The 144179-nt window shown below is 41.0% G+C and overlaps 2 protein-coding genes across 2 annotated transcripts; one reads left to right on the top strand and one right to left on the bottom strand.

Moving 5' to 3' along the window:
• The first annotated feature begins 59003 nt into the window (after nt 1-59003).
• LOC145353528 (cell surface glycoprotein CD200 receptor 1-B-like) lies at nt 59004-83969 on the top strand. Its single transcript, XM_080204337.1, has 6 exons — nt 59004-59121; nt 60373-60702; nt 66970-67251; nt 69674-69806; nt 78368-78413; nt 82967-83969. Exons 1-6 carry the CDS (start codon nt 59004-59006, stop codon nt 83051-83053), a joined length of 996 nt encoding a protein of 331 aa, XP_080060463.1. The 3' UTR covers nt 83054-83969.
• Nucleotides 83970-94231: 10262 nt separating this feature from the next.
• LOC145352974 (uncharacterized) lies at nt 94232-137474 on the bottom strand. The gene is made up of 4 exons (XM_080203281.1): nt 137344-137474; nt 114014-114036; nt 97848-97873; nt 94232-94720 (listed from the first exon to the last, which is right to left on the bottom strand). The coding sequence occupies exons 1-4, from the start codon at nt 137370-137372 to the stop codon at nt 94544-94546; spliced, it is 255 nt and encodes an 84-aa protein (XP_080059407.1). The 5' UTR covers nt 137373-137474; the 3' UTR covers nt 94232-94543.
• Between the last annotated feature and the right edge of the window lie 6705 nt (nt 137475-144179).

Genomic DNA, 144179 nt, shown 5'->3' with positions numbered 1-144179 from the left:
GGATGCGTGTGAAGCATACAGATGCACAATGATTGCAAAGGGTTGTTGTCAGAAACAGGCTATTTGATATGCAAGTCAAGTGACCAGGCAAAGGTAAAATCCATCAAAGTCAAAAGACTGCAATTCACACTCTTTAATTTGTAAAGGAAAATTGATTTACAACAAATTGCTTGCCTGGAGAGGAGAACTCCTTTGTACTGTTGAAAGTGCGCTTCAACAGTATGGGATAGATTTTAAGGATCTGTGTTTGTGTTTTGGAACTTCATGCAGGAGTGCATTTCAGAAATTTAGACTGGGAGGTCTGCCGGTTATTTTGAATTTTACACTCATCAAATTTTATAAAATCTATCTATATAAATACAGCTCGCTATCTCTATTCTGTAGTTTCCTGGCCTCAATTTTACTAGTTTTGCAACAGAGCTCCCCCTGCAGACGCATGTGTACAAGATACAATCTCCAAAAGCTCGGTTAAAAGATTCTGTTAGCGTACTGACTTTTTTTATTAACTTATTTTAGTACCAGAAATGCTGTGAAGGACTTCTTGTATCATTTCCCTAACATTTCCACTTAGCTTCCACCTGAAGTATGGTGAATGGCATTTGAGGAAATTCCAGATGGATATTATCTTTGAGGCCATGTTTTTTTTAATCATTGGATTTTAGTTACCAAGTTAAATTTTTTTTAATGTACTTCCATGGGAAAATAAGGGCATTGCTGGCTGGCCCCTCCATAATTGCCCTTGAGGAGGCTTCACTGTGGATCTGGAGTCACATATAGACCACACCAGATAAGGACAGCAGATTTCCTTCCTGAAAGGACTGCATGGGTTTTATGAAATTCAACAATGGTTTCACGGAGCTTTTAATTCCAGATTTTTATTCAAATTTCACCATCTGTAAAGGTGGGACTCGAACCTGGGTCCACAGAGCATTATCCTGGTTCTCTGGATAATGTCTAGTGTTAATGCAACTATGCTGTTGCCTCCCCTTGGAGCAAAGGAAATTGAGGGTCGTGTTGATAGAGCTGAACTAGAGCAAGAAGGGCTTAGTTAAAGGAGAGAAGGAAAATCTCTTCCCATTCCAACATAGACTTGATGGGCCTAATGGTCTTCTTCTGTGCTGCAGATGATTCTATGGGCAAGATTTTATGGCTTCGCTTAGCCCAAAACTGTAAAATCCCACCCAAAGTCAATGAACCTTCCCATTGTCCACCTCTCGCCTGCTCCAATTCCCATGGCAGGCAGGGCGGTAAAATCCCGGCGTGTGACTCTGTTGGTTGCATGTGACTGAACCGGAATTGGTAGAGTCCATTTGGTGTAGATACACCCGCAGTGCTATTAGCCAATTCCAGTATTTTGATCGAGAAACAGTGAAGGAAAAATTCAATTGCCTCATTTATTGGGGAACTTGGTTTATCTGAGAATTCTTGCAATTTCAAATGTTTCACTATGTTTTTTAATAATGTCAGCATTCCTTACTACTGCAGGAAATCCCTACTTCAATTCATCCGTCAATTCAATTAACAGACTTTGGTTACTTTCTGTAAACCCAGCTTCCATCTTTAGAAAAGTAATTTCTAATTAAAATAATAAAAGTAATTTATAATTTCCAGTGTCATCCTGGATTCGAACCAATGCAGTGTACCTCACAGTAACTCTGATTCTTTTGTCCAGTCAATATCTCATTTTCTCTTTTTAAGAATTCATAAATCCCACCATTTAACAATAAATCCCAGAATAAGTTTCAATTACATTCCACTTTTCAAAATTTACCAACAAGTTATTACCAATTAGCATTCAATAAATCTTTCTCCATGTTTTGAAATCCTGCAACAGCCCCACCTTTGTTACAATCCCAATTGATGTTATGACTGGATGAGACAATCCCGAATAGAACCTTAGCTCAAAAATCTGTTAATTTTACTTTTTTTAAATAAAATGCAGAAAAATGGTCACAGGATGGCTCGAAGGCCGAATGGCCTACTCCTGCTTCTATGTAATAATTACACAGTACAGCTTAAACTACACTTGTCTCAATAATACACAAAGTCCCTTTTAAGAACACAAGGTGGCTGTAATCAAATACATACTCCTAGGATCATAGAACCCCTAGAGGGCAGAAGAGGCCATTCAGCCCATCAAGTCTGCACTGACTCTCTGACAGAGCATCTTATCCAGGCCCCCTATCCCTGTAAACCCATATATTTCTCATGGCTAATCAATCTAACCAACTCGTTTTGGAATACTGCAGGCCAATTTAATATGGTCAATCCACTTAACCTGCACATCTTTGGACTGTGGGAGGAAACCAGACCCTCCTGAGAAAATGCACACAGACATGGGGAGAGTATGCAAATTCCACACAGAGAGTCAACCAAGGCCGGAATTGAACCTGGGTCCCTGTAGTTGTGAGGCAGCAGTGCTGACCACTGTGCCACTGTACTGCCTGTCCTCTCTTAATCCAACTTAGTGTCAGTGCATTTCTCCTCTGAAACTTCTCACAAGATTGTTACATGAGAGTTTCCTAAAAAAATGCTCGAAGACCTTCTCTGATAGTATTACTTCCATTTAATGGTTTGCTTTAAAGGAGGATCGTAGGAGAAGAGATAATCAGCTGTGGATAACGAAGGAGATAAAGGAGAGTATTAAATTAAAAGCTGATGCGTTTAGAGTGGCTAAAAGTAGTGGGCGAGAAGAGGATTGGGAGAGGTTTAAATATCGACAATGACGAAGAAGTTGATAAAGAAAGGAAGGATAGACTATGAATCTAGGCTAGTGCTAAATATAAAAAAGGATAGTAAGAGTTTTTATAAATATATAAAGAGGAGGAGGCTGGCTAGGGTGAATGTTGGACCCTTAGAGGATGAGAGGGGGGATTTAGTGGTGGGGGATGAGGAAATGGCTGAGGCCTTGAATAAGTTTTTTGCTTCAGTCTTCACGGAGGAGGACGCGAATAGTTTGTCGGGTATTAACGATGGAAAGATGGTAGGAGTTGAGGGCCTGAATGAGATCATTGTCACTAGAGAGGTAGTGCTCGACAGACTAGTGAGACTGATGGTGGACAAGTCCCCAGGACCGGATGGTATGCATCCCAGGGTTCTGAAGGAAGTGGCGGAGGTGATAGTGGATGCCTTAGTGATTACTTTCCAAACCTCGCTGGATTCCGGGGAAGTGCTGGAAGATTGGAAAACGGCTAATGTTACGTCACTGTTTAAACAGGGTAGCAGGCAAAAGGCAGGGAATTATAGGCCGGTTAGTTTAACGTCTGTTATAGGAAAAATGCTTGAATCCGTCATCAAAGACGAAATAGCAAGGCATCTTGAGAAGAATTGTTTGATAGAGCAGACGCAGCACCGATTTGTTAATGGGAAGTCGAGTTTGACGAATTTATTGGAGTTCTATGAGGATGTGTCTAGTGCGGTGGACGGAGGGGAACCAGTGGATGTGGTGTTTCTCGATTTTCAGAAGGCGTTTGATAAGGTGCCGCACAAAAGGTTGTTACAGAAGGTTAGGGGGCATGGATTTGGGGGTAAGGTGTTAGCGTGGATAGGGGATTGGCTGTCAAATAGGAGGCAGAGAGTAGGTGTCAATGGGTGCTATTCGGATTGGCGGTTGGTGACTAGTGGAGTGCCCCAGGGATCGGTGCTGGGTACTCAGCTATTTACCATTTATATAGATGATCTGGAGGAGGGAGCTGAGTGTAAGGTGTCGAAATTTGCTGATGACACAAAGATAAGTGGAACAGCAAATTGTGCGGAAGGTGTAGAAAGTCTGCAGAGGGATCTTGATAGGCTGAGCAAGTGGGCGAGGACCTGGCAGATGGAATACAATGTTGGCAAGTGTGAGGTTATCCACTTTGGCAGGAATAATAGTAGGAAGGACTACTACTTACAGGGCGAAAAGCTGCAGCATGCTATGGTACAGAGGGACCTGGAGGTCCTTGTGCATGAGTTGCAAAAACCCAGCCTACAGGTGCAGCAGGTGGTCAGGAAGGCAAATGGGATGCTGGCCTTCATAGTGAGGGGGATTGGATATAAAAATAGGGAGGTCTTGCTGCAACTGTACAGGGCACTGGTGAGGCCGCAGCTGGAGTACTGTGTGCAGTTTTGGTCGCCATACTTGCACAAGGATATTTTGGCCTTGGAGGGAGTGCAGAGCAGGTTCACTAGGCTGATACCAGAGTTGAGGGGGTTGAGCTATGAGGAGAGGCTGAATAAACTAGGCTTGTACTCGTTAGAGTTTTGAAGGATGAGGGGAGATCTTATTGAGATGTCTAAGATGATGAAAGGGATGGATAGGGTAGAGGTGGAGAGGTTCTTCCCGCTCAGAAAGGACAGCAGGACTAGAGGGCACAGCCTCAAGATAAGGGGGGGTGCAGTTTAGAACAGAGTTGAGGAGGAACTTCTTCACTCAAAGGGTGGTGAATCTCTGGAATTCTCTGCCCGTTGAAGTGGTGGAGGCTACCTCGCTAAATATATTTAAGACACGGGTAGATAGGTTTTTGGTAGGCAAGGGGATTAAGGGTTATGGGGAGAAAGCAGGAAAGTGGAACTGAGCCACTTCAGATCAGCTATGATCTTATTGAATGGCAGGGCAGGCTCAAAGGGCTAGATGGCCTACTCCTGCTCCTATTTCTTATGTTCTTATGTTCTTATGCTTTCCAAAATCCACTTCAGGTTTTTTAAATGACACTATCATACAAAGCTTCGACCCTTCTTAACAGGAAATCCAGCCCAAGATTTGACACCAACTCTTTAGGATTTCTTTGTCTTGACTGCCAACCAAGTGGTCACAGTTGCTTTAACTTTCAATGCCTAGATTCTTATTAAAATTACATCAAACATTTTAGTCCCTGTGATAAGCCCCATGAGGTCCATGGAGGGCATCATTGATTGATCTCCCTGCAGGACTCAGGACTGGGCCTGCTGAACTGTAGTTGCTGACAGTGACTAGTGTGTCTACACCAGGGTAGTGGTTTTACTTTGGAAAGGAACATAGTTTATTATAGAATGCAGTCAGGTTTTCTGAGTCATTACAGCTACCTCTGAAAGCCTGTTGTCGCACTTTAAATCTAGATAATGCAATTGTCTCTAGCTCAGAGCATTTTATTTCCTCTTCCTGGAATTCTTCTGAACAATATGTTAGCTGTTGTTTACTTAACTTCAGTCATCCAAAACCTTCTTTCTACCCCAGTTCCCTGGCTGTTGGGACTGCATCTTGTTTCATATGTTGTGGAGGTGCCAGCATTGGAATGGTGTGGCAAAGTAAGAAGTCTCACAACACCAGGTTAAAGTCCAGAGATTTATTTGATATCATGAGCTTTTGGAGTGCTGCCTCTTCCTCAGGTGGCTCACCTGATGGAAGGAGTAGCACTCCGAAAGCCCGCGAAACCAAATAAACCAGTTGGACTTTAACCTGGTGTTGTGAGACTTCTTGTTCCTTATAAAGCCTGCATCTTTGCAACTCCCCTGTCTTGTCCAGCTTCTCCTGACAGAGTTGAGAGTGACTTACTCTTTAAACGTCTGCCTCTATCTATGCTAGCTTCCAATTAAAAGGCAAATAAAGGATTTATAATAATAAAGAATATAAGAATAAAGGAAGTCTTCTCTTTCTTTCTGGAAAGTGGGCTTCCTGTTGCTAAGCAATACTCCTACAAATATATTTATTCCTCACACCATAAGTCTCTCATGGAACAAATGAATTACAGTTGGAACTTAGCCAACCTCCATACAAAAACACATTTGACCAGCATGAATCTAACTACAGGTACCTTCCAGGCACAGAAAAGTTAAATTAAACCTACCTAAAACTATACCTTATTTCTACTGTTTACAAATACAAATATAAACCCTTTAAACTATTTTTTTGTTTTCCAAACTGCAATATATTTCCAAGTTAATATGGTGTGTGAATGGAGATGGTGATATTCTCATGCGTATGTCACCCACATTTTTCTTCCAAGATAGTGGAGTCACGGGTTTGGAAGGTGCTGTCAAAGGAGCCTTCACAGGTTGCTGTAGGGCATCTTGTAGATGATACACATTCCTGCCACTGCACACCAGTGGTGGAGAGTAGGAAGGCAATAACTGGGAAGCCAATTGAATGGATTGCTTTGTTTTGAACGGTGTCGAGCCTTTTAATTGTGTTATTAGAGCTACACTTATTCAGGTATAGGTGGAGAGTAGTGCATCATATTCCTGACTGATACCTTGTCAATGATGGTCAGGTTTTGAGGACCAAGGAGGTGAGTTACTTTCTGTGGGATTCCCAACTAGGTTATTTACAAGTGAAATTTTCACCCTAAGCATTGTGGAAATGATTATTTCCTGAAAGGCTGTGGATGCTGAGCCAGATGAAATTTTGAAAACAGATTTATTTCTGTTGCTTAAGAGTAACGTGGGATATCGAACAAATGCAGATAAGGTGAAAATAAGTTATGATTAAATTGAATGTTGCACTCATATCCTCAGGTTTCTTGAATACACCTTCAGTAAAATAAAATCAAGGGTCAGAAGTAATGAAAGTAATTAAAAAAAAGCCAAGGGTGAATTTATCAAATCTACATTCCTAGCAGTTTGGAACAACAGTGGTTAGAGATTGAGTCAAAATGTATCAGTCTAGTTTTCTGAGTTGGTCCATGGATGCCTGCTAAAAAATACAGGTTGCTGAATTTACCTTCTAATGTATGAAAAGGAAATAAATCTCTCAGTTTCCTTTTAATGGAAGGGGGCATGTTTTGTTGTTTATTGAACTATTAAAATATATCAAGGAATACAAAGTATTGATGATACATTTCTGTAGGAGTGTATATTGGAATTGAGAAGCAAAGGAATGGTCTCAGTCCTTAAAAAGGCGTCAATGAATCAAATGTTCATTCAAATAAAAATTGTTTCCAGTAAATGTTTATTGAAGCCCTTCGTGTTCAAAACAATATCCTGCATCAGGAACTCACACTAATAGTGTTGATGTCGCAACAACAAGTCTGGTTGCAGATTACATCATCAATTAACTGTCAGGGGTTGAAGGAAACCATTCTCATCATTCGTAGTATTTACAACTTTACAACATGAGAGCCAGTCAGCTCGTGGCATACCGAAGACCACTTTGGACTAATGTTTCTGAGGAACTCAATACATTGAAAGGAAGAATCTTACATTGAACTGCTCTTTATAATGATCTGCAGCCCCCTGGTAAAAAGATTCGATGCTTCATTATGATTGTATGGAGGGGAAATCGTAAAACATGACCTTTTTGCTGATGTACAGAATATCTTAATGAAATCTACAAGTGTACATGGTGCACATTACATTTACTGCATAGCCCACAGGTCAGATAATCACATTTAAACTAACATTTTATTCACAAGAATGCCTCAACCTTTCTGAGGTTTTCCCCTGAGCTTCAAAGGGCGATAATACTATTTGGGTATTTTTGATGAGAAACTACACCAATCGCGTTTCCAACAATTATAATTACATAAGAACTTATGGTTTCTGGATTAATCATCAAAGTAAGGATGTGCAAATGTGATAGCTTGATTCTAAAAGTTACTTGCTGAACTGTCTTTTGGGTAAAGATAAATGTCTGTTTCGTCTCAAAACTATCTTTATTTGTTCTAATTCTTTTCTCCTGTATTCACTTCTTTTCTATTGTTTCATTTTCTTAATTGTTCTGTCTCACATATTTCCATTCTTCTATTTGTCTTTCTATCTTCCTTTTCCATTAAGTTTCATCCTCTTTATATATGACTCTTGCATGTGTCTCCTTACCTTTCCCTGTATGTTGAAGTTTTTTTCCTCTTTCTAAATGTTTTCGGTCTCTCTCTCTCTCTCTCCTTCAGTTTGGATCTTTCTCTTTCATCCTCAGGGCCTGTCATTTTGAACTAAAAATAACAAACTTTAAAATAAAATACATTTTAAAATAGTAGGTACACCCCTCACCTCCAACTTATCTTCACGTGCCACGTTATATTGTTATAGTATTTGAAAAGAGTTTGAAATCAATTGCTATGCACTGGTAGACATAAATATCTAGGATGCCACATCACACACTACTGCACTGAAGTCTGTATACCAAGCTAATCAGTATTGTTCTGCAGTATATGGTGAGATATGAGCAATACATTTAACATCAGCTCCAACACTTGTGTCTTATAGTAATTGAACTTCTGGGAATCACAAGACGTAAAATGGCGGCAGCAGGTGTTTAAGAGTAAAACCCAGGCAGTCTAAATAAAATAAATGCTGAACTAGACTGAGAAAAATCCATTTGAATGAATGCCAGAGGGAGAGAATAAAGGTAGTGAATTCTGTGAAAATGAAATGGACAAAACCACAGTAATAATGCACAGTCCCAGCCCATGCTGAAGTGCCAAGCCATGACGCATTGAGGTGTTTGAAAAGTTTAAACAAAAGTGCAGATTTGCATTCAGTAGTTTTCTAAAAGACACAAGTGACACAAAACCATTCAGGTCACAAAGAGAATGCAAAATAAGCCTACAACCACAAATATGAAGCTGAGGATTCATATCGGAGCACCTCAACACCTCCTCAGGTGAAGACATGCAAAATTAAACTGCTCTAATCTGGATGGAGTGGGGAGGGGAGTGGGGGGAAGTGGGGTCGGCGGAGGAGGTGGGGGTGTGGTTGCCTTCAGCAGGGCTTCTTTATTCTGTCCTCAGTGTGGGAGAGACATAGAACAGCTATTCTCACACTCCACAGGAATGAAGCACTGGGTATGTGCACGAATCCGCAATCTTGATGGCATGAAATGACAGGGTGGAGGCTCTGTGAGTGAACAGAGTGATTTATTGTTTGTAACTATATACAGTAGTGACCACTCTACACTAGTGCCTAGTTTCACCCATGCTAACTAGGTACCTGCCATTTCTTAACCTTCTGCACACTTCCACTATGTCTAGGTGCTTTCCCAGGATCTGCATCAGAGACCTGCTGATTTTCATGCCCTGTTGCCTGAGATGATCTTGGTGGGTATCGCCTGGAGAAACCTTGAAGGCCCTGGCCTGCTTTTGGGCAGCATGGGTGTTGCAGTGCTGCTCTTATCGGTGTGTGGGGTTGGAGGTGTGTCACTCACAGCAAGGAGGGACTCTGATAGGCTGGATACCGCCAGGGTCTCCTGGATGGGTGGACCGAGGCTGTGCATCAGACAATCTTCATCCCTTCAGGTGCCTGATGGGCCCAGTGGTCCTCCATGGAATAGAGGGGCAGGTTGAGTGAGATCCAGAAGCTCCACCGTCCTCTGGCGCACTCGTGGATTCTCATCAGGGCAGCACCATGCAGTTGAAGCCCTGCACCATGGAGTTCACGGCCCCAGACATGGAGGTTGTGAGGTGAACCATGTTATAGACATCACCTGCCATGCAGTGCACATCCTGTACCAAAGTCTCCATTGTGGACACCACCCTCGCAGTGTTGGCCTTGTTGTGCTGCAGAGACGGCACCATCTCTTCGGACAGGAGGTGATGGGTCCTCTCCAGTCAGTCTTCAGTCCAGGACGCTATCATCCTTCCTGATGTTCGCAACTGTGCCTTTGCAGTTCCATCAACTCTGGGATGACTGGGCTCAGGGGCACATCATCGGGCAGGGACCCAGCAAAATCCTGGCTTCTAGCATCACTCCATGTGGCAGTTCCCTGGGGCATCCCTTCCTCCACCTGCTGCGGATCATCAGTTGTGAGGTGAGTGACCCAGAAACCTGTCTACTTAGTGATCCCATCAAAGTCTGAGTGTCTGTGCTACTATTGAGTGTGGGTGACAGCAGTGATCCCTCTTCAAGGGTGGGGTCTGAGAAACCTTGGAGCTGCTCAAGTCTGGTGGGGAGTGGGGGGTCCAGGCAGCGCAAGGATGGTCCAGCCTGTTCAAATGCTTGCCTGCAAAAGAATGGAGATGGCAATAATGCATCACAGAGGATGAAGGAGGGAACATTATTCAATTGAGACTTGAGAAATGACAGCATGTGTTGAGGATTCTCATGTTTGTCTGCTGCCCCCACTTCCCCATCAGTGCAGGTACATTCTTTCTCCACCCGGGCCAGCTCCAGGGCTCTCTGCTCTAATTAGGGTTCTGAGCTCTGGCATTATTCTGGCGTTTATTCTGTGCTTGCTCACACTTGTTGTGGTTTATCCTGTCCTGCAGATAGGGAGAGCGTAGGCGGCAGCGTTGACATTTAAGGCAGTAATGAAGTGTGTCAAGTGTGGGTTTTGCGTGGGAGCTGGAGTGTGAAGAACATGGCAGTGAGTGAGGGTGTGGAATATGGTGATTGAGAAGGTGAGAGGAGAGCATTCTTACAAGTGTTGGCAAGGCTGAAGTGGCTGAGTGAAAGATGAAAATGTAGGTGAGAGGGATGTGCGATGGAGTCCACAAAAATACTGCATGAGATTCACCTACCCTGGCTGAGCGAAGAAGATCTTCTTGTGGCACTGCTGCCCCATCCTTTTCTGCAGCAAACCTGCACTCACCAGAGCTGCCACTGCATCCCAGGCTGAATGGAAGGTGTTCTCCTGGACTGGGGCAGAGTGCATCCCACCTCTGTCAAGAGGTTTGGTGAGCGCTCCCTCTGTGTAACACAGTGCAGGCTTCCTGGCTGCCATCCTCTGATTAAGTTTAGAAGTGTCAGGCAAATCAGAGGGAGGTTGTTGTGGGCATGGCGCAGTTCTCGTGGCCATAAAATCAATGAGGCTCAAGATTTGGTCAAAAGTTCCACTGGTGCCATCAGCAGGATTCACTCCCGATTTCTGGCTGGAACTGAAACTTTGCCAGATTCTGGTGAGATCGCCCTCTCTGTGTTTCAATATCAAGCCTCAGCAAGTAGAAGATCAACACCTCAACAAACATGTTAAATCCTTGCTGGGCTGGTGAAAGAAAAAAACAATACGTGTGTAGGATCCAATCATGAAACATCTGGAACTCAGAAAATAGTTGATGAAGCTGAGACTCCAAGCTTGAAACATATAAGGAAATGAGAAGTCATACTTTTCATATTAACATGGGGATGAAAGGTTATTGGGGATAGATAGAAATGTGGGGTTAAGGTTACATTTAGATCAGCCATGGTGTATTTGAATGGCAGAGCAGGCTTGCGGGGCTAAGTGGTCTACTCTTGTTCATAATTTGTGTGTTCAACCTACAAGTGGCCCAGAAATGCAGAAATGAGCACCAACAACACCACTAACCAATGAGGCAATTTCAACAGTCAACAACAAGCAATGCAACATCATCAATGTCACCAGAAAGTGACACAACATTATTAAAATCAAAAGCAACCTCTTCAACACTAAGAACAAAACACACATTCCATCTCACCCCTGAGATTGACGAATGCCATCTCCACAAGTTAAAGACACAGCACCCTGTCACCAGAATAACAGCATGAATAATGTTTTTTCTGAGAACAGAAAACAAGTTAAGAAAGGGATTCCATTTATTTATCAAAGTTGTTTGTTAATCTTCCTTAGTTTAGAAAAGTTGGAAGAGTTACGCTGATTAAGAAGCGTTATTTTTTTAAAGGAAAAGCAATGTTACATTTCTCACAAACCACATGGGTGTTACCTGTGAGGGCATCTTGACATGAAACATCGGTTCGTGGTGGTGAATAGTCTTGTTTTGGAATGGTCTGAGGAGTCATGTGAAATCTCTGTGAGAATAACCAGCCCGGTCATCATGTAACAATTACTAAAAACTATTTATTAAAATAAAAAAATACAAATGCACAAGACTCGGACTATAATACTCTAAAACAGTTAAATATACAAACTACGAAACACACACGGTTTATATAGCAATTACTCCTTCTTCCAAAAACTATACATCTGCAATCCCTGAACTCCTCATGACTTTCATGTTCCCAGACAACATACAATTTAAATAAATCTGTAAGTCAAATCCAGCTTATAGTTACCACACAATACAAGGTATTGATTGAGTCTGAGAAATATCTTTGCCTAGTTCAGGGGAGATATGTAAACTGCCTTTGCAAAGATTACTGCATTGTCTTGGCTCTAAGACTTCTTAGGTGTTAAAATGACCTGTCATACCCTGAGCCGTGAAACTTGTTACAAATGTTTTAGATGTTACAAATCCTTCTTGGCTGAGAGATGTTAAACTAGACTGCCTGCTTCTGCAAGTGCTGGCAATTATACCCAGTCTCCTCTGAGATTTTCTCTTTTGTGTATTTGGGCTGTTTGCATCTCTCACAATCCGTGACTCTTGAAATTAGCATCTGTATACTCCCACTAATCCCTTAGTCATCTAGGTAAACTGTTTCCTGATACTAGCTATTAATACCTGATTCTGTCTGTTAATCTCATTACAGGGAAAGGTTGTATATCAACATCCCCTTTGAATGATGGTTACCGCTGACACTGGGAATGTCTTTACCTGTTGCTGGGCATATCCATGACACACTCTTTTACTATCCAAAAAGAACTAGAAACAAATTATTGTGTGAATATATGTCTTGGTGGTACCACACTCATTGGCGTACTACAGTCATGTGCTGAATAACAATGTATCAGTTCACCAGTCACACAGAGAGCAGCAAGAAATACAGTTGATGGTGTTTCACCATTTTGTTTGTTTGAAGTGTGATTATTTGTAACATATGGAAACTTGAAGACATAACAAATTCCAATTCTATGAGTTGGAGGCACAACATCTTTCCATCTAATCGATAGCATGAATAGTGTTTTGAGAAAAGAAAACAAGCTATAAAGATGTTTCAGTTTAATTGTAATAACCGATTGTTAACCTTCTTCCGTTTAGACATATAAGAAGTAGGCACTTTTTTTAAAGAAAGGAGGGATGGTACCTTGTTATATTACTTGAAAAGATTTTGGAACTATATTGTTATGAAAATGTTTATGATTATTCAAGATGCAATATCATTAACTACAATCAGTGCACCAAACTTACAATATATTAATCCACAGCACATGGTGAGTGTTGTATTATGTGCTTGCATGCCATTGTAATAAAAAGGTGCTCAGCTGAGCAAGAGTTATCATGGGACTGAGAATACTCACAACCTGATGTATAGAGTCACGTGGTAATAGATTCATAGAACAAGTAGAAGCAGCCTGCATGAGAAGAGTAGCACCATGCATGACAGTAATTGGGATCTGTAAACAGTTAAAGATGAACAATAAATGATTCATGTTTAAACATGCAAGTCTCAAAATCTCATCATTGAGACATTAAATGAACCTAAGATGCTCAGCAGTGGCACCACAACATAAATTGGTTATCCGCGGTGGTAATGCGACATGGTGATCAGCGGTGATATGGAAGTTGGCATTTTAAACAATGAATCTCAAAAAGAATCTTCAAGATATGAAGGACTAAAAGCAGCTGAAGCTAGACCAGAGAGACATATGTCAAAAAGAAAAAAAAACAAGAAACAGTCAAACAAGTTTCACTGCAGACTTTGAATTGAGGAATTCACTAGAGTGAGTAGTAATCCATCTTGAGTGAAAGCAGAGTCAAAAAAGCCTGGTCACAAGACACATGAGCAAAAATACAAAAGAATGAAGCAAGATCCTGAGCAATGCAGTATACAAAAGACAAATCATAAAGATGGATGAATAAAATTATTTTGAAAAATTGCTAATTACGAATATACACAAATCTATAATATATTAAAAGCATAGAGAAGTGCACACTTCCTTTAATATTTCCCACTGAAATTGACATTTTCAGTAATGGAAAATACCTATGTAAAGTGTTGCACTATAATTACACACGTTTGCCCTCAGCTACAATATGGAAACATCTTTTTGAAGAAAAAACACTCAGAAATATTTCAGCAGGCTACACCCAAAAGGACAGGTGTGCACATAATTCCTCACACATTTACCGTCATTTCTAAATTTAATTCTTAGATTATTGTGTACACAACAATAAAAAAACAGGATTAACAGGTGGATTAAATGGTTGTTTATAAATAAAAGGCTCTTTGTTTCCTCTGTCAAAGTTGGGATAGGTCTGCTTTGTAATAGTGTTTCTGCTAAAACTCTGAGACTCAAAGTAAGGTGGGACCAGCATTTATCCTAAAACCAACTGCTTTCTACAGAACTGCATCATAAACCAAAATGTTCAAAAAATGGGAAGCAACAGAAATCAAGTCTGCTTTTGTGCATAATAACCTTTATTTCAGAGAATCATACAACCATAAAGCACAGAAAGAGACCATTCAACTCATCTTACTCCCGCGCTCTTTCCCCATAGTCTTGTAATTTCTTTCCCTTCAAGTAATTATTCAATTCTCTTTTGAATATGATGAGTGAATCTGCTTCAACCACCCTATCAAGTAGCGCACTCAGGGCACAGCAATTCGATGTGCAAAACAAAAGTTCCTCATCTTCCCTTTGATTAATTTATCAACCACTTTAAATTGGTTCCCTCTACTGATTGAGTCTTTTCATTTAATGATCCTTCTTATAAGAGATGTTTGCACCATTGGCTGGGCCAGCATTTATTGCCCATCCCTTATTGTCCTTGAACTGAGTACATTTCAGAGGACATTTTTAAGAGTCAACCACATTCCAGTAGATCTGGAGTCAAATGGAGGCCAAATCAGGTGAGTATGGCAGATTTCCTTTCCTAAAGGTCATTAGTGAACCAGATGGGTGTTCATAGTCAAAATTACACTTTTAATTCCAGATTTTCTTTTACTGAATTCAATTTCACCATTTGCCATGGTGGGATTCAAACCTGGGTTCTCAGAGCATTACCTTGGGTCACCAGGTTGATAGCCCAGAGGCAGTACCACTTCACAACTTCCTCCCCAGAAACAGGCAATGGAAGTAGTATGCTTATTTACTCTTCAAATCTCTTCAGTGCTTTAAGGATAACAACCCAACCTTCTCCAGTCCCTACCAATGAGTGAAGCTCCTAATATCATTCTAGTAAATTTCTTCTGTCCCTCTTTAATGACCTTCACAATCTTCCAAAAGCATGATTTCCACAAAGGAACATCTATGATAAATTGACTTGAGTAGCTTGAGGTTTTCACTCTCACTTACATGTAGGACTGTGATAACTGACAAATTAATTGCTTTAAATATTTACTAACTTATCAAAGCATGGGGTTTCTCTCCCTGCATCCATGTGTCCTAGTTTATTTTTCAAGTAATGGATTTGCTTTGCTTCCCCAGTTCTATTTCACATGCATAACTATATTGCCACACAGGTGCCATCCAAGACTGCCCCGGTGTTCGCCTTTTCTCTTTCCTTCAAATAAATGGATCACGGTTGATAGCCCTCATGATCCTGAGATAATGACTGCATACCAAATCAAGCTGATGTATTCAAATAGAAGCTATTTAAGTTACGCTGGGTAATACAGAATGCATGTGGGCAAAAAGGCTAAATGGATTCAATTGCTTCAGACTTCAAGAACTCTGGGAAATCACTAAGATCATTACACATCAACGCTAACTTATATTCAAAGTCATCTGCACATCTCAAACCAGATAGCAAGGTCGTGCATTGTCACTCCACTAAATCTGAACTTCCAGGGATAAAGCTTTTCAGTCATTAACAAGGTAGGCGAGCCAGGTTTGTAAATGCAATGGGTAGCAGAATGGTAAGTGTCATCAGATACCTCAGCCATGTCTTTCTGCCTGTCCTTATTCTTATCTCAATTGCTACTGATGTAATACTTTATACCAACAGCAATTTTGAGCTTTGGCGACTAGAAAGTTTGATTGAATGTCATTAATCAAATTGCAAATCTATCCTGATAGACCTTGTATTTATAGGTAACATCCACACAATCTTGCAGGATTGTGCAATGAGTGCTCAGTATGGGCTGGGTGAAACTCCAAACGCTTCAAATTCATTTCCCTTTTTTTCCTAGTAATCAGCATGATGTTTTACCCTGTCATGAATTCCCAGGTTTATGGGCTAAAGGATACAACAAAAGAAAGTTTTGTATACATATTTGCAGAAAATGTCCCAAATGCTTGACATGTGATAACTTAATTAGAAGTGCAGTGATTGTTGGAAGGCAAATATGACCACTATTTTGCACACGCGATCTCACTAACACAAGTTGTTTGGATGATGCTGAAATTGTTCATTATAACTAAGGGTATCTGATCATTATCATCTCAACTGACCCAACTCAACTCTAACAACGCATAGTACTGCACCAAAAATTCAGCTTAGATTACACAACCCACAACTTTCCGACTCAGGGGGCATAGGTGTTACTAGCTAAGACGCATTCATAACATAAGAAGGAACATTTTCCGATGTAAACTTGTGCCTGCATTCATTTGAATTTCAAAATACATGTAGGGCTAGTGCTCATGACTCATGTTGATCCTATTTATATTTTCCATCATCAAATCTATGTTTTTCAAACACTAAATGTAGTTTTCATTCCATTCAATTTATGCTGATATTCCAAAATCAATTTCAAAGTCAGTTGATTAAAAATATTTCTGATGGAGCTCTGCTGAAAACTTATTACGTAAAATGTTAGCTCTGTTGTTCTCTTTATAGGTGCATTCCTGTTGTTTCTGCTTTGATTTCAGATTACCAGTATCTGCAGTATTTTGTTTTGGTGTTAATTTCAATCTTATAAATTCCAGCAATATTACATCCTTTAAGATGCAAAATCTACAAGGGTCTTGGCAATACAGGTAAGCATTCTACAGAGGCTTTAATTAATATTCATTATGAAGCATGTATCATTTGCAGGAAATTGCTGTTGCCATATAAAAAAACAGCTTCACGGTGATGCGTTACAAACTACAGAATTGCTTTTCACTTCAGTTGAGTTGAGTTACTGACCACATCAAAAAGCTGTTGTTTGGATTTTTTTTAGCTAAAGACCATAGTCAATGAAGAAATCAACATTGTAGCTGTTCTAAATGGAGATCAAATGATGTGTGACTAAAGCACTCGAGAATTTCCATTTGTAGTAATGTTGGATGAAATTAATACTTCATTGCATGTTTAATAGGGGAAAGGATTCCGATATCTACCAAGGCATGAGCTCAGAGCAATTAATTTTGGATGCTCAAACATCTGGGAGTTTAGCTCCAGGTGTGTTAATTTGTTTTGATCTCCAGGACTTCCCTGTCAACAGCCTTGGAACAATTTGGTTTAGTGGTAATGGGAGCAGAAACTGGCAGCAGGTGGTCAGGAGAGATTGTGTCAAGTGGGGCAGGGAGATCATGGCAGGACGGGGGAAATGGAGACAAAGCAGGAGATGGATCATCATAGGGAATTAGTAATTATAGAGGATCAAGGGAGCTTAGGATCAGTACCCGATTCACAGGATTTATAGGGTAGTTTGTTGTGCTGTGATGCTATCCCTGGCACTTATCTCATAGATCCAGCCAGACAATGGCTTTCTCCAACAAGAGAAAATGTAACACCACCAATCCCCCTGCGCTGCCCACCTAATGGTATTGCCATCACTACCATCAATATATTTGGGGTCATCATGACTGGAAAGTTAGTTAATCAGCCATATAAGTACTATGGCTATACAGGCAAGACAGAGACTGTGAATACTGCCGTCAGTAACTTGCTTCCAGACTCTGCAAAACCCTACTACTGTCAAACGAAGCATACGTAAGAAATGTGATGGAATACTCTCCACTTACCACATATAAGATGCATCACAGCAACTCATCAAGCTTCTTTCAAAAGCATATTTCAAACATGCAACCCCTACCACCTTGAAGAACAAGGGAAGATGCATGGGAACACTACCATCTGCAAATTCCCCTCCAAACTTGCACCACCCTCTCTTGAAACTCTATTGCTGTTCCTTCATAGTCACTGGGTCAAAACCCTGGGACTCTCTGCCCAACAGCACTGTGGGTGTGCCTATATCAGATGGACACAGTAAGAAGTCTCACAACACCAGGTTAAAGTCCAACAGGTTTATTTGATATCTCAAGCTTTCAGAGCACTGCTCCTTGATCAGGTGAGTCACTGAAGGAGCAGCACTCCAGAAGACTGTGATATCAAGTAAACGTGTTGGACTTTAACCTGGTGTTGAGAGACTCCTTACTGTGCTCACCTCAGTCCAACGCTGGCATCTCCAAATCATGTATATCAGATGGACCACAGCAATTCAGAAGGTGGTTCAGCACCATAATCTCAAAGACATTTTGGAATTGGCAATGAATGCTGCTCTGTCAGCCATGTTCCCCTCCCATGAATGAAATTTAAAAAGCGCATCTTCCTTAAATGAATCATAGAATCCTACAGTGCAGAAGGAGGCCATTCAGGCCATCGAGACTGCACTGACCACAATCCCACCTAGGCTTTGTCCCATAACCCCATGTATTTACCCTATCTAGTCTCCCTGACACTAGGGGGCAATTTAGCATGACTAATCCACCTAACCCACACATCTTTGGACTGTGGGAGGAAATCCAGTAAGAAGTCTTACAACACCAGGTTAAAGTCTAACAGGTTTATTTGGCAGCACCAGCTTTTGGAGTCTCCGATTCCTTCTTCAAGTGAGAGAAACCCATGCAGACACAGGGACAACATACAAACTCCACCCAGACAGTGACCCAAGCTGGGAATCAAACCTGGGTCCTTGGCACTGTGAGACAGCAGTGCTAACCACTGTGCCACCGTGCCCCTAACTAGTTTTACCAACCAAACTGAGTGTGGTTTGGTTGCCTGACTCTTGATCTGTCCCTGTTAACATGGGTTTAGATCTGAATTTTTCAGCATTTTAACTTTTTACCTGACCCAAATTCATCCATCTTTGGGGATTAAAACTCCCCCCAAAAAGGTCAAATAATGATGAAGCTATGAACCAATTGTGACTACAGCAGACTTCTTCAGAAGCCTTTGGAGATTGCTACAAAACACTGAAACCACCAGTAATATAAGGATGAATAAAATGAGGCCAAATAACGAAATGCTAGGCTTCCAGAAGACAGCCTAAAATAAGCTGTAATCTGTTGCTACTGCATCTGTAACCACTGAGCATCCTTTCCCAGCTACCTGCCAAAAACCACAACAGCAAAGTCATTTGTAATCGGTTATATGAAACAGAGAAACAGAGAAACAGAGAAAACAGGAGCAGGAGTAGACCATTTGGTCCATCAAACCAGCCCCATCATTCAAAGTGATCATGAGTGATCCTCTACCTCAGTACCATGCTCCCACTCTCTTCCCATATCCCTTTTGTCTAGAAATCTATTTATATCTTTTTAAAGTACATTCAGTGACTTTGCCTCCATGCCTTATGCAATAGACAATTCCTCAGGTTCACCATCCTCTAAGTGAAGAAATCTCTGTTCATCTCAGTCCTAAATGGCCTATCCCATATCCAAAGACATGACCATTCATTCTAGACTGCCCCTCCCCCCTAACAATAGGAAACATCATCCCTGCATCCTGTCCATCCATCCCCATCAGAATACTATATGTTTCAATTAGATCACCTCTTGTTCTCCTAAATTCCAGTGTATACAGGCTCAGTCGACCCAATCTCTCCTTGGATAACAATCCTGCCATCCCAGGAGTAAGTCTAGTGAACCTTCACTGCGCTCCCTCAGTGGCCTTCTTAGGGAAGGAGACTGAATCTGCACACAATACTCCAGGTGTGCTATCACCAAGACTCTATACAGCTCCACTAAGTCATCCTTGCTCCTGTACGCAAGCCCTTTTACAATGAAGGCCAACTTGCCTTTCTAACTGTTTGCTTGTTTTCAGTGACTGGTGTACTAGGACACCCAGGTTCCTTTGTATATCAACATTCCTCAATCTATCATTATTTAAATAATATTCTGCCGTCCTGTTTTTCCTACCAAAGTGGATAACTTCATATTATCTGCATTATACTGCATCTGCTATGTGTTTGCACACTCACTCAACTTGTCTAAAAATGATGATTCTCAACCACAAGCACACTGGAGTTGTAATTCTGGAAAGTTTCACCTGAGCATTCACCATGAATTTGGCAGAAGACCTCCTAACATATGACAGAAATAGCACAAACATATGAAGCTTGTCCATTTTGGCTTAGGGACAAAAGGGGATCTGTTCCCATGAAATTACATTCCAGTATGAATTAGTGGCTTCAGGAGAAAGCAAATTTGAAAAACACTTTTTTTTCAAGCTTACGATGATTCAGTTTGAAAATTTCATCATCATGATATACATACAACTTATTTATACACCTCCTCTAAAATAGTTTTCCCCACTCAAACAAAATAGAGTACGCACTTTTTCCATCAAAGTGGAAGCCTCCAATATCAAGAGTTAAATGAACTTGAAGGAAAATGTCTCCAGAGTAGACACTCATTTCAAGATAAGATTGGAGAAAATGTTTTTCTGTATGTTTGCTGTTGTGACATTATTATCCCATTTACAGCGGTTGGTTTTCCGATTTCATTAGACTCTGCACAGAATTTCTTCCCCCGACTCTTGTTGCAGTATCACAGCAGTGGAAATTTTGACTATCTCCTGATGGCTAACTTCTTCCACCTTGTCTCGTTTTCCTTTTAATAATACGTAAAGTTACCTTTGCATATACTGAACGGCCTGGCAGCTTCCCAATAGGAATGGGGAAGTTGGTACAGCAGAGACCCTTCTTTGCCAGCACTCCATGGTCCAGGAAAGGGTCCACACAGTGGCAATGGCCATCCCCATGGCTATAACAGCGCCAGGGCAATGGGAAGCCCCACCCCCAATTGCTCTGCCCTGTCTGCCTGGTCCTGGTGTTCCTTAATTCAACTAATCTCTTTTAATCAGCACTTCATCATTGAAGTTCCCTGTCCTTGGAGCTGCCACCTTATTACAGGTCACCATGAGAGGATGCACTGTGACCTGCTGAGCTGCCAGCCCTCTGTTTGGGTCACAGCTCTTGGAAATGGTCACTGGCCTTAATTGCACAGTGATCCTGGAGGCAGCTATTTATTTGGCCCTCCTGGGTCCTGCAGCTGACTGTAGCAATCTTACTTCCTATTCAGCAGAAGAAGGTGGCAGCCTCTAGAACATATACGAATCAGGGTCCAATGAGAACCCCGGTGCCATTTTAATTCAGAATTATAGAGGATCTGCCCAGCCTCCCACGCGTCTGTAAAATCAAATGGGATTGGTCTCTATGAGCCACTAAAGCAGTAGAGGCCTATTTTACAGCTAATTGGAGCATAGAATCTGAGTCATTGTGTTAAGTTAATAGCCAGGAAATCATTTTAGCTTCCAGATTATTTATTTCTGATATTTTTTGTCTTGCTTGACTTCAAAATTCTCTGTTTATCATGCATGTTATTATTTCCCACCCTTTGCTTCCTTTGGTCCACAAGCATAAAAAACACGTGAAAGGCCTTTACAGGAGCACCTACAGACCTGAAGGGCATCTTGAAAATTCTCACCGTTTTGCCTACACTATTGTTGGTACCAATGATATAGGCAGAATGAGGACAGAGATTCTGCAGAGGAAATAAAAGCAGATTGGTGCTAAATTAAAAAAGCAGAACCATAAGGTAGTAATCTGCAGATGACTACCAGAGCCACAAGCTAACAGACAGCGTCAATAAGATTAAAGTGATAAATACGTGGTTCAAAATTGGTGTTAGAGAAATGAGTTCAAATTCATGGAATATTGGTACCAGTACTGGGGAAGAAGGGAGCTATTCTGCTGGGAAGACTTCCATTTGAAGTATGCCGGAACTATGCCTGGCAAACCGAATAGCTACAAGATAGGGCTTTCAACTAAGTAGTTTTATGTGTGCCATGACTAACTTTCTGAAGCAATTCACAATGATGGATGTCAGAGTCACGGGGCAGTAATCATTAAGGTATGCTGCCTGGCTTTTCTTTGGTTCAATAATGGGATGATGGGCATCTTCTTGAAGCAGGTGGGGACCTCAGATCCTTGTAAGGAGAGGTTAAAGATATCTGCGAATGCCCCCACCAGCTGGTCCGTGCAGGATCTCAGTGCTCGTCCAATGCCCCAACTGGGCCAGCCACTTACCTTGTGTTAACTTTCAAGAGCTCCTGCTCTGACCAAGAATGCAAAGAACTACAAAAAGTCATGAATGTAGCCCAATCCATCACACAAACCAGCCTCCCATCCATTGACTCTGTCTACGTTTCCCGCTGCCTCGGCAAAGCAGCCAGCATAATTAAGGACCCTACGCACCCCGGATATTCTGTCTTCCACCTTCTTCCGTCGGGTAAAAGATACAAAAATCTGAGGTCAGGTACCAACTGACTCAAGAACAGCTTCTTCCCTTCTGCTGTCAGACTTCTGAATGGACTTACCTTGCATTAAGTTGATCTTTCTCTACACCCTAGCTTTGGCTTTAACGCCACCTTCTGCACTCTCTCATTTCCTTGTCTATGAATGGTATGTTTTGCCTGTATAGCGCCAAGAATCAGTACTTTTCACTGTATGTTAATATATGTGACAATAATAAATCAAATCAAAATCATCAATAAAGTCGATCTGATGTTTGTGATTGTGACCTAGGATTCTGGTTCGGCCGATGCTTCTGGGGCAGATGTGATGTGGATATTGCAGTGTTGGACTGAGGTAAACACAGTAGAAAGTCTGACAACACCAGGTTTAAGTCCAACCGATTTATTTGATAGTAAACTCACACGCTTTCGGGGTTTGTCCCTTCGTCAGGTAAATGGAGAGTTCTGGCCTCAGACAGAGCATATAAAGCATAGACAGTTTAGAGATTACTGATTAGAATGCAAATCTTTTCACCTAACCTGCTGTGGCCGACAATGTGAGTGGAAGGAGCACTGATCACATGTTAAAGAGATGTGTATTGTCTCCAGATAGTACAGTAAGTGAGGTTTTGCAAACCCAGGCAAGCCACGGGGGTTACAGATAGTGCAACATGAACCCAAGATCCCTGTTGAGACCGTCCTCATGTGTGCAGAACTTGGCCATCAGTCTCTGCTCAGCGACTCTGCGCTGTTGTGTGTCGTGAAGGCTGCCTTGGAGAACGCTTACCCGAAGGTCAGAGGCTGAATGCCTGTGACCACTGAAGTGCTCGCCAACAGGAAGGGAACAGTCTTGCCTGGTGATTGTCGAGCGATGTTCATTCATCCGTTGTCATAGCGTCTGCATGGTCTCCCCAATGTACCATGCTTCGGGACATCCTTTCTTGCAACGTATCAGGTAGACAATGTTGGCCAAGTTGCAAGAGTATTTACCGTGTACCTGGTGGATGGTATTCTCACGTGTGATGATGGCATCCATGTCAATGATCCGGCATGTCTTGCAGAGGTTGCTGTGGCAGGGTTGTGTGGTATTGTGGTCACTGTTCTCCTGAAGGCTGGGTAGTTTGCTGCGAACAATGGTCTGTTTGAGGTTACGTGGTTGTCTGAAGGCAAGAAGTGGGGGTGTGGGGATGGCCCTGGCGAGATGTTCGTCTTCATCAATGATATGTTTAAGACTCCGGAGAAGATGTCGTAGCTTCTCTGCTCCAGGGAAGTACTGGACGACGAAGGGTACTCTGTCCACCGTGTCCCGTGTTTGTCTTCTGAGGAGATCGGTGCGGTTTTTTGCTGCGGAACTGTTGATCTATGAGTCGAGCACCATATCCTGTTCTTATGAGGGCATCTTTCAGCGTCTGGAGGTGTCTGTCACGATCCTCCTCATCTGAGCAAATCCTGTGTATACGGAGGGCTTGTCCATAGGGGATGGCTTCTTTAACATGTTTAGGGTGGAAGCTGGAGAAGTGGAGCATTGTGAGATTGTCTGTGGGCTTGCGGTACAGTGAGGTGCTGAGGTGACCGTCCTTGATGGAGATGCGTGTGTCCAAGAATGCAACTGATTCTGGGGAATAGTCCATGGTGAGTCTGATGGTGGGGTGGAGCTTGTTGATATCATCATATAGTTGTTTCAATGATTGTTCACCATATGTGTGGGTCAAGTTGATTGGTCATGATTAATTGCCCTTAAATGTCAGGGGGATTAGCAGGGTAAATATGTGGCGTTATGGGGATAGGACAGGACCTGGGCAGGATTGCTGTTGGTGCAAATTGATGGGCCAAATGGCCTCCTTCTGCTCTGTAGATTCTATGATTAAAAGCAGATATGTCCTAAGAGCCTGATGGCATACATCTTAGGGTCTTATATGAAATGCCTGTAGAGATAGTGGCCGTTATTTTACAATCACGCTCAGGCGAGGCTCGTAAAATCCCACCCGAGGCCAATGGAGAATTCCGTTCTGCTAGCCAAAATCAGGGCAGGCATGCCGGTGAACTTCCAGCCAGTGGCTCTGTAAACACATATTAATATCAGAGGATTTTACCAACAATGAAGCAGAATTCGATAAGTTGCTGGCAAAATTCACCCCCAATCTACACCACCTCCCCACCCCTGTAAAATTCTGTCTCATACATCTTAAAAAGCAACAGATGAATACAACTGAATAATACTGAACAAAAAGCTGAAGCAAAACCCACATGGTCTGAATTACACAAAACACAGCCATTTGTGGGTGAACTATCAATGACCCAGTGTAAATCACTTTAGCTTATAAATTGTGTTTGACTCCAAATTCAACATGATGCCTTCTGATACAAGCATACAAAAATTAAGCAACCTTCTTTTTACTGGCAATTGTGCCAACAGCATTGAGAGAGCTTTTACACTTAACTCAACTGCAGTATTTGCAAACAAAACAACATGTGCTATAATTAAAACAGGAAATGGTGGATTTGCAAATTAGTCTGGCAGCGTCTGTGGAGAGAGAAATAGAGTTATGTTTCAGTCTGTGATCTTTCTCGTCAAAGTTAAGAAATGTAATAGCTTTTCAGCGAGCATAAGGGAGGAGAGTGGGAAGAAGAACAGAAGGGGCGGTCTGTGATCGGGTCGAGGACAGGAGAGATTAAATGGGAAAAGGTTACATGGTGCAAAGCAAAAGGGAGCAAGAATGGAAAATGTGTAGAAACAATATATGTATCTAGATGAGGTGTGAATGGCAGAATTGAAGCTGTTCACATGCATGAGTGCAGGTGATGGTGACAAAGCATCCTTCTGAAGGTAGATGAAGAGATATGAATAGTTCGGAGGTCACAACAGGCATTGCAATTATATATTGTTGAAAGGAAAGTCCATTCCATGTTCCACAGGGCACTTTGGCCATCCCAGTAGAAGTATAACTGACTTCATGTATTGATCCAGTGTCAGCAAATATATTGGACGAGATTCCCCAGCCTTCCAGCCGCTTGTTTCCCGCTGACAGCATTGCTAGTGGTGGGATTCTCTGGTCCTGCAGCTGTCAGTGGGAATTCCCATTGACGTCACCCCACAATGGCAGGAAATCCGTGGACAGGGATGCGCTGCCAGTAGAACCGGATAGTCCCACTTGTGAGATCAGAGAATCCCGCTGGATGAGCGGCCAGAAAATTCCAGCCATAGTCTGGAGAGCAGCAACGTCAGTGATGAACTTGTGTTGCTCATGGTTGATCTCTGTCATATACACATTGTCTGTTGACAGCAAGTTCTCATGCTGCCAGGACACACAGTTCTGATGTTCCAGCTTCCAAGCCGATGAACCTTCACCTTCTGTTTCATGGGTACCTGGCTGCTTGTTAGGATAGGGTGCCTCACACACTGATAGAGGAAGGCAGAAGTTGGCTGGTAACGTTACTGGCTGGGGACTGCATGGCTTAAGGTGGGGGATGACTAACCATGAGAATGTGATGATCATTCACCTGTTGGAAGCAACTCATAGCATCCTACTTATATCAGCAGGTTTACAGCTGCTACTTCCTGTGCTGTTTCCTTCCCTGGTAAGAGTAAGGATGAAGTGTGTTCTTCATTTGTATTTTTGCTGCACAACCAGGGCAGAATTTGGAGACAGACTTTCCCAATATTTACATCCCCTGCAGCCTTTTAAATAAGTCCAGAAGAATGGCAGGAACCCTAAAACTGCATACCACTTTGTTGCAGGAGTTCCTGGAAGGTGCTTGCTTAACAGACCACCAGTGGCCTATAGGACTCCATCCCAGTCCTCACAGTCAGACCCTCACAGCTGGGACCTGGTTGATGGACATCAGGCCTTGACCACACATATCAGTTGTCTTGCAAGTTACACCTCTGGGGGCCAAGGTTCCTCAGAGATCTTCTTGAACTTGGCCTAGGGCCATTGGGTGTGAAATTGCTGTGTGTCACCATGAGGAGGCGCTACATGAGGTATTGGTGTTGCAGAGGTTGAATGAGCAAGAGACAATTCAGTCAGCTCCCTCTTTGTAGTAAAGCAAAATATTAAAGGAGCTTATCATCTTTGAATAAGTAGCTAGACCTGAATGAATTGTATTCCAGCCTGCTTAATGAATCAAGAGGAAAGAGAAGAGGAGACTCTTACTAACATTTTTCAATCCTCTCTGGCCATAGGCATGGTGACGGAGGACTGGAAGACCATTGTTTAAAACAGGAGGCAGGGTTAGACCAAATAATTGCATGCCATTTACTCTAACTTTGGTGGTGGGCAAACTATTGCAAAAAAGTTCTGAAGGACACCATAAATTATCATTTAGAAAGGCACAGATTAGCCAAGGATAGTCAGAATGATTGTGTAAGGATGGTCACATCAAACTGATTTTTTGGAGGAGGTAACAAGGATGGTTGATGAAACATGTTAGATGCAGTCTACACAGATTTTTAAAAGTTTTTTAAACAAGGTCCTACATGGCAAATTGGAAAGAAAATTAAGAGTCCATGGGGCTAACGAAAAGTGGCAAGTTGGATCTAAAACTGATTCAGTAGCAGGAGGTTGTCAGTTGTTTCCAAAGGGGAACACTAATACTGGGTTCAGTACTAGTCCCTCTGCTTTCCATGATATGCATCAATGATTTAATCTTAAAGGTAGGAGAAACAATTAAGAATTTTGAAGATAACACAGATATTGTTCATGTGGCTGCAGGTGCGGAAGAAAGCCGTAGACTGCAGGAAGATATCAGTGTCAGGTCAGATCAGCAGAAAAATAGCAAACAGAATTCAATCCAGAGTAGTGCAAGGCAATGCATTTGGAGAAAGCAAATAAGGCAAGGAAATTCACAATAAGTGGTAGGGTTCTGAAAGGCATGAAATAACAGAAAAGCATAGAATAACAGAGTGCTTTGGAATGCTTGGAGTGTATGCCCATAGATCACTGAAGGGTAACAGGATAGGTAGATAATGTGATTAAGAAGGCAGACAAGAGACTTCTTTACTACCTAAGGCATTGAATACAAGAGCAGGGAGGTTATATTACAATTCTATGAAACTTTACATTGGCCACAATGAGAGAAATGCATATAGTTCTGCAGTGATGGAGAACTTGAGCTGTGAGGAAAGTCTGGACGCAGGTTGTTTTCTTTCAAACAGAATGAAAATAAGAAAGATGTATGTCCCTCAGCAGAGTGGTCAATCATCAAGGAGCATAGATCTAAATGAATAGGTGAAAGGATTAATAGGAAGTTAAAGAGAATAGTTTTTGACCCCCCAGAAAGTGGCAAGGTTTGGGAATTTACAGACTAAAAGGACAATAGAGGAAGAAATTCATATCAAATTGAAAAAATACTTGCATGTGCACTTCAAAAAACATATGGGACATTGGACCAAGAGAACTGAAAAGTGGGATTAGACTGGATAGTTCTTTTGTAGCCAACACATGAACAAGGAGTGGGAGTAGGCCATTCAGCCCTCGAGCCTGCTCTGCCATTTAGTAAGATCATGGTCGACCTGATAGTAACTCATGCCTCAAGCTGTTGGTGTCCTTGAACAAATAATTATGGCCAGGCATGTTAATGAACTTCTGAACCCTTGTCCAGCAGGTGAGTTCTGCTTTTAATTTTTAACCTACTTCATACAGGAAACACTATTTTTAGTCGTATAACTCTCCCTGTGTGGTTGAATTCCTTCATAAGCCATCTTGAGGCATGATACATTTTTGATTCAGAGGAAGAAATGCCACTTTACAAAATCAATCCTACATTTCTCTGCAATTAGTGGCCTGCTGTTAAACTGGGGAAGAGCACATTTTGGAATGAAAAGAGAAAATGCTGGAAAATCTCAGAAGGTCTGGCCACATTTATAAGGATAGAAAAGAACTGATGTTTCGAATCCAGATGACCCTTTGTCGAAGCAAAAAGACATAGAAAGTGAGAAATATTTATACTGTAGGTTGAGGAAAAGAAAGATGAGTCATAGCCACAAAAAAAGGGGAAAGCCTAGGAGATACAAATGGCAGTAAGCAAGTCTTGGTAAATACTTCATCCAACGGTAAGAGAGAAATGAAAAGCAGTGAAGGTGGACCGGGGCAGGGAGAGAGACATACGGAAATCCCATCGGAGAGAAGAGCAGTACTTCTTCATGCTAGGCATACCTGGAAGAGAAATGGCAGTGAGTTAAACACTGGATAAAAGCAAATTACTGTGGATGCTAGAATCAGAAAGCAAAAGAGAAAATGCTGGAAAATCTCAGCTTTTATGTACATTTACTTTTATCCACATTTTGGAATGTATGGTTTCTGAGTGTGGCTGTCTGAATTTACCCCCTCCTGACTTTCTCCCTCAATTCAGAATGCTGCCAACAGCCAATTGTGATAATTGGGTCACGCTTAACAGCACAAACGGATCAGGCAGAGGTAGATCCAGAATTAAAATTTCTAATAGTTTTCAACACTTACCAACTGATGTATGATGTCAGCTGAGGGCATTAGCAGCAATTATTTTCTTACACATGACAGCTGTTCTAGACAAATCAAATTAACATTTTATCCGATAGTTCATTTTCAAAGAGTGATTCACGTAGCCAGGTTTTATTTCACGTAATTTTAAAAAATTCAATCATGCTCCATTTCAGCTTATATTTCTCCAGAGCAGATAACTCATTAGTAAATCTCTAAGATTTGACAACCAGATTTGCGTGTCACAGTTTGGATCCAGCCAGGGTAGTGCCACCTCTAATGGGATTACAGAGCCTAGTATTGTTTTTATGCACAGTTGGTGCTGCCAGCTGGTTCCATGCAGCTTTGTAGGAGGAGTAGTTTGTTCCCTGTCTAGGCTGGGAGACCTTGAACTGACACTTTCCTCACATCACACTAAATGGCTGATCTGATGCCAAGATTCCAAATTTGCGTCATGCTAGTCCAGGAAATGAATTTGCATGTCACACAGCAGGAGTCAGCAAGATGGGCCCTGCACTAAGGCTGTTTAAAGGGCTGCTTAACAATTTGCATTTGAGCTATTTTTGACCTACTAAGCTCAGGTAGACAAAAACAGAAAATGCTGGAAAATACCAGCAGATCTGACAGCATCCATGAGGAGAGAATATAACCAATGTTTTTAGTCTAGATGACCCTTCATCAGAGTTGCTGAGGGTCATCCAGACTCGAAACACTGGCTCTATCCTCTCCCCGCAGATGCTATCAGACCTGCTGAGATTTCCAGCATTTTGTTTTTGTTTCAGATTCCAGCATCCACACTATTTTGCTTTTATCTAAGCTCAGATAGATTTGGTGGAGGTATTCAGGTGACATCCTGAAGCTGTTTTGTGGAAACATAGAAGATGAATAGTACTTAAGGTCAGTTCTATAGGGCACCAGTAGCACCACATTTGGACAGCACTGGTCTCCTTATTTAGGGAAGAATGCTTTGGATGCATTTCAGAGAAGATTTACTAGAGTAATCCCTGGAATGGACTGGTTGTCCTATAAGGCAAGGATGAACAGACTAGGTTTGTATTTGCTGGAGTTTAAAATAACAAGAGGTGAAACATACAAGAGGTTTTGATAGGATGGATGTGGAAAGGAAGTTTGATTTTATGGAGAATCTAGAACTAGGGCTCACTGTTTAAAAATAAGGGATTGTCCATTTAAAACTGAGATGAGGCAATTTTGTTTCCTCAGAGGGTCGTATCCTACAACACAGGCAGGAACCTGCCTCAACATCAACTCAGTAAGGCACTGATAAATTATAAGCTACCGCAATCTAACAATGGATAACCTCAAGGATCCCCAAATCACTTGTTAGCTGAATCCTGGAAACTGAGCACAGCAAGGAAGTGACCACAATCTGCATCTCTCAATATCCTCTTTGCTTGAAGAATGTTGACTAAAGAAAGGGATGCCAGTACATGTGCTCAACATGCTTCCTGTTGGTTCAACTCTTTTACAGTATAAATTTTGGAACCACACAGTAAGATTTTTTGATTTGTTGGGTTCACTCCACCATCTCTCATGATAAAGATGTGGCATCTGTAGTATATTGATAATAGATCTCCCCTTAATTAGGATATTGGTATCTTGCTAGACTCTTTCTACTCAGGGTTTAAGATAAATATTCCTTTTAATATTGATGGATATCTTATTTATCTTTCTGTAACATTATCTTAAATTAAGATTTTGATTCTGTAAAGAAACAAGATTATATCTTATTTTCGTAAAAATCCGAACCTTGTAATCGATTTACCATGAAATGCACATTGCATGTACAGTTCCTTAATAAACTTCTATATAATTTATAAAATACATTGACTCGAATGGTCTACTGTATCCAGACTCAAATACCCATCTCCGTAAGTGGGAAGGTATATTAGTGAGGAGAGATGCCACCACTGTTATATTATCCGGTTTGCTATAATCTGGCTAAAACTTGGTATAAAGGCTATCTGAAGGATGTGAATATTCCCTGATGGTTCCTTTCCTTCAAGAAGAGTTAGCTCAGTTCTTAAGACTGTGATATAGGTGCCTTTGCAGCTTGTTTGCTGCAACCTTGCGTGAAAGTGATCATCCAAGGAATACGCCTGATCCAGAATAGTCCCAACAAGGGACTGCAATTATTAATTGAGATTCAGTTTAGACTGTGTTGATTTTCAATGAATGGAAATAAATAAAAGTTCCTGATGAATCAGCTGGTAAAGAATGAATACATGAATACATGAGAAAAATAGAGAGTAAAAGTCATCCTTAGCAAACCCAACCCCCTCCAGTCAATCCTTCCCAACTCCCTAACCATTTATAGGTATTTACAATAGTTCAAAGAAGTTTTAATTCTAACATATTCTGCATAACTTTTGGTGTAACCCTGGTGCAACCATCCAAAATTAATAATTTAAATCACATTTTCAGAGGTTCACGCTGCAGCACTCTGGACCAGAGGAAGTTAGCACTTCTACAAACCTTTTCCTGTAAAGTTCTGAGAGGGATCCTCCTGCACATCTTTGGGGTACTCACCAACACCCACCAACCTCCTCCCCCTCCAACCCATTCCAATGCTGGTGATCTTGGAAGTTACAGTCCAGTGTTAGTTTTTATACGTATGATGATGATACCCAGCTATATTTCACCATCACCTGACTCAACATCTTCACCATTAATAAATTATTACTGCTTGCAACACTGGATGAGCAGAAATTTACTTCAATTAAAAATTCAGAAGACCCAAGTCATTGTCTTGTGTGTAATAAAACTCCAAACTCCATTCCCTAGCTTTGGAATCCATTCTTTCCCTTGGCAATTGTCTGAAGGCAAACTCGACTTTTCGCGATCATATTTAACTCCAGGATGAGCATCCAAATGCATATCTGCCCCATCACAAAGACCACCTATTTTGACTTCTCCAGCAACCTACTGTTCCCCTGCCTAGCCCATCTGTAGCTGAAACCCTCACCCATGCCTTTGTTATGTCTCGACTTGACTATTCTGATGCAGCCCTGGCCTGTCACTCACATTCTACCCTCCGTAAATTTGACATTATTCAAAGCACTGTTACCCTTATCCTTACTTACACCAAGTCCTATTCACCCACTACCCCTGTTTCACTGACCCAGATTGACTCCCAATTAAGCATCATTTTAAAACGCTCATCTTCATTAACATCCTTCCTTGTTCTCGTCCCTATTTATCTCTGTAATCATTATCGGCTCCACAACTCATGGAGTTATTTATGTTGATCAAATCCAGATCTCCTGGGCATTTCCAATTTTGATTGTTTCGCTATTGATGCCTTCAGTTGCCTGAATCTTTAGCTCTGGAATTTCCTCAGTAAGCCTCAACTCCTCTTTCCTTCTTTATGATGCATCTTAAAACTAACTTCTTGGATCAAGCTTTTAACCATTTGCCCTAATATCACATTATGTATCCTGGCGTCAAAACTTGCTTTCTAACGTTCCTATGAATCGATTATGATGTTTTATTACACTAAATGTGAGTTGCTGTTGTTAGTGACTGAATACATTTTTTAAATAATCATCCCTGATTCCTTATAAATCCAAAATATAAACCTTTTTTATATCCCTGTGTGATGCTAGAAATGTGACACAAAAATTTAGCACAGGAAGTGCGGTAGACAGATGATAGAATAGAATGTGCAAAGTCATGCTATTTTTAATATATTACTAGTAGATTGCCCAGAGTTGATGGCATGATCCATTAATAAAGTTTCTCTTAAAAACTTATATTTAAAAAGTACACTGAACCTGACTCTGCTTAGGCAACAGGGAAGCAAAGTCATACCAATAATCTGAAGAACATATCATGACGCGTTGAGTCAACTGAGCCATTGTCTATTGCCCCACTTGAGGTGAGAGCCGAACAAGTCTTGCTAGACCAGGGAATCAAAGGTTGTTAGAGGTAGATGGAAATGTGGAATTCGAAACATAAACAGATCATCCATGATCTTACTGAATGGTGGAGCAGGCTTGAGGAGCCAAATAGCCTCCTTCTCTTCCTAACGTGTATGTTTGTAGTACAAATGTCTGAATAAACCTACTGAAGTAGGAATTTGACTCAGTTATGTGATTTTCTCTGTCAGTACAAAGTCAAGATAATGTGCAAAAATTTCACTCCAGCCCTTACAGCTAATATCATTGGTCCTCCTTTTGTCTACACTTCTCTCCCTTTCTCCAGCTGAACGTGTCACTCCCAGCAGGATCTCTCCCTGCGTTAGATGAAGTCCTCTCATTTCTGTTTTCCTATTGCTAGTTTCACCATTTCAATGCCTACCTTTTCTGATTTAGACAATACCATGATGAATAATTTTCTCTGTTCAGTGTTATGCCCAGTACAGGCATGTAGAAATTATAAATTTAAAGTTGCATTGTTTAAAATAGAATCATAGAATTTCTACAGTTCAGAAGGACCCGTTGAGTCTGCACTGACCACAATCCCACCCAGGCCCTATTCCCATAACCCTGCATATTTACCCTGATAATCCTCCCGACACTAGGGTCAATTTAGCATGGCCAATCAATCTAACCTGCATGTCATTGGAAACCAGAGCACCTGGAAGACACTCATGCAGACACAAGGAGAAAGTGCAAACTCCACACAGTCACCTGAGGTCAGAATTGAACCTGGGTCCCTGGTGTTGTGAGACAGCAGTGCTAACCACTGTGCCGTCCACCCTAAAATAGGCATAGGATCTTTTAAAATAACTGACAATATATTGAGACTTTGACACTATTGGCTCCAGGCAAGACCTGAAACTCAAGCTTATACCGCATTAAAATATATGAACAAACCCAGCCACTTGTGAAACTCAAGTTCTATTGTTCTGTAAATAAGTCAGGATTATGAAACTGACTAATTTGTGCATGAGTCGCAAAAACCCAGCTTGCAGGTGCAGCAGGTGGTCAGGAAGGCGAATGGGATGCTGGCCTTCATAGCGAGGGGGATTGAATATAAAAGTAGGGAGGTCTTGCTGCAGCTGTATAGGGCATTGGTGAGGCCGCAGCTGGAGTACTGTGTGCAGTTTTGGGCGCCGCACCTGCGCAAGGATATTTTGGCCCTGGAGGGAGTGCAGAGGAGGTTTACTAGGCTGATACCGGAGTTGAGGGGATTGAGCTATGAGGAGAGGCTGAATAAACTAGGCTTGTACTCGTTAGAGTTTAGAAGAATGAGGGGAGATCTCATTGAGACGTATAAGATGATGAATGGGATGGATAGGATAGAGGTGGAGAGACTCTTCCCGCTCAAAAAAGACAGTAGGACTAGGGGGCACAGCCTCAAGATAAAGGGGAGGCGGTTTAGAACGGAGTTGAGGAGGAACTTCTTCACTCAAAGGGTGGTGAATCTCTGGAATTCTCTGCCCGTTGAAGTGGTGGAGGCTGCCTCGCTAAATATTTTTAAGAAGCGGGTTGATGGGTTCTTGATAAGAGAGGGGATTAAGGGTTATGGGGAGAGGGCGGGAAAGTGGAACTGAGCCACAACAGATCAGCCATGATCTTATTGAATGGCGGGGCAGGCTCGAAGGGCTAGATGGCCTACTCCTGCTCCTATTTCTTATGTTCTTATGTTCTTATGTTCTAATTTGTCTTCCTGTCTGATCATGGACAATAGAGGTAGAGGATCCAAACCTAATTGATCTTACATTATATTGAGATAGTCCCTCATCTCAAAACGCTCATAGGATTGAAAGGTATCGGTAAATCTAACTATCTTACTTGGGAAAGGTCTTTGGACTTTTATAAGTCACATGGTTAAGGCAGCCGTGCTTGGATCTATTTTTAAAAGATTACAGCAGAAATTGTTCAGGCTCGGAGAAATGCCATGAGAGATTCTACCTGAAAATCCATCAAACCCACTGCAAGACAATGCAACCATGGTAAAACAGCCATATCTTGAAATTCCTTCTCCCCCCACAACCTAATAAAGCAACAAATTCACCTGAGAGTTGATCTCAACAAGACTGCCTATGGCTTATTGTGAATCCTCAGTTTTCGTCTGAGCTCTACTCTAGCTACAGCATCAGCTCAATGAAGAAACTATAGGCCTACTATAAAAGGCACTGAAATCATCTCAACTTGTAATTGTACATTTTTCTTTATCTGTACCTATTCTTCATATGCACGATGGTATGTGTGATGGTATGCTTCATTGTGATGAAACCTCTGTGATAACAAATAATCTTCTTGATTTTTAAATTCACTAAAGCTTGTTATAGAGTCATATAGGTTTACAGCATGGAAACAGGCCCTTTGGCCCAACTTGTCCATGCCACCCTTTCTTTTTTAAAACCCCTAAGCTAATCCCAATTGCCTGCGTTTGGCCTACATCCATCTATACCCATCGTACCCACGTAACTAGCTAAACGCTTTTTAAGAGAAAAATTGTACCCGCCTCTACTACTACATCTGGCAGCTTATTCCAGACAATCACCACCCTCTGTGTGAAAAAATTGCCCATTTGGACACTTTTGTATCTCTCCCCTCTCACCTTAAACCTATGCCCTCTAGTTTTAGACTCTCCTACCTCTGGGAAAAGACATTAACTAGCTAGCTGATCTGTGCCCCTCATTATTTTATAGACCTCTGTAAGATCACCCCTCAGCCTCCTACACTCCAGAGAAAAAAGTCCCAGTCAATCCATCAAGTCCCCGAGGCATCCTAATAAATCTTTTCTGCACTCTTTCTAGTTTAATAATATCCTTTCTGTAATAGAGTGACCAGAATTGCACACGGTATTCCAAGTGTGGTCTTACAAATGTCTTGTACAACTTCAACAAGAATTCAAACTCCTGTATTCAATGTTCTGACCAATGAAACCAAGCATGCCGAATGCCTTCTTCATCACTCTGTCCACCTGTGACTCCACTTTCAAGGAGCTATGAGCATGTACCCCTAGATCTCATTGTTCTATGACTCTCCCTGATGCCCTACCATTAACTGAGTAAGTCCTGCCCTGGTTCAATCTACCAAAATGCATCACCTCGCATTTGTCTAAATTAAACTCCATCTGCCATTTGTCAGCCCACTGGCCCAATTGATCAAGATCCTGTTGCAATTGGAGATAACTTTCTTCACTATCCACTATGCCACCAATCTTAGTGTCATCTGCAAACTTGCTAACCATGCCTCCTGTATTCTCATCCAAATTATTAAGATAAATGACAAATAACAGTGGACCCAGCACTGATCCCTGAGGCACACCACTGGTCACAGGCCTCCAGTTTGAACAATAACCCTCTACAACTACCCTCTGGCTTCTGTTAAGAAGTCAATTTTGTATCCATTTAGATGCCTCACCCTAAATCCTGTGAGATTTAACTTTGTGCAACAACCTACATGTGGTACCTTGTCAAAGGCCTTGCTAAAGCCCATGTAGACAACATCAACTACATTGCCCTCATCTACCATCAATCAAAATTATGAGACATGATTTTCCACTTAGAAAGCCATGCTGGCTGTCTCTAATCAGTCCTTGTGTCTCTAAACGCCTGTAGATCCTGTCTCTCATAATACCTTCCAACAATTTACCCACCATAGATATGAGGCTCATTGGCCTGTAGTTCCCAGGCTTTTCTCTGCAGCTGTTTTCAAAATAAAGGCACAACATTTGCCACTCTCCAATCTTCAGGCACTTCACCTGTATCTCTTGATGATTCAAATATCTTGGCTTGGGAACCCGCAACTTCCTCCCTAGCCTCCCACAATGTCTTGGGATACACTTCATTAGGTCCCAGAAATTTGATGCACTTTAAGATTTCCAGCACCTCCTTCTCTGTAATATGTACACTCCTTAAGACATCACTATTTATTTCCCCAAGTTCCCTAAATCCATGCTTTTCTCAACAGTAAATACTGATGAGAAATATTAATTTAGGATCTCACCCTATTTAAATAGGGCCTAAACATTCTGAGGATCAGAACACATACCAACCCCACGCTTCGATCATGAACATTAACAACTGCAAATTCTGGCCGTGACATCAATTAACTTTCAAATCATTTTGATCAGCAATGTAACAGTGTCCCAGAAAGTTACCACCAATTGTTACATGTTGAGATCTTCCATCGATTTCAGCGGGTGTGCATTTTCAGTCATTTCTGAAACCAATCTGACTTCCTTTACAATCTGGATGTTGACATATTATCTATATTTACAAAACACAGCAGTTTCACTACCATATTTGTCCTATCCTGGGCACCATTAGCAGCCCATGGGAAGTTGGTTGATTATCTAGAATGAGGACATGTTTAACTTAAAGGAAACAATTGTTTACTTTAAGTTGGAGAGATACATGTCAATCAATACATGCTTAACTTAAAGGAAACAATTGCTTAAAGTTTCTTTTGGAGAGATACGTGTCAGTCAATACTTTCAAAATGTTAAATCACTATAATATGGATGATGCAGACTTTTGTTTCATTTGGAGCATATTAATATTAATACCAATATCTGCCATAGGTACATAAATTACACGTTAGCTTTTTATTAGTGCTCGCAAAATTGCAATGGTGTTTGGATAATGTAAGAAAACATTTTGTGATAGTATTGAGAATTATTAGCTGGGAATTACTAAAAGCAACTTTCAGAGTTACAGAATGAAAAGGATATTGAACTTACCACGAAAAATAGTGTAAAGCAACACAGTACGTATTAAATTTTAAAGGTGAGATTCTGACAGTAAATTTAAAAATTGAGCATGACTCATCATCATGACAATCTCAATTGCAAACTCTGGCAATTTTGCTGAGTGGAGTGACAAGAAAGCTCATTTAAAATCACAAATTAATTCTTAGCAGAACAAATTCTTCGATTTCAAATAAAAAGGTGCCCCACTCAGCCTTGAAGGTAATAAACAATTTCATAAGATAATGATGAGGCATGTACCATTGAGAAAAATAAAACTTTTAAACATATAATTTACAAATTTAGTTCTTTATATATGACCTCATTGGGGACCTATTCTAAATAAATTCACACAAAAATGCAACTCTCAGAAACCATAGATCATAGATACTGTCATAGAGTCATCGAGTTTATAACATGGAAACGGGCCCTTCGGCCCAATTTGTCCATGCCACCCCTTTGTTTTTACCCATTAAGCTTGTCCCAATTTCCTGCGTTTGGCCCATAAACTTCTATATCAACTGATTGTATCAACCGATTCAAGAACAGCTTCTTCCCTGCTGCTGTCAGACTTTTGGATGGACCTATCTTGCATTAAGTTGATCTTTCTCTACACTCTAGCTATGACTGTAACACTACATTCTGCACTGTCTTGTTTCCTTCTCTATGAATGGTATGCTCTGTCTGTATATCGCGCAAGGAACAATAATGTTCACTGTATGTTAATACATGTGACAATAATAAATCAAATCTATAGCCATTTTACCCATATAACTGTCTAAACAATTTTTAAAAAGTTATTTTAAAAGTTATCTTTTTTAAATCTATGTGTAATAGCAAGTAAAAGCAACATTTTATTGTCTCTGATTGCAATGCTGTACTGCATCAATTATGAGGAGAGCCAAATTGTCCTCCAACTTAATTGATTGACTGGAACTAATCACCCAGTTAAAAACCCAGGCCTAGAGTTTCCACTTTGGGCACAATTGGCATTCTGGTACAGTTAAGCCCAAAACTGCACCCATTCTGAAAACTGATTTTCTCACCCAAGTTTAAAATCATTTACAAAATGAAATATTAAGGCCAGAATTCTCCAAACTCGCCTACAGCTGTGATTCTCTGAACCCGCTGCTGCAAATGGAAATTTGGCTGCGCACCAAATTCACTGTTCTTGCAGGCAGTGGTGGCAGGGCAAATGATATCAGAGAATTTCGGCCTATGTCTCTCATCAATGGGAGCAGTCAGGCAGCATTTTAAAATAGTTTTTTTGAAAAATGCTTTAAAAATATTCCCCTGATATATTTAAGATGGTTAACTTGGTAAAGTTTAATTAATACAGCTGAAACAGGCTTTCCATAAAATACATTTTCAGACAGATTGACACATTTGGGTAATTAATTTTAAGTAATTAAAAATGATCTTTAAAAAATTCATAATTATTTTCTAATTAAATTGATGTGCTGGAGCCAGTTCCTTAAAATTCGTAACTAAAAGATCCAAAACTTTTCAAATTATAACTATAGTTGTTTTTGTACTCAAAAGATCCAATTTAATTTTTGGAACCTTGTGTAAAAATTAGCACATTTACAATTAGTGGAAATTCACTATGGTCTTATCAACTTGCGCGGCCATCGTGCAGGACCAAATTCCCTCTGCTCTTGCATCCTCGCAAAATAATACCATTTTGATTACAATGCCTTTCCATGTTGTTTCTACCAAAGTGCATAACTTCGCACTCGTATACATAAAATTGCATCTGCCAATTGTCTGCTATTTCACCCATGTATTTATTGTTTTCCTAAGGTCTGCCAGTACCCTGCTCACTCCTATCCTTATACCCAAGTTCAGGTCATTTATATATAAAGAAAAGCAGTGGCCTGAATACTGACTCATGGTGAATCCCATTATATACATCACTCCAGTCAAATAAACAAATATCCACCACTGCTCTTTGCCTCCTATGAGTTAGCCAAATTCACACACCAAGCTACCATCATACATTAAAACAATGTGCTTCTTTTTTTCAAATAAGTTTAATATGGTACTTCATCAAGTACTTCTAAAACAATTTATATGTACAACATCTACTGCAGTACCATCGCCAGCCTTCTCTATTACATCAAAAAAAAGCTCAGGCAGCTTAGTCAGACACATCTTTGAAAAATTTGTGTTGTCACTTATTAACACATGCTTCTCCAAGTGAGGAATTAGTTTTATTCTGGACAGTAGTCTCCAGGAGCTTTCCCTCAACTGAAGTTAGACTCGTTGGTCAGTGGTTGCCAGGTTTATCTCTCTCCTCTTTCTGAGCAATGGTAAAATTTTCAAACTTCCAATCCTCTGGTACCATCCACATATGCAGAATGGGTTTAAATATTGTGGTCAGAGCTTCTGTTATCAATACACAAGCTTCCCTCAGCAACCTAGAATGTATCTCCTGTGAACCAAGTGGTTTGTTAACTTTAGTGATTCTGATTTATTTTCTCCTAACCAATATTTCTAATCCCTCCTTCTCCATTGCAATGTTAGTTTCATCCACTTCTCTTCTAAAGTTAAAGTTCAACTTGGTGGTATCCACTGCTTCCAGAAGATTTCCCCTTTTTGTCCTTAATCAAATTCCCAATCATTCATTTAGCCTTTAGTTATACCTTTTACGGTTATAAAAAATATTTGGACCCCATTCAATATTTTCTAGTACTGTCTCGTTACTATTCTTATAAGCTTTCTGATTTTGTCTCTATATTTTATATTCAGGTTGGCTTTCAATTGTATTCTGTATTATTCGGACACTGGTAATAAACTTCTTCTTTTTCTTTTATTTTACCCTATGTTTCCTTTGTCATGTAAGGAACTCCAGATTTCAATGCCCCATCGCTGTTCCTTATGGGATTATGTTTGGTTTAAAAAGATCATAAGATCAGTTTGCATTCAAAGTATCTCCTTGAAGACCTCTATCATCTAGAAGGACAAGGGCAGCAGATGGAGGATCACCACCACCTGCAAGTTCCAATCCAAGTCACACCTCATCCTGATTTTGAGCTATTTCACCACTCTTCCATTGTCACTGTATCAAATCCTAGAATCTTCTTCCTAGCATCATTCTGGCTGTACCTACAGAACATGAACTATAACAGGTCAAGGTGGCTCATTGTCACCTTCTTAAGGGCAACTGGTATGGTCAACAAATGGTGGGCTAGCCAGTGACACACACACACACACACACACACACACACACACACACACACACACACACACACACACACACACACACACACACACACCCCATGAGCAGATACATTTAAAGAAAGACCTGCCATTTTTCACTGATTGTTTTCCTGCCAGTCTTTCTACTCCACCTGTGAGATCCCTTCTCAAATCTATGCAATTGTCACTCTTCATGAGATTGCAGCAGGTGCTTAATATACAATCGGCTCAATTATATAACTGAATTAAATATTTTTGTGGGTGTTTTGTTGCTGAAAGAACAGCATCAAGCTGATCAAAGTTTTAGGAAAACTGAATAAATTGTTGTAATTATAGTAAACATATATCTTTTCTTCATGTAGTACATTATGAAATGGGATTGTTGCTAACCAATCTGCACTAGTATGCGTCGGCCATCAAAATTGACATGGTTCTAGTGAGACAATCCTGCTTACTTTTAAAATTCACATTCTAGTGGCAATTACCATGAAAGTGAACTCGGGCAAACAGGATGAAAATGTTACCACAATCTGATCTTGTTTTTACAAACTCAAGGGAACCTGCAAAACAGTTTGATTATATCAAAAGGCGAGATTCTTGAGGTTTGAATATTTTGCAGACTGCAGTGGTGTTTGAACAATATCCACGAATAATACACAGGCAGGCTTCCGGTGAGATTTATATTGTAACTTGTAACGTCTCATTTCACATTTGCACAGAAGCTGCCTAATGAAATCTAAAAATAAATTTCAGTTCTTATTCAATATAAATAAGCGTACATTTTTTCTGGAACATATCATGCAACTAATGGGAGGAAAATTGAGTTCCATCAAATAAACCATCAAGTAATTGCAATGCATTAAGGAAACCATCTTTATTATTTACAAGTGAAAAAGGGGAATGATATTTATCTTCAAATGTAAAACAATTCTAATTTAGTATCTAACCTAATTAATTACCTCAGGATGTTACGTACACTCCCCCAGTCATACCATTTCCATCCCATAATATTTAAATAGACTATATCCAATCCAATCCAATTGTCATTTTAAAAACCTCACTCCTATTCCTTTTTAGATCATTTTTTTCTAAAATAAGCCCCCTAACTCTTGAAATCTATTCTGCTTACTAAGAAACATAGAACTATTTAGTTTGCATTTCACTGTACCTGGAATCTTAATAGTCTTCATTGTTTGCAGTGGCCAAAAATAACCCAAGCACAGACATAGGAAGAACTTTAAATAGCATAGTGCTCTTTATTTTAATTTTGACTGTACTAGCAAAGGAATAAAACATCCTATTTGCTTCCCCCTGTAGTTATCTTATATTGCTGATGTACGACTCATGACCTATAAAGTCTGGCAAAATGGCTGTTTTTGAATTGGTTACCTTAACTTGATACTTGCCTGCAGAGAATAAACAAGAGTTTTTCTTGCCTAAATACATGACACTAATTCTTAACATCAAATTTGCTAACTTATCTGCAACCTATTGATCTGGCCTAAATTACCAACTGCTGCACACAAGTTTAAAGCTTATTTATTTATTAGTGTCACATGTAGGTTTACATTAACATTGCACTGAAGTTACTGTGAAAAACCCCTAGTCACCATACTCTAGCACCTGTACAGGGACACTGAAGGAGAATTTAGCATGTCCAATGCACCTAATCTAAACATCTTTTGGACTGTGGGAGGAAACCAGAGCACCCAGAGGAAACCCACGCAGGCACTGGGAGAACGTGTAGACTATGCAGACAGTGACCCAAGCCAAGCATCAAACCGGGTCCCTTGTGCTGTGAGGCAACAGTTCTAATCACTGTGCCGCCATGCTGCCCTAATCTGTATCTTTAGGAATTGTTCCTTCGACCTCATCTAGTTCATTAAGGGCAATGATTAACAGCAGAGGTTCCAACAGAGTCTTTTGGAATTCTAGTTGTCACCAGGCCCCATTCAAACCTATTTCTATTAATGAGAATTATCTGCCTATGAAATTTCAGCCAATTATCTATTTGGCAAAATAGCTGTCTCCATAATACATAAAATTCAGTTTTTACCAATAACGTTTAGAACAGCATTTTTACAAATTCTATATGGAAATTGGCATGTTCAACCTCAACAAATGTCATGTTTCATCATTCCAAAAACATTTACAGAATTTAATCAGGTTAGTGCTAAAGGACTTTGTTTTATATATCTCTTCAAGCCATGTTTGAAGACTCTACTAACTATCAATTTATCAAAGTGATCATAAATCACATACCCTGTTATGCTCCTCAGCAGATTCCTAACAACTTTTCTTTCAATGGGATAGGTCCGTTGTTTACATTATTCAATTTATTTCCCTTCTTAAATAATGAGACTACATGTGCTTTCCTCTAACTGATGAAGCTAGCATCGTCCTGAATGAGTTATCAAACATACAAGGAGAGGCCTTGAGCCTGCACTTCCTGTCCACAAGATTGCCGGTGAGGGTTCAATGTCCAGTAAAACTCGTAATCACGAATCTCGCGGGCAAGATCATGATTTTCGATTTTTACCGCCACTCACCGGCAACATACTCAAGTTCATGCCCATATTGGGTGAGAATCTGATTACTATTTATTTAAGTAAATGCAAATGTAATTAAAGATCATCAGATCTTTCTCCCTCACTGGGCAGCATGCCACCATGCTGCTGTCCCACACCAGCGACCTGGGTTCAATTTCCGGCTTGTGTGGAATTTGCACATTCTCCCTGTGTCTGCATGAGTTTCTTCCTGGTGCTCAGGTTTCCTCCCACAGTCCAAAGCTGTACGAATTGCCATGCTAAATTCCCCCTTGGTATCAGGGAGACCAGCTAGGTTAAATGCATAGGATTATGGGATAGGGTCTGGGTGGGACTGTTTTCAGTGCAGACATGATAGGCCGCATGGTCTCCTTCACACTGGAGAATTCTATGATTCACTTGATTTTCGTACTTTGCGAACGTGATGTCATTGGAGGAGAGGGACATGGCCAGGCAGTGCCCTGGCAATGCTGCTGGCACTCCCCAAACAGAACCCCCAGTGCAGGTTGGCACTGCCAGGTTCTGGCAGTACCAACCTGTGTAGGGGGCAGTGCCAGGTACGTGCCCTAGAGGGGAAAGGGCTCATAATTGGGGAGTCATCCATGTGTAGTCGACTACACGTGGGAAGTGGACACTGCAAATGATGAGGATGCCAGGGATGATGGGAGTGGTGCAGGTGGAGGGAGGCAGTCGATGTCAGCGCTGATTGCCAGAGGTGGGGGAGTGTGGCGAAGGGGGCTGATGCCAGCAACGATGTGGATGGGGAGAGGGGTTGCTGGGGATAATCGTGGAGGGAAGGCCCAGATAACTGGGCATATCCTGCCCAGTCTTTCATTTTGGCAGCTGAAGTGACAAGATCTGGAGAGAAAACTGGCCAGCGGAGCTAAAGAGTTCCATGACAGATTTCTTATCAGAATTGACACTCTGCCAAATTCTCGTAAGATTCTGCCTGTGAGCCAATCACTCACATTCCGCTTCACACAATAGCTTAAGAACTCAGTGACAAATAGAATCAAATAGACAAATAGAATCAACTCTATTTACTTCAGATGTTCCCTTGATAGCCTGCTGACTTGGGTAAAATTGTGGGTCATGGTCATCTATGGATAATCCCACAAAGAATAGAGGGCTGTAAGTTGGATAAGTCACTGAACTGGTAAACCACAAACCTAGGGCAATGCTCTGGTTCCAGATTCAAATCTCACCATTGTTGACGTTTAAACTAAAACAATTTAGCATTTTATTTATGATGATATTAAACATAATAATCTGCAGATATAAAATACCGTGTGAGCATAGTGTTGACAATGACCTTGAAACTACACCATCCACAACTTAATAAATAGATGAATAAATTAATAAAAAATAATATATTGGCATGATATTGGCATAAACTGGTTGGAGCAAATAGCCTGTATCTGTGCTCTTATCTTATATCATATCTGATTGTTAATCATTCCTTTATCTGAAGGCAATGATCATAATGAGAATGGATAGTATAAATTATTTATTAATAGGTGAAGTTTATCAAAGATTCTCTCACACTGGAACTGCAAATTCTCAAGAATTGCAGTGAAATCGCTGTTTACTGCAACAACTTGCATTGATGTAGCACCTTTAACATAATAAAAACATCCCAAGGCATTTTATATAAACATTATAATCAAAATATGACATTTATCCTCATAAAGAAGCATTAAGACAGATGATCTAATAAAAAAGAGGACAGGTTTTCTACTCTGCACCATATGCAGTGAAATTTTAAACCCATTATTAATTAAATGGTGTATGTTCTATTTAGTTACCAGAAGAAATTGCTCCCCATGGAATCCTGGAAAAGTTTAATAAAACTTAATGCATAAATCCAATTAAGAGTAGTTCACTAATTGTTACAATAACTATTGTTGTCATTTTAGGAGTTAAAACTAATGCATTTGTACAAATTAGAGGAATTTGGTATTTAATTATTCTTTGCTATTCAACAAAGCAGTCACTATGTGTCATGGAAAGTGCATATTTAATTGAATGGCCTGGACTTCGCAAACGTGAAGGGATGGCTTACATCATTCACCTTATATACAACTACTAAAAAAGGTTTTGCGAGTTTGTGAGTTGAGTTTTGCAATAATCAGGTATCTGGATGGCATGGTAGTACAGTGGTTGGCAGTGCTGCCTCACAGCACCAGGGATTCAGGTTCAATTCCAGTCCTGGGTAACTACCATTATCTGTGTGGAGTTTGCATGTTCTCCCTGTGTCTGCATGGGTTTCCTCCAGGTGCTCCGGTTTCCCCCCACAGTCCAAAGATATGCAGGTTAGGTTGATTGGCCTGGTGTCAGGGGCAATTAGCAGGGTAAATATGTGGGGTTATGGGAATAGGGCCTGGGTGGGACTCTGGTCGGTGCAGACTCGATGGGCCAAATGACCTCCTTCTGCACTGTATGGATTCTATGATCCAGCACAGCATGGGGATCTGTGACAACTGCAAGTAGAGCAAGTAGTAGGAAGGTTCTTTAGCAAATAAGATTAAAGAATCCTCACTCAACACGCAGAATAGAACTAAAGGAGAGAGTTTAAAAAAACAAATGTAAAATACTTTTTAATCTGAGAGACTGAAACTCAAGATTTGAATTCTGGTCAGGGAGATTTTTCAGCAGTAATTATCACGGATTACATTGTTTACTCCTGAGGCAGTACCCCTCGAGTTTCTAGCCCTTTTTGTACGAAAGAGACTGATTATGTATCCTAAATTCACATCATTTCAGTGCCTAGCTTATCCGTGAGAGTTGCAACAGCACTCTCCGCAAAAGAGTAACCTATCTCTGACAAAAAATTCTAGCTTAATTGCACATATTTGGACATCAGAAGTCACTGTCAGATTTAACCTGTAATAATGGCAAATGCTGTAACCGTTCTGTTATCATTGCAGTAAAAACCAAGCCAATAAGACTATCTTATTTGAGGGGAGACACAACTCAGACTATCTCATACTGTTGGGATGACCTTGCATTTGTTGAGTTTTGCTTTGTGAATTATGGAAATACTCTTTTGTACAGCCTTAATTTGCTTACAAATTGAGGCTCATTCTCAAGAAATGCAGATAGTAACTTTGCTGATAGACATGGGGAGGCTGTCACCACCCCTGTGATAGAATAATGCAAAATTAACACGTTACAAGTAGAGTTGACAACATTTGGAAAATGTCTTCGTTTTTACAATTGTTTTGCTGTTTTCACAGAAAATATTTCAGTTGGTGGTAAAAAGCTTAAGATTTCATAGGTTAAGCTAGCTGATCTTAAATGCCCATTCTGAAGTTTCAGTCAACACACTGCATTGTTCTTGCAAATGACCTTTGATTTACTAATCAAATTGTGCATTTAACCTCATAAAACAAAAAAAATTACAATCCTTTACTAACAGTGCTAAAGGTCAAATGTGTCTAGTACAACTATCGGAGTAGTAAGTGTTTCTTCAGTACCGTTTAATGTGGTTTCTGATAAGGTACTGAAAATTGAAACTCTAAAATTATATTTCTCTCAGTTAGTTACTTTTGATAAAAATATTTAAAAATACATCTTGAATAATCAAATTGAGTGTTATTTCAAATAGAAGTTTTTTTCTTATATTGCACAGGAGGAAACATCAGTACTAAAATACATTGACGTATCTGTTTTGTTTGTGTAGTATTATCCTTGGATCATCATCTATAACATGTAACAATCTCTGATATAATGTTATTTGATGATTTTTCAACTCCTGATCTTACTATACTCTTCGTCCAAACGTGGACAAAAGAGGTGAGGTGAAATTGATGGCCTTTGACATCAAAGCAGTGTTTGACCAAGTGTGGCATTAAGGAGCCCAAGTAAAACTGGAATCAATGGCAATCAGGTAGAAAACCACTCCACTGGTTGGAGTAATACCTATAACGATGGGAGATGATTGTGCTGGTTGGAGGTCAATCGCCACAGCCCCAAGACACCTCTACAGGAACTCCTCATTCTAATGTTCTAGATCCTACTATCTTCAGCTGCTTTGTCAAAGACTTCCCCTCCATCATTATGTCACAAGTGATGTTCGCTGGTGACTACACAAAATACAGCACCATTTGTGACTCCTCAGATACTGAAGCAGTATATGTCCATATACAGCAAAACCTGAAAAACAATTAGACTTGGGCTGAAAAGTGGCATTCATGTCAAACAATTACCAGGCAATGACCATCTCCAATAGGAGAGAATCCAATCATCTCCCCTTGACATTCAAAGGCATTACCATCACTGAATCCCTCACTATAAACATTCTAGAGATTACTACTAACCATATAAATACAGTGGGTACAAGAGTAGGTCAAAGGCTAGGTATTCTGAGGAAAGTAGCTCAACTCCTGACTTTCCAAAGCCTGTGCACCGTTTACAAAGCACAAGTGATGGAATTTTTCCACTTGACCGAATGAGTGCAGCTCCAGCAATACTCAAGAAGCTTGACACCACTTGATTGGCACCAATGCATCACCTTTAATATTCACTTCCTCCACCACTGGTTTAGTATGTACCACCTACATGATGACCTGTAGCAAATCATCAAGGGTCCTTTGACAAATCTTCTAAACCCACGACCTCAACCACCTAGAGGGACAAGAACAGCAGGTGCATGGGAACATCACCAGCTGCAAATTCCCCTCCAAGCCACCAACATCCTGACTTGGAACTATATCGTCATTCCTTTACTGTTACTGGGTCAAAATGCTGGAACTCCCTCCCTAATAGCATGGACTGCAGCAGTTCAAGAAGGCAGCTCACCACTACCTTCTCAAGGGCAGTTAGTGATGGACGATAAAAAATGCCGATCTAACCAGCGACACCCATATCCCCTGAAAAAATAATAAAAAAAGATTGATAAAAGGCAGCAACAATAAAGAAGGCAGGATCATTTGAAAATGAAGTAGCCTGACCCATCTATTTTTAAAGACAATCCTAGGAGTTTTCATGTCGGAAAAATATTTGGCTTTTCTTTATTCGAATTCAATGAGAAAAAGTTCAACAGAAAAGTTTGTAGTTATAATTTTACCATTTAGTCATCATTTAAGAAATGTTTCTTCAATTCTTTATTTTCAAATTTAGATCCTCCATTTTATTTTTCAGTTGTCGAAAAGCACAAGCTTATCTTAGATCTTGCCTTCTGTTAAAAGAATTGGAAAAACCATTGTTGCAGTTTAGGATTATCAGTCAGGTAGTTTAAAAACTGTTCAGCTTGGATCTTGGTTTAAAGAACAATTGTCTATCAAGTTAATGCTTTAAGAACAAAAATAGTTGTGTTATAAAAGTCTGCAGCTTTTGTGTGATAAAAAAAATGGAACTGTGGTGAGTACTGTAGTTAAGGCTGGTGGAACAGATTTGAGTAGAACCACATTTGGTTCTCCACAACCATAATCAACTCAAGGGTGGAGAATGGTCTGAAACTAGGCTGTGTACTAGCCTGACTCTGTTTGAAATCTTCTTCTCTGTGCCCCTGACCTTTGTCTTGCCTGCAGATATTGAAGGAATCTGCTTGTGTACTAGGTCAGAGGGCAAGCTCTACGATCTATCAAGACTGAAAGTGAAAATAGAAACACAATGCATCCAGATCAGAGAATTCATCTACAGTGACAATGCTGTGATGGTCACCCATGTGGAAAAATCAACTATCAATACTCATGGACTGTTTCTTCCATGCTTATGATTTGCTCTCCCTAGCTTTAAAGGTTGAGAAATCCATGGTCATGGGACAAGGTGTAGCAGGTCCATCCCCTGGTCAGACTAAACAGCACCCCATTGAAAAGCTCTGTTTTAAGAATTTAAAATTTCAAGGCATTGATTATTGTACTTCTGAATTATTAGTTGGCTAAAGAGTGAAATAGCAACAAATTCTGTGGCCTGGCGTGCACCGCTGTGAGGAACAGCAGCTACAGCAATTTGGTAACAGATGGCGAAAACACCAACCATGACACTATTCAGCTTGAAGCTTGTTTAGAGGATAATTGTCTATCAAGTAGTTAACACTTTAAGGACAAAAATAGTTGTTGTGGTTTGACTACGTTGGTCATTGGTCACAAAACCTGCCTGTTAAAGATTAGCCTCTTCATCAATCAAAGAAAGTATGCTATATGTAGGCACCCATCTGAAATGGACTGTTTGCTGCATTCCCATCACCTTTCAGAGATGGAAGGATGCCATAAATAAAAAGAATATGGACAGCCTGGAGCCAATTCTTGGCCTCACTCAATGCCCACACTTAGTAATTATATAATGAGAGAGTTGTGAAGTTTAAGGCAGAAAGTTGAGCTGGTTTGCCCCATCCCCAGCTAGAGGATACAGAGACTAACTGAGTTGAAATTGAAATTAGCTGCCTCCATACAGATTAAACATTCAGCCTGGGATCTTGTAAAGTGTGATCCACTATTCTGTTATTATGCCACACAATGCATTTACCAACTTGTATCAGGGTAGACAAAATAAAAAAGCTCAGATGAAGGGTCATCCTGCTTACATGCTGTGTAACGAGGCAGGTAGAATTAGAGATCTTCTTGTGAGAGATCCTCTTGGGACCGTGATCATAGTATGATTGAATTTCTGATGCACATGGAGGATGAGAAAGTAGGGTCCCGAACCTGTGTCCTCTGTTTGAATAGAGGGGAGAATGATAGGATGAGAGCGGAATTGGTGAATGGAGATTGGGAGCGCAGATTGGTTGGTAGGATGGCTGAGGAACAGTGGAGGATTTTTAAGGAGATCTTTTTCGGTACTCAGCAGTACCAAAGCAGTATATCACACCAGTACACTCAGGGGGCTGAGTGTAAGGTGACGAAATTTGCTGATGACACAAAGATGAGTGGAAAAGCAAATTGCGTAGAGGGTGTGGAAAGTTTGCAGAGAGATTTGGATAGGCTGAACGAGTGGGCGAGGACCTGGCAGGTGGAGTATAATGTTAGCAAGTGTGAAGTTATCCACTTTGGCAGAAATAATAGTAGGAGGGATTATTATTTAAAAGGCGAAAAGCTGCAGCATGCTATGGTGCAGAGGGACCTGGGGGTCCTTGTGCACGAGTCGCAAAAACCCAGTCTGCAGATGCAGCAGGTGATCAGGAAGGCAAATGGGATGTTTGCCTTTATAGCGAGGGGGATTGAATATAAAAGCAGGGAGGTCTTGCTGCAACTGTACAGGGCACTGGTGAGGCCGCAACTGGAGTACTGTGTGCAGTTTTGGTCGCCACACTTGCGGAAGGATATTTTGGCCTTGGAGGGAGTGCAGAGGAGGTTCACTAGGCTGATACTGGAGATGAGGGGGTTGGACTATGAAGAGAGACTAAATAGACTGGGTCTGTACTCATTGGAGTTTAGAAGGCTGAGGGGGGATCTTATAGAGACGTATAAGATAATGAAGGGGATGGATAGGGTAGAGGTAGAGAGATTCTTCCTGCTTAGAAAGGATAGCAAGACTAGAGGGCACAGCCTCAAGATAACGGGGGTGGGGGGGGTGCGCAGTTTAGATCGGAGTTGAGGAGGAACTTCTTCACTCAAAGGGTGGTGAATCTCTGGAATTCTCTGCCCGCTGAAGTGGTGGAGGCTACCTTGCTGAATATATTTAAGTCACAGGTAGGTAGATTTCTGATAGACAGAGGAATTAAGGTTATGGGGAGAAAGCGGGAAAGTGGAACTGATCCACTTCAGATCAGCCATGATCTTATTGAACGGCGGGGCAGGCTCGAAGGGCGAGATGGCCTACTCCTGCCCCTATTTCTTATGTTCTTATGTTCAAAGCTGAATTGCTAGCTCTGACCTCACCCCACAGATGCTATTAGACCTGTTGAGATTCCCCAGCATTTTATGATTTTGTGTGATAATAAAATTTACCTTTGTTCCCACATTTTATATTATTTGTATAGGCACAATGTGTAATATCTCTCCACATACTTCAGTTAGCATCAGGAAAAGCCTCCACTGATTGTCTTGTTTTGAAAGCTCCTAGCTCTGACACATCTAACCACGAACATCTTGTGACATTGTTAATAGTGTAGTTACGTAGTCATGCTCAGTAGCGCTCTTATCCAATCCAAAAGAACTAGAACACTTCATAAATGATGCTTAAAACAGGAAATGTATGGCAGATTTAAATATCATTTTCCTGGTGTGAACATTTCTTGTCTGTCAACAATCACACTTGTGTTCTGTTCTGTAGGAATCTACTGATCAGTGGCTACTGAACTTTGAGACTTGACGAATTTCTTTGAAATAAGATTTCATTGGAGAAAAGCAATGTTGATTGAAATGAAATCACTAAGGAAAAGATTGCAGGTTGTTTTTCTGTTGCTGGCTAGCCTTATTGCTCTCGCAGAACCAGGTATGACATGTTTTCTTTTTTTTTAAAAGTATCTGATACTAATGGTCCCGTTAGCACATTCCAGATTTTCTTCACACTCTTCAAACAACACCTAGTGCTTGTGCCTTCAGCTGTTTAGGTCCTAACCTCTGGAATTCCCTCCATTAACCCCTCCACCTCTTTATTTCACACTTGGTTCTCCTTCCTTAAGACACTCCTTAATATCTACATATTTGACCAAGCTTTTGACCATCTGTACTAAAATCTCTTCATGTGGTTCACGTGCTAAATTCTGCCTGGTAACACTTATGTGAATGACTTTGGGATGTTTTACTGCATTCAATATTCTCTATAAATGTAATTTATTGTAGTACCAAGGATTTTAGTTATCTCCTTTATTCCACTGCCTTGTGCATACTGTATGAGATATTAAAAGCATGCTTGGTCGTATGTCATCCATTTGAAATTGATCTCCAGTCTCATACTAATAGATGGAAACTTCCACAGACATTTATTTAAAGCAAAAACCCTACTAGAGTTGACTGATATTTGTATTTTCTCTTAAGTGACTAGCACTGCCAGATTTCAGCTCAGTTTAATATTTTCTAAAGTTGTGGGTGGCATCGGTTATAGTTCTTTATAGGAAAGTGTTGCTCAGTCACAGAAAATGTTATCAATCTGTGGAATCCAGCAAGTGTTGCCGAACATAAAGATAACGATGTTCGATCTTCCCGCTCAAAAAAGACAGTAGGACTAGGGGGCACAGCCTCAAGATAAAGGGGGGGCGGTTCAGAACGGAGTTGAGGAGGAACTTCTTCACTCAAAGGGTGGTGAATCTCTGGAATTCTCTGCCCGTTGAAGTGGTGGAGGCTGCCTCGCTAAATATTTTTAAGAAGCGGGTTGATGGGTTTTTGATAAGAGAGGGGATTAAGGGTTATGGGGAGAGGGCGGGAAAGTGGAACTGAGCCACGACAGATCAGCCATGATCTTATTGAATGGCGGGGCAGGCTCGAAGGGCCAGATGGCCTACTCCTGCTCCTATTTCTTATGTTCTTATGTTCTTATGTTCTTATGTTCTTATGATGTTAACTGTTTGTATTCGTATAGCATCTTTCATGCAATAAAGCTTCCCAGGTTGCACTACAGCTTCATTATTAAACAAAACATGATGCCATGCCATGTAAGGAAAAATCAAGGAAGATGACCAAATGTTTGGTCAAGTAAATAGATTTTAAGGAGCATCGTAAGAGAGGAATGTGGTGAGGTAGAGGGGACAAGAACTTTAGTGAAGAGTTCCTGAGCCTGGCGCAGTGGCACAGTGGTTAGCACTGCTGACTCACAGCGCCAGGGACATGGGTTCAATTCTGGCCATGGGTCACAGTCTGTGTGAAATTTGCACATTCTCCCTGTGTCTGTGTGGGTTTCCTTCAGGTGCTCCGATTTACTCCCACTGTCCAAAGATATGCAAGTTAAGTGGATTGGTCATGCTAATTTGCTCCTTAGTGTCAGGATGACTAGCTAGGGTAAATGCATGGGGTTGTGGGGATAAGGCCTGGGTGGAACTGTGGCCGGTGCAGACTCGATGGGCTGAACGACCTCCTATAGCACTGTAGGGATTCTATGACAAGAAAGCTAAAGTAACTTTTGAAAGAAATGTGATATACTAAGCAATAAATTCAGTGCTGGCCATAATTAAATCTTACTTTAATGAAGTGGAAATTAATTCATTTTCATATATAATTTAAGGATACAATTAAAAAAGTCTTTGCCAGTGTTTTGTTTCACTTCACTATTTAATGTAATGATTGGCAATAGGAAATGGTCATGTTGAACAAAATCTGCATTCTAGAATTTTCAATTTTATCTTGCATTCAAAATGAAAGTTTTATGATAATTGCAATGATGATATATGCTTTAGTTTGGAGGTCAAAAAAGATGTAATTTCAGGACCATAAATCATACACCTCACATAAAAAAAACACAAAGGAGGTTAGAAAAATAATTAAATTGAAAACTGTTAAAGTTGATCCGTGGCTGAAGCAGTAAGTAATTCCAGGAACAGTATTTGACACTTATATTTACTGATTTCAGATCTCAGCTTTAGTAGACTATTGTGCAAGGCTTTCATCGCTGTATTTAGTTGAAAATCCAACGAGCTGAAAGCATTATGTTGAATGTGTAAGTTTAGTTTTTCAGGCTAACTAACTTTCTGATGTCATAAAATAGTTCTGCAGTTTGTGAAATTCATAAATTAATATATTCCTAAAGTAAATTTTGAGAAAAAGTATGGCATGATTAATCCTATCCATTAAACAAGAAGCCGGCTAAAGAAATCATAGAATCTCTACAGTGCAAAAGAAGGCCATTTGGCCCACCAAGTCTGCACTGATAACAATCTCACATCCCACTCATTTACCCTACGGATCCCTCCAACCCATACATCCAGGGACACTGAGGAACAATTTGGCACAGCCAATCAACCTAACCCAAACATCTTTGGACTGTAAAAGGAAACCTGAACATCCGGAGGAAAACCTTGCAGACATGGGGAGAATGTACAAACTTCGCACAGTGACCCAAGCCGTGAGGCAGCATTGGTGACTACTGTGTTGCTCCAGTAAGGCATTTACTTCAATTGATATCTCATTTCAGTTTAGTAAAACAATTCTAATATTTAATTTCATTTACATGTTGCAATGAATGATAGTACTTCAAAAATATTTCAAAAATATCATATCCCCAAATAATAATTTTGAGGTGGGGCGGGCTATAAATAAGGAAATAATTGTTGCATGCAGAAACGGAATGGTGATAATTATGGGGGATTTTAATCTGCATGTTGATTGGATGACCCAAGTTGGATGCGGTGGGCTTGAGGAAGAGTTCTTGGAATGCTGTCGGGATAGTTTCCTTGAACAGTATGTAACGGAACCTACGAGGGAGCGAGCTATCTTAGATCTGGTACCGTGTAACGAGGCAGGTAGAATTAGGGATCTTGTGAGGGATCCTCTTGGGACGAGTGATCATAGTATGGTTGAATTTCTGATGCAGATGGAGATGAGAAAGTAGGGTCCCGAATCTGTGCCCTCTGTTTGAACAGAGGGGAGTACGATAGGATGAGAGCGGAATTGGCGAATGTAGATTGGGGGCGCAGATTGGTCGGTAGGACGGCTGAGGAACAGTGAAGGATTTTTAAGGAGATTTTTATCGGTATTCAGCAGAAATATATTCCGATGGTAAAGGAGGAGTGTAGGAGAAGGGATAACCAGCCATGGTTATCGAAGGAAATAAAGGAGAGTATTAAATTCAAAGCTGATGCGTTCGGAGCGGCTAAAAATAGTGGGCGATTAGAAGATTGGCAAAGATTTAAAAATCAACAAAGAAAGACTAAGAAAGTGATAAAGAAAGGAAAGATAGAGTATAAACTAGTTCTAAATATAAAAAAATGACAGTAAAAGTTTTACAAATATATAAAGAGGAGACTGGCTAGAGTGAATGTTGGACCCTTGGAAGATGAGGGGGGGATTTAGCAGTGCGTGATGAAGAAATGGTTGAGGCTTTAAATAAGTTTTCTGCCTCGGTCTTCACGGAGGAGGACAGGAATAGTTTGCCGGATATTGAAGATAGAAGGATGGTGGGAGATGAGGGCCTTAATGCGATAACTGTCACTAGAGTGGTAGTGCTCGCTAGACTAACGGGACTGAAGGTAGACAAGTCCCCGGGACCAGATGGAATGCAACCCAGGGTTCTGAAAGAAATGGCAGAGGTGATAGCGGATGCCTTAGTAACTATTTATCAAAATTCGCTGGAGTCCGGGGAAGTGCCAGAAGATTGGAAAACGGCTAATATTACGCTGCTGTTTAAGAAAGGTAGCAGACAAAAGGCAGGGAATAATAGGCCGGTTAGTTTAACGTCTGTAGTTGGAAAAATGCTAGAATCCGTCGTCAAAGAAGAAATAGCGAGGCTCCTAGAAAGGAATGGTTTGATTCAGCAGACGCAGTACGGATTTGTTAAGGGGAAGTCGTGCTTAATGAATTTATTGGATTTCTATGAGGATGTGACTAGTGCAGTAGTCAGAGGGGAACCGGTGGATGTGGTGTTTTTAGATTTCCAAAAGGCGTTTGATAAGGTGCCTCACAAAAGGTTGCTGCAGAAGGTTAGGGTGCACGGAGTTGGGGGTAAGGTATTAGCGTGGATAGAGGATTGGCTGTCCAATAGGAAGCAGAGAGTTGGAATCAATGGGTGCTATTCTGGTTGGCAGTTGGTGACAAGTGAAGTGCCGCAGGGATCGGTGCTATGGCCTCAACTGTTTACCATTTACATAGACAACCTGGAGGAGGGGGCTGAGTGTAGGGTGACGAAATTTGCTGATGACACAAAGATGAGTGGAAAAGCAAATTGCGCGGAGGGTGTGGAAAGTCTGCAGAGAGATCTGGATAGGCTGAGTGGGTGGGCGAGGACCTGGCAGATGGAGTATAATGTTAGCAAGTGCGAGGTTATCCACTTTAGTAGAAATAATAGTAGGAGGGATTATTATTTAAAAGGCAAAAAGCTGCAGCATGCTACGGTGCAGAGGGACCTGGGGGTCCTTGTGCACAAGTCGCAAAAACCCAGTCTGCAGGTGCAGCAGGTGATCAAGAAGGCGAATGGGATGCTGGCCTTTATAGCGAGGGGGATAGAATATAAAAGCAGGGAGGTCTTGCTGCAACTGTACAGGGCACTGGTGAGGCCGCAGCTGGAGTACTGTGGGCAGTTTTGGTTGCCGCACTTGCGGAAAGATATGTTGGCCTTGGAGGGAGTGCAGAGAAGGTTCACTAGGCTAATACCAGAGATGAGGGGGTTGGCCTATGAAGAGAGACTAAATAGACTGGGTCTGAACTTGTTAGAGTTCAGAAGGCTGAAGGGGGATCTTATAGGGACGTTTAAGATAATGAAGGGGATGGATAGGGTAGAGGTAGACAGATTCTTCCCACTTAGAAAGGATAGCAAGACTAGAGGGCACAGCCTCAAGATAGTGGGGGGGGTCAGTTTAGATCAGAGTTGAGGAGGAACTTCTTCACTCAAAGGGTGGTGAATCTCTGGAATTCTCTACCCGTTGAAGTGGTGGAGGCTACCTCGCTGAATATATTTAAGTCACGGGTAGATAGGTTTCTGATAGGGGAATTAAGGGTTATGGGGAGAAAGCGGGAAAGTGGAACTGATCCACTTCAGATCAGCCATGAAATTATTGAATGGCAGGGCAGGCTCGAAGGGCTAGATGGCCTACTCCTGCCCCTATTTCTTATGTTCTTATGTTCTTATTTATCATAGACCATTGCAGTCTATGCAAGTAAAACATTTGTTCACCACTAGCTAGTGAAAGCATTTACATCTACAGAATGTAAACAGTGGGTTATTTTAGAAGTAGGATCTCTGTTGTACTCTAGGCATTTAAAAAAATTCTTTGTGTTCAGTATCTTCTTAAACTACAGCTGTCCATGTTCTATTGGCACACCCACAGTACTGTTAGGAAGAGAGTTCCAGAATTTTGATCCAGTAACATTGCAGGAATAACAAGTTAGGATGATGTGTGACTTGCAGGAGAATTTACAAAAGATGATGCTAGCCTTGTCCTCCTAGATGGTAAAGTCATAGGTTTGAAAGGTGCTTTTGAAGAGGCTTGCACGTTTTTTCAGTGTATCTTATGTAGACTTCAATTTAGCGAGGTTTCTAGCTACCAGATTTTGTCAAGTGTTGCCTTGATGTCAAGGGCTGTCACTCTCGCCTCACTTCTGGAATTCAGCTCTTTTTTCCATGTTTGAACCAAGGCTGTAATGAGGTCTGGAACCAGGTGCTCCTGGCAGAACCTATACAATTTTTGGTGCACAAGGTACTGCTGTGTAGGTGCTGTTTGATAGCACTTTACTGATGGTGCAAAGTAGACCGATGGCTTAGAATTTATCCTGCTTTCTATGGCTGAGTACAAGTCGCAATTTTTCACATTGTTGGGTAGATGCCAGGATTGTCACTACACTAGAGCATATTGACTTGGGGCACAGCTAGATTCTAGAGTAAAAATCTTCAGTACTCCTGTCAGGATGTAATCCAGACACATACCTGGGAATCTACTGACCTGCCCACCATGGAATCAGAGCAGGGCAGGGCGCGGAGAATGGAAATGTCTGTTGATCTAGGGCGGGAATTTCCAGTCTCGCATGAGCAAGGCTGTAAGATGCTGCCCAAAGCCTTAGTTTCAACCAGTGTCTTCAGCCATTTTCTCTGATTTTGAGGACTAATAGAATTAGCTAAAGATCTGCATATTTAATACTGGGTGGCTCAGGAAGAGACCGAGATGGGTCACCAACACAGCATTCCTAGGTAAAGATGGTTATAAATGCTTCAACTGGGCCTTTTGCATTGATGTGTTGGGTGATCCCATTGTTGAGGAAGGGGATATTTGTGTTGACCAGATTAATTGATAATGAATTTGAAACCATTGTGTATAATGCCACAACCTAAAATGTCAATCCTTTACGCAACAACTCTTCCGTCTGCTATGCATTGCTCCCAGTACTTTTTTTTACTGTGTGCAGTAATTACCATGCCAGGCAATAGCTTCTGCACTAGGTGGAATTCTTTGAGCCCTCTGCTGAACTTTCTCAGAGGGCAGTCTTCAATGATATGAATCAGAGTGGGGCATACCACAGCTGCAGTTTGGGTTTCCTGCAAGGCTCTGCTGCCAATGGATCTTAAACATCCTCCAACTAAAAGTTGTCTTTTGCTAACTCCAGGAGAAAGTGTGTTGTTCCCTCTGAGCATTTAAACATAAATAGGAGGATAACTAGACAATCTTTTCAAACAATTCATGTTAGTCAGGTCTTTTATCAGGTTGGAATTGTTTACTTCAATACATTGCCCATGCTACAGTAGAGCTGTAAATAATCCAAGCCTACTTGTTGTATAGGGTGGTGAAGAAGGCATACGGAATGCTTGCCTTCATTAGCTGCAGCATAGAATGTAGGAGTAGGGAGGTCTTGGTACAACTTCATAAAATATTGGGTAGGCCACAAACTGAATATTGTGTGCATTTCTGGTCACCATACTAGTAAAAGGCAGTCACTGCATCAGAAAAGGTGCAAAGCAAATTCACCAGGATGTTGCCTGGGATGGAAAGTTTCACCCATGAGGAGAATTGCCCATAAGATTGATATTGTAAACAATTGTGTTACATATTTGACATTGTCAAAAGAAAGGCACAGATTAGCCAACAAATATTATAAAAAGATGCTTGTTCATTTAAGAGTTGATAACAATTAGATAAGTAGCTGCTATTTGTTTCATAACATCAATTCTAAGGAACTTCAGAAATACCTTCAAAATTGCAACATTGTTCAAAGGCAGAAGACATTTCAGAGTGTAAATTCTGTGAATTTGATGCAGTGCTTTTAGTCGTGGTTTGGTCAGCACACAGACTTGTAACATGGACTATAAGACTCCATCATTAACCAAGAGATGATGTATCATCTAAAAATAGCGTATGTAGCCAGAAATTTAATGATTAACATTTTTACCAGTTGTTCATACGGGGCAGGAGAGGGAAACTGGACATGATTAGAATGAACAGAGAGAAGAGAGATCTAGTGAGCTCACATACAGAGGAAGGAAAGAAAAATATTTTGGGCATGGTCAGGGTGGAGCAAGAGGATCAGCTAGGTGACACATTAGGAGGTCGAAGTAAGACACTGATTTTGGTCATTGTTTGCGAATAACAAAAGAGATTGGGCTGTGGAAGGAGAAACAAACCATGGTGCACGATTGAAGATGGAGGAAATCGAGATCAGCTAACGGACACTAACAGGAGAATAAGAGGAAGAGAAAGGTAGAGATCAGTAAAGACTTAGTGAGACAACAGACACATTCAATTCTTTTTGGAGCATGTTTAGAAAGAATGGTGCAAAAAAATGCACAAACACAAAATAAATATTTCAAAACTGCTCAGAAAATGTTAGCAAATATCTGATAAAGGTCCAACACAAACTAGAATGCAACAAAGCTATTAAAAACAATCCCTTGCTAACAATTTACTTTGCACTTATATTTCAGTATTTCCAAATACAATTATATTACTAAAGTTCCATTCCCAATGTTCAAAATAGTTACATTTTACAGTAATTAAAATATTTCAATTGTAAGTGAAATAACTTCCATAAAGCTGTTGTCCCTTCATCAAATTCAACCATGGTTATAAGTGTTAGTAATACTCAGGCAGGTACTTCCCAGTACAGAGTACGCACTCTGCGTGCCGATAACCCACACACGCCACATTATATAACTCTTCAGGGCTCCCGCATTGGACAGTTATAACTGCCTCAATCAAGGAGCTCATATTCCAAAGGTCCACCTCATGGACCTTGTTAAAGTCATTATAGTAAGCACAATAACTATCAAACCTTTCATTTTCTGATTCTGGGTTCCTGATCAATGGAACTTATTAACTTAATGAACTTGAAAATTTGATTTAATTTGATTTGATTTATTATTAATGTCACATGTATTAGTATACAGTGAAAAGTATTGTTTCTTGCATGCCATACAGACAAAGCATATCTTACGTAGAGAAGGGAAAGAGAGAGCGTGCAGAATGTAGTGTTACAGTCATAGTGAGGGTGTAGCGAAAGATCAACTTTGTGCAAGGTATGTCTATTCAAAAGCCTGATGGCAGCAGGGAAGAAGCTGTTCTTGAGTCATTTGCTATTTAGTCATTTAGTGTATAAATCATCATTTAGTGTATAAATCTGTCTGATTTATACACAAATTGCTCTTGATTCAATGTCTATAAAACACTGAATTCAGCAAAAAACATCAATGAAGAAAATCACAAGTTTATCATCAGCCCGGGCAATGCTTCTAACTGTGCAATCTAAATGAACTTACTGCTGCCCTTATTCATGACTCATAACTTTCTTTTCCATATTCCTTTCTTAGGTTTCCCTGGTACAGAAAATATAACCACGTTGCTAGGTAACAAGGTGCTCTTGACTTGCCCATTTAATGAAAATGTGACAATTATAACATGGTCATTCAATCCAATGCTCCAAGATGTACGTCTAGCAGCTCTGCGATGTGATTCGAATGAATTGGCTAGATTTTCCAACAATACCAGAATAAAAATTCAAAGTGAAGCATGTAACATATCTAATAATGAAATGAATCTCCAGATAGAGCCTGTGCACCTTGCTGATGATGGGAAGTATACCTGTGAAATTGCAGATCACAAAGGAGTTCATAAAGTAACTTTCGCATTATCTGTGACAGGTAAGGCAACTAATAAATTTCAAATACAAACGCAGAAAATGCTGAATTAACTCGGCAGATCTGCCATCATCTCTGGAGAGAAACAGAAGGAAGAATTTTGACTCCGCATTCCCTGTACATCGGTTTTGTAGGGTGGCACGGTGGCATAGTGGTTAACACTTCTCCCTCACAGCACCAAGAACCCAGGTTCAATTCCTGGCTTGGGTCACTGTCTGTGTGGAATCTGCACGTTCTCCCGATGTATATGTGGTTTTTTTTTCTGGGTGCTCCGGTTTCCTGCTACAGTCCAAAAGATGCGCTGGTTAGGCGCATTGGCTATGCTAAATTCTCCCTCAGTGTACCCAAACAGGCACCGGAGTGTGGTGACTAGGGGATTTTCAGAGTAACTTCATTATAATGTTAATGTAAGTCTACTTGCTACATTAAGAAATAAACTTTAAGCTTCCAGAGTTGTGAGATTTGAAAAGTGTGATTCACGTCAGTGTATTTAAGGGGTGCGATTTTCAAAGCCCTTCTCCAGCAGAATAGTACAGCATGCGCTAACGAAGGTCAGAACTCGCCGACCTCGCCCGTGTCTGGGATTCTCCAGTCCCTCTGTAGTGAATAGGGTTTTGGCTGAGTGCCAAATTTCCTGCTCTCACTGTCAGCGATGTTGGGATGAGTTTATTGGAGAATGCCAGCCAATGGGTGAGAAGCTAATTTTAATACATTTCCATCTCATTAACAGGCACTCTCACGGGATTTTCACCCCTCGCGGAATATTTACAGGACACTGGAGTGATGTCACGCTGGCATGATTTACAACAGTTCTGTAATAATGTGAGCGTGGCACCCCAAACCTCTGAGGAGAATTTCAGGAGTACTGTTGTTTCACTCTACAGGGTGCTCAAGGTTCTGGAGACATCAGAAAGAATGCAGGGGATGCAGATAAGTGTAACTCGGGATCAGGGGTGGGGTTCACTGCAGTGATCCTGGAGGAGGGATCACATGCAGGCCTTACTTTCCCTTAATTCAGAGCGCCCCTTGCTTTGAGAGGGTCTGGTGCTGGTATGCACATGTCCTCCTTACTGGACTTGTGTCCAAATATTCACTGAGTGAGCATCCTTCCTTGGTGGAACTTGACAGTGGATGGGAGATAGTTAATACAGAGGGTCAGTACTGGGAGCAACTCTGTGGTCTCTGGCTGCATTTCTGTGAGAGGCCAAGCTGCAAGGGCAGAGTATGGGTTTCACGAATGGGGTCCTTGCCTGCCCACTGAGGCATGAAGACCCTCTGAGATGGGGGAGGATTACTGCAGTGTGTTTGGAAATCTACACTCTGACAACAGTGTGAGGCCAAAGGGTGGACTCCATGGAAGTTCAAATCCACTTGAGTTTGAGTGTTAGGAATTAGTGTTGAGGTGGATGGCTGTGGACCAATGGAAGGCTGCTCAATCTACAGCCCTAGTGACTGGGAAAATGAGGGTGCCTTCGAGAGAAGTGCTTGACATGCTAATTGCAATCTTACCAAGGAATCAGCCATGCATCATTAACCATAACAGGAAGCCAATTGCCAGAAAAAAAAACAACAATCTCACCCTTTCCGAACAACTCATTCTCCCAATCAAATTCCCAGAGTTATGAATCAGTGCCACTGATTGGAGCCCAGTTCCTAAACCTTTTGAATTCTTGGCCCCAAGCATTGAGATGCAAAGATGATATAAGCTTCAACATTGCACAGAGGACATTAGTGTGTACCCTCATTGCAAGGTGTGATGTTGATGTCTACCGTCAACCAACACATTCAATGTCATGATGACAGGAGCTTACTTTGAGATGCTCCATCAAGATGTAAGTGCCAGTCTCATGCATCCACTGAACTGCCCTTTCGCATTTTTCCAGGTTTTGGTGTGGGGGTTAAATGCCACTGAGTCCCTGGAGGATCCGCATGCTTCCTCCCGATGGGGAGAGTAATGGGGGAATTTGACTCTAGTGTGAGAGGGGATGGCGTGAGGGATGGCAGTGAGGCACGTGTTGAGTAAGGTGTGCTTGAGCAGAATGAGAGTCAGGGCTCTGTCAGGATCCCTCACAGTTCATTGGTGTTTCCTTCTTTTCATTGCATGATCCTGCAGAATCATGGAGCCGTTGAGTTGACTTTCCCACTCATTGCCGTAGAGCAGCAGCAGAGAGACCAACATGCCACTCTGCATGGCCAGGACAAGTGCCCTGTAAATGAGGGGGAAACTGGTCCTGTAGCTGTTGCTGGAGCACCACAGATGCTGGAGACATCCGGAGACATTACCGGCAAAGGGTCTTTCGACATCAGACAACATACCTGCAGATGTCAGAGACTCAGTACTGGAGAACACTGAGTCTGTCCAGGGGAATGGTGGACCACCTCTGCCAGATCCTGCTCAAGCTGGCACCACATGGGATGGGAGTACACCCACGGCCCGTGGCCCTTAAATTTACCACTGCTCTGTTCCAGGGCAGCTTGCGTGTTGCTGCGTTGCCCTTCTTGGTGGGTTGAGCAGGAGGTATGTCGTTCAATGGATGGAGGGTGTCAGATGGGCTGGACACCAGTGAGATCCCCTGGTTGGAGGGCCATGGGCAGTGCACATTCCTCTTCCCCTTGGGTGCCCAAGAGCGGTGTGCTCCTCCATAGGATGGAGGGGCAGCTGGAGTGAGACCCAGAAGCCCTGCCATCCTCTGACACAGAAATTTGTGGATTCCTACTAGTGCCTGCACAATGCAGTTGAAGACCTGCATGATGGAACTCATGCCTTCAGCCACGGAGGTCACGAACTGAGCCATGGAGCAGGCATGCCCTGCCATGGAGTGTATGTCCTGCACCAAGGCCTCCACTGCAGTTGCCACCCTCACAGTGTTGCATTGGAGTGATGGCATCATCTCTTCAGACAGAAGGCATTTGGACTTCTCCAGTCAGCCTTGCAGTAAGGGGAGAGGTGCTTGTGACATGCTTTTGCAGTTCCAACAGCTGTGGGATGACTCGACCTAGGGACAGATCGTTGGCCTGGGGCAAAGCAGAGTCCTAGGCCCTGGCATCCCTCTGAGTGCCAGTTGCCTCGTATCTTCCTTTCTCTGCCTGGTCCTGGTCCTGGTCAAGTTGATCAACATTTCAGCCCCTGTATAGAGGTCATCAGTCACCTCTCTAACATATTGGGGAGTGGCAGAATGTGAGATGCCGCCATTGTAACAGAGCCCTGACCTTCATCGCTCCATGTTTCTGTGACTTGCACTCCAGTCCTTCCCACTACCTGTGTCAATTTCTGCTCTACCTCACACCGCCCCCTCCGACACTACAGCCACATCCCCACGTAGCTTCCCTTGTATTCCAGCAGGTTAAATAGTATTGAGCCTCTATTGTATCATGGCATCTGACCCACACATCCCTACATCAACCCTTTTATACCCCTCCCCACCCACCCCCACCCCCCTCCCTCTCCACCCCCTACCCCCGAGCCAAAGAACACAAGTCCCAAACTTTCATAGAACTAAAGTGCATTTAGAGAAAATGCATGAAAACAAGCTCTGCATCCTGACAGGGCATCTCAGAAATGGTGCCAGGTATGATATTGAACAGGGAGAGTACTGTCAGCTATCGTCAGCCTAACTTGCCAGGGGGTTCTCCACAGTGCGAGCTGTGTACAGCTAAGGCTTAAATTGAAAGACATTTCTACATTCTTGAGGCTTGGTGTTCCAAAAGATTAGTTTTTGGCCCCAAACTGTGCAACTGGGTCGATCTCTGGATAAGTTAACTGGCATGCTGGACTGCACCATGATCTGTCAGTTAGTTGCTCTGTAAACAACATTCATCTTGACAAGACACATCTGAATCCTAAGAGGTGAGTAATTAGCTTTTGAAGCAACTCCCTAGAGCGTAGCCTCTTTCTTCGGGGTCTTCAATGCTGTAGAGTTTAGCCATCTTGCATGAGAATAATCAATGCCCTCTCACTGCTGTACCTGAGTATCAGAGTTTGCAGAGGAGTGGATTTGAACTTTCTGTTCAGTAATCCCCTCCAGCCTCACACCATTGACAGAGTGATGGTTGTAGGTTGCACTGCTTTCACCCTCCCCCCAGTGAGAGGGTCTTTATGCCCCATGAAACAGGGTATCTCCCCATCACTGATGCCTTCACACTGCCCTTGCAGCCTGCCCTCTCCCAAAGCAGAACCCCAGATTTCATAGTTACACCCAGTACTGCCCATCTGTTGTGGCCACCTCCCCCACAGCTTGCAGCTATAACAAGGAGCGGCACCCACTCAGCTGCTGTTTGAACAGCAACCTGGCATAGAGGAACCAGGAAGAAATGCTTGTTTGGCAGGCAGCACATCTCCTGAGGGCAAGGAGCGACCTGATATAAAAGGAAGGTGACTTCTCTGAGCTACCCACCACCACCAGCCTCTCTCCCTCCCAACACCCCCTACTCCCAAAAGGTGACAGTGATCCTCATCCCCAACCTCGAGCTGCACTCCTATGCATCCCCAGAATTCTCCCTGTTGCTTCTGAGTCTTGCAATGTCCAAGAAGTAATGGCCACCTGAGCACTCACGTCTGATATCCCCTTGGAGATGAAGATATCAGGTTCACCCTCATGTAGATTTGTCACAACTGACTAGTGAATATTTGGCGCGGGCTCAACACCCCGCATGAGTACCCGCAAATGTTACGCTAATGCATTCAAATTAGGTTCATGCTCCACATCGCTCTGCCAGCGAAGTTCATTCAAAAGCTGAAAATGTGACCACACTGGCAAGAGTCAGGTTTTTTCAAACTCTATATTTTGAGCCCAAGCCACCATTCCCAAAATCCTCAAGATCCTGCCCAGAGTGTAAAAAAAATGACCTTTTCCAGCAAGAGAGGATCCAACCATTGCCCCTTGACATTCAGTGGCATTACAATCACAAAATCCCCCACTATCAACATCTTGGGGATTACCATTGACCAGAGCTGAACTGGACTAGCCATATAAATACTATGCCTACCAGAGCAGGTCAAAGGCTAGGAATTCTACTATGAATAATACCTCCTGACTCATACAAAGCCTGTCCACTATCTACAAGGCACAAGTCAGGAGTGTAATGGAATACTCTCTACTTGCCTGGATGGGTGCAGCTTCAGCAACACTCAAGAAACTTGGCACCATCTAGGACAAAGCAGCCCACGTGAATGCAATCCCTTCCAGAGAAATTCACTCCCTCTATCACCAATGTACAGTGGCTGCTGTGTGCATCATCTATAAGATGCAGTGCAGGAATTCACCAAGTCTCCTTTGGCAGCACCTTCCAAACCTACGGCAACTACATCTAGAAGGATACAAGCAGCAGATACCTGAGAACATCACCACTTGGAGGTTCCCTTCCAAGTAAGTCACTATCCTGACTTGGAAATATATCATCATTCCTTCACTTGGGGGAAAATTCCCTCTCTAATAGCAACATGGATGTACCTATACTTCAGAGACTGCGGCAGTTCGAGAAGGCAGCTCACCATCACCTTCTCAAGGGGAGCTTGGTATGGGAAATTGACGCTGGCAAAGCTGATGATGCCCATATCCCGTAAAATTAATTTTTAAAAAAGATTTGGTTTAATATAGAAACATTATTGGTGGTACAGTGGCACAGTGGTTAGCACTACTGCCTCACAGCGCCAAGGACATAGGCTTGATTCCAGCCTTGAGTGGCTGTCTGTGTGGAGTTTGTATGTTCTCCCTGCACCTGCATGGGTTTCCTCCAGTTTCCTCCCATAATCCAAAGATGTGCAGGTTATGTGGATTGTCCATGCTAAATTGCCTCTTAGTAATCCAATGTGTAGAGGTTAGGGGGATTAATGGGGTAAATAGGGTCTAGGCAAGATGTTCTCTCTCAGAAACTCGGTGCAGACTCAATGAGCCAAACAGCTTCCTTCTGCACTGTGTGGGTTCTATGATTACTGTAGGAAAGATTAGCTCTGGTCGGTGTAGGAGGTTGTTTACCAAGATTTGAATTAAGACCTAACTTGGCAAGACTTTGGATTCCACAAGCCAACAGCTATTAGTGTTAACTCAGTTTCAACATTTTTGTTTGAGTTTGTGCAGCACTATCTTATTGTGAGATAAACCATTTTCTGCTTCAGTATTTGGATTTTATTAAGAAAGTTACAAAAAAAAACAAAGATATAATTCTGGAAAATAACTGTTAATTGGAAAATAACAGATGATTCAATAAAAATAAATCCAGAACATGTCCACAATGCAAGTTTCAATTCAAGTATTTCTCTGTCTTTTCCAGTCCCACCCGCAATATCTTTCAGTACTGAAAACAGATTAAATGACACAATGATGGCCATATGCACCGCTTCAAATGGGAAACCAGCTGCAGAAATTACTTGGCATCCAAATAATTTAGGAAACTTCTCAATCAATATAACTCATCACAATAACAGAACCGTGACTGTACAAAGCCAGTATAATATTAGCATCCATCTCTTCAGCAAGGAGGTAATCTGCATTGTAAGCCATCCAGCATTTGATGGGACTCAAAACTACACCATTTCAATAGCAGGCCCTCATGGTAAGCATATTTAAAATGTATGCCTTATATGTTTGTGAATGAAGAGGCTTTACATGCTGATGTTTACAGTAAAGAACAATCAAATAAATCTAAATACAAAAATAGCATTCAGCAAATACAAGTAAGGTTTCTGAATTTGAAGCAATGGTTTTAGAATGTAAAATGTGGATTCTAGGGGAGAGTTAGCCAAAATGTTTAGGAATAAAGGATTCATGGAGGTGAAATTGCTCATGTCTAGACAATGTATTCTTTAACAATAAATTATTTGCCCTTCTTCGTATCCTGTGGGAAATGCACAACTTTGTGTTGTTTGGGCATGTTCCGATGTACCAAAGTTAAAGTTAAAGTTTACTTATTAGTCACAAGTACGCTGCAATGAAGTTACTGTGAAAATCACCTAGTTGTCACACTCCAGCACCCGTTCGGGTACTGAGGGAAAATTTAGTATGGTCAATGCACCTAACTAGCATGTCTTTCAGACTGGGGGAGGAAACCGGAGTACCCGGAGGAAACCCACGCAGACATGGGGGGAACATGCAGACTCCGCACAAACAGTGACCCAACCAATGAATCAAATCCGGGCCCCTCTTGCTTGAGACAGCAGTGCTAACCACTGTGTCACTGTGCCACCCATAACTGAGTAGCCAATTTGAAAGCACCTAAAATGTTCTTATTTAAGTACTTAAACAGCAACCTAAGCAGTAAAATAGAAATTTGGAGCAATTTATCCATGAAAAATGCCTCTTCTCGGTTAAGCAGAATCTCTATACAGATGGATATTACAATGCATTTACTACAATGCAAGAGGTTAATACAGAGTTAATGAAAGAGCATAACAAGATTGACAAACCTTAAATGTGAAATCATGTTGGAATTGGAGGGATAGCCACAAAAATGTCTGACCTGAAGCAAAAACACTTTTGTTCAGCAATTTCAAATCATAAATTCCCAGATTTCATTGGCAAATTGTATCATGGGAGGTAGTGGTGTGGTGTAGTGGTATTGTTACCGGGCCAGTAATCCAGAGACCCAGTGCAATGCTTTGGGTGCCAAGGTTCAAATCCCACCATGGCAGATAGTAGATAAAAATCTGAATTAAAAGCCTAATGGTGACCATGAAACCATTGTTGATTTTTGTAAAAAAAAGCATTTAGTTTACTAAGGTCCTTTAGAGGAAGAAATCTGCCACCTTTACCTTGTCTAGTTTATATGTGATTTCAGATCCACAGCAAAGTGATTGACTCTTAAATGTCCCCTCAAGGGCAATTGAGGTTGGGCAGTAAATGCAGACCCAACCAGTGATGCCCCCATCGCATGACAGAATAAGAAATAAATCAGGCTGCTCAATTCTAAGTGAAGGCTGACTCTGTGAAATGGACTGTGCCTTTTGTTGACCTAAATTGCACTCTTCAGTATCTGTTCCTGCACACTGATCCAAAATTTGGGAGGGCACTGAGAATTATACCTCAGCTTTTGATAATGAATCAAAACAACTGACATACTAGCCAGACTAAACTTCATTAAAATCACAAGTCAATATGCACACAGGTTAGCAAACATCATGCTCATGGAATAAAAAGCATTAAAAAAAGCATGGATACTAAACTGATGGGGGATTAGATGGTAACGTGAAATGTTTTTCAAACTGGAGGAAGTGTACAGTGGAGTTCACTAAGGTTCAGTACCAGGAACTGCTGCTATTTTTGATATACATTAATGATCTGGACTTTGTAGTACAGGGCACGATGTTAAAACGTATATAGTGAAAATTTAAATGTTAACATTTCTACCAATTGTATATGTATGATTGCTAACTGTATTCAAAGTAGTATTTCAGTCTGTAAGAAGAATGTTGCTTATTTGGAACTGAAAAAATGATAAGTTAGAAATTAAAGTTGTTTCCTTTTCCTTTTTAAATGTGGTTCAACTGTTAAGTTGCTTCACTTTTTAGGGTTATATTTAAAATGTGTTATTTAGTAAAGTTTGTTTCACTATAAAAGATCATTCCTGGAAGGAAGTATCCTTTCTTCACATTTATGCCAAATTAAAAATTTTTGCGGTTTAGTCTAGCATCATAGACAGAACATCATAGAACATTGGGTTCTGATCTGAGAAAAGGGACTTCAAACTTAAAAGTGCAGTTCTGCAAATAAATTTCTGCCACATGTAAGTTTCCAATAAATCTACAAAGATTTTATAAATCTTTAAGAAAGGACATACATCATTTTAACATTTTATTTTGTACTTCTATTAGACAGGTTTTGGTTTGAGTAAACAAAGTAATGAATGCTGTGCTCAAAATGATTCTGTAGTATTTCTTTTCCTGTTGGAAAATTCTGGTTTCAAATCCAAATATTTTAAAGAAACATTCCCAACACATAACTCTGAGAAAAAGAAATAATTAGTGTTTTGTTTTTTGCAGATTCACAATTGACTCCAGATAATTTATTCTATTTATATCTCATTGCTGGAGTCCTAGCTGCTTGCCTATGTCTTCTTGCAGTAACACTTGTTATACTTAGATACTTCATTCTCCGAAACAACGTTGCATTCGGGTGAGTTTGCTAATTGTATGGAGTATCTTCATGATCATGTGAAGAAGAAATGAAAATAATTATGAAGCTCTAACTTAAGTCTTCTAACCGACATTTAGAACGTTGTCCCATTGCTGATGGTGCTTGCCAGTCTGTCAGTACTTTTAAGTTTGCCTGCCAATAAGTCTCAGCTGTATGCCATTATCACATTCCAGAGTCATCATTCATTCTATTATATATAAAACATTTTCATTTAATTTGAGTCAAAGATATCAAGAAGTCAAATAGAAATAAAGACCGACCGAGATAAAGGTGGCTGCTGTTTTGCTGTCACCCATTTTTCATTGTTGCACACAAAATGTGCAACTCATTTCTGAACTGAGTTAATCTATTTTTTGTTTTTACGCCTGACACCATCTCCACCAGCCAGCTTTGTGTTTCTGCACTGGTCCTGCTATTCGCTTTCCCCAAACCCATTCTAAAGTGGCAACTCTTTCAAGAGACTATTCTTAAAAAGAGTCATACGGACTTAAAATATTGACTCTGCTCCTCTCTCCACAGATGCAGACAAACCTGCTGAGTTTTTCCTGCATTTTCTGTTTTTATTAAAGCGAGAACTGTACATATCCCATTAAGAAGGTCCTGGTATTTTGCTTTTGGAGAAAGAAGAGTAACCATGTGGGAAATAGTCTGGCTAGAAACAGAGCGGGCACATTGTACCCACCAGAGAAAATGCAAACCAATGCTTCCAGCTCCAGTTGACTCAGGAGCAGTGCTGAACAGGAGAAGTGGTCAACATGTTATTCCACATGCCAGCCAGATTGTACTGGGCTGCACAGTGGCACACAGGGTAGCACTGCTGCCTCACTGTGCCAGGGACCCAGGTTTGAATCTGGCCTTGAGTGACTGTGTGGAATTTACATGTTCCCCTGGTGTCTGTGTGGGTTTCCTCTGGGTTCTCCAATTTCCTCCCACAGTCCAACAGGTTAGGTGGATTGGCCATGATAAATTATCCCTTAATGTCCCAAAATGTATGGATTAGGTGGATTAGTGGGCTAAATGCATTGCGTTATGGGTTGATGTTGGGGGGTGGGCCTGGGTAAGATGCTGTTCAAGAATTGGTGCAGACTTGATGGGCCAAAAAGCCTTCATCTGCGCAGTAGGGATTCTATGATTTATAGGAACCACAGTGGTTGTAACAGTCACTGCTTTCCTGAACTTTTCTGTTTTGGGGTCAATTCATGCTTCCACTAGCCATAGCAATAACAGCAATTAACAAAAGGCAATGCATCAAACATGCCTGGTGAAAACAAACTCATCCACTTGTGTCTGGACAATCAGCAGCAGCGGCAGATTGTAAGGGTGCAGCAATTTTTAAAAATAGCTAGATTTCCCCCAAGGTTAACATAAGAACATAAGAAATAGGAGCAGGAGTAGGCCATCTAGCCCTTCAAGCCTGCCCCGCCAATCAATAAGATCATGGCTGATCTGTCGTGGCTCAGTTCCACATTCTCGCCCTCTCCCCATAACCCTTAATCCCCTCGCTTATCAAAAACCCTTCAACCAGCGTCTTAAAAATATTTAGCGAGGCAGCCTCCACCACTTCAACTGGCAGAGAATGCCAGAGATTCACCACCCTTTGAGTGAAGAAGTTCCTCCTCAACTCCGTTCTAAACCGCCCCCATCTTTATCTTGAGGCTGTGCCCCCTAGTCCTACTGTCCTTTCTGAGCGGGAAGAGTCTCTCCACCTCTATCCTATCCATCCCATTCATCATCTTATATGTCTCAATGAGATCTCCCCTCATTCTTCTAAACTCGAACGAGTACAAGCCTAGTTTATTCAGCCTCTCCTCATAGCTCAACCCCCTCAACTCCGGCATCAGCCTAGTAAACCTCCTCTGCACTCCCTCCAAGGCCAAAATATCCTTGCGTAAGTGCGGCGACCAAAACTGCACACAGTACTCCAGCTGCGGCCTCACCAGTGCCCTATACAGCCGTAGCAAGACCTCCCTACTTTTATATTCAATCCCCCTCGCTATGAAGGCCAGCATCCCATTCGCCTTCCTGACCACCTGCTGCACCTGCAGGCTGGGTTTTTGCGACTCATGCACAAGGACCCTGAGGTCCCTCTGCACCGTTGCCTGCTGCAGTTTTTCGCCGCATAAGTAATAGTCCTTCCTACCATTATTCCTACCAAAGTGGACCACCTCGCACTTGCCAACATTAAATTCCATTTGCCAGTTCCTGGCCCATTCGCCCTGCCTATCTAGATCCTTCTGCAGACTCTCCACACCCTCTGCACAATTTGCCGTTCCACCAATCTTAAAGGAGGCAAAAAGCATGAACAGCTTCTTGGTCAAACCCATCCATCTAGAGTGCACTAAGATTTGGTCTCGCTAGGGTCTCGGGTTGTATACCTACTACAAAATGTTTTCTTCTAATGAGACCTTATTCTGAAGGTTCAGAGGAAGAAGGTGCCCAGGAACAGCCAGGTGAACACCAATCTAAAGAGATTGTGGTTGAACGTTTGTTACTGGTGTTGAGAAGTGCAAATAGCTTCTCTAAAATACCGTATCTAAACCATTGAATTAATTCTCTTCTACATCTCTCCAATCTACACAATGATACCAATATCTTTCTTTCTGTGCATTGATTCACACAGACAATATCCATCCATTAAAGCTATCTTCAATTCTTAACAAAAACAAGTTCACACAGATATAGAGTAGAACTGAATATAGACTGTGGTGGGCCTGTCCCCCAGCTGCCCAACCAGTGTCAGACCCACTGCCATCATTTCCATAAGCCCTTTCAAGGTCAAATCCCCATCAGGTAGTCTGCTGGCATTACTTTGTTGGAAGCGCAGTGAAAGCCTTATTAAGACATGTAACCAGAATTCCTGTCACATCTCTGATGAAGTAATGCCTGCAGAGAAGCAGTGGCTCCAAAGAATTTCTCTGCTCTAACCTTGCGCTGATTCCAAATCGTTTCTACTCAGTAGTTAGAATAATTTGAGAATGATTTGCTTCCACCCTGAGATGGCTGATGAGTCCACCACATGATCTGCAGACTCTACCACATGTGGGGCGGGTGATGCATGAAGGGTTAGTAGATGGATTGCTTGGGGATGGGTGAGTTCCCTCTGACATCTTGATTCACCTCTGCATGTTCCTATTAAAGTCTTTCAATCTGTTTGTTGTCTTCCTGAATGACCCTTCTCCATTATAATTGGTCACAAGTCAAGATCTCCCATGAGTCAGTATGATATCATTTAACATTGATATCATCAATGTTTGATATCATTAGGGAAGTTTTGAAGACCTCCTTAAAGTTTTGAAGATCTCCTTAAAGTGTTTCCGCTGTCTTCCTGAGAGCCTTCTGCTGTGACTGAGTTCCAAGTAGATACGTTTCTTCAGTGATCTGGTGTCAGGCATATAAATGACATGTTTCACTGAGTGGAGCTGGTTTTGAGTGATTTGTGCCTCAATGCTGTGCATGTTGATTTGGGAGAGGATGTTGCCATTAGACTGCCTTTCTTGCCATGGGTTGTCTGCTGTAGATTGTCCAAGTCTCTGAAAGATATATGAGTGCAAGGCTCACTATTGCTAAGTCCCCAGGTCCCCATTCCCAGGACTGGATGGAATGCATCCGAGGGTTCTGAAAGAAATGGCGGAGGTGATAGTGGATGCCTTGGTGGTTATTTTCCAAACGTCGTTGGATTCCGGGGGAGTGCCAGAAGATTGGAAAACAGCTAATGTTACGCCGTTGTTTAAGAAGGGTGCCAGGCAAAAGGCAGGGAATTATAGGCCGGTTAGTTTAACGTCTGTTGTAGGTAAAATGTTAGAATCCGTCATCAAGGAGGAAATAGCGAGGCATCTTGAGGGGAATTGCTTGATAGAGCAGACGCAGCACGGTTTCGTTAAGGGGAAGTCGTGTCTGACAAATTTACTGGAGTTCTATGAGGATGTGTCTAGGGCGGTGGATAGAGGAGAGCCGGTGGATGTGGTCTTTCTTGATTTTCAGAAGGCGTTGACAAGGTACCTCACAAGAGGTTATTGCAGAAGGTCAGGGGGCATGGAGTTGGGGGTAGGGTGTTAGTGTGGATAGAGAATTGGCTGTCAAATAGGAGGCAGAGAGTGGGGGTCAATGGGTGCTATTCGGATTGGCGGTTGGTGACTAGTGGAGTGCCCCAGGGGTCGGTGCTGGGGCCTCAGCTATTTACCATTTATATAGATGATGTGGAGGAGGGAACTGAGTGTATGGTGTCGAAATTTGCTGATGACACCAAGATTGGTGGAATGGCAAATTGTGCAGAGGGTGTGGAGAGTCTGCAGAAGGATCTAGATAGGCTGGGCGAATGGGCCAGGAACTGGCAAATGGAATTTAATGTTGGCAAGTGCGAGGTGGTCCACTTTGGTAGGAATAATGGTAGGAAGGATTATTACTTACGTGGCGAAAAACTGCAGCAGGCGACGGTGCAGAGGGACCTCAAGGTCCTTGTGCATGAGTCGCAAAAACCCAGCCTGCAGGTGCAGCAGGTGGTCAGGAAGGCGAATGGGATGCTGGCCTTCATAGCGAGGGGGATTGAATATAAAAGTCGGGAGGTCTTGCTGCGGCTGTATAGGGCATTGGTGAGGCCGCAGCTGGAGTACTGTGTGCAGTTTTGGGCGCTGTACTTACGCAAGGATATTTTGGCCTTGGAGGGAGTGCAGAGGAGGTTTACTAGGCTGATGCCGGAGTTGAGGGGGTTGAGCTATGAGGAGAGGCTGAATAAACTAGGCTTGTACTCATTAGAGTTTAGAAGAATGAGGGGAGATCTCATTGAGACATATAAGATGATGAATGGGATGGATAGGATAGAGGTGGAGAGACTCTTCCCGCTCAGAAAGGACAGTAGGACTAGTGGGCACAGCCTCAAGATAAAGGGGGGGCGGTTTAGAACGGATTTGAGGAAGAACTTCTTCACTCAAAGGGTGGTGAATCTCTGGAATTCTCTGCCAGTTGAAGTGGTGGAGGCTGCCTCGCTAAATATTATTAAGACGCGGGTTGATGGGTTTTTGATAAGAGAGGGGATTAAGGGTTATGGGAAGAGGGCGGGAATGTGGAACTGAGCCACGACAGATCAGCCATGATCTTATTGAATGGCGGGGCAGGCTCGAAGGGCTAGATGGCCTACTCCTGCTCCTATTTCTTATGTTCTTATGTTCTTAAATGATGTCTTTAGTCTTGGGTTTGAGATCCTGGTCCTCAAAAGGTCCTTTCATCAGGTGACCAAAGGCTGAGCTAGTGTTTTAAAGACTATGATGGATTTCTTCATTTATGTCTGCCTTTGTCAAGAAGAGCAATCCCAAATATGGAAAATGGTCCACATTTTCTAAGATCTCGCCAGGTATTATCTTTTAAGTATTACCCAAATGGCAGAATGGTAGTTGCATTCCAATAAAAGTCTTTGCAATGGAGGAGATCCATGTTTCATAACATTTAGTCATTTGCCCGACATGCTGCAATTTTCAGCCTAGTTTTTGTATGTATATCTCTAGTGTGGCACTTGAACATACAACATTTACACTCATAAATGAGAATGCTAGCTAACTGAACTACAGCTGACATTCTGAGATGGACCTGCTGCAGACTACATCTATGTGCTTCTGTATAGGTTACCTATTCCTGTCTTCTTTAAGCCACACATGACTCTGAGTGGCTGGCAGCATGAAGTCCTGTGTGTGCCACAACGCTGCATGCCAAAGCTACTGCAGTATTTTGTTTCTGTAGTCGTGTGCCATTTCCCATAACCAAAATGGACTCATTGACAATGTTAGGAGCTTTTGCTGAATATTCATATGTAACTCACTGTTCAGCGTGGAGTCAATCTGATGACCAGATGTCTTGCACCTCCACACTCCTGATAGTGACTATGTCAAAGCAAAAAACCCAGGCTCAAGTTTGAAATGCTGGATGGTATTTTCCGGCTGTTCACGGCCAGGATTTTCTGGTCCTGCTGCAGTGAACGGATATTTGGCTGAGTGCCAAATCCTCCATCCTCGCTTGCACTGGTGGCAGGGCATGAATGGCTGAAGAACCCCGACCACTGTCTCCATAAAAAGTGGTTGGCAAATCTGAGGCTGTTTATTGACCTAGGGCACCCACAAGCCAGAGGTTGTGTATTCATCCTCCAGTTCTGTGATATAAGAATGAAACAAGTTAACAGTACTTGATGAATAAGATAGTTGGCATGATTGCAAGTAAGCCATTGTGTTTCTTACTATATGCAAGTTGCGCTTTAGCACAGTAATTAATTTTGTAATTTCCAACTTTCTTGTAAAAGTGAAGTACAAAATTGAAGAAGATTGATGCTGAAAAAAGACTGTGTAATATGTCATGCCAAGAAGACATGAAAAATTATAATATATATGCATCATTATGGCTACTTTATAAAATTATTTTTAATAAATATAATGGCCAAAGGCTTTACACTGACTGAAGCCATGACCGGTTATGACTCTCAAAAAAGGAATTTCTAGCCTTTAGAAAACCACAGGAACCTCATTATCTTTAACGATGTGTTAATGACTGCAGAAATCAAGTTCTAAGGGGATGCATAAACGCCTCTTTATATTTGAAACAAAACCCTGGCCAATGGAGACAAACCATCTATGAGGACAAAGGATCCTGATATCTCTGATAAATTTAGTAATGGATGAAACATTAACCATCTCAAGAATCCAGACCTAGAATATACATCCTTTGACCAAACGGGGGCAGGGGGACGGTGATGATGTGGCGTTGCTGGCTTTGTACTGGGGTGAGCACAATAAGTACTCTGACAACACCAGGTTAAAGTTCAACAGGTTTATTTGGTAGCACAAGCTTTCAGAGCACCATTCCTTCTTCAGGACAGCGCAATGCACTCACCTGATGAAGGAGCAGTACTCTGAAAACTTGGGACGGGGGGGTGGAGAAGAGGCAAGTATGTCACACGACACCAGCCCAAGCAGTTGGAACCTGTAATACTGCCTTGTGAAGCTAAAAGAAGCAGTCTGCCATCTTCCATAAATAAGACAGCATCAGAACCAGAGGTTTGTACAGGTCCTCATCGATACTATTCCTACTGAACATCTGCACCAGTGTCTACTACAAGACACATTCATTTCTATGGGCTTTTCCCATCCTAGAAGTCAGCACGACTGGAAAAGTAGATTGCAACACATGGCTTTCGGCCTGCTAACCTCTCTGACGGAATACACCATTGAACTTTTAATTCTGAACTCTGGACTCAAGTCAAACAATAATTCTTATTTTGTCTATGGTCTTTGCCCTGTATCTCATTCTTGCCATTAGAATCATAGAATTGTAGAATCGCTACAGTGCAAAAGGAAGCCATTCAGCCCATCATGTCTGCACTGACTCTCCAAAAGAGCATCTTACCCAGACCCTGTCCCCACGTATTTACCCCACTAATGCCCCTAACCTACACAACTTGAGACACTAAGGGACAATTTAGTATTGCCAATGCATCTAACCTGCACATCTTTGGAATTATCCCTCATCCCTTATCCCTCATCTGTGGTATAAATGCAAGAAGGTGTGGATGGTTGTGAGTGTGGTTGTGTGTGTGGGGTTGGGTAGCATTGCAAATCTCTTGTTTTGAATGCATGTAAAATAAACTGACCCTGACTTTACCCTATCTCAAGCTTGCAAGTGGGGTTATTAATAGAGGATTGGATCATTCCAAAACTGAAGGATTGGGGAAAACATGTCACCACTTATAAAGTGGGAAATCAAAATTAAAAAACATTCTGTTTACTGAAAGCTCGTGAGGGGAGAAATCAGGATTGTCTTAAATTTTACCCCTCCTGTCCGTAACAAATAAATGAAGCAATGGAGCTTCACAAATACCTGTAGCGTCCAGGGGGAAAAGTGCTGAAAGAGTGAAACCAAACCAGAAATGTTAAAGAATGAAAATTATTCCTATCTAAACCTGGCATTGCCCTGACTGCTATTAGCTCCTTTCTTACTCACGCATGCGATATCTGACCGGACAATTCTGGGTTTTATGCCATGCATTATCAAGCCCACCCACCCTGTTTCCTGTCTCAATGCCAGCTTTTAGATTTGTCTAAATTTGCCCCTTTATGTTTCTATTTGATGCACTGCTGGCCTCCAGCTTATCACTTTGGCCCATACGCCATGCCAACATATGAATTATGATCATGCAATCATTGGAACCCCATGATACCCGTGGCGTAAACTAGCTTTCCTCTGCTACAAACTTTGATCCCCATGACTCCTATGCCCTGTTCCCTACCATCCAATGCCCCCTTATTTTCTTTCTCCATGGGAACTTCTGTTTGCGACAGCATTTTGAAACAATAGGAATCCTTTCTCTTAAATAACATAATGTAATGATAATGAAATTAATGCATCAGCAAACTAAAAATCCATTTTAGTACAAATATTAGAAGTGTCCTTTTTTTACATTTGATAGCCAGGATATATACTATAATGAGCATAAACACCTTGAAAAGGAAAGTGCATATAAAGCCTAAAATATTAAAATGTGTATTTTCCACTTTAATTTACAGTTATGTGTTTTGCTGCAAAAATGACTGTATCTCCAGTTCAAGTCAGGTAAGAGTCATTATCATTACTTAGAAGTTTAAAATATTTCTCAATATGGTAATTTTCTTCCACTTTATCTCCAAATCTCATATTCTGGTAGCAACTTGTGAATGGCTTTCTAAGACATGAGGGATCCTTATTTTCAATGGTTATCACCAATTCATTTCAAATTAAACATTTAAGGCAAGTCAAAGAGTGTGTCAAAGTTAAATGAGCATCCACAGCCCAAGGAAGATAGGGGGCAATTAAAAATCCGATCATCTTCTTGTTGAGGAAGAGAACGTGGACTATGTATAAAATGAAGGCCTTGCTTCGGTCTTGACTGAAGGAGAGGATGATAATGTCACTGTAAAAAAAAGAGGCTGCAGATAAATTAGACAGAATAAAAAATAAAGAGGAGGTGATGAAAGGATCAGCAGCACTGAAAGTGAAGGTTACGGAGGCTCTGATCAAAGTCTTCCAGTCCTCCTTAGGTATGGGCAGAGTAATGGAAGACTGGAGTATTGTAAATGTAACAATGATTCAAAAAGGGAAGAAGGATACCACCTGTAACTACAAGCCATTAGGCCTATCATTAGTGGTGGGGAAATGTTTGCAATAATCTGGGACAAAAGTAATTACATAGTTTAATAAATGAACATTAGTATGGATTGGTTAAAGGTAAACTGTGTTTGATAAATTTGATTGAGTAGTTTGTTGAAATACAGGTCCAATGTCCAAAATCTGATACCCCCAGTACCAAAACCATGCTGGATTTCAATTTTTTGTGCATTTTGGTTTACTTACAAATAAAACAGGCAGCTTTATGTCTAGAAGATAGAGGGGAGATGGATCTTAAAGCACTGCAATGGATTCAAGTCCTGTGTGCACACAACTCTTGCTGACTCTGTCCTCTGGGATCAGCCGGAAAATGGCCTCTTCATTCCTATATTTTTCTATTCTGGGAGTGGCACCCAGATCCCCCAAAAGAAAAATGTACAGTTTCCAGGCAACTGCAGTTTTCAGTTAGCCAGATTTTGGATAATGTACTTCTGATGGAGAAAACTGATGAGGTGGCTTGGAGGGGAATTTGCAAGTAGGTAGTATTCACACATATCCACTGTTTTTGTCCTTCTAGATGGTAGAGGTTACATATATTGCTGTTCCTTCAGTGTAAATTGGTCAAAACCCTGTAACACCCTTCCTAAAAGCACTGTGCCTATATCTACATCACATGGATGGCAGCAGTTCAAGAAGGCAGTTCACTATCACCTTCTCAAGGGCAATTAGAGATGGGCAATAAATGTTGACCTAGCCAGTGAAGTCTACATCCCATGAATGAATAAAAATAAAGGTTTAAACTGCTGACCTCAAACGTTTTGTTTATTCCTTAAAAGTGACAAAGAAGTCTTCAATTAGTGTAACAAAAATGCAGTGCCTTGAAGCTAGACCTTTCAATACGTTTGAAGTAATTAATTCAAGAATACCAGTTCCTCAAAAAACAGCTGCCATCCTATTTCTAACCTTAACTGTTAATTGTCCAACTAGCAGAAATTCCAAAGTGAACTGTTCAAAAAAAATTACTTCAAACCAACACAGAAACTTAAGATTTAGTAATATTATCAAAAATATTTCATGGTGAAATTGATCTTGCATGATTGTTCATGCAAGTGGGATCTTCTGATTCAGCTTTTGGCTGATCCCTGCTGCATTTTCCCTGGCGGCATGAGATGGGATCAATGGGAAATTCCATTGACAGCGGTCGGACCAAAAAATCTCACAGCCAGCCTTTGACATGGGGCCTCCCACCGCCGAGGCACACAACACAAGGCAGCCAGAGAATCGCAACAATTGACTTCAATTTTACTGCTGTCCCATGATGCCACACTTGGCAAAATAGCACCTTGATGTGAAGGACAGTCAATCTTACTTCACCTTTGCAGCTCAGCTGTTATGTCCATGTTTGGACCAAGGCAGCTATGAGGTCAGGAGCTGAGTGGTCTTGACAAAATTCAAACTGACCATCAGTGGGCAGATCCTTGTTGCTTAAGTGCCACTGGATAGTAATATCAACTGCACCTTCCATCACTTTGTTGATTATAGGTACAGGTTCTCAGAACAGTCATTGGCCAGATTAGATTAATTCTGCCTTCACTGAGCAGGATGTACCTGAGGAATTTCCATATTGTTGATTAGGTGCACGGTTAGCTCTGGAGAAGTATTCAGCACTACAGCTGATGGGTTGTTTGGATCCATATGCTTTGCCATATCCAGTGCATTCAGCCATCGTTGGATATCAGATGGAGTGAATCAAATTGGCTGAAGGCTGATTTCTATGATGGTATTACCTCAGCTGGAAGCTAAGATAGAACATCCATTTAGCAAATCTGGTTGTGATGTTTACACATCCTTCCACCTTGTCTTTTTCAGTCACATGCTGAGCTCTGCCACTATTAAGGGCAAGGACATCTGTGGAGGAGCCTCCTTCTATTTGTTGTTTGATTGCCTATCATCATTCTTGATTGAATGTGACAGGACTGCAAAGATTTAAACTCATCTGTCTGTCTTGCATCCATGACCTCTTTGTCAGTTTTTCCCGAGCCTCCGCCCACCCCCCCTACCCAATCCCTGACCTTCAAGTCTGCTCCACCTTTTACCACCCCTCTCCAACTATATAACCATTACATTTCTAACCCCCTTCAGATCTGAAGAAGAATCATAGGGACTCTGTTCCTCTCATCACAGATATTACCAGACCTGCTTAGTCCTTCCAGCAGTTTCTGTTTTTATTTAGCCTGATCTGTTGGTCTTGAAATTGCTTAGCTCTGCCTGCTGCATGCTGCTTTCACTATTTAGCGTACATGTAGCCCTCTGTTGTAGGTTCATTAGGTAGGAACCACATCTTTAGGTACACCTGGTGTTACTTCTGGCATGGTTGTAGGGTTTTACTTCTATTAGTCTTCCTCAGCTATTTCAGAGACCAGTTAAGCATCATTGCTGTATGTCTGCAGTCACACATTGACTCAGGTAGATAAGAACAGCAGCTTTCCTTCTCTAAGGAATGTTATTGAATTAATTGGGTTTTACAGCAATCCGGTAGTTTCCTGATAACCATTACCCATGCTAGACCTTTTTCCCCAGATATATTGAGTTAACTGAATTTAAATTTCCCAGCTGCCACAGTGTGAACTTAACTTTCTGTATTATCAGTCCAGGCCTCTGATTTACTCTTCCAGTAACACAATCACTTTGCTATCCATTGGATCAATCCTTGGAATTCTGTACTCCAGAGGAGTGTCAAAGCACAGGAGTTGAAATGAATAAAAATAAAATTTGCATTTATATAACATGATCTCAGAACGACCCAGAGGGTTTTACAGTAGGAAATACAGCTGCCGATTTACATCTTGCACGTGTTGACAAACAGCAAGGTAATAATGACTAAATAATCTGTACCTTGATTGAGAGATAAATTTTGGCCAGAATACTGGGCTAACTCCCATGATCTCCCTCAAAGTAGTCACAGGAGATCTTTTCTGTCCACCTCAGATGGCAGAAGGGGCTTTGGTTTCACATCTCAGTGTCTTTTGCTGCACCTCCAACTGTGAAGCACTGCTTTGCTATTGTACTGGAGTGTCAGCCTAGCTTTCTGTGTTCAATTCCTGGTGTAGGAATTGAACCCATGATGTTCTGACTCAGCTGTGGGACTGCTACCAACAGAGACTCAGGAGACTGAGATAAATAGATTTTTGGACACTCAGTGATTCAAGGACTATGGAGAAAGGGCTGAAAAGTGGAATTGTGGGAGAAGGTGAGCCACCTAGAGAGAAAAACAGTAAAACGGGGGAAATAAGAGTACCCATCTGAACTGGTCTTGTAGACTTTCAAATGGAAGACCAGTAAAACGGGGAAATAAGAACATTGGTCTCAGCTGTTTTCTCCTTCTGTGCACGATATTATTTATGGTGCATCGGGCTCGTGGGGTCGTGAGGCCTGCTCATGCTCTGATTTTTAATATTCTAATAGTCTTACGTTCAAACGTGATATCAAAGTGACAGAAATAGAGGATTCAGAGGAAGTCATTTAGAAATTACAGAGTGTATTGATTAGAATAATATCAGGCAGATCAATGGCAAGTGGAATTCATTGTGAAAAAGCAAGGAATGTAAACAACAGAACTGGACAGTATCAAAAGACCTAAGGATGAATTTGAAGGAGAACTAGGAGTCTAAGCAGACTAAAGCTAAAACTCTTCAACTAAGACTACACAACAATGAATGGTGGAACAGTGGCAAGTGGTTAGTACTGCTGCCTCACAGTGCCAGGGACCCCATGTTCAATTCCATGATGGGGGAATTAGCGGGTAAATATGTGAGGTTATGGGGATAGGGCCTGGGCAAGATGCTCTGTTGGAGAGTTGGTGCAAACTCAATGGACTGAATGGCCTCCTTCTGCACTGTAGCGATTCTGTTCCATGATGAAAGTATTGATTACACATTTACGTTTGAACATAGGCTAGAGGAGTTCTATGCTATAGGGCTACAGTAAAAAAAAACTAAATATATTGCTCTGTTTGCTTACAGGATTTACCTCAATCAAACGGACCTTTCATACAGATGGAGAATTTCATTTATGATTCATTTCAACCACAAGATACGAGGCAGTCATGAAAATATTCTGCTCAAACATGATACAATGTTGATGGTATTAGATTACATTAAAATGATTATATTTTCTCATAATATTATAGTTAATATGGTTTGAAAGTTCTTAAAGATAAACATGTTAAGAAAGGTTTCAGAAGTAATCAAAAATGTGAACAAATGGCAATTCCAAGTTCTTCTACTGTGATGTGTTATATCCAAAAGGGTACTTTATCTTTTTTTAATTCATTCATGGGATATGGGCATCACTAACTAGTCCAACATTTATCACCCATCTCTAATTTCCCTTGAGAAGGTGGTGCTGCCTTCTTGAATCACTGCCATCGACTTTAAGCCAGTCATAGCTAGTGGCAACCACCCACCCATAATCAGTTATCATCTGACTAACAAGCACCCTCACATAAGGAGAGAGACTGCAACAAGAAAGCTCCCGGAGAAGATTTACAGTAACCCAAGCCCACTGCTATACATGGCCCTTACTAATTCACCTGCTGCTCGCCTCCCATCATGCAAGTTTGTCTGTACCAAGGAATAATAGCAGAGGCCTTGAGGCAGCAGGAATGGAACCAACATACCACCATTAAAAACCACTTCCTCATCGCAGATCCCACAGCCACCAAGCCCACTTCAACCTGCCACGCCAACATTGGGCACTCCTCAACCATTTCCGCAATAGCCAAGACCTTTGTGCAGCAAAGTGGGACATTGCAGGGAACCTGGACTGCAGCTGTGATACAATCCCAATCAATAAAGTGCATCACTGAAGATAGTCTCCTGACAAAACTCAACAGAAGGCTCAGGACCTTCCATTTAGCCACTGCGAAGCTATTGCCTGGCTTGGTGATTACTGCACATGTTAATAATAATACTACCAGCCAAAAACCAAATTGACCACCAGCAGTGGGTCAGCCTGCAGCAAGTGGCTAACAAATACTAGACAACAAATCCTATGCCATCAGCAATCTGCTATCAGGAGCAGCTTGCAATTACCAGCAGCCAATCAGCTAACAAACACAAACAAACATCAGTGAGGCTTCTAGTTGAGCAGATTACAACACCAAGCCAGTGGGTCATAGGGACATTCAACAGAGGCAAATTGACAGCATGTTGTGCACCTCTCCAATTCCCAATCTTTGCTTCTTCCTCAATCCTAGCGCATCTCTCGATATAAAGTGTGCTGCCTCTCTCGATATAAAGCTGTTCCATGTAGGCGAGTAAAGAAGTCAAATGATTCAATTCTGGCATTCAGAAAAGCTTAAAATTAACCTAGCCATACCTTCAAAATATATGCTTAACTACTCTTTCACATAATCTCTAAAATGTGTAAGTTGAATGTGACAATTATAAAAATATCAGTCGATAACTAATAAGCCCTCTTTCTTTCAACTAGCAGAGTTTTTTGCGACATTTCCCATATGAGTTGAGAGCATACAAAGTAGGCAGGAAAGATAGTGGGACTGTAGCAGGTGACATTACTACAATATTGGTTTGGGAGAGTGTGGGAGTGCTAGTTTCTTCAGGTAAGAATCATATGGGGACATAGGGGGTGGGGCTAGTTAGGGTAAGATTTATATGTGCTGACCGTATGCTTTCCAGCTCCTAAAACATGAACTCTTGTCAACAGTAATTAAAACAGGGTACACTCCATAAACATGCACACAATTCCTGTTACGTATCTATCTGAATACTGTTAGTACCACTCTGATTGTAAAACTGCATCGGTCAATCAGCAAGACCACTGACTAGTATTGAGTACCATCACTCTTGCCCATTGATTTTCAATGGGCTCTTGCACTGGGAACCATCAGTGATAAGAAATCCACTTCAGTGCAGCCCCCTTTAAAGAGGATCGGAAACCTGTGTGAACAGGACAAACAAATGTGTGTCACTGTTGAAAAATCCTTACTGAGGAACACAGAGTCACAAGGTGTAAATTAAAATATTTCAAATCATATATAGAAAGCAAAATAAAAGAGGAGAAGAAAGATGAGATTTAGAGGGAAATAAAGGAGGCAGAAAGATAGAAGTCTTTAAAATATTTTTTAAAATTTTGCTGATTCTCCAATAATTTAAAACAGAAATTCCACTCTTGTCAAAGTTATTTTTCTGTGCCAGAACTTTTTCTTTTAATTGTAATTAAGATTTGCCACCTCACAAAAATCCAATTACACTATAACGGACAAGTAGAAACTTTATCCAATACATTTAGAGGGCGTTTAGTGGATAAGCACCCTAACTTCACATGTTTCAACCGTTTCCATGGTGAGAGATTATTGTAGTGAAGCTTCTGGAAGGGAAAGGAAACTCAAACAGCAACTTCCCAATTTCTGTGTTTAATTACACTAATACATTTTGATTAACTCTTTAGTAAAGGAAGCCTTTCTGTTATTTTTACTGCAAATTCTAGGCCATTGTGTAGAGTAGGTAGGTACATGACATGGGGCACTGGTTTATCAAAAAAACTAGCTATGTTTTTAGGCAATAGGTTTCTAGCAATATGTACAGTTCATTGTACTGCCCTCTGCTGCATCTTGGGTATTTCACAGGTGAGGTCGATCTTATCCTTTGTCATTTTATTGCAGTTGAAAAGGATAAAAACAAGGGGATGATCTTTGAATCCAAGAGTTGTTTTTAAACAGCTACGTTACAGTTATTGCAACTCATCTTAAATTCAGTTTGAAACAAAACTCACAATGCCATTAAATGACAAATCAGGATTTCTACCGGATACAAAGAAATTAACTGTCTTCCCATACAAAACAAATGTGTTCTGACTCAGTATCTGCTGGATGTTGTTCAGCCTTCTTTTCTGATACATTCTTCAAAAAGGATAGAAACTAGAAGCAGAAGTATAGGCCACTGGGCCTTTCAAGCCTGCTCCGCCATTCATTTTGATCATGGCTGATCATCGAATTCAATAAATAAAAGCAAATTGCTGCAGGTGCTGGTTTCTGAAACCAAGATGGAAAATGCTATAAAATCTCAGCAGGTCTGGCAGCAAGTGTAAGGGGAGAAAGGAGCTGATGTTTCGAGTCCAAAGCTTTGACAAAGGGTCATCTGGACTCGAAAAGTCAGCTGTTTTCTTTCCTTGTAGATGCTGCTAGACCTGCTGAGATTTTCCAGCATTGAATTCAATATCCTGATCCCCCTGATTCCCCCTTTCCCTCATATCCCTTGATCTCTTTAACCCTAAGAGCTGTATCTAATTTAGATAAAAGGTCAAAGATGTCACAGAATTGCTGCAGGGCAATCATGAGGGGGAGGATAAACAACTAAAGGTTGTTCCACATTGATACCAATGACATAGATAGAAAGAGGGATGACAAACTGAAAGATAATTTTAGAGAGCTAGGTAAGATATTAAAACGTGGCACCTCAGAGGCAGTAATCTCCAGATTACTATCAATGCCATTGGCTAGTTAGCAGTCAAACTGGGTTATAGAGCTAATGATGCATGGCTGGAGAAATGGTGTAGGTGGGAGGGATTCACATTCTTGGAACATTAGGATGGGTTCTGGGGGAGGTGAGACCTGTACAAGTTGGACAGTTTGCACCTCACCAGAGCAGGGAGCAATACCCTTGCTGTTGGAAAAGGTTTATACTAGTTTGACAGGGAGGTGTGAAGATGAGGGTGGACTCAGATGGGACACAATTAGAAATGGTATTGGAAGGCAAAAATGTGAGTCAGGAAGACAGAGGAAACAAAGGGTCAAAAATATAAAAAGAGAATTTGGCAGTTCTTGAGGGTATGTACTTCAATGCAAGGAGTATAAGAAATAAAGTAGATGAACTGAGAACTTAGATAGAAATGTGACTGTATGACATAATAGCTTTACAGAAACATGGGGCAGGAATGGCAGCACAACATTACTGATTACAGGGTTTTCAGACAAGATGGGGGAATAAAAATGACAAAGGATAAAAATAATTTTGCTTCAAGAAAAATTACAGCTATGAGGAGGTATGATATATTATTCATGTCATCAATTGAGGCCATATGAATTGAGTTTTGGAATAAAAAGGGGCTGTCACACCACTGGAAATGTATTATAGTGTGTAGGCAAATTTCTAGGAAGTGGAAAAACAGTAGTGGTAATAGTAGAAGGTTTTAACTGCCCCAATATTAACTGGAATAGTTTTTGTGTGAAAGGAATGAAAGGAACAAAATTCCTAAGATATATTTTGGAGAATGTTTTTGGTCAATATGTAGCAAGTCCAACAAGGAGGCGTGATTCTACACTTTTTTTTAGGGAATGAAGCTGAGCAGATAATATAAATGATAGTGAGAGAGCATTTCAGTGGCAATGATCATAACTCAGTTTGCCTTCTTCCCTAAATACATTAGAACTAAGATAAAACTTGAGTGAAAATTCGTCAAGGCCAATTTTACTAAGCTGGAGTTAATTAGCAGTTGTGGAGTAGAAACATGTACTTTGGTGTCAGAGCAGTGAAAGGGGGAGTTTTAAAGGGTTCAGAGTAAACGTGTTCTTACAGAGGAAAGTGGTAGCTCAGCTAAATCTAGAGTCCCCTGGATGTCAAGGAGCTTACATGGTCAGATAAGACAGAAAAGGGACTCTGATGTCAAACACTGAGAACATAATACTAGAAAGCCAAGAGGAGTATGGAAAGAGGAGGGATGGATTCAAAGTCAAGTTCGGAAAACAAAGTGTGGATATGCAAGTATATTGGGAAACAAAACTAAGGAGAACACAAAGATGTTGTATTAATTGCATAATAATGAAGAGAAAGCATCAAATTATGCCTTGAACTATTAACTTTGAATAAATAAAAACCTATGAGTTTTTTTAATTGGATATACAAGTCAAATATGGCTGAGGATGTAAAGTCAGTCATTGCTGAATTGCTGATGGGTGATACCCTGAGCGACACTGGAATCATGCCCAGTTTCCAGGCAAGGCCACTCTAAAATGCACAGAAACGAATTGCAACCTCTGGTGGAGGCAATGTGAGATGAGCATTATCTCAACAAAAAATATCCTGTGCATGGCAGTCCAAATGATTTTGTGGATTTTGCCTTCCCCAGGAATATACAAAGACTGGGATAAAAAGCAGCTGAAACATCTGTGTGTGTGCACATGTGTATGCAAGCGTGTGTGCATTCATGTGTGTGCATCCTGTGTATGACCGTGTATGAGAAAACTAGTGCTCATGTAAGAGTGAGTGTAAAGCAGAAGCACAAAGTAGACCAGCAGCAGAAGCCCTGCAAATGTTTTTGCAGGTATTTCTATTTCTGAATGTATAAGTAGGCCAAGTCAGTAAAGATCACAGCTGAAAGGAAACAGGGAAACTGCAAAGAACTGGAATCAATTCCCATTGAAGTCAGCACTACTGAAATTATGAATTGCAATAGCCGCAATGCTCAATCATCTGTTTCTCACAAGTCAAGGACTGTTTTGTACTTACTTTGAACTGGACTCTCATTTCTAATCTCTATGAGTGTTTATGTACGTGTTTTATCATTTTCTTGTGTTCAGTAGTTAATAAGCTCACTTTTTCTTTAACTCAAGAAAGCCTGGTTAAAATGGTGCTTTTAAAACAAAAATATTGGGATTTGGAAAAGGTATCTGTGAAGGAAGGGATCTTCTTAGAGGAATCTTGCTGTGACCAACTGAGAGGGTGAAAAAAGGAGCCAGTTCATCCCTTCTCACCTACGGCTTAACAATTTGAGGGTTCTCCGAGTTAACAAATTTGGGGAACTTCACTTGGTGACTAATTTTAACAGAATACATTAGAGTCAGAGAGGAAATATGGAAAGAATAATGTCCATAAAAGACCAGAAAGATAAATTAAAAGTAGAGGTGAAGGATATGATCATGAAAACCTGTGCCTGTCTTCACAAAAAGAGGAGGGCAATGTAGACATTATGGTTAAGAAGGAGGAGTGTGAAATATTGGGTGTGATAAATGTAGAGAAAGAGGAAACTTAAGGGGATTAGCACCCTTGAGATTGGATAAATCATCACAGCCAGATGAAATGTACACCAGGCTATTAAAAGAAACCAGACAGGAAATCACACAAGGTCTGACCATCATTTTCCAATCCTCAATAGATACAGATGAGGTGCCAGACGTTTGAAGGTATGCTAAAGTTGTACCTTTGTTTAAATAGGGAGTGAGGGAAAAAAACAGCTAATTGCAGGCCAGTCATCCTGACCTCAGTACTGGGCAAATTATTAGAATCGATGCTAATGGATAGGATAAACTGTCAGGGATTAATCATGGGTGGCCAACATGGATCTGTGAAGGGAAGATCATGTTTGACTAATTCAATTGAAAATTTTGGGGAAATGTCCAGGATGATTGACGAGGGTAGTGCAGTTGATGTAGTGGCCAACATGGATTTTATCAAGGCTTTCCACAAGATTGCACATGGCAGATTAGTTAAAAAATAAATGCCATGGTGAATCGGGAACTGTAGCAAGCCAGATACAAAATTGGCTCAGTGGCAGGAAACAAAGAGTAATTATTGATGGACGTTCTTGCAAATGGAAGATGTTTCCTGTGGGATTCTGCAGGGCTCAGTACAAGGCCCCCCTGTTTTTTGTGGTATTTATTAATGATTTGGATGTAAATGTAGACAGAATGGTCAAGTAGTTTGCAGATGGGACAAAAATTAACTGCACAGTAGATAGCAAGATAGACTGCTGTAAACTATAGGAAGATATCAATTGGCTCATCAGATGCATAGGAAAGTGGCACATGTCTTTCAATTCACTAGAGTGTGAGCTGATGCATTTGGGGAGGTCAACCAAGATAAAGGATTACACAATAAAGGGGAGGATGCTGAGATTGCAGAGGAAATGAGTGATGTTGGAATAAATATGCAAAGATCCCTAATGATAGCAGGACAGGTTGACAAGGTGGTTAAGAAGGTATATGGAATCCTTTCCTTTTATTATTTGAAGCATCCCTACAACCAAAGGCTAAGTTGGGTTCAATTTCCTCCTCACAGGCATCGTCCCACCCGAACACAGATAATGGGAACCCTGATACTTCCCCCAGCTTAGGTTAATCTTTTCCAACCTGTGTTAAGGCCCTGCCCCGGCATGTCCCTTTCCCACTGGGGGCTACACTTATCTTGATATCCCCAGCAGGATCTCTTTGACTCTTTCCCATCTTCACAACCTGTTGTGAACCTTGCCAAAATGACATCAATTCATTGAGGGGAGATAATGTGGAAGGGAGGACCTTTAAACAAATGTAAATGTATAAAAATGTAGTTAAATGTATTTAAATGAGATTCCCACCCTTTCTGCGCAGCAAGGGGCAGGGAAAATCAGGAAAGGAGCTCTCACTGGAGATTTTGTGGTCATTGCTTTTCTCACGGATGACAAATGTGGGTGCAAAGTCACCGCCAAAGCTTTTTCAATTAGCAAATGGATAAGGTGTGTAACGGACTGCCCAGGTTCAATCCAGACATTCAACAGGGAATGAGGCTGGTATTTGAAAGGAAGGACAGGCAGAATTATTAGAAAACCAGCTGGTTTGGAGAATGGTACAAAGTGAAATGCTCATTTGGAGACCTGCTATAAACATGATGGGCCAAATTGTCTCTTTCTGCTCTGTAATGATTCTGTGAAAATTTAGATCAATTTAAAAATTCTGATTTTTATTTAACTTGACCAAAGCCCTAAGGGTAGTGAAGAGAATGAGAAAGAATCTTTGAATGTGCTGCAACTAAATTAATAGCTCATGGTAATGAATTATTATTATTACTTGATTACAAATTATTGATCATGACTACATATTATTGATAACCATTTCCTGGGGAAAAAAAAATCTATAGACAAAGTAATTTCCCTTAGCGACATTTTCCGTGTTTTTTGCTGTTCCACCATTGAATTTCATCCTCAATAAATATTGTTCATGATCCATTTGTTTAACATGCTTAGAGTAGCATGGTGGTACAGTGGTTAGCACTGCTGCCTCACAGCGCCAGGAACTCACGTTCAACTCCAGCCTCGGGTCATTATGTGGAGTTTGTACTTTCTCCCCATGTCTGCATGGGTTTCCTCCGAGTGCTCTGGTTTCCTCCCAAAGTCCAAAAATATGCAGATTAGGTTGACTGGCCATGCTAAGTTGACCCTAGTGCCGGGGGATTAACAGGATAAATGTGTGGGATTACGGGAATTGGGCCTGGATGTGATTGTGGTCGGTACAGACTCGATGGGCCAAATAGCCTCCTTCTGTACCACAGGGATTCCATGGATTTTATGAAACATAATGTGAGAAAAATAGAGATGAGTAATAAATGAGGACTTGTTGGCATTGGTCATGTGCTGAGAACCAACATATAAAACAATCGCCAATTGTTGTACTCCTACTGCCCTACCTGAGATAAGCTCACACTGCACAGAACATGAATTAAAGTAGTGCATTACACAGCACATTCACTTACTGAGCTTTCAGGTAACTCTGACAAGTATAATATCAACTTCATTAAAACTTTCTATCGAATGAATACCTGCCTAGATATCAGAAAAACATCTTCAGAAGTCTTTCCAGAAATCCAATAGATTACATATGTCTTATCATGTTGGTGTTTTAGATGAATATTTTGGCAAATTATGCTCAAAAACAGCATTGGTCAGGAATTGCAGCTACTTGGGTGCATTTGTATCTCTAACTTACATTCCCTTGAGCACAGGTCCTTGCTAGAAGTGAAGACTGGTGAATTTAAACCATACCATCTGCTGCACGGTTGAATGTGTAGGCATAATTGCTGCAATAGAATGAAACTCTTCAACCCAAAATAACCATTCCTCACAGCTGATTGTACATGAAACCCACTGGTTTCGATGTAAATACACATATCTGGTTTACATAGCAGTAACAAGCTTTTCAAAAGCTTGCTCTGAACACATAGGGCACTTTTTAAATTTCATTTATTTTCAAAACAAAAGTCAGGTTTATCAGCAATCAAATCTTAATTTACTTCCATCCAGGTGGAGAGTTTATTTTCATCACCTAATTATGTGGCTTGCTCAAATTCCTTCTATTTCAATAGTTGCCTGCGCAATTCCATTTAATGACCTATCATTGCCTTTCATTTGTCCATACGTAAACTTTCCTCATACAATAAGCAAGCTGTCATTCCCGTCTTTGAAGATTCAAAGGAATAGTTTTCAACTAGTCTTCATTTCCTGCCTGAAAAACTGGTGACCAGCAGAGTGAGGAACTTCGACTCTCAAGGTTCACAGAATGCAATTTTCAGATTGATCCATATATGGAAGAATGCCATGGCCACCTAAAACAGGACGATGTTTATACACAAATCAGGGCCCTAATCTTGCAGGAACCTGTTAAGACACAAATGGATGGAGAATGGCCACTGTACAGACTCTAACTGTTTGTATGAGGCAACAGGCAATCTAACTAGAGGTCCACCAAGGGCATGTAACTTTTCTGGAGGAATGTTTCTGGGGTCATGAAATTACTGCCTTCTGCCATCAGCTGCTGGACAACCCCAGTGCAACCTTTAATTCAATTGTGACATCACTGGATTTTTGGTCTGCTAGCATGAATGAAGTGTGCAAGGTAGTTGGTTATCACAAAAATGAAAGAAGGCCATGATAGGTTACATAGTTATTGTCCATTGGCTGGAACTCCTTCCTTAATAGGCCTGTGGGTATAACTACATAACATGGACCACAGCAGTTCAAGAAGGCAGTTCACCAACATTTTCTCAAGAGCAATTAGGGATGAGTAATAAATGCTGGCCTAGCCTGTGACACCCATATCCCATGAATGAATATTCAATAGTGCATACCATTAAAAAAAACATATTTCATTAACTATATCACCAGAGCTTTATGTTGCAATCATTTTAGAAATCTGTCCACAATTTTTGAATGAAGGACAACGAATACTTTCTTCTTTAAAATAAACATCCAAATCAGAAATAATCTATAAGGAGTGAAATCCATGTTGGAGAGCTGCTGGCAGTAAATCATCAGTTCGCTTTTCAACCTTGCTTCTATGATGCGATGGAAAAGACAATTGGACAAGTGCCAAATGGGCTGCATTTCATTATTATCCATTTTGTTCTACTCCCTAAGGACAATTTTCCTTGCTAAGAATTATGATATTTCCATCAGGATTTCTTTAAACTTCAAGCAGAAAAGTACTTCATAAATCATTCCTACTTGAATCAAAACAAAAAAACAGAATATATTAAGGTGAAAAGAGATTTCACACTAAATTACACTAGTGTCTTCAGATGAAATGCAGCCATTGATTACATTGACCACATTAAGCATTCGAAAAGCAGATGAGGAAATACATTTCATGCTTGCAATAGGAACTCTTTACAATGTGAATGAATAGGAAGTGAATACATTATCAAATCCATCACTGAATCACTTAAGTACACTGTAAAAATTAAGTTAGTTTTCAACATGCTAGATTCCTCCCAGTTTGGTCCAATTACATACAGCAAATCAGAATAGAGATTTAATTGGCCCAGATTTTGAAACTGTAAAGCCGGCATCTAGCCATCATTGCAGCTGTAAAACTGGCCGTTACTTTGGTATCCACACATGTGCTGTTAAACGTGAGAAATCAGAAGTTGCTGTCAGTGACTGCCTGGTTCTCCATTGGATGAGTTGTTCACAGGTGGCAATCTTTACAGATTACTTGATCGGACTAGAACATCTTTTATGCTGTAAAGTCGCTGTTTAAAAGCCCAAAACATTATGCCCTGTTAATACAGCGCAGCTTGGTTTTTATCAATATATTAAGCCATAATCATCTTAGAAAAACCTCTCTGGCCATGAAAAACTGCCTTCATATTGTGTAGTATCATTTTCTTCCAGTATCATAAAAATTCCATAGTTTATAATGCAATATAAACATTTTTTAAAGTTAATGACATGTCAGCTTCTAATAGGTCCCATATGTTTGCTGCATGTAAAATTTATAAAAATTGAAGGATAATCAGGTATATTTTACTGCCTGGATTTTTGTCTGTGAGAATTCTACTAATGGTTGCTTGCCCTGCCATCAGAGATTCCCCTGATGTGGCAATACGATAAATTGACACCAGGAATAGGGAAATCCAGTTTACAGAGATCACTAGATCTTTGTGGGCAGCTCTCTTCGAGGTCAGCAATGAGTGTCATTGCTTTGCCTCTGCTCCCCATGCAACCCCCCCTCCCCACCCCCCAGCAAAAACCTGGGCTATTGTGTTGAATGATATCTGGTTGTCAGTAAGAATGAGAGATGAAGTTAAGGCAAAAGAAAGGGGAGTGCTCCTCCATCCCTAAAAAGCATTACAATCCAAATCCACAAAAGAAACACTTGAACAATTCTCACGTTTAACTTGAACTCTCCCAAAACAGTGTAGGGATAAAATAATTCTCTGGCCTCAGTGAAAAAGTCACCAAACAGCATTTGGGGTTTCTTGAATCACCAACAAAGCTGAGCAGGCTGCACCATTAGAATGCAGTTAACGGAACTGTTTCTCTTTTACAATCCATTAGTTGGGTATCACTTCCTCATACTCTTGAGTATCCTGTTCTGAGGTGGTGGTTTCTTGCTTGCAATTGTAGTTAATCACTGCATATTCACAAGTGTTGTCACTCCTTTGTTTTTCTTCATCAGGAGCACATGAGCTGCTATGATCTATTGTGGCGTACAAGATTTCTTCGTTGTTCTGCAACATGAGAGAAACAAAATGTAAACTGTCTGCAGTCCTGCGAAACATTAAAGCTGGTATTAACGCAGTGAACATAGGAGCATTTGAAAAACGGGTAGGACTATTCCTTATGGTCTGTCATGCCTGACCTGCCATTCAATATGATCATGACTGACCTTTGGCCTTACCTCTACTCCCTGTCCTATTCCCATGTCCCTTGAGTCCTTGAAAGACAAAAAAGTTGTAGATGCCAATCTTAAATATATTCAACATTGGAACATCCTCAACCTTCTGAGGTTGGGAATTCCAAAGATTCACAAATCTCTGAGTGAAGAAATTTCTCCAAATCTCAATCCCAACTGATTAACCCCCTTATCCTAAGATTTTACCCATATTCTAGATTCCCCAACCAGGGAAACATCTTGATAAAAAGTAATTTATTTGTTCTCACTCCACAGATGCTTCAGATCTGCTGAGATTTTCCAGAATTTTTTGTTTTTGTGTGAGAGAAAAACCTTGCAATCTCCACCCTATCGAGCCCCTACACAACAAGCCTCTCAACATAGGACAAACCCCTCATCCCATGAACCAATCCAGTGAACCTTCACTTTAGCACTGCCGAGGGAAATAAATTGTTTCTTAGATACAAAGGCCTCTTTACATATTAGTCCAGGTGTAATCTCAACAAGTCCAAAACTGTAGCACTTCAGACAGTGAATTTCAATGATTCAATTCTTCTGTGTTTGATTATGGGTCTGGTAACTGATCTATGCTCGCTGCATTTGATTATTTATGCCTGGATGTTAATTCACAGCAAAGTCAGCAGGCAACACAAAAGCTACAAGAGGCTACAGCTAGGAGGAGCATGATGCAGACATTTTCTCACTGCAAAAATATTTAAAAGTATTGTTAATATAACTTGTTGCACACTAACTAATGTTTTCTCAGCATTTCTCTGAGACAAATCAAACATAGAGGATTTATACGGGCCTGACTCTAGTGGCATATTCCAGCTGCTTTCTATGAAATCAATAATGTCATGATTGTCAAATGAATAAAATATTTTTTGAATGTACTGTAATTTATACTATTTTCCAAGATAAAGATGCAACATTAAATAGTTCATAATGAAACACATTTTAGCAAGGGAGCAAGGTCTGTACTGCGTGTTAAATAATCTATCACTTTCAATACTTTACTCCTTATATCTTACAATTGGCTTATAAATATTCCATATTTAAATATATTTTTATGACATAAATAGAAAATGATCATGCACAATTTTAGAATTAAATGAGTCTATCACTGCAATCCCATGCTGTAGCAAACCATAGATTGCAGCTTATAAGAAAATCATAATTAGATTTATTTAACTTCATTAACTTCTGGTCATACAATGATCCTGCCATCCCAGGAATCTGCCTGCTAACCTTCATTACATTCCCTCTATGGCAAGTATATCCTTTCTTAGATAAGGAGGCCAAAACTGCACATAATATTCCAGGTGTGGTCTCACCAAGGTTCTGTAAAATGTGACAATACAGTGCCTTTAAGGGATATAATTGGGTCATTTTTCTTGTGCAGGATTTGTTTTAACATTTTGTTATATTATTGGTGCTCTTTTGTCTGCATTCCATAGTCCTATTGTTATTGCAGTAGCATAATTGGTCCTAATTGTTAGAATGGTGGTATTAATCTGGGCTAATGCTGTTCTGTTATTTTAGTGTTTTCCTCTAGGGTTTTGCAGAACAGGGCTTAATTTGGTTGATTGACAGATAAATCAGCTGACTGGGTGGAGCTAGGCTTACAGAGAGAAATCAAGCTCAGATGCTGCTTGGAATCGTTAGCGAGTAGTGCCTCTCTTTCTCTCCCTGGATGTGGAGACTGGATTCCGCCAGGAAATACATCTCTTTCTCTAAGATTCTGCAGTTTGAAGTTAGAATTGTCTCTGTATGAGAGTCAGAAGGTTCTTTTTGTCCTGAGGGGTTAAAAGCCTAGAAACATGAGCATATCTGTTCTGTGCTGATACTTAGAAGGAGTTATGTCTATGAGGATATTGCTTACATTGGAACAATAGAGATAGCTAGTTGTTGAGAATTATACCTCATTATGTTTAAGTACTTCCAACTGGTAAGACGTACACTAATCTTTTTGTTGTATTTTAACTGTATTGTTAAAAATAAACTTTGTTTTAATAAAAGCTTCCTGGTGGGCCAACTGAACAATAATTGGACCGAAACGCCTTACATTCACCCTAATGCTAAAATCAAAAAAAGTTGGGAGTCTAGATTAACTGCATAACATGGAGTTTCTGATCTGGTCCCTAGCAAGAGCTGCAGTAAGACATCCTTGCTCCAGTATTTAAATCCTACTTGCAAAGAAGGCCAGTAAATATATCCAAATAAAACTATATTTTTGCTGTCCACATAAGCATTATTGTCATCGTCCCCAAAGATGAATGTGAAAGTTAAATAAAAATGAAATGATTCTGCAATCAGCTATCAGGTTACTGATGAAAATATCCCTGGAAGTATTTTTGAGGAATTGATAGATTTTCCTTGTTTGTTTTTCATTTTGATATTTTTATTTGCACCAGTAATTCCAATAAGTATTTGCCCAAAATATCACTATAAAGTGGCTTTGTGCTCGTTTTCCTCCTCAATTAAATAATCACTGCCTTCATAAAGAAAAGCATTTAGCGAAATGCAAAGCAAAGTACTGCAGATACTGGAAATCTGAAATAAAAATGGAAAGTGTTAGAAACATTCAGTAGGTCAAGCAGCATCTGTGGAAAAGTGGGAGCAGGATATTCTGAACAAAGGTTGTGAACCTGACCTTCTCCATCTTTTCACAACTGCTGCCTAAACTGCAGAGTGTTTCCAACAATTCCTGTTTTAATTTAGCAAAACATATTTTGTTATGGAAGGAATCTTTTCACAATGAGATAATGAGCAAGAAACGCAATGGCATGTCAAATCATACATTCATCAGCACATGAAAGGGTTCATCCGGCATTTTCATAAAGTATCCTTTTAATTACTGCAATTGCATAAAAGAGAGAAGTGCAAAACATTAGAATATTGTAAATATCAGCTGACAAAAACTTTATAAATGTGAACAAACACAAAAATATGTCAATACTTACTCTTTCTTTGGTATTCTTCTGTTCACCTAAAATTGATAATATATTTCATGAAACCATGAACAGTCAGGGACTTAGATTAAAAAAAAACAACAATACTTTACTGAGAAAATCAAAACGTTATAGGCTGATAAAACATAAAGCAAGTGCAGGAAAGCCACAATATTTGATTTAAATCAGACTCCTACTTAAATCAAAAACTAGTGTTTATAAAGCAAATAAACACATCATGCGACATTGAATTAAAATAATGTTTTTCATTTAAATAGATTGAGATAGATGAGCATCAAATTCAAAGCATCAGGCTAGATATTGGATAGCCCCACTTTTTGGGCATGGAGGTTGAGATTCACAACATGCCTGCACCATTGAGATCAAGGTGAATAACACGTAATCTTAGTGTACCCACCTCTGCTGAATGACTGTAATGTTGACTTTAGTTGTTTCTACACTGCTCTTTTCTAAACGCTACCTGTGGCCACTCAATTCAGCAGAGAAAATAGGTATCTTTGTCAATCCAGTCTTCTTAATGGCTGGTGTCCCTCTTAAAGGGCAGCCGCACTTAGCAATACTGCTTGAATTTAAAGTGTGCCAAATTGAACAGCAGGGGATAGAAACGCTTTGTACAGACACAGGTTTGACATAACTTAGCCAAATACATGAGCAAATGTCATCAAGTATGCCACATAACTCTAAAGTAAAACCTGTTAAAAGCTGCAGATTTCTTTCCTACAGAAAACATTGAACTGTGAACAGGATCACACTTTTGAAGCCACAGAACATTAGCTACAGGTCCACAGAGGTAAAATTGGAGCTAAACACAAGAGGCAACCACATTTGTTAACCTCAGTCAAACTTTCTGTCACAATAAGTATAAAAAATAATCTTCTTAAAAGGCTGTCACAGCATTTCCACTATCTTACTTTTAATGTTAAATTTCCAAGTTCAATTGAGTTAGATCAGTTTTCATACACTAGACTTGGAGTCACTTCTTCCCTTCAAACTGAACGTGAAATTCTATCATTTTATGATTGCTGACGCACAGAAGCTCCTTTACTACGAGGTTAGTGATTAATCCTACCTCATTAAGTCACATTACAGCTTGCTCTAAAAGATGGTCCTGAATGAACTCTATGAATTCATTGTCCAAGCTACATTTATCCATCTTATTCACCCAATACAAAGCAGATTAAAGCCAACCATGATTATCATAATATCTTCCTTACATGCCCCATCTATTTCTTCCTGCATTCTCTTTCCTACAGTGTAACTAAAATTAGGAGTCCACAATTACTCTCTCAAGTGACCTCTTTCCTTTACCTAAACTGATCCTACATCTTGTTCTTTTGAGCCAAGATCATTTCTGACCACTGTATTATCTGCATTCATAATTAACATATCTACCCCACCACCTTTTATTAGCTTTCTATCCTTTCAAAATGTCAAATATCCTTCAATATGCAGGTCCTAGCCCCTGGTCAGCTTGCAACCATGGCTCTGTGATGGCCATCAGGCCATACTTATTTATTTCTGTCTGTGTTAATAGTTTATTAATTTTGTTAGAAATGCCACACACATTCAAATACAGAGCCTTTTACAGCATCTTTTTACCATTTTCTTAATCTCTGGCCTTATCTTCTCACTTAAGTTTGTACTCACGGTCCCTTCTTGCCACACTCTGGTTATCATTATCCAGATCACTACCCTGCTATACTATCTCATTCTTTCTCTTTGATTTACTACATCACGTCTTGCATGATCCTTTCCACCCTTGACTGAATGTACAACTCACCAGAGTACTGGTCCCAGCATGATTCAAGTGTAGAACATCCCAACGGTACAGTTCCCATTTTCCCCCAAAGTGGTGACAGTGCCTCAAAAATTGAAGCCCATTTCTTCCACATCAGTCTTTGAAACATGCCAGTTTGCTCATGGCTCAGGTTATGTATATCTATAATTCATAGATTATTACTTATGAGGTTCTGCTACTTAAGTTAGCCCAGCCCCTAGCTGCTCAGAATTCCTAAGCAGAGCTTCTTTCCTAGTCCTATCTATATTACTGGTACCAACATGGAGTCTGATAACTGGATCCTCCCCCAACAACTTCAAGTTCCTCTTCAACCTCGAGTAGATGTCATGAACCCTGAACCTGAGTAGGCAACACAGTCATCTGGATGCATGCTGTTGAGTGCTAAGAACTGTGTTTACCACTCTGACTGTAACTGTCCCCTACTACTACTACATTCATATTGTCTGCCCCTATTTGAATGGTTTCCTGTACCATGATGCTGTGGCTGATTTATTCATTTACCCATTCTGCAGTCTCAATACACTCCCTACCCTGCCATCTTTAATGTGTTAATTAATTTATTTATAATTAATATATCTACTACTAGCAATAAGCTTTACTGATGATGGGAAAGTTTAGTAATACTAATACAATGTTACAATTATGAATAAATTATATACATTTTTGAAGAGAAAGAAGCAAAATAAACAATATACTCAGCAGCCAATCACTTAAATATTTCTCTGCGATTTCAGACTTTGATACTTTTTCATAACTTGGTTGCTGCCCAGACTGAACAACAAAGAACATAGAACAGTACAGCGCAGAAACAAGTCCTCCAGCCCACCAAGCCTGCGCCGATCACGTTGTCCTACCTAGACCAATCACCTGTATCCTTCTACTTCCCACCTGCTCATGCGTCTATCCAGATAAGTCTTAAATTTCACTAACGTATCTGCCTCAACCACTTCACTTGGCAGCGCATTCCAGACCCCCAGCACCCTCTGTGTAAAAAAAACTTTCCTGCAATTCTGTACTGAACCTTTGCCTTCTTATTGTGAACTTGTGCCCCCTTGTAATTGTCATTTCTGCCCTGGGAAAAAGCTTCCAACTGTTCAGCTTGTCTTTGCCCCTCATAATTTTATAAACTTCTATCAGGTTGCCCCCTCAACTTCTATCTTTCCAGGCAGAACAATCCCAGTTTACTTAAATCTCTCTCTATTCATCTTTTTCTCTCTTTCTCTCCTTCTTTCTCTCTCTCTCTCTTTCTTTCTTCCTCTCTCTCTCTCTCTCTCTCCCTCTTTCTCCTCCCACACTGTTTTAAGTCTTTCCTGCTCTCTTGGACTCCATCTAGCCTTATGCTTCTTTAAGTCCTCACTGTTATGGATGGGATAACAATTACCTTTGAATTAAGTTCTAAATTGGACGATAATCATTTAATAGAAGTCAGTGGGATATTTACAAAGGTTACAGGTGGCACTGTGCTTTGGGGAGAATTGTATGTGGAATTAAAACAAAGAAATAAAGGTAGTTTATGAAGAAGCAGAACTTGTGTTTCCTTTACAGAACTGCAACACAAAAGCTCATACTGTTGCTACTTCCGTTTTCAAGAAACTAGTAACTCGAGCAACTCTGATTGTTAAAATATATTGGTGCTGCTGGAACATGTGCGCAGGAAAAGTAAGGTGTACAACATTGAATCAGCTGTATTGCCAAGCTTTGAACAATGAGTTAGACACCGCATTAGATAATGTGGCTTAAATTGGATTTTCGTTGGACAGTATGACCCAATCAGTGGAGCATCGACACTCATCCTGGAAAGAAAAGTATTAAGATTGTTACGAAGATTTACTTGATGGTGCAGCCAAGCAACTTGGTCAGTTGCAGAAGAATTTGAATGATGGATGATTCGACAGAACAGCGATAACCCTGTCCACTGACAGAAAAGTCAGGGGGGAGGGGGCAGGGCAATCCTGTCTCAGCCTCTTAAGGAAGCTCAGACCCAATTTTACGTGCAATTAACTATTTGCGATTTGGACTCTTGTCCCTTTATGGAATTAGGTCCCAACAACAGCAACTAATGCTGGTCAACAAAGGGAGGCAGATTTCCAGTGCCAACAGCACTAGAGAATGGTGCCACTGCTAGATTGCAAACAGGCAAGACCAGCTATAGAGGAGGCCCTGGAACCCAGGTGAAGTGGGACTGGACTCACCAGGGCCATTCATCGAGGATGGGGGCTGTTGATGAGAACAGGTAGAGGATGGGAGAGAAGTGTCAGGGGCAACTTACTAGATGGTCGCAGTATTAGGGGAAATTCTTGCTGCTGGGGGTCCCCATGGTGCCCAGTTAGGCAAGCAGTCCCCTTAAAAGTCTGGGATATTGTGGAATATGAGAAAAATTGTTGCAGCCTTTAGGTAGCTTTTAAGTACTTTATAAATGGGGGCCTTTAGAAAGGTTCGAAGGGATAAAACAATAACTTTGGAGACAAGAACTGAAAACCTGTAAGCATGTGATGGATCACTGGAGCGCCAAGTTTGATACTGGAAATGTTGCTGTGTGAGGTTACTTTTCTCAGAATTCAGCAACATGTCTGTATGCAGCACATCTGACAGTAAGCAGCCACACACAAAACTCACCCATGCTTTCATCAATTCACAGATAAAGTGCGTGAATGTACGGCAAAATTTGTTTGTATGGCCACTTACTCGTATACAGGATTTGTTGCAAGGTAACCACTAGGTTACCTTCAAAGACCCTCTACCATAGGAAATACAACGTTGTGGTTACATTAAGCAGCCATGCTATACTGCTATTGCTGTTAATGAGAATGATACACTTGCTGACCAATGTATCATTTATCGGCTGGATACAAAAGTGTGATAAACGCATTGGTTATTATGTGAAACCAACACCTTAGCCTTGAGAGATAACATGTTGACAGGGTGACCTTGAACTCATCCCTCCTGTCACCCTCACCTCCAAAAGGAGATCACAGATATCTTTGTCACTAATACTGAGGATGTGGAAATGCGGTGTTGGACTGGGGTAAACACAATAAGAAGTCTTACAACACCAGGTTAAAGTTTTACCAGGTTAAAAACCTGTTGGACTTTAACCTGTTGCTGTGAGACTTCTTACTATTAATGAGACCATCTAATAAGTTGCCCCTGACACTGTGCCAAACCTCTTCTAAAGTTACCCCAGCCCACCCAAGTTCTGAATTCTCATCTTTTCTCTAGTTTCTCTCTTATCACCCCTCATGCCCCTTCGATCTTATCTTCTCATGAGACCCACTTCCTGTTCCCTCAGTCCCATTCCCAACAAACTGCTGACCACCCAGATTTCCCTCCTGGTGTCCATATTGAAGCCAATATTGAAAATTCTTCTCTCTCTTCAAGTGTTGCCCCCTCTTCTCCTTTAGAGCTACTGTCAACATCTCTCTCCTCATAAACAACCTTGACCCTGAGATAAGATTCTAATCCTCTTTCCACACCTAGTGGTACATTAAGGCAGACTATTGTCTGTGTACATAGTTAGTAATGCCTGGATGGTTGTTCAGTCTGTTACCAGAGGCTTATAGCTTGAAGGGCACTTCTGCACATAAAGCATGGCTGACCAGAAGTCTCTTCTGCTCTTATAGTCATTCATTGATGTGTTGAAAAGATTTGCAAATTGATATTCAACCTGCTTGGCTGTGCTACAAATGTACTTTTCTTGGTCACCAAATCCTGGGGTGGGACTCGAGCTTGGAGCTTCTGGCTCAGATGCATGGATGCACCTCAAGATCCCCTGACATAAGATACTGACTATATATTCATGACATCACCAAAATTGCCTAACAGTGCCCAACTCTGTACTTGTCTCAGTTCATATGGTTGAATTTTCTTGGTCTCACAGAAGTGGGTTACATGGGACCAGAAAATTGTAAAAATGTGTAGGTTACCTGGCATGTTCTTCCCTTTGAACAGACTGAATGCAGCAGGGACAACCCGTCTTTTCCAATTAGGCCCATTATTGGATTAAATGGGGAGGACCTTCCCAATGACATGATAGCATTAGTCCATCAATAGAATCTGTGTGATGAGCAGAAGACTCAGTAATTTTGAACAGGACAAAATCCTGGAATTTTCTTGGAGTGGCCTCAATGATATCTTTGAGTTGAGCTTCTTGAGAAAGAGGTGAGAAGAAATGAAAAGCACCAGCAATTATCAAAGGGACTGTAACCCTTTAATTTTCCACATTTTTAAAGGCTGTTGAAAATATTAATGGAAAATGACCACTTGAGGGTTAATAGCAACATCTGGGAACAATCTATTGGCATTTGAAGTGCCTTTAAGTATTTGGATCATTTGTTTCAGATGTTCCAAGGACTGCTTAGGGCACAATGAATACCTGTCAAAACAAATCATACCTGTCAAAACAAATGAAGAGCATGGGCAAACGATATTGCATTTTAACTCTCCAGCAGGAATGATAAAGTGTAGACATTTCAGTAGCTGTTTTTTGTACCTTTTTAGTTTGTTTTTTAACTTCTACATTTTAAGTCATGTTTACATTTATTCTATGTTACTGTCTCCTTAGACGACAGTAGTTCAGAATGCCTACGGAGGAAATGGTCTTGGCACCTATCTCCAAGAGTACAGGTTAACCACAGGCTTCTTGCAGCATACCATGTTTTTCTGTGTCATTGGCAGATGGGTGTGCCGGGGTCTGTAGATACAGTTAGCAGGATAATGATTCTGACTCTGGAGCCTTATGATTTCTATGGCATGTTTTGTACCACTTACCCACAGACTTCAGAAGGATACTTCATCACTAATTTGTACTTGACCTACTGACTGCTGGGAGCTCCTCACTCCAATGTTTTATACGTTTGGGAGCAAATGTGAAAAATATAAGATATCCTTCATCATTTTGACCTTTTCTCTCAGTTTTTCCCATCATGCTAAAGTCCTATAAATACGTGTTAGGGTTAAATGATAAAAAAAAATTGCCATTTAAGATCTAACAGTTGTTGCAGTTAACTGTTGAAAGTTTATAGTGACATTGCCATAAATAAAGTTGTTAAAGTTTATTCATTAGTGTCACAAGTAACCTTACATTAATACTGCAATGAAGTTACTGTGAAAATTCCCTAGTTGCCATATTCCAGTGCCTGTCCAGGTACACTGAGTGAGAATTTAGCATGGCCAATACACCTAACCAGCATGTCTTTCAGACTGTGGGAGGAAACCGGAGCACCCAAACGAAACCCATTCAGACACAGACACAGAAAGTGCAGATTCCACACAGACAGTGACCCAAGCCAGGAATCAAACCCAGGTACCTGGCACTGTGTGACAGCAGTGCTAACAATTGTGCCACCGTGCCAGTCCCTAAATGTAGTTTAACAGACAGTGACTTGCATTTATATAGTGCCTTTAAGGTAACAAAATGTTCCAAGATCCACACTAATTTTAGCAAGCAAGATTTAACACTAAGTCACATTGGAAAATAGAGACAATTGGTCAAAGGCATGGGCAAATAGGTAGGTATTAGGGAGCATCAAAAAAGAACAGAGAGCAAAAGCGAGGTGACTAATTTTAGGGATAGAATTGCAGAACTGAGGAGTGAGGCAGTTCAAGGCCAATGATGGAGTGACTAAAATCAGGGATGTACAAGAGATCATAAGTTGCATTTACATGCTTGCACCAGGTGTGTTTCTGGCAGATGGTCTTCCACTACCATGTTACCAACCCTCCTGTTTCCCAGCCTGTCTCCAATGGATTGGCAAAATTCATGGCTTTGATCATCCCATTATTTAAATGGAGCAAATATTATGCTTATCCAATAATGTATGTTAAACTAGGAACATGACAAATCAGAGAGAGTGGAGGGTTGAAAGAGGTGATGATAATGAAATTCAAACTTTGGGGATTGCCTTTTGCAAATCAGGGTGGGGGAGGGGGGAGGCGGTGGTTAGCTCATCTAAGATAGGGCACCACCCTCAACTTTCTTCTAAAATCTCGCAGCCTTAATGAAAGGATCAGGCAGCAGAGTGGAGTTGAGGTCACAGTCAGTTCAGTCAAGTGCTTATTGAATGGCAGAGCAGGCTCAAAGGATTGAATGGCTTACCCCTGCACATATTCCTTACATTTCTTGATGTCGCCCAGGGCAGCGTGTAGGTGAGATGTAGGAGTGTGCTGAGGATGATCCTAGGGGATTATTGTTGTGAGAGCAGGAAGAGAAGCCACTGCAGATTATTCTGTGATTGAACAGATGAGAAAGAAGCTATGTGAGGGCAGGCCATCCTACTGGATGATGGAGCTGTGGCATTAAAGGAAAATCAAAGGCTGCAGAGATGTTGACAAGAATGATGAGGGAGTGTTTAACATAATCACAATCACCCAGGCTATCATTTGTGACATTGATAAGAGTTATTTCAGTGCTGTGATAAGGCTTGAGATTTTTAGTGCATTTTGAAATGAAACATTGCAATCCACTAGCAATTTTATTGTATATTAGATGTTGTCACTATAGCCCTGACAGCAATTGTGAAATATTACCACAAGCAAAGCAGCATTATCCTGAATTATGATAATGAGAAATTTCTATACCATTGTAAAAGCAACATTAAAAATAATCTTTCTAAGAAAGTTCAGTTCCTGAATTCATTTCCTGCAGATTAGTCTTGCTCATGTATTTTTAATTTCTCTTGGCCTGCCCTAACAACCACATCTCAAATTTCAAGAAATTGCTCCACTAAGATGTCATGGGGCTTTTTCTTTTATATTATTTACATTAGATCAAGTTACATTCATTATGTCCAGTAGCTTGATAGTGATTGCACAGTACATCTGGTTGGATGCAATAATCTGCTGATTTCCATCAGTTATTTTGATATGATACTAGCAACCGAGGGTAGAATTTCTGAGTTCTCGCACATGATGGGTAATGTTAAATCTCCTTTCATTTGGTTTGTGGGCAGCTCAAACACCCTTCATAGTTTTCAACAGCTCCATTAAATCTCCCTTCATGTTCTCTTACAGTTGAGAATAACCCCAGCATTTCTCGCCTGTCCACATAACTGAAGTCCCTCGTTCTCGATACTATTCGAGTAAATCCCTTCTTCCCTCTGTGAAGCACTGACATCCTTCCAAAAGGGCAAAACTCTAATTTAGTATAGTATTCCAACAGGATCCTCAGAAATTGTTAAAATTAAGTTTATTTATTAGTGTCACAAGTAGGTTTACATTAGCACTGCAATGAAGTTACTATGAAAATCACATAGTCACCACACTCTGGTGCCTGTTCGGGTACACTGAGGGAAAATTTAGCATGGCAAACACAGCTAACCAGCATGTCTTTCAGATTGTGGGAGGAAACCAGAGCACCCAGAGAAAACCCATGCAGACACAGGAAGAACGTGCAGATTCCACAGATAGTGATCCAAACTAGGAATTGAACCCAAGTCCCTGGCAGCAGTGCTACCACTGTGCTGCCCATTCTACCCTCAATTGACAATTGACCTTTGATGTGTATTTGAAGCCATAATTTGCAATCTCACTTTGGCAAAAGTGGCTGCAACATTTCAAAGGCTCAAATGGCAGTTTTTCCATTCACAGATGACAAAAGGAAAAACGGCCTTAATTCCCCACCATGGAGTTGCAGAATTGGAAGCTGTTTTGAGGCACTTATGCCTGAGCCAAGGGACAATGTCTTCTCAGAAAATGCACTCACAACCTATTTCAGACCAAGGCTAGAATAGGTGAAACAATTGTCTTCAAATGTATCACACAAAAAGCAAACAAAATAATTGACTAATGTTGCAGACAGTTGAGAAAGCTAACAACCAAATGTGACTTTGGTGAACTTGAGTATGTTGAATGTGAAATCAAAGCATAGATAATAAAAGGTTCACTCATTGGTTAACAATGCCAAAGAGCACTTAAGAAACACAAATCCAAGGAAAGTTGAAGCCATTGCATGTGCTGTGGATCCTATAAATGCACAGAAAGTCTGGAATCTTCTGGGACGCAGCACATACTATTACCACTTCATCCTGACCTCACTACATTATCTGATCCCTATATGATCTGACGAAAAAGACCACCATGTAGAAATGGGCTAAATCACATAAACAGGCTGTACACTAGGTCAAGTGTTGTCAGTGTTAGAGTGGGCCATGGATGTATTATGTTAACAAAATGAAGAGTTACTGACCAGAATGAAAAGCAAAAGAGAAAATGCTGGAAATGCTCAGCAGGTCTGGCAGCATCTGTAAAGAGAGAAAAGAGCTGACGTTTTGAGTCCAGGTGACCCTTTGTCAAAGCTTTTATGTAAAGCATCATGGTGTTTAATTGACTTGACCACATTTCTATAGAGACTCTGTTACTAAAGACACAGTCATAGATCATTAAATTTGCCTAGCAGGACCTCTTATTTCAGCACACAGGGAGGTGCTTTGTGAATCTGCGAGCAGTACAAACAAGTCAGAGATAAGGATGTGCTGAAAAGAGAGAGTCATTGTGAAGGCTCAGGGATGGTTGATATCACACCTGGTAAATGTCTTGGGGATGGTTGAGAGCTGTCCATAAGCTGATCACACAACCCCATCATGCCTGATTACATATATTAGATATAGGTCCAATGAAATTAGTAATCAATAACCACCATGATTGGATTGTGACCAGCAGGAATAGGCTGAGTAAATGTATGAGACTTGACGATATTCTTTGTACAGTGAAGAGACAACATGGTGAGCCCAGTTGTTATCTTCTTGCTGGTGTACAATAAACTGTTTGATAATTGAAACAGAGTGTATACTGATTATTCCAGACCCATTCATGCTCACATCAGCAAGGTGTACAAACACCTATTTCAACGCCAAGAAAAGTTAGCTGTGTATTCAAACCCAATAGCTTAGGTCCATCCTGATGCAGAAAGACAAGATTGGTAATCCACCCATCAATCACTGTAATGGCAAGCAGATCCCCTATTGGTATGAAAGCGAGTTTGAAGTAATAAGCAATTATTAAGCTTTTTCAAGACCCACATAAAAAAACCATCCGCACAAATCAGGTGTTGGATATTCAAACTACAAGAGTGTGAGCTCCATGTTGCGTGTCAGCCAGACAAGCTCATCACAGCAGCATCTTTTGCCAACAGTCAACCCTACTAGCCATGAGGAAGAGGTTGCCAAACAACATACAAACGACATAAGCCTGAATACCATGTCAACATCACTGAAACTAGCTGACATTAAAGTGGTAACAAAACAAGATGAAGTATTGTAACTATCTATGATGGCTATGGAATCAGGGCACTGGAAAGGTGAGATCAAGAGAACATCTACAAACAAAATTGCTCATACACTACAAAATCTTCAGACTGATTGAAATGAACTAACCATTACAACCACATCAGATCTCATGTTACAAGCAAATGGATTGTCATTCTGCAACATTGAGGGAACGTGTTGTCAATATCACACATGGCGATCAGCAGGGAATTGACAAAACCAAACAACTCCTCGGGGAAAAGGTACGGTTCCCAGGAACTGACCTCACAGCAGAGTACAAAATCAGTCAGTGTTTGCCATGTCTAACCATAACGTCAAATCTTTATGATCTCAAGATGTCAGAAATAACTGAGAATCTTGGGTTGAAGTTACTGCTGATGTCACAGATTTGCCCACTGGTGATTACCAGTTGGTTATCATTGTTGACTATAGCAATTCCCCGGGTCATTGAAATAGTTAGATCAACTTCAATGATAGCAGTCATTCCAAAGCCTTGCCAGATTTTTGCCAAGTTTGGAAACTCTTAAACACCGAGATGTGACAATTCAGCAGCATTGAGTTCAGTGAATTTGCAAACTACCTCTCTTTGTTCATCAGAAAACTACATCCTGTTGGCCAAGAGCAAATGGGGAAGTTAAGGGATTTATAAGTAATTTGAAAAATGTGATATACAGAGCTGCAACTGAAAGCAAATCATGAAAGAAAGGATTGTACTGTTTTCTTTACATTGCTCACTCAACTACTGGAAAGCCTCCTGCCACACACGTCTTTGCTCCTCCAATGTTCACACATTTTCCTGAGCTACACAGAGCCAATGTGCAACAAATACATGAACATGATCGAGAACAGAAGGACCAAATGAAAGTAAATTCAGATCACCTTTGCTCCTCCAATGTTCACACATCTTCCTGAGCTAGACAGAGCCAACGTGCAACAAATACATGAACATGATCGAGAACAGAAGGATCAAATGAAAGTAAATTCAGAGCAAAGAATGGAAATTTGAGCTACACAATGAATGACAGGATGTAAAGTTGTTATGAAATGTGATGTTCATGCTGGAAAGCAAATAACTCCCTATGACATCCAATCACTTCTTATGGCCCACACAAATGATTACTGATCACTTCTAAGCCATGGTTCTCAAATCATTACAGGAATTCATTCTTCATAGCACTGAAAATACCATTTGTAAATATTGAATCCAATTTCAACACTGGTACCTCAGATGAAGAATTTGAGTTACATGAGATAACAGCTGATGTCAGACAATAAAAACAATACTTTTCACTGTATGTTAATACATGTGACAATAGTAAATCAAAAAGAATGTTCACCATTCTTAAGCGAAACATTACAAAGTGAACTATTTAAAATTTATTTCATTGTATATGACTTAATGCATTGTTAAATTATATTAATACAGAAGATTGCATATCTAATAATGTTACTGGTGAACCCGAATATTCAAGTTATGCTTAAGTTTATTGTTTACACTTTGAGAAAAGCCAATGAAAGATGCTATACTTCTCAGTTACTAAAATGGGGAGGAATATAATCTATTGAAAATTGCATTGTGCATCTAGTCCACTTAAGGTTACCATACATATATACAGCAGAGGAAGTCTGTTAAAATAATCCATGTTTTAATTGATGTCAAAGCTGCAGCATTTCAAGAATATTTTTTTTTCCCATCCTTACTTGGAAAGTTGGCCATTTGAGAGCTGAGAGAACAGGACATAATAAAAAGTCTCACAACACCAGGTTAAAGTCCAACAGGTTTATCTGGAATCATGAGCTTTCTGAGTGCTGCTCCTTCATCAGGTGAGTCACCTGATGAAGGAGCAGTGCTCTGAAAGAATGTGATTCAAATTAAATCTGTTGGACTTTAATCTGCTGTTGTGAGATTTCTTACTGTGCCCACCCCAGTCCAATGCCAGCATCTCCACATCAGAATAGGATGGCAGGGAAATGGTTCTTGCCACCTAAACACAATGTCCGGTCCATCATTGTTGATTTTACAGGAATGTTCCCTGAATGCTTGTTGAGCTGATTTCAAGAAGGACATTGGCATTTATTTGATAGCCCTCCCAGTGTATCTGGAAGATTTAGCAGAGACAAGAGGTGCTGTCGAAGGTGTCTTGGTGAGTTTCTACAATGCATTTTTTAGATGGTCTCACTGCTGCTCCTTTGCATTGGTGGGTGGAGGGAGTAGGTGTGTGTAGATATTGGGATGAAATTGAATGGGTTGCTTTATCCTGGATGTTGTTGAGCTTCTCGAGTGCTGTTGTAAGACATTCACTGTTGCAGTTTGTTGAAGGCAGAAATTACACAGCTACTCCACTAGTGAATCTCTGTGTCAATGGTGGCCTTTGGAGTGAGTAGGTGCTAAAGTTTGGAAAGCGCTCAACATTTTCAGAGTCTGTATATGGAAGGTGAAATATTTGGCTGATCAGTTTTCATACAATAGTTACAACTTTCCCCTCTGAAAAAGGTCCACTTCTACATGCCTCTCCTTTCCTCAAAGCTGATACCCATTAAAATCACCTCCTCATCTGCCCCTTCCTATTATCTGAGCCCCTGTCTTGTCCCCTTCAATAATCCATCCAATGAACTATTCACCTACTAGACTTTCACCTTGGACCTGTCACCCTACCTCATCTCATACCTCCCCTTTTACTACAGCCATTCCCACCTATTACCAGCACCCTAAGTTCTCCCCTAGGGCCTCACCATTTACACCAGCAACCCTGCCTTCTAAGACACTGCTCGCCTTCCATCCCTTTACCCTTCTCCAGACATTCCCCCTCTCCCCTATGAACACACTTCCCACCATTCCCCCATAAGACTCTTTTCTCTGTCCAGCCTTCACTTCACCTTCCCTCCCATTCCACTGCTTTCAGCCTTCGCTTGCCTTGTTGTCCAGCCTTGGTGCAACATTTGTTAACAGCATTCACGTGAAGTTATGTGAAATTCCCAAGAAAAAGCAAAATCTACAGATCTCAAAGTTATGGGAGAGGTGATGCTCGCCATGTACACACCATTTATATAGTCAGAAAACCGAGTGTTCTGGATTCTTGCTGGTGGGGAACTTGATTTGGACAGCAAATTTGGAAGTGGCCTTTTAATGAGAATGCATGAGATGATAATAGATGCAAATAAGCTTGAAGCTCAAACCGCCATTAACCAGCCCTGAAAGTTGGGAGAACAAAATTCCAACGCTTTATTCCACTGTCGGAAAACAGATGTTTTGCCTCCCCCTCCAATTAAATGCCACAGCCACCACAATTCCCGCTGTTGGCGAGAGCAAAACATTTTGCTCATTGGATGTGAAAATCTCCCCAACATCAAAATTGGGCTGACTGTCCTGTAGCACTGGATTTTATCCCTCTTTTTCAGGCAGAGATGTCACATTGCAATGGCAGTGGGGAGGCTATGGCCTAGTGGTATTATCACGAGACAATTAATCCAGGAACTCAGCTAATATTCTGGGGACTCGGGTTTGAATCTTACCACAGCAGGTGGTGGATTTTGAACTCAATAAAAAATATCTGGAATTAAGAGTCTACTGATGACCATGAAACCATTGTCAATTGTTGGAAAAACCCATCTGGTCCACTAATGTCCTTTAGGGAAAGAAATCTGCCATCCTTACCTGGTCTGACCTACATGTGACTCCAGAGCCAAAGCAATGTGGTTGACTCTCAGCTGCCCTCTGAAATGGTCAGCTAGCCACTCGATTTCAAGGGCAACTAGGGATGGGTAATAAATGCTGACCAACCAGCAATGCACATGTCCCACGAATGAAGAAAAAATTCTCCCGTCTTCTGTCAGTACCTGCGTATTGAAGGGGAATCTAGAGATTGAAGTCAGAACTTTCTGTCTTACCTTTAAGTTTCTCCCGTTTATCTTTTTTAATCATATCTAATATTGCCACTACCTCCTCCTTTACTGCTGCATTGACAGCACTTTCTTCGCTAGTGAAGACAGATGCATTTAGTTCTTCAGCCGTTTCACCATATGAATATTTCCTTTTTGGTACCTAATCCATCCAACTCTTCCTTTGACTACACTTTAATCATTTCTATATTTTAGAAGACCTTTGGGTTAATTTTCTTACTAGCTTTTAATCTATCTTTATGCTCTCTCTTTGACCATTTATTTTAGATCTCTGTAGTTCCTGCCTTCAGCATGGTGCTCACTGCATTATTAACCTTATACTTACACTCTTCCTTTTTCTGTCTAACTTTATCCTTTATATCTCTAGCCATCCAAGGAGCTTTGTCTTCAAATGTTTTGCTCTGTGGGAATACACCTTCCCTGTTACCTCCTCTCCTCTTTGAAGGGCTGTCATTGTTCAGTTCTCACTTTGCCTGCCTATTTTTGATTCCAGACAACCTCAGCCAGATTGATTTTAAACTAATCGCGTTCCTTTAAGTATTTCTGCATTTGATTATATCATGTCCTTTTCCATATAAATTCAAAATCTAATTATATAATGATCATTGTTTCCTAAAATGCTACATTTGCTCCACATCATTCACCAGAACAAGATCCATCGTTTCCTTCTTCTTCAGGCCGGATACACAATGATTAAGAAACTTCTCGCAATTTCCCAGTTCCTGCTTGCTGTGTGTGAGGTACTTTACCATTGGCAAGGACTTGGAAAATCCACCTTTAAAATTAATATTTTCCACACTTGCCTCCCCTTCTTACTCGGGGATATGGGCTTATCTTATAGTAGAGCTTCATCAGAACTACAAACCTTCCAGCCCTTCACTTTGATGACGATTCTTCATTCATGAGCCCTGTTGTTCGCATTAACCAAATGTGTATTTATACCATTTTAACCACTCAAGGGCCATCTAAATCAAGATCAGCTAAATCAACACAGACCAGATATCTAATTTGGAATCTTCCTGCACTATACATTTTAGTATTACATTTTTGCATTTGTGCACTGAAATATGAGGAGAATCCAAGGTGACTTAACATGGCAAAATTTTATCTTTCTTCAGTATAAACCAACATCATTAGTTGAAGATTATGGCATGGTATTTCTGTGCTGTAATTCAAGTTCCATATTAAATCAAACTTACCCAATTCTTGGATGCTTTCCTCTCTGAAAAAAAAAAGAAAAAAATAATTAATATACCCTTGGTTATGAAAGGCTGACTTTTAAGTCAATCTGCTTGTTCAAGGCATTGTTTTAAACTTACTACATACTGCCTTTGAGAGATTGATTTGAACAAAACCAAATGATTGACAATGTAGTTTTGGACCAAACACACCAGCATAAATATGAACCATAAGAACAACAATTTCAATGACATAGCTTTGTAACATAGCAAAATGAACCAAGTTGCTTTCTGGTGGGTATCAGATCTAAGCAGCCACAGGAACTGGAGGGGAGCTGGTCAGAAGTATCACTCAAGTAATTGGTTTTAAAGAGCCTATCGGCAGTACAGCAAAATGGAGAGCTTTATGAAGCAAGTTCCAAAATGTAGCTTGTTACCTAAAGGCTTTGCCACTGATGGAAGATTTGATGAAAGGTGTAATGTGGTGTGAGCAGAGTCGGAGGTGCACAGAGATATGAATGGAAATGTGGGAGGATTTTTAAAAAGGGTAGGAGGGATAGCCCGGGTAACTATAGGCCGGTGAGCTTAACGTCAGTGGTAGGTAAGTTGATGGAGAGGATTCTTAGGGATAGGATGTAGGCGCACTTGGAGCGTTGCGATCTGATTAAGGATACGCAGCATGGCTTTGTCAAGGGGAAGTCTTGCCTTACGAATCTGGTAGAATTCTTTGAGGAGGTGACAGAAATGGTTGATGAAGGACGAGCCGTTGATGTCGTCTATATGGATTTCAGTAAGGCGTTTGACAAAGTCCCTCATAGTAGGTTGGTACAGAAGATTAAAGCTCATGGGATATGTGGTCAGGTATCTAGATGGGTAGAGAACTGGCTTGCAAAGAGGAGTCAGAGAGTAGTTGTGGAGGGGTCTTTTTCTAGTTGGAGGTCTGTCACTAGTGGTGGCCACAGGGCTCGGTACTAGGACCTCTTCTCTTTGTAGTGTATATAAATGATTTGGAAGAGGGAGTAGGTGGTGTGATCAGCAAATTTGCTGATGACACCAAGATGGCTGGATCGGCGGACAGTGAGGAGCAGTGTCTGGCAATACAGCAGGATATTGATAGGCTGGTTGATTGGGCAGATACGTGGCAAATGGAGTTTAATCCGGATAAATGTGAGGTGATGCATTTTGGCTGGAATAATGTAGGGGGAAGTTATATGATAAAGGGTAAGCCCGTAAGGAGTATAGAGTCGCAGTGAGACCTGGGGTGCAAGTGCACAAGTCTTTGAAGGTGGCAGTGCAAGTGGAGAGTGTGGTGAAGAAAGCCAATGGTATGTTAGCCTTTATAGGAAGGGGTATAGAATATAAGAGCTGGAGTCTAATGTTGCAGTTGTACAGAACGTTGGTTCGGCCGCATTTGGAGTACTGCGTGCAGTTCTGGTCGCCTTACTACCGGAAGGACATGGAGACTCTGGAGAGAGTGCAGAGGAGGTTTACCAGGATGTTGCCTGGTATGGAAGGACTGGGGTATGAGGAAAGATTGAAGAAACTGGGGCTCTTTTCCCTTGAAAGACGCCAACTGAGGGGGGATCTAACAGAGGTATATAAGATTATGAAGGGTATAGATAGAGTAAACAGAGGTAAGCTATTTCCTATAATAGAGACACGTAGGACAAGGGGCCATGGACTTAAGGTGAGGGGGGAGCGGTACAACACAGATATTAGAGGGAGGTTTTTCACACAGAGGGTAGTGGGGGTATGGAATGCTCTGCCAAGTAAGGTGGTGGAGGCAAACACGCTAGAGTCCTTTAAGAGTAACTTAGACAGGCATATGACTGAGTTGGAGATGGGTGGATATAGGAGATTGTTTTAAATAAGGGTCATTAGCATTGGGGTGTCCCTGGTAATGTAAATGGGTATGGTATGATAATAATTTTTTCTTTTCTCTTTCATTCACAGGTTTTAAGTCGGTCCACCTCATGTCCAATGAGGGGCATACAGGCGATGGGTCGTCCTGGGGCTGCTCTTGGTTGTTCGAGATTGGCCTAGTGCTTCATGTCGTTAGTGTGTGCCTAAACTGGACAAGATACTGGGCAAGACGACAGCTCAGTGACTATCGCTGATTGCTGTGCAGACACATGGATTTGGGCCGGTGTCTGTGGGAGTTTGTACATTCTCCCCGTGCTTGTGTGGGTTTTCTCCGGGTGCTCCGGTTTCCTCCCACACCCCAAAGATGTGCTGTTAGGCTGATTGGCAGGAATAAATTGTCCCTAAATCAGTTTCCCTCAATCTGGATGGCCATAAAACATTAGATAGGGGTCATGTGTAGAGAGGTGGACTGGTGGTGTTGAGATGGCGGCGCGGGCTCGTTGGGCCGAAGGGCCTGTTTCCCGGGCTGATTTTGTTCTTTGTTCTTTGTTCTATTAATTAATTAATGATAAAATTAATTAATAATTTCAGGAAACACCTGTAGAATGGTGTCATTGAGAAATCAACCTTTGGTTCATTATGGTTGCTCAAGGAATGGCTGACTGGCACAGGATGAAAGCAGCATGGTTATTGCCATAATAATGGGTATTCACCAACACATTGTTTTATACATGGTTGAACACCAGTTGTGTATTAAGGAAGTGGAACCTCTTGCAGTTGTGGTACATCCCCATTAGTAAGTGGTGCCTACAGAGCCAGTTGGCTGGAGTTGTTGATTCCAACAGTTCATTGAGCATCCCACTGCCCTGGCATTGTCATGTGGCCACTCCTCCTGCTTCAAACAAGTTAGAGAGAAAGCTATGCACCTCTTGAGTACTGTGCCTCTGTTCTCTCACTGATAAGGTGGAAAACTGTGATATTTTGGCAATATCTATCGCTGCCACCTGTAAGGATCTTGAGGTACAGTAATTGAGGGTAACAGTGATCTTAACAGCCATTGGCAGTACCATCCTTGCCCTGCTGCCTAGCTGCATGACCATTTGGAGGAGGTTGCACAGTTCAGTGATTAACTACTTGGTGAATTCCATATACCTCAGACGCTGCTCCTTACTGATGTGGAGATATGAATGTTCTCTGAAGGCCCTAGATGTGTATTGCTTTCCATTGCAAGCCACCTCCCCTCCCTCTGTGCACAGTTTCCCCTCTCTGCTGCCTGTGCTCCATTTCCCGGTTGTGCTGCGATACACAAGGGATTGTAACTATAGCCCCCATTAGTGAAAACAGGCTTTCAAACTCAGTAAACTCCTTGGGAAAGTCCAACATTACCTCCTGAATCTAACAAATGATGAGGGCTTCACTTATGATATGGTATGCAATACACATCCACTAAATCTGTAAGTGCAAGTCAGAAACACCTCATCTGACAAGGTTTGCGGGGGCGGGGGTCGGTGGTGGTGCGCAACACACATTCAGCTGTGTGTGCTCAAGACAGAGTGTTAACAGAATCTGCGAGATCCAAAATGATGGTTGAGTGCACATCAGCATTAGAGGCTGTTCATCAATCGGATCAGTATGAATATGGTGCACCCACACACCAGGAATGACTGGAAGCATTTCAGCCACCTTTTTCTGATGCCTGGACTTTGGTAGTGTTGGTACTAATAGCACTACAGAGCCAAAAGTTGCAGCCATGTTGTCTTGACTCTGCTCACTAAAATCTTACAACTCAGAGGCAGGGACACCCCAGAATCAAAATATGCATGTATATGATGGTATGAATCAAGAGTCACTACTTTTTCATCATTTATTATTATAATAAATTATAATTATATAATTAGAGAGAGCATATTGGAGATATATTTTCATCCTTTTCTAAAGTTATTTTGTTAAAATGTGTTATTCGTCATGTCTGATGCTGCTGGTTTTGTATTCACCATAAACAATGGAAATTGTCAGTCAGGGTACACAATTCATAAAGTTGCTTGTTATACTTCTGAAGCAGTTAATGATTGCTCAATTCATTAAACCACAATCCAGCTGTGAAAAGCATAAAAATTATCAATTTTAGAAATGACTGTATAAATCTTTACAAACCCTAGTCTGTACAGCTCCTAATCTCATGAACAAAAGTCAAGTTAATAAAGGGGAAGCATTTAGGGCAGGTCCTCCACAAAATCTCCACATTTCTTTACAATAATTAACGTTAATGCAAAATACGCCTTCATTTATCATATTTTTGATTGACTTAATCAATTGGGCGGCACGGTAGCACAGGGGTTAGCACTGCTGCTTCACAGTCCAGGGACCTGGGTTCGATTCCCAGCTTGGGTCACTGTCTGAGTGGAGTTTGCACATTCTCTTCGCGCCTGTGTGGGTTTCCTCTGAGCTCTCCGGTTTCCTCCCACAGTCCAAAGATGTGTGGGTTCGGTTGATTGGCCATGCTAAAATTGCCCTTAGTGTCCTGAGATGCGTAGGTTAGAGGGATTAATGGGTAAGTATGTAGAGATATGGGGGTGGGACCTGGGTGGGATTGTAGTCGGTGCAGACTCGATGGGCCGAATGGCCTCTTTCTGTACTGTAGAATTTCTATGATACTTTTAAATTGAATTTGTGGTTAAGATTTGCAGAAGCTGTTCAACCCAGAGAAGAGGAGGGAGCTTTAACAGATAAACGTCTTGGAATATTTAGCAAAAGAGACAAAGGTCTTAAAATTGTGTAACCAATAAGCAGATATTCTTTAAAGCTATACATCACTTTGATGCAAGCCAAGTTAGAACATAGTGGCCCACTCAGCACCATGCTGCCAACCTCTTGGGTGGGAATAGGCTGCGCCCCCTACTTTTCAGCGTGAATCTCTCCAAGGTACTCGACATTGCACATTCAGGTAAGTATGCCCAAAACACAAGGCGAGACATTCTCCCATTTTCCCACCCATTGGACACTTTGTTTCATTTTGAAAGAATCTCGGCCAGTCACTCTGCTAACTTCCGTCTTTAGCTACAGAAACCCAGTGACCTCCCTCACATAACAGTGGGTGTCAAACTGGAGATGTTGAATACATTGCTTCTTATAGCCTGAAAGGAGTCTGATGCAAAATAAATTCATAGCCATGCTCACCTTACATGCGCAAGATTGTAGTGTGCACCTTCTTAATGAAGTAGAGACATTGCACACACTTTTCCTTGTTTAGGCTGCAGTAGGAGAATTGCTTCCTGAACTTGCTAGATAGATGGTTTCCTGCTGATAAAGCAACTTCCCCTCCTCCTTTGCCCTGTCTGTCTTCATCTGTGTCTTTTAATGGTTAATCTCCCTATGGTGTGACAGCAAGTTAAAACTATAGCGTCAATAACTGAGAGAAAGCATTCTGAGGAGAAGTCAGAACAAACACATACTACACTGCTTCTTGTAGACTTCAGCAACTTTAAACAGCAATACAAATCATCAAACACCCCTACTCATTCAGCAACAACTCATATAGCTCAATAAGCAACTAAACTGAATGTCATTGCTAATCCCCTTAAACAACTGTGCTTCATGTACTGGTTAAGATAGAGTGTTAGCTGGAGCAATGAAATCAAAAATAGCACTGCATGGGTCAAATCAGCATTACAGACTGACTGATTTCACAATCTATCTATTTTGCATACTTCTAGTGCTCTCAGCATCTATGCTAATGACCTACCCAAAGTGGGGTCTGCCACAGCCTTCACCAGATGTGTGAGCCTACAATGCAGATGACATTTGATACTGAAACAGCACACATAGTGCCAAAATTGCAAATGCAATGCAAATAAATGCTGCAGTTCCAGTGGCCTTCATGAACCATAATTTCTGCTCTTTCTCTCTTTCACAGTCCAGGCTGATACTGAGCCTCTGGCCTGGGCTGCAGCAAGCACCCAGGCTCTCTACCTCCAAACAGAGCCATGGCAAGCTTGGAGCACAGCTTCAGCCTATGTATCCACCCATACCTCCTGGCCCACACTGGCCTCAAACCTGAAAGTCTTACACCCACAGCCTGCACAAGTTCCCAGATATGGACTGAGACTGCAGCTGCATCAAGATGTGCCTCTTGTTCCACCCACTTCTGTATTCTGGTCTCAGCCCTACCCACTAAGTAATCAGAATAACAGAACTATTAGAGCACAGAAGGAGGCCATTTGGTCCATTGTGTCTGCACTGGTTCTCCAAATGAGCATTATGAGTTAATGTCATTCTCCTGTCTTTTTCCCATGTCCTTGCATAATATTTCTATTTGAATAATCATCGAATGCCTCAATTGAAATTGCCTCCATCACTCTGCCAGACAGCGCATTCCAGGCTTGAACAACTAACGTTTGCTTCTTTTGCAAATCACTTTAAATCTCTGCCCTCTTTGTTCTCAATCCTTTTACGAGCAGGAATAATTTCTCTCAATCTACTCTATTCAGACCCCTCATGATTGTGAACATCTCTATCAGATCTCCTCTTCGCCTTCTCCCCTCCCTGGAGAACAGTCCCACATCTATACTCATATCTGAAGTTTCTCATTCCTAGAACCAGTCTTGTAAACCTCTTCTGCACTCTCCTCAATGCAAAGAACAAAGAAAATTACAGCACAGGAACAGGCCCTTCAGTCCTCCAAGCCTGCACTGACTATGCTGCCCGACATAACTAAAACCCCCTACCTTTCTGGGGACCATATTCCTCTATTCCCATCCTATTCATATACTTGTCAAGATGCCCCTTAAAAGCCACTACCGTATTCGCTTCCACTACCTCCCTCAGCAATGAGTTCCAGACACCCATTACTCTGTGTAAAAAATCTGCTTTGTATATCTCCTTTAAACCTTGCCCCTCGCATCTTAAATCTGTGCCCCCTAGTAATTGACTCTTCCACCCTGGGAAAAAGGTTCTGACTATCCACTCTGTCCATGCCTCTCATAATCTTGCAACTTCTATCAGGTCTCCACTCAACCTCCGTCACTCCAATGTGAACAAACCAAGTTTCTCCAATCTCTCCTCATAGCTAATGCCCTCCATACCAGGCAACATCCTGGGAAATCTTCTCTGTACCCTCTCCAAAGTGTCCACATCCTTTGGTAGTGTGGGCACCAGAATTGAACACCATATTCCAAGTGTGGCCTAACTAAGGTTCTATAAAGCTGCAACATGACTTTCCAATTTTTAAACTCAATACCCCGGTCGATGAAGGCAAGCATGACTATGCCTTCTTGACTACATTCTCCATCTGCATTGCCACTTTCAGTGACCTGTGTATGTACACCCAGATCCCTTTGCCTATCAAAACTCTTAAGGTTTCTGCCATTTACTGTATATTTCCTATCTGTATTAGACCTTCCAAAATGCATTACCTCACACTTGTCCGGATTAAACTCCATCTGCCATCTCTCCGCTCAAGTCTCCCACTGATCTATAATGTGCTGCACTCTCTGATGGTCCTTGTTGCTATCCGTAAATCTACCAACCTTTGTGTCGTCCGCAAACTTAGTAATCAATCCAGTTACATTTTCCTCCTGTTCAAATATTTGCTATAATGTGGTGCCCAGAACTGTATACAATATTCCAGCTGAGGTCTAACTAATATCTTGCATAAGTTCAGCACAGTCTCCTTATTGAATGATGAAAATGACAGAACACACACACTAATAATTTAGCTTTTACCTATAGAGCACAAGAATTAGGAGCAGGAGTAGGCTATACGATTTCTCAACCTGCTCTATCATTCGATAAGAGTGTGGATGGTGTAATTATTGCCTCAACGCAACTTCTTGTCAGCCCCCAGTAACCATCCCCTCCCTTGTCAATGAAAATATCTGAGGCTGAATTAGATTTTTGAACAACCCAAGTTCCAGCAGCAGATGATAGTGGCAGGTCTATAGGTATGACAGCTCTTGATAATATTCACAAGCTCTACTGGCTTTTAAAAAGTAATGTCAATTACGCTACAGAAAACAATGATAGTATTTCAATAAAAAAAGAGAATACTGCTAATATGTCAAAATAAACTCAGAAATCTAGTGACAGCAGGAATAAAGTTATTGATAGTAAAGAATATGTGTAGTTCTTAATCCAGATGAACATTCTGACTCCTTTTCTAGCTTTGGTAAACTGACAGTAGATGGTTTTGCAAAGTTTAACTGCTAATCCCACATGGATAAGGGATTCCAAATTAACCTGCTCAGAATTCTCAGATTTGGAAGACCACAAAATGGATGATGTGAGACAATTCACATTCTAGTAAAATATTCTCTTCCAATATTCAGTACCAGGTGCTCAAACGGTAGAAGTTTAAAATGAAAAAGAAAGACTTGCATTGAAGCAACACTTTGCATGACCCCTTTACAGCGCTTTAGACTTTCTGAAGTGTGATCATTGCCATCATGTAGAAGACATAGCAGCCAATCCGTTTTCAACCAACTCCCAGAAACAGAAATGCAATAATGACCAGTTAATCTGCTTTTTGGGATGTTGATTGAAAGGTAAATGTTGGCCAGGACACTGGGGATAACTTCCTGCTCTTCTTAATAATGCTATGAATTCTTTTACATTCACCCCAACAGGTTAGTTCAATGTCTCAACCAAAGATAGCACCTCTGACGGTGTAGTACTCTCTCAGTACTGTGTTTGGAATGCCATTGCTCAGGCAGTGGAGTGGAAGTTGAACCTGGAACTTTGTGATTCAGATGATTGTGCCACAGCTGGCTGCATCTGGCCTATGCTAAATAACTATTTGATACTGACGTTCAGAGTACATCAGAATATGTGCAACTACAAGGTAAGTGATGAAATTGAGCTTTTTCAAGATAAGTTTTATAACAATTAAGTGAAGTTTGCAATTGCTGTATTTTGCTTACTCCTGCCAACTTGGATTGCACATATTCTACGTACAATATCCTGCAACTGCAGTAAAATTAATTAGAAATACCAAACTGAAAAACAACTTAGACTTACAAAAGTATCCTTGTTGTACAATGCACAATTGAGCCAAAAAGAGAAAGTCTCCCCTATTGTGACAGCAAACTTATTTGAACAGACATGAAAATGTTGCACCTGATAACATCAAACATCAGCTGCATATGCAATTGCAAGAGTATTCTGCAATTGCAGAACACACCCGCACCCCCCCCCCTTCCCCAAATTACTCGGCTAAGCTGCAAGCAAGTGAAAACCACAACTCTAAACAGGTGGTACAATTTTAGCACTTAGCATTTTTTGCACCAAGAACATCTTCGGCCACATTCTTGTTCCAAAATACTGTAAGGGGTTTTCCCTCTTTCTATTAGTGCACTAATCTAATTCATCTTAGTTTTCAAACTTTAAAATTATTGGGATAATTTTGAACTCAGCACAATCTCCACGACAAGAACTTGCAATATATTCAACTGAATACTAAAAATACAGCCAAATGCTTTTCCACGTAAGAAACACTTTTCCATGCTAATGTAACTTTAATTCCACTCATATTATTCTGGATGCTGTTATGGACCATCATTTCAACATCCTCTTTTGGCCTTGCCACTCCCTTTTCTCTTGCCTCTTCCCCTTCATGTAATCGAATTATGCCACCTTTCACTTACTTTCCCCCCTAACTCCTGCCCCAATCCTTTTCCTATTCCTCTGCATTCCTGTTTTTCTGTCACTATGTGGAGATGCCAGCACTGGACTGGGGTAAGCACAGTAAGAAATCTCACAACACCAGGTGAATGTCCAACAGGTTTATTTGGTAGCAAAAGCCACTAGCTTTCAGAGCACTGCTTCTTCATCAGGTGTTCATCATGAATGGTGTAATTATAGCCTCAATGCCAATTTCCTGTCAGCCCCCAATAACCTGATGAAGAAGCAGCTGTTCGAAAGCTAGTGGCTTTTGCTATCAAATAAATCTGTTGGACTTTAACCTGGTGTTGTGAGACTTCTTACAGCGTTTCTGTCACTGTCCTAGGCTGGATGCGCTTACTGTTCCTATTCGTATTTATCTCAGCATCCTCCAAAGAGCTCATCAAATCATCCATCACTGCCCTATCCGTAACAAGCAGCAAGCCCAAGTGTCCCATTCTCCTCTTTGACTGTCCTTCCCACGCTGCTCAACAACCTCCTTTGTATTCTGCTCATCCCATCCCACTTGTGGTCTACCAATGATCATTGCACCTCTCTGAATTTCCTTCCAGAGTATCCAATTACTTACCAATGGGGTTCTTATGGTCTATGATCTTATTGTGGACATTTTGCATTGACATTTTGTTTGTAATTATATCTTGGGTCATTGATGGCAACACCCTTCCCTTACTGAGGCCTTCACACCTGGCTATATTTTCTGCCTACTGCTCTGCCCAAATTTCCAAGGTGGTGGTGTAGGCCTTTTGTCATCGAATTACACTTTAATCTTTTTGCTTTAGTTTTCTGGCACACTTCGTTTCACACCTCTTACTTCTCCAGAATGTCTTTGTTCTTTGTCATCCTCTTAAACCCAATTATCACAATACATCTGCACTTCTAAATCATCCACACCCTCAGCTTCATTTCTGATGCCTTATCCTCAATAAACCTCATACACTCTCCCACTTTGTTCTCTCACCTGGTAAGATCTTTGCTCCTAACATTCAAAGTTTGCAGAGAAATCTTTTTGGTACACAACTGGCTTAGCCATCCATCATTCGATTTGGCTAGACCACATCAAATACTGTTGGGCCTTTGTCCCTCAGCCAAAACTTCTCACTAGTCTGGAATCACTCTGGAATGTAAAGATAATCACTGGCTCATTTTCAGTATCGACCATTGCCTTTTAATCCCTCTCCCCTACCCATTCTCTATCACCCCAAAGTGTGAAGAACTCATGGTCTTCCTTGTCATTAAAATTTAGACCATCCATTCTGTTAGTTTTTCTCCCCCCACCTCCCAGTTCCTTCTCCATCATGCTACGTTCCTCTTGAGGTTCCCATATGTCCTCATCTGACTGCCATTTTTCTATAATTTCACAACCACCCATCCACCATCTGCCGTGCCTTCCTGAGCTAATCTCTTCCATGAAACCCAGATAGTGTTCTGTCTTTTTTATTTGTTTGGGGATTTCAGCATCACTGGCAATCTCAGCATTTACCATCTTTTCCTAATCACTCTTGATCCCCTTACTGTTTAACTGCTGACCCTCCCTGGCCAACACAGGTATGTTGACATTTCGAATAGTCTTTTCTCCTCAGGTATTGTCAACCTCCTTATAAAGATCTTGGCTTTCTCCATCTTCCTCCAAACCCCATTGTTCTAAGCACTCTGTCTGCAAACCATGATTCAACCTCCAATCTCCCTTTCTCTCCAAAGTCACAGGGGTTAGCATTGCTGCCTCACAGCGCCAGGAACCCAGATTCGATTCTTTGGCTTAGGTCACTGTCTGTGCAGAGTTTGCACGTTCTCCTTGTGTTTGCATGGGCTTCCTCTGGGTGTTCTGGTTTCCTCCCACAGCCGGAAAGACGTGCTGGTTAGGTATGTTGGCCATGCTAAATTTTCCCTCATTGTACCCGAACAAGCACCAAAGTGCGATGACTAAGGGATTTTCACAGTAACTTCATCGCAGTGTTAAAGTAAGCCTACTTGTGATTCTAATAAATAAACTTTAAAAGCCCTTAAAGAGGCGACATGGAAGACAGGATTTAGGAAGAAGAAAAGAGCACTGAATTCCTTCACCTTTCCTTGCCTGACTCTCTATTCTTAGATTATATTCATTATGTCATAATGGCACAGAAGGAGGCTATTCAGCCTATTGAGTCCATACTAGTTTTGTGACAAGCAATCCTTTCAGTCCCATTTCCTGCTCTATCTTAGAGCACATGCGAGTTTATTTCCCTCAATTATCTTGTCAAATTTCCTTTTGGAATCATCAACTGTCTCCTTTTCCAAAACCAGGTCATTATCTGGTTTTCTTTATTTGAGGTTTTCCTCATATCCTCTCTGTATTGCTTATATTTTTCCCAGCCAATGTTCTGGACAATGAAATGTGAAGGTAATTGCTATAATTTGAATGATTGTTTTGTCCACATGATGCAGAATCTCCTACATTTTAATACCAGGTACTGAACCAAGTGTGTAGTGGTTACTAACCATTTTGGTTTAAACCACGATTCCGGGTGTACTTGAATTCAGCAGGTTTCTGCATGTTGTCAACTCATTTTAGTATGAAAATTCCTCTTGACCAGCCCAAAATACAGAACACTTTTCTTGACAAAAGAATGGTCAAGACCAATGTAAAGTCACTATATATACTTTACTGCCACATAGGTATTAACAACACTGCACTGTATGCATTGCAAGTCCTCTGATTTTCAATGAGTAGATACTGCTGTAACACGCTGTCCATTTGCAAAATCTGAATACTGTAGGAATCCTAAACACACACTTGACTTAGGCTTGGGACACCAAGATAGGGACATTGTGGAATTTTCCAGCCATTCTCGCCAGTGGGATTTTCCAGTCTCATTGAAGGTGAACCCCCACCATGGGTTTACCAGCAGTGGGAGGTGCATAGAATGGGAAACCTTGTTGACATTGGCGGAATCTTGGCCTACGGCAGGCCACCTCTGCTGCCACAAAACGCACCACGGGAGGGGAGGGGGGGGTGTGCAAAGTCCCACCCACCATTTTTTGGTAATGAAATTCAATGCACAGTGATTTAGAGGTTGAAATTCTCTTGAGGTCATATTAGCTGTATATAGATTTCAGTTACTGAGCAGATAGTGTGAAAGATTACCAAACCATCAACTTCGGCAGACATTTTGCACATCAATATAGTGGACAGCATGGACCACCGCTGACACGCATGTAGTATAACTGCAGCTTTAATATTTTTGAAATAGATCAGTACTAAATTATTCCCTATCACAATCCCTTACACAGTTCCTTTCCCTGTAATATTAGGTAAAGAATGGCCTTGAAAATGCACCTTGATGCCTCTTAGTGTTGACAATGTTACTGTTGATTTCTGTGGGTTTTCAGTGACTTCTGGCAGCGTGAAATGAAGGGTACATTCATTTAGTGAATGTAATTTGAAATAATGCAGTATTTGCAGGAGTAGAAGCAACTGTTCCATCATTACAGCAGCAAATGATTGATGAGGCAAATTGTAGTCTCTGGATCACAATGGTCGAGAGATAATGAAAAAGGCCAGGGGCTGAAAACTTGAGGCATGCAAGCCATCAAGAGAGAATAAGAAATTAAGGAACTTATTTCCTTGATTTAATTGTTGAATTTTCATTACTGAGACAGAGAGATAATACTAATCCTTCAGTTTGTGTTATGAGCTGTTTCCCTGAATTACAATATTGGCAATATGCTTAAAGTACTTTGTTCATATTTGAAATGCTTTGGGACATGAAAAATGCTATATAAATGAAAGTTCTTTCTTTCCTGCTATCTGAGACTCCTTATATATTATTGCCTTTTTCATTTTTTGCTGACACTGGAAGATGAAAAGGCAGAATTTTACTTCTGCCACACCATTAACTTTATTTTAATTGTTATGGGTGTCTGTTAATGTCAAATATTAAACTTCACTCTGATCATCTGGACTCATAAACAAGTTTCTTTAAAGGCAATTGCAACTGTTAAACAAAGGCACTGACTTTAGATGGTTGCTACAGGTCAGCTGACATTCAGGACTGTAAATTGGCCAAGCTTCTGGAAGCTCATAAAAGACGGATTACAATAAGCATGCCTCGACCACATCCTTGTAAAATGCTGGAACTGCCGTTGTCAGGGCTTGCCTTAAAACAGCAAGGATAATAAAGACTCCTGGATTACAAGGTAACAAAGGAGAATTAAGAAAATTAATTATGCCCAAGGGAAGTGTTAAGGACCCACTTATGCTTCTGCTGCATGTTGATGGTTTTGACTGTGAGAGGTGGAAACTTCTTTAGTAACATAAATAGACTATTGACTGTTTTCCATTGCGTATCAACGGATAGCCATCACATAACTGAAACTCTTTGATTTCTGAAAGTCTTTTATTATAAGACTCTGCTAGCTTTGGAGCAGTCTTGGAAAGGAACATCTAAGATGTAAAGAGGTAAAGAGCTGCTTTCCTCTTCCTCTCATGTTAAGAAAATGCAGTCTGCTTATATTATATTGTGGACAGCATATTGAGAAATTCTGAAGAAGACTTGAAATTACAAAGTAGCATTGTAGGGGGGAAGAAAATACAAGGACCACAGCTTTGAGAACTGCCTCAGCCATGAACACATCATGTCAGCCATAAACAACAGAAAAGGTTTCATAATCAGTGAACTCTTTGTATCTGAGCCTTTTATCATTGTATTATAATTTGGCCAAAAGTTAACTTCTACTTTCTAACTTTTAACTCGTATGTGCACGCATGTGCGTGTGTGTATTTTGCAATGAGCAGAGCATGTTTACTTTTTCTCTGAGAGAAACTGGAATTAGAAACTAAATGAATCCTGAGACATATATATTTAAAATCTTCAATCTATGTTTTCTTGTGTACAGTACTCCAGTACTTACATGATATCCACTTCTGAAGCTAGCGCTTTTCTCAAACAGTTCAAAGCTCCTTCCTTGAAGAATTGTGGAGTCTAGATATTTTGAGATGAAAATTGGGTGAAAAATTCAAAACCTACTGGCCAGCAATTGTAGCATTAAATTGTAGAAGGCAGAGATAAGCATAGATACTGAAACAGGCAGCTAACTTCAGCAAAACTACAGCTGGAACAGAAAAAGCTAGGGCTAGAATTCCAGACTGGAGAAAAGAAAAGAGAGAAAGAAGGAAAAGAAAAAGAGAGAAAGGGGCATGAAAAGTGCTATATAAGTGAAAGTTCTTTCGTTTATATAGCACAAAGACATATTTATAGAGCAAGAAGAAACATTTCAAAAAGAAAAGAAGAAGAGGCAGGCTTTCATCTGAAGTAGCATGAGGTGAGAGTGGTAAGATCCATGGGATACAATGAGAGCATCAATAGCGAGAGGAGAACCAAGTGGCAAAGTGCTGAACATTTTAAGTGTTCGCACATTATTCCATCATTTTAGAAGGGATTTGTAGAAGCAGTTTTCATTTCAGTTGAGAAGATTTCAAAGCAAATAAAATGGCCAGCAAAAAATTAGACTCTGCTGATGCAAAACAAGTTAGTAGGCAAAACTCACAAAGTTTACGTTATGTTATCCGATGTGACTTAAGTCAATCATGAAATGACTAAGAAAGCTATCCTCATTACTTGTGAACTAGGCCCTGAGGCTTTTGACCAGAAATTCTGTATCATCTAAAAACACCCCAAGCAAACTTACTCCGAGTCTGAAAACATCAAGCAACTTGCTTTTACTTGCACTAATATAGGCACGTAAGATAGAAACCATTAATGAAAGCTTCTGAGATATAGTCCTCCTCATGGAGTTCAAAAACTCACTCCCAATTGGAAGTGCAAAAGCTGTCCAAAGCTAGACAACCAGCTCTCATGACATATGACCCAGAGACCCCTAAGTCAGAGTATACTGAGATGTAGTAACTCTCACAGACAAGGGGCAGATAGATAAGGCAGAAAGAGGTTGGATAGAAAAGAGAAATAATGAAAAGAGGCAGAAGGGCACCAAACAGGGCCCACAGGGAGTTGAGGATCCGCAGGGAGTCCGACATCAAACTAGTATCAGTGACCATGGAACTGGTCTTGCTTATGTTCAGGCATTATTGCTGGCCAGAACAACAACCAGGAGTTTGTATTCAAGGAAAAGATGATTCCTAATTGATTAAATGAGCAGGAAAAGGAGATCAGTATTCTCCGAGACACTGGCTGCTTACAAGCTTGCCTGAGAGGGAGATTAAAGAATTGCCACACAATAGCAAGGTTAATTTCGAAAAGTTAATCAAGGGACTCAACAGGAGACAGTGTAGAGATGTCACTGGTAAAAATTTACTTGCAGAGTGAGCTAATTATGGGACTAGTAACAGTGGGTGTAATCTCATGCAAGGAGTCAACATTCAGTTGGAAAATGATCTTGCAATCTGAAAGGTAATACCCCTGAAAGGTCCAGGATAGTCCAGAGAGGTTTATTACAAGGATGTGCTTTTTTAAAAGAAGTATATGCAATTTAAAACTCTTTTTTCTGGCTAAGTTTTATTAAATAAATTGTAGTCATATCACAACAATGGAACACTGGCAGCCAGTTACAATATTAAACTTGTGTTCCATAAGTGGATGAAAAGGAACAGACATGCAAATTCTTTGGGAAGTGTGGAAAGCCCATTTCCTTTGTCAGTTACACTATCCTGAAACTTTTCAAAAATTTCTGAAGTGAGACATTAAAATGAAATTACTTAGCAGCAGGCATGGATTAAATGAATATTCAGTCAGCAGGATTTTCAGAACATTTTACCAAGCTGGAGAGATGAGAGAATGCTGCACTTAAAGACTTCAAAGAAGTTGTTTCTCCTCTCTCCATCTCTCAAAAGTGTTGTGCCCAGGTTTGTAAATGAACTGTCCTGAGACAAGAACTTTACTGCAAACTGAGATTTTTCAGGGAAAAATATGGAAATGTGCTCCATGCAATTCAACCCAGGAAGACAACTGAACAAAACGGTCACAATATGGAATCATCATGTCAAGACAAGCCAAAGGACAGCTAACCTGTATACGCATTTATTTTATCTTCTTCACACACTGTTAAAAAAAAACTTTAAGCCTGAGTTCTTATTCTATCATCAGTACTCAGCAGTGTGAGGCCCCAGGGAATGAATGTGATAGGTGCATGATTGTTGCCATTTACCTAGCTTTTTTATTTGGGAAGTAGTTTCCATAAGCGTATCTTGGCCTTTGTTTAAATTTGGAAACCTTGTCTAATTCTTTCTAACCTGAAAGTGTAAATAGCAGGATTCCTGCAGTATTGGCAAAGCACGTTCTCTCTAACAGCGTCGTCAATCCAATATTTGGGTCACTCTGTTCAAGTCTTTTAAACTGCATGGGTCCTTCCTTGACTTCTTTTAACTCTTCTGCCCTGGCCTTGACCTTTACAGTTGAGAAATTGTTACGGTCAGACCTGGACTGGAAGAATAGGGTCATTCTTACCCCACCTCACATGGTCATAACAGGCTGAAAAGACAAGAGGAAGCTTCTCTAGTGGTGCAGGACACTGAAAAAGATTCCGAGGCCTTGCAGAGGGCAATAAGACATGTGAGGACTGAAGAGGATATGGAAAAGCCTGAGTCAGCAGAGGCCAGGGCCAGGCCAGTCGTATTAGAAAAAAACAGAAGTGAGACTGTTGAGTTAAAAGAGATATAAGTTCCAGAAGGAGAAACCAAAGAGGTTAAAAGGATGAAGCCAGACCTGTGGGGTTAAAAAAAATTAAGGAAGAAACCAAGCAGTTTAAAAAAGATTAACTGAGTGACTCAAATATTCGATTGGTAGACACTTCATTTCATATTTAAATGGAGACCAGCAAAGTTTCCAAGCAGACAAGGAGATGGTGAGAGAGAAGCCGTACATTGTTGATGAGCTGCGGTGTGGGGGAATGGTATTGCAGGAATTGAACAACTACCTGTAGGCAGTAATGTTCCAGAGGACATGGAACAGGTTTGGGGGAAATCCTTTCTCAAGAGAAAAAAACAAAGGGAAGCGAACATACCTCAAACCCAATGCAACATTTGGAGACCTTAAGAGGTAAAACAGCAAAATCCAAGAGGAGTTATCATTGGTAAATCAAATGAATTACCTCAAGTTTTAAACCCCAACAAACCCAACAATGTACAGGCTAAGTCCTCCACAAGTGAGGTGCAGGAAGCAAGTCCAGACATGTACCAAAGCTTCAAATCAAATTACTTCCCACCAACTTCCTAGAAGTCAGATTTGTAGAGATGCCTGAACCTGAGCAATTAAATCTATGGCTAATAAAAGCATACCATGAAGAGTTAAAACTGATCAAAGTAGACCAGGCTGGCAGGATTTGCAATGTTAGTGCAATTCTGATAACAGCCTGTCAGCATAGTCAATGGAAGATACAGTATCTTCCTGCCCCAACAATTCTGGTCGCTGGGTACCAAAACTAAAAGAATATAGCCATAACAGTAAGGCTAAAAGTGGAGATGGATGCCATGTGTTTTCCTTCTCCATATATCTTATAATGACAGGTTCCTAACAAATGATGTTTAATTCTGCATGACGGGAAGACGTTACCGAGGTGTGCTGTTGTCAGATATTAAAGTTCAATTTCATCTGCTGAACTCACAGATCGAACATTTTTAAAAAGGCAGTTTCAACGTTTAAAATATAGACACTGACTTAAGAGGATGCCATGAGTCATCTGGCATTTGGGACTGCAAGTTGGCCAAGCTTCTGGAAACTTCTAAGAGGTGGATCGCAATGAACATGCCTGGACTGATCTTTGTTGAATGTCGCACTTACTTTTGTCAGGGTTTACTCCTAAACAGCAAGGATAACAAGGCTTCAGATTTACTGATTCCAGGACTGCCAAATAACAAATGCGAACTCACAAAATTGATTGTGTACAACAAAAGTGCTAGGGACCCCTTTCTACCTCTGCTGTATATCAATGGTTTTGACCATGAGAGGTAGAAGATCCTTTGTTAATATCAATAGACTGCTGAATTATTTTCCGTTGTGATCAATGGCCAGTCAACATATGTCTGAAACTCTTTGACTTTTGAAACCATTTTATTCCAAATCCCTGCTGTCTTTTGGGGCAGTGTGTGGAAAAGGAACATCTAAAGGCAGCAAAAAAGCTGCTTGTTTTTCCCTCCCTCTCAGCTAACGTGAACACTGTCTGCTTATATCCTATTGTGAACAGCAGACAGGGAGATTCTAAAGACTTTTAATCATAGAGTTTCTAAGGGAAGACAAAAACAAGGACTACAGCTTTATGAACTATCCCAGCCAGGAACAATGGAACAGGATTCATAATCAGTGAATTCTTTATCTCTTCCCTTTTATTGCTAAATTTTAATTTGGCCAAAAGTTTAACATCTGCTACTTGGTAACTTGCATGCAATATATTTGTGTGTGTTCGTTGCAATGGTCAGTTAACATTTTTTCAAAACTTTAATATCCTCACCTAGGTAGTTTTTACTACTACAAAAAATGAATCCTTTGCTCAAGTAAACTCAAGAAAGGTCATCAGGCTGAATTATTTGCAAACAGCACATTACTAGTTAAGTATATATACTGAATTGGCACATTCATCCTTATAAATTTACAAATACCCTGTTATGGTCAACCGCAGAGTGGGGAAAAGTCCTTGCACCCATCCTCTCCCGATCTTAACAGAATACACACGTTAATCAGCTGAGACTCAATGCACTTGCATCATGTTTATGTAATGCATTTGAATTTGAACAATAACTATATATTTCCATATAAGATCTGGACTTGCTTTAAAGTGGTTTTAGATACAACTGTCTTCCTAGAAAACTTCCAACAAATGCATCTCCCTTTGGGAGACGGTGGAAACGAAACAAAATATTTTCAATTCTGGCATGAAACAAGACCATGTGTTCTAATTCAGTTGTATCATTTACATTTCTGTATCTTGCTTTAGCATGTAAATAACATCCAAACTGCTAAATGATTATTTCCGTGTTGACAGCATGCCTTTGAAACCAATGTTATTAAAAGTGGTTCAGTCCAATGCAAAGCAGTCTAACTTAATGTGTAGGTGAAGAAGGAAGCAGTTTTCAAAGAGATCCCAAATCTACCATTTTAATGGAAAATACCAACCTTACTGTTAGATTTGGATCTGTAACTCAGACATTTTTTTCCCCATGGAAACAGCTGTGAAGCAAAAATGTATGGTGGTAATGTTCAAATACTGAATCCAGAACATTAAAAGCATTGACAGCAGAAGGCAACTGTGAAGAATGTATGATTGATTTTAAGACAGATAGAAGTGGATATTGAAAACTGTATTAGTTAGATGTACCATAGAGACTACAATCTGGATTCACCTCAGTATGGATTTTCCCTCTTAGTGGTGCACATAATCTTATAGAATAGCCTCAAAGGACTAAAAAGCCTACTCCTGCTTCTACTTCGTATGATCTTATGTTCACAGAGTGTTTCATCTCTTTGTATCAGCTGATGCCCAATTTTCATGATCATATAGTATGATAGTGAATCAATAAAGCACTTACTGCCAGTTTTAAAAACAATGAGTTGTAGGTTCAATTTGTGGCATCAGAAACAGGAAGCCTTCGAGTCAGAAACTGTACCCAGAAACCTAAGCAAATCTAAAGAAAATCAACTGGAACATCCCTAAAACACAAGACAAAAAAGAGCAAGAGACTAAAAAGGTATTAGTCACTGTCATAAGATGCAACCACCTGTTACATAAATCACCGACTGCTCACCCAAAAACAATGTTGTTGCTGAAAATAACAGAAATTATTTACAATTATTTGGATGCTGGGTTCTGTCCTGTAATTTGATTTATAACCTCCCAATCCTCACACAGAGCTGGTATTTTCTCTCAAAAATGGTGTTCATATATGCTCATATAATATTTGTGTATTGTTAGCATGGCATATGCATCGTGTAAATGTCATAAATGTACATAGCATTTCTAGATATGAGGGCATGCCTGCATTTAATAGGAATTTTATTGCAAGTATAGACACCATCATTAAAACTGCAAACCTTAGTAATTTGTACCATTCTAAGCTACAAATTTTACCATCTGTCTTATAAGTGGCCGCTAAAGCTCTCTAATGTCTTTATACTTGATGCTGACAAAGGTTTTAGTTATCCATTCTAATATTTCCTTCTTTGCTTTAATATTAACTTTTGCCTCATTGTGCTCTTGTGAAGTTTCTCAGGTGATTTCCTATGTTCAGAGCGCTGCATAAATGCAAGCTGTCACTGTAGTGTAAAGGTGCCGTAAGAAAAAAAATACTTAGAGATTTTCAGTAGCCATTTGAAAAGGTAAAATGTGTAGATGTAGTTAGTGGAATAGTGGAATCAAGACAATGGATAGCCAGAGCAGAATGTAATTAGACAGTTGTACAAAGATGATCATTTGTTTTTAGAGTTGATTTTGTTTAGTACCAGCTTATAGCACAATACTACTAAGATGTTATTCTTTTGTGCTTCATTTTTTCTAGTTTCTGACAGCATAAGATAACAAGAATTAATTGCAGAGCCTGGTATTTTAAAGATGAGTGCAATCAAACTGTATCTATGCAAAATTCTGTTGCATTGCACTATAGAGTAATCTAATGTACAGTCTCTCACAGCACAGCAATATATTAATATAATTAGGTTAGCTTGGGGAAGCAAGGCGGAGAGACATACTGGATAGAAAAACTGAGCAAGGAAAATCAAGAGCCAGAAAACCAAAACAGAAAAAGAGATATCAATATGGGTAAAAGAAAAGGTATAAATTTACAAATAATAAACTTGGATCACAATATTTGATCAGTTTTACTGTTTCTTCATGTGTTTCCAGGTGTGTTAAGATTCATCTGACAACACAGGCAGAAACATCAAGAAAATACAGGGTAAATATGACAATGACTTTGGCTCACTGGATTCACCTGCTTAGAACAATATATCAACTACTTATCTCTGCTAACATCTTAAGATCAAAACATTTTTGCAGCTTTCAAATGTAAGATTCAATTTTGTCTGATGAATATTCTCTTTTGTGTAACACATGCAAAAACAATTTGCTTTGCTTTTCCTGTGCTGAATGCTGGAAGTAAGAAAATGCACAAAATTAAAGAACATTTTGACATTGTACACTTGAAAGCAGCTTCAAAAATATAATTTAGTTATATTGTTATTGGAGTTCTGAAAAATATGTGAAACGCAGCACCTCTTGTGCATCAGTTTCCCTTAGAATTAATTCACACAGGATGTAATATGGGTCTATAATTTATTCTCCTTGCTATTCTCCCAAGTCATCAGATGAGTCTTGATCATCAAGCTAATTTTAGTTTTATGAACTAATCTAAAATAAGGTAAGCAGGCTAGAGAATACACAGCATGTGCTAGACAACACTTTCATCAAACTTGATGGTTTGGGACTGAAAGGAATCAGTGTGCTTTCATGAAATACACACTTCATTAGCCTGAAATTTACATGTCGATGTCCAAAATAAGTGTGAACCTTTCCTTGATGTTGCAATAAAAATCAGATGGAGGTTAAATATTTGAAAGAAACATTCAGAACTTATTCCCTGAATGTTCCTAAAACTTATATTTATCTATACCAAGCAAATTGTCAGACTACTTTAACTGACCAGCCTTGAAGTTAGCCAACAGCTACGCTGATATGCTCTTATTGTCACTCTAGGAGACTAGCAGAAGCAGGGAAATGTCAATGACCAAGCTTGCTAGATTTCCACCTTGTCTGAGGGCACAACTCTTCACTCACTTGAAGAAGGAATGACACTCTGAAAGCTTGTGCGACCAAATAAACCTGTTGGACTTTAACCTGGTGTTGCCTGACTTCTTACAGTGCTTACCCCAGTCCAACACTGGCATCTGAACATCATGGTTGGCTTTCTGACATGAAAGGTCCAGAACTTTTGACCTTAAGGACAGTGACAGACTGGGAAAAGAGTGTTGGCACAGTAAAGGCAGCTGGTAAGCCTAGTTAAGTCCCACAGGACCCAAGACATGAGACACGCAATCTAAAGCATTAAAGGAACCCATAGACTCAGCAGGTCGATCACACCCGTACCCTGGGCAGCCTAGTTCCCGAGTGCAAGGAGCAAGCAGATGCTGGAGATATTTTTAAAGTGGTGCCAGTTCTCACCTGTCTCATTCATATAGGATGTCCGCCCACAGACTATGCAAGTTTGGATATAAGCCTGGCATAACTGTCAATATTGCATGCCATTCAATTCCTCCCCGCTCCCCCCTCCCCCCACCCCTTCCCTACCATTTATAATTGAGATCGTGCTAATCTAGCTGTTTGTGAGAAGTTGTGAAGTTTAAAGCACATTTAAACGAGGCGCAGTCCTGGCAAGATCCGAGATGCCCGTTTTCATTCATAACTAAACTCAAGAGCCACATTCCCTCACTTTGAGCTGTAAGCATCGCAAGTTTTCATTCTCCAACTGTCTTTATTTGGAGCGGCATCAAGAAATAGGGGGATGGTGTTAGTAACTCGCTAGCTGGATTTCCAGCTGCTCCCTCCCTCTCTCCCTGTCAGTAAAGGCCCCACTTTTTCAAATCTACTCGCAACTTTCCAACGTATTAAAAGTTGCCCCAGTTCTAAGAGTCATCGTGCGCCTTTCAAAGTGGCATTTTCTTTCTAAAACCAGGTGAACTACATGGTAGGTTTTTTTTCCACACTGGGTTCAAATCTAATAGCAAAGGTCCCGATCAAAATGTCACTTTAAAGATACAACGGAGGCATATGACCAAGGCTCTGATCTATTGAGTTCTGAGTCTTTTACACTTGGTTGGCTATCGGTGCACTTTTGTACTCACTTTTCTGCTTTCTTGCAACAATTCCCCATGTCGCTCGGATGTGTCACACAGGGGCTGCAGCTGAACACTGACCCTCACAAACTGAAGCAGCAACAGCTGGTAACACAGCACTAGCATTCGTTAGACGGAAGTTATAGACGTGTCCGGAGTGGGGAAAATATGAGTTACATGTTGGGTTAAGATAAGAGCGTCATTTCCTCTCATCTGTCAGTCTTCAACGATATGAAGTGGGAGATAATGTCACTCGAGACGGGGTTTGGTGCAGACTCCGCAACGTGTGCACACAACAGCTTGTCTGATACGCTCTTAAAAGTAACTTTTTCAAGAGGGAACAGAGTCGAACAATGATCAGCTCAAGGTGGAAGTACGCAGATCAGACAACATATGAAGAGAGAAAGGACATGTTATAATTTCGAAAGTGTTGAAGTCCTCTTTTCTCCTTGCAAATGCGGGGTAAACTTCTGTGAATTACCAGTAACGCAGAAATCGGCGAATTAGGAGGAATAGATCATTGGTTGGTATAAATATTATAACAATTCTCAATTCATGAGCTTCTTAAAAAAAAAGTTCTGGCCAGTTAACGGGATGGTGAAGCATTTCGGAATGATAATTAAGCACATGAATTCCTCACCTCCAAACCACGGATTTCCTTTCTGACATCTCTATTTATAATTTATTCCGCATTTCCTGTTGCGAGTTTTGTTGAATCTAGTACATGTTTCAGAGGAAATGACAAAAGTGGAGAGGTCCTAGCTGAGATGTTCAATGGTGAAACGTCTCCATATTCGACATTTGCCAATGAGTTTTTATCTCCAGCAAAGAAACTAATCTGTGCCAATATGCATATTCTACACAAGAATCCCAGAGCTCTAATGCCATCCCCTTCTTCCTATTCCTCTATTACTGCATCGCTTTGGATAATATCCAGGATTTGGTTAACAAGTGGCAAGTAACATTTGTGTCACAAAGTGCGAGGCAATGACTGTTTCCAACAAGAGAGCACATAACCATCACCTCTTGACATTCAATGGCATTACTATTGCTGAAATCCCCGCTGTCAACATCTTGGGGGTTACCATTGACCAGAAACTGAACTGGACCAGCCATACAAATATGTGGCTACAAGAGTAAGTCAGAGGCTAGGAATCTTGTAATGAGTAGCTATCCACTTGACTTGCTAAAGCCTGTCCACCATCCAAGAAGGCATAAATCAGGAATGTGATAGAATATTCTCCTCTTGCCTGGATGAGCGCAGTTCCAAAAACTCACTCCATCACCAACACAGTGGCAGCAATGTGTACCATCTGCAAGATACACTGCAAGGTGGCACGGTGGCACAGTGGTTTGCACTGTTACCTCACAGTGCCAGGGACACAGGTTCAATTCGTGGCTTGGGTCACTGTCTGTTGGAGTTTACATATTCACCCCATCTCTGTGTGGGTTTCCTCTGGGTGCTCCGGTTTTCTCCCATAGTCTGAAAGATGTGCTGGTTAGGTGCATTGACCCAAACAGGTGCCGGGGTGTGGTGACGAGGGGAATTTCACAGTAACTTCATTGCAGTGTTAATGTAAGCCTTACTTGTGACTAATAATAAACAAACTTCAAAACTTTAAGGCTCCTTCAACAGTTTCTTCCAAACCCACAACCATTATCATCTAGGAGAAGAAGGGCAACAGATACATAGGGAAACCACCACCTGGAAAATTCCCCTCCCCCTCCCCACAAGAAACTTGCCAGCCTGCCTTGCAAATACAACGCTGTTTCTTCACTGTCACTGGATCAAAATCCTGAAATTCCCTCCCGAACAGCACAGTGGGTGTACGTAAACCACATGGACTGTAGCGATTCAAAAAGGCAGCTCACCACCACTTTCTTGAGGGCAGTTAGAATTGAATAATAAATGCTGAATTAGCCAGCAACGCCTGCATCTCATGAATTCATTTTTAAAACGTACTTCTGCAACCTTCCTGTTGCTGCTGAATGCAAGTTCAGCAGTCTGAAGTTAAGAGAGAACATTAATTGATGTTAAAAAATGCTCTTTCTAGAGTCTTGTCAGTGGTACATGCTGACACAATCTACCTAACATGCAAACCTCAAGAGCACACATGACAACCTCACAAAGCTGATATCCAAAGTGGCCTGTCCCAGAACAGTGCTCACTTGGCCTGTGAGTACCCATAAGGCTGGAAATACAGATGCGAATGCAACCTAATTTTGCAGCCAAGATATCTAATATTTTCAGCGTAATTCTGCAAAAATGTCTTAAAACTGTAAAAGTCATCAACAACTAATGAAACCTGCCACACATACTTTTGTTGAATAATTCATAACTTTCCCCATTTGTTAACATTTATGCTGTGGACAAATTGATGTAATAATGTTCATGGTAAGTCAGAAAATATGTTACTTTAAGCTGGCAGGAACATTATACTTCATAAAGTATGATAGATTCTTCGGTTGCTAAGATAGAACTGTACATTATATAGTCTATCCTTTAAGGTCACAGCATCCAATTGATGAAGGTAGTTATATTCAGAGAATTAGATGCTTAATATTGTCACTGAAGCAAACTTGTGTGATGACAGCTGCTTGAAGAACTGTAAGCTCCAAAATAGTGGGTTGCAACATAAATAGAATTGTAGAAAGAGCAAATGAGCTGGATACTTCCTCCTCCTACACAGCCCCACACCAGCACCATGGCCCAGGTGGCACTTAGCCCAGCGTTGCCCTGATCATCTCTCAGCCTTTTTCTCTGAGTTTGACAAGGGGAATTCCACTAGGCAGCACGTAGGCCACCTGCTGGATTTTAGTTGACTCCTCCACATTCAAATCTGCTAGCGGAGAGCATGTAACCCAGCCCCTGGTGCTCTCGTGCCTTTCTTGGTGAGAGTGTTTATGAGTGTGGAAAATGCTGTCCAATCAAGCTTAGTGAGTTGCTGCATTGCATTTTGTATCATACAAACTGCAGCCATAGTGCACTGATGGTAGAGGGTGTGGATATTGAGTCTCATGCCAAAGATGACCAGTGTCAGTTTCATTTTCTAAAGCAGGAAAAGAGGAACTTTAGTGAGCTGACTAGACAGTTTCCAGTGAAATAGCTATTTCACTGGAAACAGAATTGGCACCAAACCATAAGGCTCGCATAACTCCGTGTTGTTATGTAATTTTGCAGAAGCTGCTCACATATGATGCTCATTTGTTGAAGAGGGTAAGATGACATCATCGATTTTTACTCAATGTTGTCAGAATTGTTGACAAATGTGTAATGACTTCAACAAGAGCATTGAGCTTAGCCTCTTGAAATACAAACTCCCTGATTGTGGAAGTCCCAGTGGAGGTCTGTCTACGGAGGGATCTCCCCCCACTATCTTGGGGACCTAGGGTGGAGGGTGCTGCATGCAGCAGGACCATACAATCATAGGTTCTTCTGGTTCATGGACTCCCAAGCATGCCCTTTTTGCAACCTTGTGGAGTCCATGGACCATGTCTATGTTCTGTGTTGTAGGCTGTACAACCTCTTCAATTTCCTCAAAAATCTTTTGTTGATGTTTTGTTAGCACTTCAGCCCTATGCTCCTGATCTACGGTGCAGAGGAGGGCGGGGAAGGAAGAGGAGGTCCTTGTGAACCTGCTCCTGGGCCTGGTAAGGTGTGCCATCTACAGGTCTAGGCAGTGGGCGATCGAGGGAGTTATCCAACCTGACTGTCTGCCTCTCTACAGCAGCAGTGTTCACAGCCAGGTGTCCCTGGAAATGGAGCATGCAGAGTCGGAGGGCACAGGTGATGTCTTTCATGGCCTGCTCATCACTGCAGGGACTGGGATGTATTACTGATTCCTTAATCACATTTTAATTTGATATTTTAAGTTTCCTTTCTGTTTAGTTTTGTTTTGTTTTGGGTTCCCCTCCTTTTAGGGAGCTGCCTCTTTTGAGTTGACCTTAAGTCAATTTGATTTTGTTTATTTGGTTCAACAGGAAAATATATCCCTGATCGAGCTCTTTATTGCCTGTCCAATCAGAGAGTCTTTTCTGTAGATGTAACTGGGAGTATCAGGTTTGCTGATACTCTGGATGTTCACACAGAATCTGTAGCATTGTATGAACTATAATAGAGTTTATAAATAAATGGGAATCTGGTGGAGGGATATGGGCCTCCACTGACTTAATTCAAAATGATTATGTATTACTCTGAAATTCATATGACCCAATTTCAATGTTTCTTGGGACTGCAATTGTTTACGATTTACATTGATTATTTGGAGTTGGGGACCAAGTGTACTGCATTAAAATTCACAGATGACATTAAGATGGATGGCAGAGCAAATTGTGCAGAGGATGCTGAAAGTCTGCAAAGGGATATAGATAGTCTAAGTGGATGGATAAGGGTCTGGCAGATGGAGTACATAAGAACATAAGAACATAAGAAATAGGAGCAGGAGTAGGCCATCTAGCCCTTCGAGCCTGCCCCGCCATTCAATAAGATCATGGCTGATCTGTCTTGGCTCAGTTCCACTTTCCCGCCCTCTCCCCATAACCCTTAATCCCCTCTCTTATCAAAAACCCATCAACCCGCTTCTTAAAAATATTTAGCGAGGTAGCCTCCATCACTTCAACGGGCAGAGAATTCCAGAGATTCACCACCCTTTGAGTGAAGAAGTTCCTCCTCAACTCCGTTCTAAACCGCCCCCCCCTTTATCTTGAGGCTGTGCCCTCTAGTCCTACTGTCCTTTCTGAGCGGGAAGAGTCTCTCCACCTCTATCCTATCCATCCCATTCATCATCTTATACGTCTCAATGAGATCTCCCCTCATTCTTCTAAACTCTAACGAATACAAGCCTAGTTTATTCAGCCTCTCCTCATAGCTCAACCCCCTCAACTCCGGCATCAGCCTAGTAAACCTCCTCTGCACTCCCTCCAAGGCCAAAATATCCTTGCGTAAGTACGGCACCCAAAACTGCATACAGTACTCCAGCTGCGGCCTCACCAATGCTCTATACAGCCGCAGCAAGACCTCCCTACTTTTATATTCAATCCCCCTTGCTATGAAGGCCAGCATCCCATTAGCCTTCCTGACCACCTGCTGCACCTGCAAGCTGGGTTTTTGCGACTCATGCACAAGGACCCCGAGGTCCCTCTGCACCGTCGCCTGCTGCAGTTTTTCTCCACATAAGTAATAATCCTTCCTACCATTATTCCTACCAAAGTGGACCACCTCGCACTTGCCAACATTAAATTCCATTTGCCAGTTCCTGGCCCATTCGCCCAGCCTATCTAGATCCTTCTGCAGGCTCTCCACACCCTCCGCGCAATTTGCCGTTCCACCAATCTTGGTGTCATCAGCAAATTTCGACACCATACACTCGGTTCCCTCCTCCAGATCATCTATATAAATGGTAAATAGCTGAGGCCCCAGCACCGACCCCTGAGGCACTCCACTAGTCACCAACCGCCAATCCGAATAGCACCCATTGACCCCCACTCTCTGCCTCCTATTTGACAACCAGTCCTCTATCCACGCTAACACCCTACCCCCAACTCCATGTCCCCTGACCTTCTGCAATAACCTCTTGTGAGGTACCTTGTCAAACGCCTTCTGAAAATCAAGAAAGACCACATCCACCGGCTCTCCTCTATCCACCGCCCGAGACACATCCTCATAGAACTCCAATAAATTTGTCAGACACGACTTCCCCTTAACAAAACCGTGCTGCGTCTGCTCTATCAAGCAATTCCCCTCAAGATGCCTCACTATTTCCTCCTTGATGACGGATTCTAACATTTTACCTACAACAGACGTTAAACTAACCGGCCTATAATTCCCCGCATTTTGCCTGGCACCCTTCTTAAACAACGGCGTAACATTAGCCGCTTTCCAATCTTCCGGCACTTCCCCGGAATCCAGCGACGTCTGGAAAATAACCACCAAGGCATCCACTGTCACCTCCGCCATTTCTTTCAGAACCCTCGGATGCATTCCATCCAGTCCTGGGGACTTGTCCACAATCAGTCCCCTCCAGTCTGTCGAGCACCGCCTCTCTAGTAACAATAATGTCATTGAGACCCTCCAGTCCTACCACCTTTCCATCGCTAACACCCGGCAAATTATTCACATCCTCCTCCGTGAAGACCAAAACAAAAAGTTATTCAAGACCTCAGCCATTTCCCCATCCCCTACCACTAAGTCCCCCTTCTCATCCTTTAAGGGTCCAACGTTCACCCTAGCCAGCCTCTTCCTTTTTATATACTTATAAAAACTCTTGCTATCCTTTTTTATATTAAGCGCTAGCCCAGCTTCATAGTTTCTCCTACCCTTCTTTATCAACTTCTTTGTCAATCTTTGTTGACATTTAAACCTCTCCCAATCCTCTTCTCGCCCACTACTCTTAGCTACTCTAAACGCCTCCACTTTTAATTTAACACTTTCCTTCACCTCCTTCGTTATCCACGGCATATTACCTCTCCTCCTACGGTCCTTTTTGACCATCGGAATAAATTTCTGCTGAGCACCAAGAAAGATCTCCTTAAAGATCCTCCACTGCTCCTCAGCAGACCTACCTTCCAACGCGCTCCCCCAGACAACATTCGCCAATTCTTCTCTCATCCTACCGTACTCCCCTCTGTTCAAACAAAGGATGCGTGTCTGGGAACCCACTTTCTCCTCCTCCATCTGCACCAGAAACTCCACCATACAATGATCACTCTCCCCAAGAGGATCCTTCACCACAAGGTCCCTAATTCTACCCGCCTCATTACGTAACACCAGATCCAAGATAGCTCGCTCCCTCGTCGGCTCCAACACACACTGTTCAAGGAATCTATCCCGGCAGCATTCCAAGAAC

Source organism: Carcharhinus amblyrhynchos, chromosome 15 (assembly GCF_965287045.1).
Source record: "Carcharhinus amblyrhynchos chromosome 15, sCarAmb.v2.hapA, whole genome shotgun sequence".
Lineage (NCBI taxonomy): Eukaryota > Metazoa > Chordata > Chondrichthyes > Carcharhiniformes > Carcharhinidae > Carcharhinus > Carcharhinus amblyrhynchos.
This window is presented reverse-complemented; position numbering and strand designations above follow the sequence as displayed.

Coding starts and splice junctions, on each gene's coding strand:
- LOC145353528 (XM_080204337.1), top strand. CDS start 59,004: ATGAACAGAGAGAAGAGAGATCTAGTGAGCTCACATACAGAGGAAGGA. Junction 60,703..66,969: donor TTTCGCATTATCTGTGACAG/GTAAGGCAACTA, acceptor TGTCTTTTCCAG/TCCCACCCGCAATATCTTTC. Junction 69,807..78,367: donor CGAAACAACGTTGCATTCGG/GTGAGTTTGCTA, acceptor TTTAATTTACAG/TTATGTGTTTTGCTGCAAAA.
- LOC145352974 (XM_080203281.1), bottom strand. CDS start 137,372: ATGGGGAATTGTTGCAAGAAAGCAGAAAA. Junction 114,037..137,343: donor TGTTGCAAGAAAGCAGAAAA/GTGAGTACAAAA, acceptor TTTTTTTTTCAG/AGAGGAAAGCATCCAAGAAT. Junction 97,874..114,013: donor GGAAAGCATCCAAGAATTGG/GTAAGTTTGATT, acceptor TATCAATTTTAG/GTGAACAGAAGAATACCAAA.